Source organism: Schistocerca cancellata, chromosome 1 (assembly GCF_023864275.1).
Source record: "Schistocerca cancellata isolate TAMUIC-IGC-003103 chromosome 1, iqSchCanc2.1, whole genome shotgun sequence".
Taxonomy (NCBI): domain Eukaryota; kingdom Metazoa; phylum Arthropoda; class Insecta; order Orthoptera; family Acrididae; genus Schistocerca; species Schistocerca cancellata.
This window is the reverse complement of record NC_064626.1, coordinates 594,112,567-594,231,460: the sequence shown is the minus strand read 5'-3', so window position 1 is coordinate 594,231,460 and position 118,894 is coordinate 594,112,567. Positions and strand designations below refer to the sequence as shown.

General features: G+C 44.2%; 1 protein-coding gene across 1 annotated transcript; it reads right to left on the bottom strand.

The window, feature by feature from the left end:
* Positions 1–1,019: 1,019 nt before the first annotated feature.
* LOC126088654 (cytochrome P450 4g15-like) lies at positions 1,020–113,180 on the bottom strand. The gene is made up of 6 exons (XM_049906857.1): positions 112,966–113,180; positions 96,692–96,893; positions 80,829–81,056; positions 64,318–64,608; positions 58,723–58,926; positions 1,020–1,472 (listed from the first exon to the last, which is right to left on the bottom strand). The coding sequence occupies exons 1-6, from the start codon at positions 113,178–113,180 to the stop codon at positions 1,020–1,022; spliced, it is 1,593 nt and encodes a 530-aa protein (XP_049762814.1).
* Positions 113,181–118,894: the final 5,714 nt, after the last annotated feature.

Genomic DNA, 118,894 nt, shown 5'->3' with positions numbered 1-118,894 from the left:
GGGCAGATGAGGGATTTATAGGTGTGGAGGATGGTGGAGGGGTCCAGACCCCATGTGCGGCCAGAAAGGAGCTCAAGGAGACGGAGGCGGGAGTGTGCCTCGACTTGGATTGTCCGCAGATGGGGGGTCCAGGAGAGGCGACAGTCTACGGTGACGCCAAGGTACTTGAGGGTGAGGGTGAGGGTGATAGGACGGCCATAAATGGTGATATAGAAGTCGAGGAGACGGAAGGAAAGGGTGGTTTTGCCTATAATGATCGCCTGGGTTTTGGAAGGATTGACCTTGAGCAACCACTGGTTGCACCAAGTGGTGAACCGGTCAAGATGGGATTGGAGAAGGTGATGGGAGTGGTACAGGGTGGGGTGATGGCAAGGAAGGTGGTGTCATAGGCGTACTGGAGAAGGTGGATGGGGGTGGAGGCGGTGGCATGTCTGCCGTATACAGAAGTTAGAGAAGAGGGGAGAGGACGGAACCTTGGGGCACACCGGCAGAGGGGTATAAGGTGTAGGAATCCGTGTTATGGATGGTGACATAGGAAGGACGTTGGCAAAGAAAGGGCCCGATCAGACGGACGTATTGGATAGGAAGGGCAAAGGTTTGGAGCTTGAAGAGGAGACTGGAATGCTATACATGGTCGTAAGCACGCTCAGGGTCGAGGGAGAGGAAGATGGCGGATTGACGGGAGTTGAGCTGTTCGGAGAGGAGACGAGTGAGGTGAAGGAGAAGGTCATCGGCGGAGAAGGATGGTCGAAAGCCACACTGGGTAGCAGGAAGGAGGTGGTGCTGGCGGAGATGCTGATGGATGCGTTGGGTAAGGACAGATTCCAGGACCTTGCTGAAGAGCAAGGTAAGGCTGATGGGACGGTAGGAGGAGACAGCAGATGGCGGTTTGTCAGGTTGCAATGGACGCGTGCCAGGACCGCTATATGTCTCGGGATTTTGTCGGCTGGGTGCAGTCGTGGTTGCTCAGCCTCACTGTCTCGGGAGATCCGAGCCTCGAGCACAGGAGGGGGAGTCACTCAGGTCCTCGGCAAGAATCTGAGACGCACGGCGTGCAGCGGGCGCTGCACTACCGAGACGGAGATGCGCTCCAGCTCCTGCCTAGAGGATACTGGCAGCACCTGGAAGCGCCGCAGCAATGTGGCGAGCAGCGCAGACATCAGCAGCAGTGCGTAGCGGCCTCCGGGGCAGTTGCGGCGGCCCGCGCCGAATGGCACGTAGCTGTAAGGGTGGCGCTCGGCGCCGAGGAAGCGGTCCGGGTCGAAGTGGTGCGGCCGCGGGAAGTGGCGGGCGAGCCGGTGCGTCAGGTAGGGCACCACCACCACAGAGCTGCCGCGAGGCGCCAGCAGCCGGCCGCTGGACAGCCGCACGTCCTCGTCCAGCGCCCGCGGCAGCGCGAAGATCACCGGGAACAGGCGCATTGTCTCCTGGAAGCACACAGACAGACTCTCAGTCTTGCACAGTGACTCTACCTGTGAAGGGGACAGTGAAATATCTAGGGGTAACCTTGGATGAGAAGATAACTTGGACCCCTCACATTAAGAGTATTTGCTCCAAGGTAAAAGGCATTTTAGTGAGTGTGATTACGTAGGCTTTCCCGGCGTAATAAGTCTTGAAAGTCTCTTCGGGTTTGCTGCCGGATCCTAAAATCAACTTGACTCGATATTTCGGCGATCCAACTGGTCGCCATCTTCAGGAAAATACTGCTTCTGCTGATGAGTCCCGCTGAGAACTGACGCCAGGTTTTGTTTTTCTTTATTGTGATTTCATTCCCCTGCCCCATATGGGTAGCGGCACAATCCGCCGCTCTTCAGCCGAGTGACACGATAACTAAAACTAGAATAAAATGATACATACACAAGAAGATAAAAAAAGGGAACATAAAACAGAGTAAGGGGAGACAATGGAGGTAAAAATACACTGACATGTAGACGTACATGGGGGACAGTTAAAAAAGTCACCAGAAAGTTAAAAAACACAGTTGGCGATTCTTAAAACACAGCGAAGACACTGAATGCGCATGCACAGGTTAAAAGTTGGACCACAGTATTAAAAACACTCCGAAACAACACACTTAAAACCCACTTGGAGCACACATGAAGAATAAAACTACCAGGTGGGACCTGCCGAGGGAAAGGTCAGAGAGGATGGAAAAGGAGGGGAGAGCATGGGGCAGCTGGGGAAGCGGCGGGATGAAGAGAAGAGGGGCAACTGTGGGTTCACGAAGAGGCAGGAGACACATGGGGCGGGAGAGGAAAAGGGAAGACAGGGCAGGAGGGAGTGCAGAGACACTGAAAGGAGGCATAAGAGATGGAGGGGGAGTAGGAGGGGAAAGCCGCTCATAAGGAGGGAGGGGGAGGAGAGGGAGCCCTGAGGAGGAGGCAGGAAGAGGGGGTTAGAGTTGGTAGGAAGGGTAGATGTCAGGGCGAAGCTCATCATCTGGGAGGGGTAGATTGTGGAAGTTGTGTTGGGAAAGGAGATGGAGGGAGTGGAGATGGAGAGAGGGAGGGACACAACGGTAAAGGCGTGGCAACTGTTTGGGGGTGGAGAGGAAGGGAGACACCAGAGGGTGAGGGGGATCAAGGCGGCGGACAATATATAGTGTGCGGATGTGTTCAAGGAAAAGGAGAAGGTGGGGGAAGGGGATGAGGTCGTAGAGGATGCGCATGGGGGACGGAAGGCGGATGCAGAAGGTGAGGCGGAGTGCATGGTGTTTGATGATTTGGAGGGCTTTATAGAACCGAGGAGGGGCAGAAATCCAAGCGACACTGGCATAACAAAGGATGGGGCGGATCATTGATTTGTAGGTGTGAAGGATGGTGGAAGGATGCAGACCCCATGTCCAGCCGGACAGGAGTTTCAGGAGGCGGAGGCAGTTGTGAGCTTTGTTTTGGATGGTAAGGAGATGGGGAGTCCAGGTGAGGTGGTGGTCGATTGTGAGGCCAAGGTATTTGAGGGTAGGAGTGAGGTGGATAGGACGGTCATAAATGGTGAGGTAGAAATCATGGAGGCGGAAGCAGCGGGTGGTGCGACCTATGATGATCGCCTGGGTCTTGGAGGGATTAACACGGAGGAACCACTGGTTGCACTAAGCGGTGAATTGGTCAAGGTGGGTTTGGAGGGTACGTTGAGACCGTTGAAGGGTAGGATAAAGGGCTAGGAAGGCGGTGTCATCAGCGAACTGGAGAAGATGAACAGGAGGGGGAGGTTTGGGCATATCAGCAGTGTACAGGAGATAAAGGAGAGGGGAAAGGACAGAACCTTGGGGAACGCCGGCAGAGGGGTAAAAAATACGGGAGTTGGAATTGTGGAAAGTCACATAGGAGGGACGATGGGAGAGGAAGGAAGCATCAAGATGGACGAAGTTGATGGGGAGAGCATAGGTCTGGAGTTTGAAGAGGAGCCCAGGATGCCAGACACGGTCATAGGCGTTCTGGAGATCAAGGGAAACAAAGATAGTGGAGCGACGGGAGTTAAGTTGGAGGGAAAGAAGATTGGTAAGTTTAAGGAGCTGGTCGTCGGCAGAGAAGGAAGGCTGGAAGCCACATTGGGTAAGAGGAAGGAGGCAGTGCTGGTTAAGGTGGCGGTGAATACGGCGAGAGAGGATGGCCTCAAAGACATTACTAAACACGGAGGTGAGGCAGATTGGACTATACGAAGAGGTAACAGAGAGGGGGGTTGTTAGGTCTAGGGAACAGCAGGACATGGGAAGTCTTCCACAGGTCAGGGTAAAATCCAGTGGAGAGGAGGACATTGTACAGGATAGCAAGAACAGACAGGAAGTATGGAGGGGATTCCTTGAGGTGACGGTAGGTGACGCCATCATGACCAGGGGCGGTGTTGCGTTAGGAGTGGAGGACGAGTGTGATGTCTTGTGTGGTGATGGGAGTGTTGATGTCTGAGGGGGGTAACCGATCCAAGTACTGGAAGCTAGGGGCGAGCGGGGGGACAGAGGTGTCAGTGCAGTCAAGGACAGTGGGGAAGAGGGAGTAATCAAAATGGGGATCGTCAGGAATGGAGAAGACCTCGGATAGGTGGGAAGCAAGATGGTTAGCCTTACTGAGGTTGTCAGGAAAGGGTCGATCGTCATGGAGGATGGGGTAATGCGGGGTGAGATGGCTACCAGTAAGGCAGTGGAAGGCTGACCAGCACTTGGAGGAGTTGACAGGAAGGGTGGAGTTCAGGCGTGTGCATTTCTGGCGCCAGTCCTGGCGTTTCTTTCCTGTAAGGAGGTTCCGGACATGTCGCTGTAATTGCCGGTGGCGGGTGAGAGTATCCTGGTCATGAGTGCGGAGGAAGGAGCGGTAGAGCCTGCGGGATTCATGCAGAAGAAGGACGACCTGTGGAGGAAGTGTAGGGCGGTGAGGGTGGATGAGTTAAGTAGGGACATGAGCCTCCACAGCGTCAGTGATGGTCTTCTGAAGGAAGGAAGAGGCATGGGTGATGTCATCAGGGTGGTGAAAGGTGAGGGGGTGGCTTTCGACCTGTAAGGCAATGGATTCCCGGTAGTCTTCCCAATTGGCACGGTGGTAGTCATGGACAGACTTTGGAGGGGCAGCTGGGCAGGTGGCTGCAGCGGCGGGACGGGTAGAGGAGATGGTGAGAAGAACAGGGAGATGGTCACTACCGACGGGTCGAGGACATCAATGGCAATGCGACCAAGGAGGTTGGAGGAAGTGAGGATAACATCGAGAGTGGAGTTACTTTCAGGACGGGTGTGCTGTGGGAGAGGAACAAGGTCACCATGGAGGGTGGCAAGGAACTGATGCCACCGCCGAAGGGTGGCAGGGTCACAGCTGTGGATGTTGAGGTCAGCGGCGATCACATAAGTGGAGAAGGTATGGTCAACATGGGAAATGAAGTCAAAGGGGAGAGGAGCTGCGGGGCAGATATAGATAGTGGCACAGGTGATGGTGAGGGAGGGAAAAAATAGGCTGAGGGGAAGGTGTTCGGTCGGGTCATTGAGGAGGGGTTGTGGCCGGACAGGGAGATGCCTGAGGTGGCCTATAGCGACCCCACCTCGGGCTAGGGGAAGGGGATTGTCAGTGCGGACGCCAGGTTGCAAATCGACGTCCTATATAGGCCACCGTTCAGTACACGGCGCATGCGCCGCCTATCACGGTTTCTGCTTTCCAAGACAGGGAGGTGGCGCCGCCCTTAGTGAAACACTGCTAGCAACAATATATCGCAATCAAGAACGTTCAGTTTTGATGCGAGATAATACAGGATTCCTTGTCTTGCTAAGAGGAAACCCATTGTCTCTGTTGATTAAATTATCAGCCAACCTAATTTCAATGGCCTCTTTATAGACACTGTTCCAAAAACCGGAAATGTTGGCAACTACCACAGTTTCAAAAAATTTCATACTGTGTCCATCATTTAGGTAGTATTCTGAAGAGGAACATAGATATGTGGCCTTTCTTCCTTATGCTGGAGGCTTATCATTTAAGATTGGATGAATTTTAAGGAATTTTAACATTAAGAGTGTGTTCCGTCCACCTTCTAAGATTAGGGCTCTGTGAAAGATGATTTCGGGCTTAGGATAGCCGGTGTGTACAAAATTCCGTGTCAATGTGGGAAAGCTTACATTGGCCGTTCTATTTGCACAGTGCATGACAGGTGTGTGGAACATCGCCGTCATACGAGGCTACAACAGCCGGAAAATCGGCGGTAGCAGAACACTGCCTAAATGAGGGACGCAGTGTGAAATTTGATGAAACTGTGGTAGTTGCCAACATTTACGGTTTTTGGAACAGTGTCTATAAAGAGGCGATTGAAATTAGGTTGGCTGATAATTTAATCAACAGAGACAATGGGTTTCCTCTTAGCAAGACGTGGAATCCTGTATTATCTCGCATCAAAACTGAACGTTCTTCGGTGTGGCCTCGATTGCGATATATCGTTGCCAGCAGTGTTTCACTAAGGGCGGCGCCACCTCCCTGTCTTGGAAGGCAGAAACCGTGATGGGCGGCGCATGCGCCGTGTACGGAACGGTGGCCTATGTAGGACGTCGATTTGCAACCTGGCGTCAGTTCTCAGCGGAACTCGTCAGTAAACGCAGCATTTTCCTGAAGATAGCGACCAATTGGATCGCCGAAATATCGAGTCAAGTTGATTTTAGGATCCGGCAGCAAACCCGAAGAGACTTTCAAGACTTTAGTGAGTACTAGGAGGGCTTGTGGCAAAAACTGGGGCCTAAGCCCCAGGGGTATGCGCTAGATATACACCACAGTGGTTAGACGTAGGATTTCCTATGGGGCCATAAGTGGTGGAAGAAGGTAGAACAGCGGGTTGCTGCTAAAGAGCTTGCTAAGGTGCAGAGATTGGCCTGCTTAGCCATAACGGGCGGAATTAACAGCACACCAACCGCTGGAATGGGAGCCATGCTGGATATACCTCCACTTCACCTTTGGGTTAAGATGGAGGCAGCAGCTGGGGCATACAGACTTAAAACTGGCAAAAACTGGGTCTCATTTGGATATCCAGAATCACACACTAAGATAGTGAGTGAGGTAAATATAGGTATGGCTCGGGAAATGCCCGCTGACTATATAATAACTCCGAACTGCTTCGACAAGCCTTACAACATAATAATTGGAAGTAAGGAGCAGTGGGAGAAAACAGTTCGACACAGTACGGGAGACATCGTTTGGTTCACCGATGGGTCGAAAACAGATCGAGGCGTTGGGGCAGAGTTGTACGGGGTTCATCCAAGACTGGAGAGAAGTATCTCTCTAGGGAAACTGGCCTCTGTATTCCAAGCCGAAATTACTGCAATCAGGGCATGTGTGGAGGAGAATATAAGTAGGTGCTACAATGACCGTAGCATCTACATCTATTCAGACAGCCAGGCAGCCCTGAAATCATTGGCAGCTCCTGCAACAAGATCTAAGATTGTTGCAGATTGCCACAGGGCTCTGGTGGAGCTAGGGGGAAGCAATAGGGTGTACCTAGTGTGGGTCCCTGGCCATTCAGGGATCTGTGGCAATGAACAAGCCGATAGATTGGCTAGGATGGGGGCAACAACTCCATTTATTGGACCGGAACCTGTCTTGACAATCACCAAGGCTATGATCAAATTAGAACTACGGAACAGGCTTAGGAAACAGCACGTAGGATATTGCACCAAGGTCCACAAACAAAAACATGGTAAGGTAATGATACCCAAGCCATGTTTTAAAAGAATATCTGTAATCCTGGGACTGAACAGGAAAGAGATCAAACTCATGACTGGACTGATGACTGGCCATGGGAATTTCAAAAAACAGCTACACACAATGGGTATAATGGAAGAGGACCCTAAATGTAGGATCAGTGATCAGGGTGAAGAAACTGCATCACATCTAATATTTGAATGTATGGCATTGGAGAGTAAAAGATACAGAATCTTCGGGACAACTAGACCTGAAGAAATTGTGTGTAACAAAAAACTGGTAGAGGGACTCCTTGCACTATTTAAGGGCACTGGTTGGCTTTACTAGATATACAGGGAGCGATACCGCACAATAAACCTAGTTTCGGTGCGGAGAGTGGTGGGTTAGACTTAAGCTGTTTTAGCTCTCCTGTTAGAATCAAATCAATCAAATCAAATCTTGCACAGTGGTGGTGCGTTCAAAATTATCCCATTCTGGTACAAAGTGATGGCCTATAGCCGTTTGGCTTACGGGTGTAGTAATCATAACTAACTTGAATTTATTACTTACACATGGTGAGTCACAAACTATTGCCACCTACAATAACTCCGAAAGGATGATAGTAGCTGAAACGTTTGTGGGACAAATGTTGCATGGGACAACGAGGGCCATAATGTGACGTTCGTTTTTTGTTGCTAGGTGGGTCGCGTCAGAGATATGAAGGTAAACTTTGCTTTTTAAATGGGATGCTATAGTTTGGTACATATTGTCTGATAGCAGCTATCGAGAAGAATCAAATGGTTCAAATGGCTCTAAGCACTATGGGACTTAACTTCTGAGGTCATCAGTTCCCTAGAACTTAGAACTACTTAAACCTAACAAACCTAAGGACAGCACACACATCCATGCCCGAGGCAAGATTCGAACCTGCGACCGTAGCAGTAGTGCGGTTACAGACTGTAGCGCCTAGAACCGCTCGGCCACCCCGGCCGGCCGAGAAGAAATCAGTGATGTGTAACAGTCAGGTCTTTGAAGGTCAACAAATATCAAAAAGGTGGCATGAACGTCCGTGTACAGAAGGTGTTCGAAGTGATGACCAATTGGTATCAATGCAGTCTTGCAATCTTCTTATCACGGATTAAGTAGCATTCATTATCACTTCAGCACTTACCGAAGCACATGCTCTGACAATTCTCTCTCGTATATCGAGAAAATAGTAAATATTCGCCGAATACAGAGTATCTATGTAACGTGCCATTGACATGTAAAGACCCATTCGACGGTTTCGCAATACAACACTAATAAGAACGGTAAGACTAGTATCGTCGAATCAAGCGAATGTGAATGATGCATTTCTTTGAAGAACAAGTCGATATGCTTCTCATTTACAGAGATTGCCAACGAAATTCAGTGAGAGCTAGAGACTTATACCCTGAAATTTATCCTTAACGTACTCACCCTTCACGTCGTACATTTAAATATGTGTATGATAAATTGAGAACAACTGGATCTTTAACGCATCGGAAACATATCCGACAAAGGAAAGTTACTAACGAAAAAATGTAAATTGGTACTCTTGCCACTGTGGTTCGAGATCCTTGTGTTAGTTCGTGTCAAATCACAAGGGAATCTGGCATGAGCCAGAGTAGTGTTGTTCGTGTTCTGCATCGCCATAAATATCATTCTTACCATATCAGTCTCCACCAAGTATTAACCGGTACGGATTGTACGGATTGAATTCTCCCGAAGGGTTCAACTTCAGATTCAGAGGGATGACACATTTATTAATTTGATTTTATTACCTGACGTGGCTACATTCACGAACCATGGAAATGTTAATTTGCATAACATGCATTATTGGGCAACTGAAAATCCATGTTGGCTGCGGCAAGTTGCACACAAAAAGCCGTCGTCGGTCAATGTATGGTGTGGGATTCTGTGGTCAGAATTATAGGCCCCTATTTCATCGAAGGAAATCTTAATGCTAGGAAGTACACGACATTCCTGCAAGAAACATTAGGTATGTTATTGGAAGAAATACCTTTGGGAACAAGGAACAGAATGCGGTGTGACCACGATGGGTGCCAGGCACATTTTTCGCTGATGACTAGAAATGAGTTGCAGAGGCAGTTCCCAGGTCGTTCGATTGGATACGGAGGAGCTGCGTCGTGGCCGGCTCGTTCGCCAGACTTGGGACGCCTCTGGATTTTTTCATGTGAGGATTCGTAAAAGACATTGTTTATAAAGATGTTCCAAGTACACCTGAAGATATGCGAGAGAGAACTGTTAGAGCATGTGCTTCGATAAGTGCAGATGTGATAAGGAACAATACTCAATCCATGATGAGAAGATTGCAGCACTGCGTTGATACCGATGGTCATCACTTCGAACACCTTCTGTAAATGGACTTTCATGCCGCCTTTGTGAGCTTCGTTGACCTTCAGAGACTTTACTGTTACGCATCATTGGATCCGTCTCGATAGCCGCTATAAGTAAATAAGTACCAAACAATAGCATCCCATTTAGGAAACAAAGTTGACCTTCATATTTCTAAAGCGACCCCACCTAGCAACAAAAAACCAACGTCATAATATGACCCCCGTTGTACCATGCAACGTTTGTCCCACAGACTTTTCAGCTCCTATCATACTATCGGAATTGTTCTTGGTGGCAGTGGTTAGTGACTCACCCTATATAAATGCACTTGTTTGAATACATTTAAATTTTGTAACTGGTTTGACATTGAGAGGAATACAACAAACTGTAGGGAAAAAACAACGATAGTAGTAGGATTCAAACCTGTGTCATAGAATTGGCAGTCACTACACTTGAACACTTTTTTTTATTTTTTATTCATCTGATTTTGTTCTGTATTGTTCGTTGTATTGTTCCGGGCGGACGTCTCATGACACCCGTTCTAGTTCTTCGTTGATCCGTTCACTTATTTTATTTTATTACAGAGGGCAGCTAACCCTCTGACCGAACACGATGAGCCACCGTGCTGGTAGACCATTTGGCTGTGGGACTCATTCGTGAACCACTGCTCGAAAATCACCCACACTCACCCACAGATCCACAGAGAACCTAAGGGCTACCAATATTTTATTGCGTCCTTTCCTGCCAACCCTCTGACTGCTGCTTGCAAAAAGTCTCGTTTATATACACTCCTGGAAATTGAAATAAGAACACCGTGAATTCATTGTCCCAGGAAGGGGAAACTTTATTGACACATTCCTGGGGTCAGATACATCACATGATCACACTGACAGAACCACAGGCACATAGACACAGGCAACAGAGCATGCACAATGTCGGCACTAGTACAGTGTATATCCACCTTTCGCAGCAATGCAGGCTGCTATTCTCCCATGGAGACGATCGTAGAGATGCTGGATGTAGTCCTGTGGAACGGCTTACCATGCCATTTCCACCTGGCGCCTCAGTTGGACCAGCGTTCGTGCTGGACGTGCAGACCGCGTGAGACGACGCTTCATCCAGTCCCAAACATGCTCAATGGGGGACAGATCCGGAGATCTTGCTGGCCAGGGTAGTTGACTTACACCTTCTAGAGCACGTTGGGTGGCACGGGATACATGCGGACGTGCATTGTCCTGTTGGAACAGCAAGTTCCCTTGCCGGTCTAGGAATGGTAGAACGATGGGTTCGATGACGGTTTGGATGTACCGTGCACTATTCAGTGTCCCCTCGACGATCACCAGTGGTGTACGGCCAGTGTATGAGATCGCTCCCCACACCATGATGCCGGGTGTTGGCCCTGTGTGCCTCGGTCGTATGCAGTCCTGATTGTGGCGCTCACCTGCACGGCGCCAAACACGCATACGACCATCATTGGCACCAAGGCAGAAGCGACTCTCATCGCTGAAGACGACACGTCTCCATTCGTCCCTCCATTCACGCCTGTCGCGACACCGCTGGAGGCGGGCTGCACGATGTTGGGGCGTGAGCGGAAGACGGCCTAACGGTGTGCGGGACCGTAGCCCAGCTTCATGGAGACGGTTGCGAATGGTCCTCGCCGATACCCCAGGAGCAACAGTGTCCCTAATTTGCTGGGAAGTGGCGGTGCAGTCCCCTACGGCAATGCGTAGGATCCTACGGTCTTGGCGTGCATCCGTGCGTCGCTGCGGTCCGGTCCCAGGTGACGGGCACGTGCACCTTCCGCCGACCACTGGCGACAACATCGATGTACTGTGGAGACCTCACGCCCCACGTGTTGAGCAATTCGGCGGTACGTCCACCCGGCCTCCCGCATGCCCACTATACGCCCTCGCTCAAAGTCCGTCAACTGCACATACGGTTCACGTCCACGCTGTCGCGGCATGCTACCAGTGTTAAAGACTGCGATGGAGCTCCGTATGCCACGGCAAACTGGCTGACACTGACGGCGGCGCACAAATGCTGCGCAGATTGCGCCATTCGACGGCCAACACCGCGGTTCCTGGTGTGTCCGCTGTGCCGTGCGTGTGATCATTGCTTGTACAGCCCTCTCGCAGTGTCCGGAGCAAGTATGGTGGGTCTGACACACCGGTGTCAATGTGTTCTTTTTTCCATTTCCAGGAGTGTATCTTTAACTGTTTATCGAATGTGATGGCTGGTAAAAGACCACATGATTCCCGAAGAGCAAGGACTGAGACGGGCACATCGCACGTGACCATCCACCAGAGATAAAAACCAATAACTCGAGAACGAAATGCGATATCGTTCTGCTCTCAATTTTGAATAAAATTTCGATATCTTATCTACATTTCATACACAGCAAAGTGTGGGCAACAAAACCATTCGCAAAGTTTACAAAGTGCACTTTTACCTCTGCAAACTTTTGAAAATTCCGTGCAGTGGTTAACTTCATGGCCGGCCAAGGCGTGCCAAACTCCTCGGGTGCGTCGTGTGCGGGCCACGGTTCACACTGTCCCGGCACTGCTCGACCCTCCTCGGAAGTACCCGGGACAGAGCGAAATTTTATTGAGTATTGCGGTGTGGCACTTTCCAGTCGGCACAACTCTCTTCATGTCGGCAGAATCGTGGTGTCAGCGTTGTTTACTCTTCGCTATTTATTCGTAATATGAAGAAAGTGCACACGTCCAGTGGCTGTTTGCAGAAAAAGAGGCGATCTGGCAATCTATTGTCACAAGTCTTTAAAAATGAGTGGGAATGACAGAAGAGAGGGATGAGAATTCTCAATATACAGGTTGGCGCACGATAAGTCACCTGATATGTTTCATGTTGACAAGATTTGTAATTTATTGATGTAGAAGTAAAGAATACAGCTTGGAAATGAAACCTAATGAATCACATGTTCAGTACGACTTCCGTTTTGGTTTTACAACTTCTTCAAGTCGCACACGTGCATTTGTGACCATTCTCCGACACAAATCTTCTGGAATGGCCCTAAGTTGCACTGCATTTTAGGGTTTTCTGTGGTACACCTCTTTAAGGAGATTGTGTTACTGTTCGCGGCGACGAACAACGTTATATTGACACACAGAAGGTTTCGTGCTCATTTCGGCACACGGTGGGCTCCTCCGCCGCACACCGTCAGGTGGCTTGCGGAGTATGGATGTAGATGTAGATGAAGGAACCCCCAAAAGAAGAAGTCACATGGGTTAATGTCTGGACTGTGGAGCGGCCACATCCCTCTTCCTGCATAAAGTTCTGGAAATCTGTTTGACAATACCCTAAGGCCAAGTCTTTCGTATAGGAAATCAAGCACAACGTTGGCAGCATGGGGGCGTGCTCCATCCTGCATGAACCATTGTGTCTGCAATGGAAGACATGAAGTCATGAGTTGACTACAGAACTGGTTTCGCAGCCTGTGTAAATAGCGTTCACAAGTAACTGTAGCATCAAAGAAGAATGAATCGATGATTCCATGGCTTGACATCGCGATCCACACACTCTCTCCCTGTAGGTGTCTTTCATGTGGATTATTCGCGGAGGTTCAGGTGCCCAGAATTGAACGTTCTGTTTGTTCACAACACCGAACACGTAAAATAAACTTCGTCAGAAAACCATGTGTTGTGTAGCACTGTCTCTTGGTTTTGCTCGATTGCCCACCTTGCAAACTACAGTCTCCACTCCTTATCTCTCGCAGTAAGCTTATGTGCCACAGTCATCTTGTATGGATATAATCGAAGGTCGGATTGAAAAATTCTTTGTACAGATCGGCGTGAAATTCGCAACTCGGCATTGGCTCCTCTTGTTGATTTAGTCGGACTACGGGTCAGAGTCACTCGAACTGCTTCAATGTTTTGCCGCGAACGTACGGTACGTGCATGTGGGACGCTGACACTCCAAATCAGATCCAGTACCTTCAAATTTTTGATGTAATCTGCGTATGTCTGTGGGCTGCGAGCCCACCGTGTGCCGAAATGAGCACGAAACCCTCTCTGTGTCAATGTAACGTTGTTCGTCCCCACGAACAGTAACACAATCTTCGTCTTTTGTGCGACGGTCAACCGACCTTTGCGCGCCATCGCGGCAAACAAAAATGGTGGACTCACAACGGAAGCGATGAACCCGCAACATCTGGCGTAATTTCCATGAACTGCACGAAGGTGAGCGCACAATTTGAACGCTGTTGCCCCAGTAGTATACTTGAAGGATCAAAATTCAATCGGGTGACTTTAACGTGCGCCACCCTGTATATTACACAGCGGCATAAAAGACGAGTACTGCATATTTATTGTGAAGCGACGTTACAACACCATGCAGAATGAATTTAAAGACGTTGTTGGCAATCAAAGAGCAACAAATTACAACGATCCTCAGATGGAAATCATTGTCTGTACATAAAGAAGCAGTTTGTGCTATATTTGCAGGCATTAAGTATTGAAGACATTGGTGGTATGGGTAGTGAAATTTCTGCAGTTGCTCGCATTATTCCACTGTCAGTAGCAACAGTTTTCGATGGAACTAAACGAAGAGTATGGAGATTTTATACACTGAAGAGCCAGAGAAACTGCTGCACCTGCCTAGTATCGTGTAGGGCCCCCTAGAGCACGCATAAGTGCCGCAACACGTGACACCATGAATCCTGCAGGGCTGTCTCGGGGTGGACTTCTCCTTTGAGCAGCGCGCGGAGTGACCGCGCGCTTTGAGGAGCGATGTCACGGATTGCGCGGCCCTTCCCGCCAGAGTTTCGAGTCCTCTCTCGGGCATGGGTGTGTCTGTTGTTCTTAGCATAAGTTAGTTTAAGTTAGTGTAAGTAATGTATAAGTCTAGGTACCGATGACCTCAGCAGTTTGGTCCCTTAGGAATTGACACACGGGACACAGGGTCTCCTCTGAACAGCAGGTTGCAAGCATCCCAGATATGTTCAATAATGTTCCTGTCTGGGGAGTTTGGTGGCCAGAGGAAGTGTTTAAACTCACAATAGTGTTCCTGAACCCACTCTGTAGCAATTAGGGACATGTGGGGTGTCACATTGTCCTGATGGAATTGCCCAAGTCCGTCGGAATGCACAATGGACATGAATGGATGCAAGCGATCAGACAGGATGCTTAAGTACGTGTGACCTGTCCGATTCATGTCTAAACGTATCAGGCGTCTCACATCACTCCAACTGCACGCGCCACAAACCATTACAGAGCCTCCGCCAGCTTTACCAGTATCCTGCTGACATGCAGGGTCCATGAATTCATGAGGTTATCTTCATAGCCGTACACGTCCATCCGCTCAATACAATCTGACATGAGACTTGTCCGAGCAGGCAACATGTTTCCAGTCATCAACAGTCCAATGTCGGCGCTGACTGGCCCAGGCGAGGCTTAAAGCTTCGTGTCGTGCAGTCATAAAAGGTACACGAGTTGGCCTTCGGCTCCGATGATGTATCGTTGAATGGTTCACACGCTGACACTTGTTGATGGCCCAATATTTAAATTTGCAGCAATTTGCGGAAGTGTTGCACTTCTGTCACATTGAACGATTCTCTTCAGTCGTCGTTGGGCCTGTTCTTGCAGGATAATTTTCCGGCAGCAGCGATGTCGGAGATTTGATGTTTTACCGGATTCCTGATATTCACGGTACATTCGTGAAATCGTCGTAAGGGCATATCCCCACTTCATCGCTACCTCGGAGATGCAGTATCCCATCGCTCGTGCCCCGACTATAAGACAACGTCCAGACTCACTTAAATCTTGATATTATAGCAGTAGTAACCGATCTAACAACTGTGCCAGACACTTGTTGTCTTACACAGGCGTAGCAAACCGCAGCGCCGTATTCTGGTTGTTTACATATGTCTGTATTTGAATACGCATGCCTGTATCAGTTTCCTTGACGCCTCGGTGTATTATGAAACGACGCGCAATACGATGCAGAAAGAATTTAAAGACGTTGTGGCAATGAATGAGCAAAAAATTACAAAGATCCTCAGACGGAACTCATTTTCTAAACATAAAGAAGCAGTTTGTGCTATATTTACAGGCATGAAGTGCTAAAGACATTGGTGGTATAGATAGCGAAATTTCTTCAGTCGCACGCATTATTCCACTGTCAGTTGCAATAGTTTTCGATGGAATGAAACGAAGAGTATAGAGACTTTATATATTACTGCAAGTTACATTGGTTACATCAATGGGCATTCCTGGAACGATTTTTCGATTTAAAACGAGCTGTCGCTGAATTTATGAAGGAAAAAGGAATGCAGGAAGGAAAATAAGAACATCCAAAGGGATTGCATTTTAAGTGGACTTGACTGAACACTGTCCATGGTAAGACACTGCAAACTGAGAAACAACTAATTTCTGATGTGATATGGATGCATTTAAAAAGAAAATCGCAATGTAGCAGGCACAAATTCTGACAAACAACACCGTCCGTTTCCCTAAGCTCACTACCATTAAAGAAAATGCGAGGTGCGAAGCACTCATTGTGACTCCCAGTGGTATTTTCCTAAACATTTGAAGGACACTGTCAATCTAACATTTGTTTTCGAACTGTTGTTGAGACCGTTTGCTGTTTCAGGTGAAAGTGCCCCCCTGCATGTGCAGACGTAATAGACTGATTTGCAAGGTAATGTCTTGTTTAAGGCCTAGTCCTTTTACGTTTTAACTGTCCAGAATGTCTACGTTACTTTTCTCATTTAGGATTTCCAAGTCTCCATAATGAAATTGTAAAAGTGCTACAATATTTCGACAAACATGTGTGTGTGAAAGACTTTTCTTTGTTATGAAACTAAATAAGCCAAGATAACGTGGCAACGTGAGTGCGAGCATCTATGAAATTATCTGCGTCACCTGTATGTTGACAATTTGCACGAGATAAATATTATGTATCTTCAGCACGCTGAAAATAATTAAATAATACTGAAAATGTGTTTTTTTGAATCTATGTTGTTGAGAAATGCGAATTATTAAGCCAATTATATGCAGTACACCGGCGGTCCAATTTAAATTCAGCGCATGTGTTCTCCCCCTCTCACCATCGTCTCGCCCATTCGCCGTGGCGTGGCGTGGGGGAAATGAGCCACTCAAGACGAGCACTATGGCACTCGCGCCAGGCACGGACCGCGACCCGAATTCTTCAGATGATTCAAATGGCTCTAAGCACTATGGGACTTAACAACTGAGGTCATCAGTCCACTAGTCTTAGAACTGCTTGAACCTAACTAACATAAGAACATCACACACATCCATGCCCGAGGCAGGATTCGAACCTGCGACCGTAGCAGCCGCGTGGTTCCGGACTGAAGCGCCTAGAACCGCAAGGCCACCGCGGCCGGCCCGAATTCTTGGCCATCCCTGGTTAACTTACTTCTGATGCAGCACAGGAATATGATAAATACCAAAACGAAATTCAGTGTTTTATCGTGCGAATAGGTCAGACCGTAAGACACCCCAAGTAAAAGTCTTTCACGTAATAGTTTTCTTAAAATCGAATGGTGGTATTTGGTAGTGTCCGGCAAGTTTTAGTGGACAGAACTGGGCACACTGTGCACGGCTGCCCGATGGCTATAAAAATAAATAGCTCGAGAACGAAATGGGATATCGTTCTTCCCTCAATTTTAAATAAAATTTCGATACCTTGTCTTCATTTCACACACAGCAATGTGCAGGCTACAAGTCAACCATACACAAAGTTTACACAAAGCGTTTTTAACTCTACAAACTCGAAAATTTCGTGCAATGATTCACTTAATTTTATGCAGCACAGTAACTATGACGAATAACGAAAAGAAATTGAGTCCTTCATCGAGTGAATATATCAGACTGTAGGGTTACAAACTTTTCTTTCACTTGATAGTTTTCTTTAAACTGAATGATAACTATTTCATACCGGCCATCTCTCAGCACAGGTAGCAGTTCAAAGAAACATACTGGCCTGATGCTGTGAACAACGTAACATCCTCAGTACTGCATGAATGAAATCACGTCAGAACATGCGCAGTTGGAAAAAGAAAGCTGCATCCGTTCTTCGAGTTGATCGTTATGGGTTCTAGCTATCGCGGAAGGAGCGCTACAGAATATGATTTAGTCCATTTTATTTGCAAATTGGTACACATTCGAAGACAAATGGTGTAATTTTAATGCAATTTCCGGCTTGTATTCAAAGAGAAATGGTATAATTTCAACGCGATATTTACAGTGTGCTGTAGCACATTAGCACAAGATCGCCAGCCACCACTGCTTTTTAAGTATATTTTCATCTGCAGAATTCGCGACAAACACTCATTCCCTGTTACAGCTGGCTCAGGTCGTCCATCAGACGGCTTCTGAACCAAGGGAGCGTTTATATTCTCCGTACACGGCCGGAAAAAAATGCAACGCCATCAAGAAGGAGTCTATTTTATTGACAAATGATGTGAGATGTAGTTCATTATTGTAGGATTATATGATAAATTCAGACCAAACAAAACACACATGTCTCGGTAATGGGTACCCAAACGGTCTGATCAACAAACAGCCCTACCTCCTTCTTCCGTCAACACAGTCGTGTATTCTAGCATGCAAATGATCTTAAAGGAACTGAATGGCATCCTTCGAGAGATTGATCCAAGCACCTTACACCTTCTATTCCAATTCGTCAAAGATACTTTGACACTCTGGAGAACGAATAAGTTCCGGCTTCGCCATGTCCCGTGCGTGTTCAATTGGCGAGAGATACGGTGATCGTGGTGGTCGAAGCAGTTGTTTGACTCCGTGAAGAGCACATTGTGTTACAGCAACCGTATGTGGATGAGCACTGTTCAGCTGAAGAAGCACATCACCCTCCTATCGAAGAAGTGGCAGTAACACAGGGATAACAGCCTGTGAAATGTAGAGCACCATGAAGCTTGTTGTGGCGCCTTTGTGTCATGAGGGAATCCACTCAGGAATAGGCCACTTACCGGGTCTATGCCATACGAGTGTATATACATCACTCGCGGACAGAGAGAACCTACTCTCATCACTGAAAACAACCGACACTGTCGGCTCTTTCTCGACAGCAGAGTATCCGTGCTTGGCAGTGGGCAAGTAGTAGCTTGGGCAGAGGTATGCATGTAAGCAAATACTTGCCAGTGGTCCTTGGTAACACATCAGTTGCAGCTTGTACCCAGATTTCTTCCCTGGATTATGTTCGGTGGGCCACTGTTGGTCTCACAATGGGTCGATCTTGATGCACTTCTGTACTACACTGAAGAACCAAAGATAGTAGTACACCTGCCTAATATCGAGTAGGGCCACGCGAGCACGCAGAAGCGCCGACTAGTGTCTGAAGTAGTGCTGGAAGGAATTGACATCACGAATCCTGGAGGATTCTCAATAATATTCATGTCTGGAGAGTTTGCTAGCAAGCGGAAGTGTTTAAACTCACAGTAGTGTTCCTGAACCCACTCTGTAGCAAATCTGGACGTGTGTGGTGTTGCACTGTGCTGCTGAAATGGTACACGTCCGTCGAATTGCACAATGGACACGAATGGATGCAGGTGATCAGACAGGATGCTTACGTACGTGTCACCTGTCAGAGTCGTATCTACACGTATCAGGGGTCCCATATAACTCAAATTGCTCACGCACCAAACCATTACAGAGCCTCCTCCAGCTTGAACAGTCCCCTGTTGACATGCAGGGTCCATGAATTCATGAGATTGTCTCCATACCCGTACACGTCCATCCGCTCGATACAATCTGAAACGAGACTTGTCCGAGCACAGGCAACATGTTTCTAGTCATCAACAGTCCAATGTCGTTGTTGACGGGTCCAGACGAGACGTAAAGCTTTGTGTAGTACAGTCATCAAGGTACATGAGTTGGCCTTCGGTTCCGAAAGCCCACATCAATGATGTTCTGTTGAATGGTTCGCACGCTGACACTTGTTGATGGCCCAGCATTGAAATATGCAGCAATTTGCGGAAGGGTTGCACTTCTATCACGTTGAACGATTCTCTTCAGTAGTCGTTGGTCCCGTTCTGGCAGAAACTTTTTCCGGCAGCAGTGATGTCGGTGATTTGATGCTTTATCGGATTCCTGACATTCACGGTACAATCGTGAAATGATCGTACGGGAATATCTCCACTTCATCGCTGCCTCGGAGATGTTGTGTCCCTTCCTTCACGCGACGACTATAACACCACGTTCAAACGTTGATAACCTGCCATTGTAGCAGCAGTAACCGATCTAACAATTGTGCCAGACTCCTGGTGTCTTATACACGCGTTGCCGTATTCTGCCTGTTTACATAGCTCCGTCTTTGAAAACGCAAGCCTACACCAGTTTCTCTGGCGCTTCAGTGTACGTAGGCGTGCAGAATCTGTCATACAGGTGTAGAGCGTTCCACGTATCACGGGTGAAAGCAACGACACACCACCGATAGATTGTGCTCAACACGTGCAGCAGCACGGCGGTATGTCCACTGAGCTTGCCGCAAGCCCATAATGTGTCCCTGTTCATATGGATGAAGCCTGTCAATAATAGTCCGTACTCATCGATTGGCATGGTTGTACCCTAGAACGAATGTTGCACACAGTGTGCACCTCTGAGCTCAGCATAGTTACTGCCTGCAGAATCGAAACAGAAGGAGCACAGGCAGAACTCCAAAGCGTCATCTGATCGAAGATGACAAATAAATCACTAACGCTTCATCCCCTCAAGTATGCACCCTGGTACCGCTGAACACAGTCCTTGTGGGTGTTGTATTTTTTTCTGGCGGTGTATATCGGTCTTCAAATTTCTCGACTAACTTTCAGGGAATAAAGTAGAATAAAGAGTGAGCCGTGTGAAGGCTTCCCTACTTGAACAGACTGGCGGTCTGACACGCAGCAAAGAGCGTTCCAGCGAAGGTAAAGGTGGGTCTTACCTGTTGCCACCAAAAGATTGGACATCATTCGCGAGTCCACAGGTAGAAGTGGCAAGCCACAGGAAATCGAGTGAGGCAGGACAGAAAGAGCTCAGGGCGTATTCGAGATCATTTTTCCATACAAGCGACATATAATTCGGCAATTCTCTGCCTGTCCTCGGGCTCTTGATAAGAACTTTGAAAATAAATCTGAAGGTAGTTATCGTGAAAAGCGGTTTTTTCCTTGTAAAACAAGTACCACGGAGACATTCCTATGTAACAAAAATATAATATTGAAACTGCTGCTGAATATTAAAAGAAGAAACAATTAATTTCTATTAAGGTAATTCGTAACGTCTTTGAAAGCTTTTTATACGAGCAGAAAAATCTAGGCCTTTTATTGTTCTACTTTTAATGAAAATGTATTAGCTATTAATCTGAGCGTGACATATGAAAATATAAAACGTATGTAATTTTTTAGTTAATAACTTACAAAGTAACTGATGTTCCATCGGAATAAGTGGGACACATTCACAAAAATATCATACCATTTAACGTAAGGCACTCTATAACTGCGTATTTTCTATGTCATTTGTGGAGAAAACTCACCATTAAATGTGTGTATGTAAGAGTATGGGTGAAATTCGAGCCCATTTAGATTGGAACAGAATCGAAAAGTTTACATACCAAATACATGTTTAATAACCCGAATTATATTTGATACTGAAGTCTTGTCAGTTCTTTACCAAACATTTAATGTTCTGAAGCAGCATTGAGCACCGAATTTCTTGTTAAGATAGAGTATGGGTGAAATTCGATCCCATTTAGGTGGGAACAGAATCGAAAAGTTTGCGTACCAAATACATGTTTAATAACCCTAAATATATTTGATACTGAAGTCTTTGCCAGTTCTTTGCCAAACATTCACAGTTATCTCGCAAAAGATAAGTTTTCATCTGCTTGTTTACTAGAATGTTATCGCTTCTGTTATCGTATACTTTCACCAGCGTCGGTGTTCGCTACTAATAATGATTCAACCTGCACGCAAATTTTGCACTTGAGCCTCTCTGGCGCCCGTCTCATCTTTGCGCACCAAGTGGCCGCTTGTGTCACTTGGGCATTAAAGTGACCCTGTCTTCATTTAGAGAAGAAAATAACGGACACTGACTTCCCTGACGTTTGAGAGAAACATAATTTCGCTTATTTACTCGCACACATAAGCGTAGACTGCAGGTATGTCATCACAATCGTAGTGCTAAGTGAAATACTGATAGCGGTGAATGCACACTACGATTTTGTTTCATGTTAATTATCATAGTTTAAGCTATCCAAAAGAGACATGCTAAGCATTAATGTTGCCAAGTTACTATCACATTAAAACGTTTTATGTATGCTACTGTTGTCGTTAAATCCTGGGCAACTGTGGTACATTAAAAGTGTGAGTGACAATAAATTACGTTTGTGTAACGATTTTGATAAAGAGGGTGGGACCATTCTAATAGAAGGAGCAGGAAACAGCCTGGCTAAAGACAAAACTACACTATTAGGGGTGACGTGGGTGGAAAAGTAGTAGCAACTTCACACAAAAAAGGGCCTAACGCGCCGCGACCAGTCCTGAGTTAACACTACTGTGAACTGTGTGAAAACAGAGCTGACTGATATGAAATCTCATATGGCTGCTGTGCCTGATTCTTCAGTTAAGAGATGGGAATATACTATACATGGCACAAACCTGAATAAGAGGGGGAAAGATACGTTGGCTGAACTTCTTACAGAAATAGTATGGGGGCCACCATCACGCAAAGTAAGTCCCTGTGGTTAGGGTGACACGGGAGTATCTTCTTCTACATTAGAATCAGAAGTCAGGCACAACGTTGTGAAAAAAGGTAAAACAGCAGAAGATCCCCACAAAATGCTTAGGAATGGGCAGGAAAGTAAGGTTAGCTTATTTTGTCAGAATATGAGAGGCTAGCGTAACTAAGTAGAAGACCATCTTTGTTTGTAAAATTCAGAGAGCTCCGAAAAGACATTCGTCCTGTGCCTATCTCAACAGCACAGAGCTACAGAATTAGGGAAGTTACATTAAAATACTGCACTCTATCATCTTATTCATGTAGAATTAACATGGGAAAAGGAGGAGTTGTTACATGTATTAAGACACAACACAAATTATAGAACCGTGAAACAAGCAGATTTTGTAGCGATTAGCATTAGCACCTAGAGATGTGTGATTTTGATGAATGTTGAAAAGTAGTTCCCTTTTAATTTTAATTGTATATAGATCGCCACTGGAAAATTTTGAACTGTATATGAGGACTATAGAGTCCTTACCGTGCTAACTGTTAGACAGCAGCAAGCAGCTGATCGTCTGAAGTGATTTCAATGTAGATTTTCTAAAGGATTCTGGTATAAAAAATGATCTTGAAATCTTATTTGGATTCTACAATTTGATCTCAATAATTAACTTTTCAAAACGTTTGGATAAAGACAGTAGGACCCGTAATGATAATGTTTTCTTTGATAAAGCTCAAAACAAGAAAATAACTCTACACCCCGAAACAAATGTTCTTTCTGATCATGATGCACAGTTAGCATAAATGTGATAGTGCTTACAGGATAGATGCTCCTCAGCAGGAGTAAGAATAATCAGTGATTCTAGCAAACATTCTTAAGAAAAGATAACAAGAGATGAGCTTGGATGAACTTTATAATGAACCAAATACTAATATAAAATTTAATGTATTCTATGATAAATTCAAATATTTATACGAAAATAGCTTTCCACATAAGGTAATCAGAAAGGGCATTAAATATTCATCTCGAAAAACATGGATCAATACAGGGATTAAAGTAGATTGTGAAAAGAAAAGGAAAAGGTTGTTGTCTCTGCTGGCAAGAACAAGTAAGGATCCTGTAGTAGTCGCTCTCTACAAAAACTGTTCAAACTACTACGAAAAATTATTAAAACATAAAGGAACATGCACATAATGTCTGAAATCAGTAATTCCGAAAATAACTTAAGGCTATACAAATCAAGTAAACCATGAGACTGGACAATAAGTCAGAGAATAGGATAACATCACTATAATTTAAATATAAGGGCTAAAAATGCTCAGTCACAGGTATCATATATGTTTAATAATTATTTCTTAAGTGTTGTAGAAAGTCTAGGGACAAACAGTATTTTGGACAAGCAATTTGCACAAAATTCAGTCAAGTAAATGTCTCGATCACTTCTCCTTCCGAAATTAAGAAAATTTGATGGGGTTTCCAAAAGAGTACTAAAGACTTGTTTCCGTATAATAAGCACTGAATTTCTGAAATATGTGATGCGTGATGCGTCTCTAACTCAAGAGCCGCGCGGGGTAGCCGCACGGTCTATGGGGCGTCTTGTCATGGTTCACGTGGCTCCCCCAGTCGAAGGTTCGAGTCCTCCCTCGGACATGGGTGTTTGTGTCGTCCTTAGCGTAAGTTAGTTTAAGATAGATTAAGTAGAGTGTAAGCTTAGGGACCGATGATCTTGGTCCCATAAGACCTTACCACAAATTTCCAATGTATGACTCAAGACATTTCTCCAGAGAGATTGAAATATGCCTTTGTTAAACCCACCTATAAGGAATGTGACAGCAGAGATGTCAGTAACTACTGACTCTTTTAACTACCGATTTAATTTTCCAAAATTATCGAGAAGGTCATGTGTTGTACAATCTCAACCCTCCTGAGCAATAATAACAACCCAGGTAAATAGCAGAATTTCATAAGGCATGCTCAACTCTGAACACCATTTATACATTCACTCAGCAAATTTTACAAGCATTACTAACAAAACAGCTCGATTTGGTATTTTGTGACCTACCTAAGATATTTGACTGTGTGAATCACAATATTCTCCCGGATAAATTGAGGTTTTGTGTAATTCATGATATAGCAAACCATTGGATAGTGAAAAGAATGTAAGGCCCTAGGGGAGATTCTTCTGACTGGTAAGAAATCACTTCTGGATTCCACAAGGCTCGGTCTTAGATCCAGTATTGTTTCTCATATATGTAACTTTCTTCTATATAACAATGTCGTAACCCGATTCCACTATTGTTTCTCAAATATGTAAACTTTCTTCTATATAACATTGTCGAAACCCGATGTGGTCGCGACATATTTACTTTAGAAGCTCACGCTCGGATCAGAGACGAAGCGAGGTGTTTGGTCATCTGTTTTACAGTACACGAGCGCAGTGAAACAGCAGCTGGGCCGAGCTGAGATATTTCATCACCATGGTGATGAAAGCAGAAATGGTAGTCTGCGTTGGCTTACTGGTCAGTCTTTCATTGCTTCTTCACGTGTTAGCAAAGAACGTGCAGAAGAGCACAGACACTCGTTCACGTCATCGGCAAGTATACAAGGCTTACAATCAGTCAGCCGAACAAATGGCCACCCTGGCCTATAACTTGATTAACATTCGGGTATAGGCAGTTATGTATGGCACTACAGACCAAGAACGATCGGAGTGCCAGATTCTGTTGTTCTAACAAAACCATTAAGCTCAAGTACTCCACGCAACGTAAGCGTGAAATAGTCGTAAGGGAAAATCCCGACTTTGTCGCTACTTCGGAGATGCAGTGTCCCAGCGCTCGTGCGTCGACTATAACACCACGTTCAAACTCACTTAAATCTTGATACCTGCCATTGTAGCAGCTGTAACTGATCTAACAACTGTGCAAGGCACTTGTCTTATACAGGCGTAACCGACCGCAGCGCCGTATTCTGCCTGTTTACATATCACTGTACTTGAATACGCAAGCCTATACCAGTTTCTTTGGCTCTTCGGTGTAATATTTGCTGTAGGCTCGTCTATCAGAGGCAGCTGTCGTCGGATCTTTCGAAATCTCAAATTCTGCCGAACTCTTTAACTTTGCCTAGCTTGGCGTTTGAGGGCCTCATATACGACGTTTGGTACTGTTTGCTTATGGTTGATACGTGATTGTGTTGCTTTTTACCTCCAATCAGCAATGGGTGCGAGTGAAATCAGTGTATGACCTATTAATAGACCCGCATTGTGGGCCTCTACCTAAGTTACAAGGCTTGCAGCCAGTATTTATACTTCAATTATTTTTTCTTTACTTCTGGCAACCTTTCATGATTCGGTGGTTATAACACACAATGAGCAGAGTTAATTATTTTTAAGGATGAGATTCTTGAGTTTCTCCCGGCGTATTTGATAATCAAAATATCCACGGGTATGCTGCCGGTCTATAGTGTCCAACGGGCACAATATTTCGGCGATCAAACAAGAAAATACGTGGAAGTCAAGACATGCCTAAAAAGTTCAGAGGCACACTCGACTGATGTATCCGAGCAAGTCGGCGGTCGCTGAACATTGTTTGTCGGAAAATCACGCCATGGAGTATGACCGCACGAGGATTCTGGTACAGACGTCGAGATACTGGGACAGCGTTGTTAGAGAGGCCATCGAAATTCGCACCAATGACGACCTCATAAACCGGGACTGTGGCTATAATCTTAGCAAGGCTTGGGAACCAGCGATCGTGTTAATCAAGAGTAAATCGAGCAGACGTATAGTTGTGACGACCACGGCGGACAGAGCCATCACACCGACGTCATCTCAGACGCCGTCGCAATCTGTTCCACCGCGCGACCGTGGCGCTGGGCGCGGACGGCGGAGGGAGCGCGCCGCGGGCGGAGGGTATTTAAATCGGCCGCCGCCGCGACCGAACCCAGTTCCCTCTGAGCAGCCATAGCGTACGGATCTCCGTGCCGGTACGTTCACAGGAGCTCAGTCCGTCAGTTCACCTGATGATGGCGACATGTTTGATCGCCGAAATATTGTGCCCGTTGGACACTATAGACCGGCAGCATACCCGTGGATATTTTGATTATTTTTAAGGATGATGCTAATATTGCAGTCCGTCCAAACACACATACAGCAACATAAGAAATGGTAAATAATGAAAAGTATTATTAAATGGTTTTTTGCGATTGGTCTCACTTTCAGTTTAAAAAAAACGCATCATTTGCAGCCCTGCACTACATCAATGATAAGTGTAACACATGGTCTAGAAACAATAACCTGGGTAAAAATGTCAAAAATTTTAAGTGTCTATACCGATGAGAATTTAAACTCGAAAAATACATTTTAGAACAGCAACAACAACTTACTGCAGCCACATTTGCGCTTCGAATCATTGCAAATGACACAGAGCCAAATGAGTAAATTGACGTACTTTGGATATTTTCAATCGATAATGTTTATGGAATAACGTTCTGGTGTAATACGACGTTGAGGAAGGAAGTGTTCTTTGCTCAAAAACGTACCGTAAGAATAACACTTGGTGCTCAGCCACGATCATCCTGTAGACATCAGTTTGACGAGTTAGGCATTTTGACAATGGCCTCACAGTATTTTTATCCCTTCATGAAGTTTGCTGTAAATAATCCACTGCACTTCAAAAGGAACATTAATGTACATAATAACAATACCAAAAAAATAACATTCGTTACTCCACATTAAACCTTTCTTTAGTACAAAAAAGAGGTGTACAATGTTGCTAGAAACATTTTTGATCATTTACACAATGACAGAAAATGTCTAACGGAAAGCGAAGTTAAATTTGAAAACGAACTGAAAAAGTTGACAACTCTTTCTATTCCACAGAAGAAAATCTACTGTTGTAACGTGTAAAACATGGTGGTTAGGAATTATTAACTTACAACGGAACTAAAAAAATACTAGATGATCAGCATGTAGCCATATTTACTTAGGAATGTGTACTGTGAATGTGAAATGACTCGTTAGGTCGAAAGTAAGGAACTTTGACCTATCCCAGAATCCTACCCTGGATCCATGCGCGTGACGATAGGATTGTCTATAGGAAGGATGCAACACCATAAGACGACTGATGCAGGTACAGTCAGTTGATACTGAACATAAATAAATGAAACGTATTCTGGATAAACAGACGAAAAAATCCACTACTGTTTGTATACATAATTGGTAAAAAATCTCTGTAAATAGTAACTCCCTTAAAATACCTACGAGTAACCATTCGTAGGGACTACGGAATAGAATTACCACATAAAACTGTTGTAGGAAATAAAATACCAGGGTGCCACACATTGGGAAAGTCTTGAGCAAATTTGATTCATTCATGAGAGATGTCGCCCTAAAAACACTTATGCGAACGATTCTTAAGTTTTACTTTTCACTTTGGGATCATTAGCAGGTTCTATAAAAGTTTTAGAGAAATTACAACGAAGAGCTGTGCGTATCGTCGTTTAGTCGGCGCGGAGGCGTTACGGAGATGCTCGACTAACTCCATTGGCAGAACTACAAGAGAGGCATTCGGCATCGCGGGGAGGTTTGCTGTTGAAATTCCGAGAACTTAATTTCCAAGGTGAGTTGGGTAACACGTTACTTCCTCCCACATACGTTTCGAAAAGCGACCACAACGATAAAATCAAACAAATTATAACTCACTGACAATCACTCTACCCACGTGCCATCCTCGAATGGAACAGAAACAGGGGAAGATAGTGGCTCCGGAAGTACTCTCTTCCATCCACCGTAAAGTGTCTTCCGAAATGTAGACCTAGGTAACGACATCACTCTTACAGCACGTGCTCATCTACAGAATCCATTAATATAAGAAACATTTCGTAGGATTTGTTGATCTTATAAAGAAACTTAATAATTTTTTCTTATTAATAAATGTGTAGATAATAATTCGACTCATAACAAAGATTAATTTTAAAAGTATTTAACACTGACTGACAAAACAAGCTTTACGCTCTTCGTTTATTAGTTTTATTATTAGTTCCATTTCGTTGCTCTCATGTCCTGGTAATAAGACGTGCTGTGTAATTTCAAAGTGAAATTGTGTTATACAATGAAAGCAATTTATGCATAATATGATTTTCTGATTTACGTTACCATGGATCCCAGCTCCTGTAACTCTGGAAGATTGTTATTATTTTAATTTTGTATAGAGAATTTAAATGGAGGCGACAATCTTCACGACGGCGCTTCTCAACAATAGAGGTCTGTGAATGTGTCCATCTCTTCCCCTTCGTGGCCGCCAGTGACAATTTCAGTATATTTGCCGTGACATTCAGAACCTGCAATCTTTCTTTTCATTTAATTACGAAGTCTGATTATTTTCTTTCTCAGATGAATTAATGCGTTTTAACCACAATTCTTTTTACCGAGGCCACGGGGAATGATAGTACTTAGAACGTATGTGCCTCTATCCCGATCGTACGTTCGCGTACAACTGAGTGTGTACCGACGTAACTATACTTATGACCCTATTTCCTATACGGTATTAACTCTTATTTTGAACCACTCACTCGTGAATGTACGTGCCCTCTTGTTTTGTGAAGTCAGTCGGGTGTATACTTTAATAACGTTACTTATAATATCCAGTGGCTTAGTTTCCACGATTGACCTTTGCCAGTGTCGCAAAGACGCTTCACGCGAAATACCTATTACACGACATTAATAACAACTCTCATTTCAAATTTACGACACCGGCTGACTAAGCTTCTAACAATTTAACAGGGCAGGTACAATCTACAAGAAGCGTTCGACAATGTAAAGGCTCTGTTCCACTAGTGACCTTATGATGTGTGGTGGAGGGTATTTTGTGTACCACTGTCTTGCTCTTTCCTACCTTTCCTGTTATAGTCTGGAATGACGCATGGGAAAAAGTGGTTGGATGGTTAAACCTCCTAGTAAGCTTGAATCTAATTTTACCTTCATGATCCTTCCGTAAGGCATACGAAGGAGCAAACAATATACTGGTTAACTCTTCTATCAACGTAAGCTCTCGGAATTTGAACAGTAAACCACCCAGTGATGCATAGCGCCTGTCTCGCAGCGTCTGCCTCTCGACTTGGATGAGCATCTCCGTGCAACTTCCGCACTAATTAAACGAGACTATGACGAACCACACTGCTGTTCTTAGGAGATTCTCTATTTCCCATATCAATTATATCTGGAACACGTCCCAGACTCACCAGCTATATTCAGGTACTGGTCGAACGAGGTTTCCGTAAGCCACCTCTTTCATGGGTGGACAGCATTTCTTGAGGATTCTTCCAGTGAATCTCAGTCAGCCATCTGCCTCTGCTGTGATTAAGTGCATGTATCTGTTTCACAACGGCTGAAAGCAAGGGGAAACTACAGCCGTAATTTTTCCCGAGGACATGCAGCTCTACTGTATGATTAAATGATGATGGCGTCCTCTTGGGTAAAATATTCGGGAGGTAAAATAGTCCCCCATTCGGATCTCCGGGCGGGGACTACTCAGGAGGACGTCGTTATCAGGAGAAAGAAAACTGGCGTTCTACGGATCGGAGCGTGGAATGTCAGATCCCTTAATCGGGCAGGTAGGTTAGAGAATTTAAAAAGGGAAATGGATAGGTTAAAGTTAGATATAGTGGGAATTAGTGAAGTTCGGTGGCAGGAGGAACAAGACTTTTGGTCAGGTGATTACAGGGTTATAAATACAAAATCAAATAGGGATAATGCAGGAGTAGGTTTAATAATGAATAAAAAAATAGGAGTGCGGGTTAGCTACTACAAACAGCATAGTGAACGCATTATTGTGGCCAAGATAGACACAAAGCCCATGCCTACTACAGTAGTACAAGTTTATATGCCAACTACCTCTGCAGATGATGAAGAAATAGATGAAATGTATGTCGGGATAAAAGAAATTATTCAGGTAGTGAAGGGAGACGAAAATTTAATAGTCATGGGTGACTGGAATTCGTCAGTAGGAAAAGGGAGAGAAGGAAACATAGTAGGTGAATATGGATTGGGGGGAAGGAATGAAAGAGGAAGCCGCCTTGTAGAATTTTGCACAGAGAATAACTTAATCATAGCCAACACTTGGTTCAAGAATCATAAAAGAAGGTTGTATACCTGGAAGAATCCTGGAGATACTAAAAGGTATCAGATAGATTATATAATGGTAAGACAGAGATTTAGGAACCAGGTTTTAAATTGTAAGACATTTCCTGGGGCAGATGTGGATTCTGGCCACAATCTATTGGTTATGAACTGCAGATTGAAACTGAAGAAACTGCAAAAAGGTGGGAATTTAAGGAGATGGGACCTGGATAAACTGAAAGAACCAGAGGTTGTAGAGAGTTTCAGGGAGAGCATGAGGGAACAATTGACAGGAATGGGGGAAAGAAATACAGTAGAAGAAGAATGGGTAGCTCTGAGGGATGAAGTAGTGAAGGCAGCAGAGGATCAAGTAGGTAAAAAGACTAGGGCTAATAGAAAACCTTGGGTAACAGAAGAAATATTGAATTTAATTGATGAAAGGAGAAAATATAAAAATGCAGTAAATGAAGCAGGCAAAAAGGAATACAAACGTCTCAAAAATGAGATCGACAGGAAGTGCAAAATGGCTAAGCAGGGATGGCTAGAGGACAAATGTAAGGATGTAGAGGCTGGTCTCACTAGGGGTAAGGTAGATACTGCCTACAGGAAAATTAAAGAGACATTTGGAGAGAAGAGAACCACTTGTATGAATATCAAGAGCTCAGATGGCAACCCAGTTCTAAGCAAAGAAGGGAAGGCAGAAAGGTGGAAGGAGTATATAGAGGGTTTATACAAGGGCGATGTACTTGAGGACAATGTTATGGAAATGGAAGAGGATGTAGATGAAGACGAAATGGGAGATAAGATACTGCGTGAAGAGTTTGACAGAGCACTGAAAGACCTGAGTCCAAACAAGGCCCCGGGAGTAGACAACATTCCATTTGAACTACTGATGGCCTCGGGAGAGCCAGTCATGACAAAACTCTACCATCTGGTGAGCACGATGTATGAGACAGGCGAAATACCCTCAGACTTCAAGAAGAATATAATAATTCCAATCCCAAAGAAAGCAGGAGTTGACAGATGTGAAAATTACCGAACTATCAGTTTAATAAGTCACAGCTGCAAAATACTAACGCGAATTCTTTACAGACGAATGGAAAAACTGGTAGAAGCCGACCTCGGGGAAGATCAGTTTGGATTCCGTAGAAATGTTGGAACACGTGAGGCAATACTGACCTTACGACTTATCTTAGAAGAAAGATTAAGAAAAGACAAACCCACGTTTCTAGCATTTGTAGACTTAGAGAAAGCTTTTGACAATGTTAACTGGAATACTCTCTTTCAAATTCTGAAGGTGGCAGAGGTAAAATACAGGGAGCGAAAGGCTATTTACAGTTTGTACAGAAACCAGATGGCAGTTATAAGAGTCGAGGGGCATGAAAGGGAAGCAGTGGTTGGGAAAGGAGTAAGACAGGGTTGTAGCCTCTCCCCGATGTTATTCAATCTGTATATTGAGCAAGCAGTAAAGGAAACAAAAGAAAAATTCGGAGTAGGTATTAAAATTCATGGAGAAGAAGTAAAAACTTTGAGGTTCGCCGATGACATTGTAATTCTGTCAGAGACAGCAAAGGACTTGGAAGAGCAGTTGAACGGAATGGACAGTGTCTTGAAAGGAGGATATAAGATGAACATCAACAAAAGCAAAACGAGGATAATGGAATGTAGTCAAATTAAGTCGGGTGATGCTGAGGGAATTAGATTAGGAAATGAGACACTTAAAGTAGTAAAGGAGTTTTGCTATTTAGGGAGTAAAATAACCGATGATGGTCGAAGTAGAGAGGATATAAAATGTAGACTGGCAATGGCAAGGAAAGCGTTTCTCAAGAAGAGGAATTTGTTAACATCGAGTATAGATTTAAGTGTCAGGAAGTCGTTTCTGAAAGTATTTGTATGGAGTGTAGCCATGTATGGAAGTGAAACATGGACGATAACTAGTTTGGACAAGAAGAGAATAGAAGCTTTCGAAATGTGGTGCTACAGAAGAATGCTGAAGATAAGGTGGGTAGATCACATAACTAATGAGGAGGAATTGAATAGGATTGGGGAGAAGAGAAGTTTGTGGCACAACTTGACTAGAAGAAGGGATCGGTTGGTAGGACATGTTTCGAGGCATCAAGGGATCACAAATTTAGCATTGGAGGGCAGTGTGGAGGGTAAAAATCGTAGAGGGAGACCAAGAGACGAATACACTAAGCAGATTCAGAAGGATGTAGGTTGCAGTAGATACTGGGAGATGAAGAAGCTTGCACAGGATAGAGGAGCATGGAGAGCTGCATCAAACCAGTCTCAGGACTGAAGACCACAACAACAACAACATCTGTTTCACTTTAAATCGCACTGTGATGCAGAAGTATGTATTTCCTGGGAAACTGCCAGCCGCTGTGGCCGAGCGGATCTAGGCGCTTCAGTCCGGAATCGCGCTGCTGCTACGATCACAGGTTCCAATCCTGCCTCGGGCATGGATGTGTGTGACGTCCTTAGGTTAGTTAGGTTTAAGTAGTTCTAAGTAAAGGGGACTGATGACCTCAGATGTTAAGTCCCATAGTGCTTAGGGCCATTTTGAACCTGGAAAACTAGATGAATGTGTAGTGAAAGTGTTTCCCAACAGGTGTTATCCCAAGTGGAATACATATATCACCTGACTACAATACTTATGTTTCGATTCAGAGTTAATCGTCAAAAATTGTTTACTAATGGAATTGATGAGAGAAGCCACATTATAAGGAAAGACGATACGCTCTGATAAAGAAAGTGAAAAGAATAAAGGTTTTCTTTAAAATCGGCGTAGCTTGTTTTCGTGGTCAGTGATTAATAGGGTGATGATAGGCTGTGCATCGCTAATAAAGATTTGAATCGGCAATGCTGGTGTGCATAAAAATGCGTACAACAAATTGTTATCGGACTTCGAAAATCATGAAATGGATAATGGAGGCAGTTTTTATGATTGATCATGCAAATTTGCAGATAGGCTGCTACAATGGCGGCCGATCAATTGCATCACCGCATCAAAACTTCCATGTCGCCTCGTCTCAAATTAATGCTGAAACGGATGAATACGGGTTAGGGCAATGTAGATGGTTCTAAACACTATGAGAGTTAACATCTGAGCTCATCAGTCCCATAGACTTAGAGCTACTTAAACTAACCTAAGGACATCACACACATCCATGCCCGAGGCAGGATTCGAATCTGCGACCCTAGCGGTCACGCGGTTCCAGACTGTAGCGCCTAGAACCGCTCGACCACTCCGGCCGGTGGTATCACAAAACCTACGAGAAACTGGGTCGTGTGATCTACAGCCAGTTTGTCAAGGTTCTCTGCAAACAATTGATTGCACAATAGAATTTAAGTAGATAACTTTGAATCTTGTGGGAGAAATTCATTAAAACCCTCAGAAAAAAAAAGATTATCCTATAGGGAGAAACAGTAATACATAATACTAGCTTCTTTTTCCAGCTACCCGGAGACTTAAATTAAAGTCTCTTCTTGCAACTTATCTATACTATGATAAATTAATCATAGTATAGATAAGTTGCAAGAAAAATTTATAAATTATACACACAAACCTTCCTCATGTATCAGTCTATCTATTAGTGAAAAGTGCACCAAAAGCCCTAAAATTGTTCCTGAGATTAGCCCGAACACACAGACAAATCGTAGTGGGTGCTTTTAGTTTATTAATGTATGCATAGATAGAAAACAAGAAGAACAGGAAATGTATAGATTGATGTATAAGAACCAAAACGGTGCAGTAAGAACTGAAAACAGAGAGAAGTTCTCGGATAAAAAAGGACATGCGACAAGAATGCAATTCTCTCTCCCCTACTGTTCAGATCGCATGTAAAGGAAATGGCGCTTCAGAAGTGGAATTAAATTTGAGAGTTTGTTTGTTTTGTTTTTTGGGCGCAAAATGAAGCAAGGGGGCAGTTGACGGGAGGGGTGAGGGATGGAGAGGGGGAACTATGTGGAAAGCCTCTTCAATCCAGTTCCTGAGAAGCTAGTATGATTACATTCCATGTATTTCGCCTTTTCAACCCACAAAATGCATAACATTATCTTTCGTTTACAGACATTTCATTACACAGTTATGCTGATTTTTCAGCTCTGATACATTTTATTCATCATACTTTTTATTCAAAATGAACAAACTTAAATGCGAATGTTCGATATTATTCACTGATCAATAAGAGATTCCTAAACGAGCATCCGCAATTTTTTCAAACTTTTACTTACATCGTTCTGCACACGATCGTCGGAGAGATTTTTATCTTGCCCGTAGAAAGTCAGTGTCACATCATGGATGGACGAATTTTGTGCGACATATCTGCTGATTACCAGATTGCGTGATTTGGAGAAAAATGCATTAAAGTGTTTCGAATTCCTTTACCAAAGACAGATGGTCTAATTGATTATAATAAATCATCCAATATGAAGCAGCTATCATTGACACAAAAGAATCATGTTTTGTCCAGACTCTCCAACAAAGTTCTCCTTGTAGACGATATTAAATCATTTAGCACGCCTTTGCTACTCTACAAAACTAAAATAAGAATACATCTACTTAAACAGAAATTTGACAGGAAACAAGTGATGCAGAAAAACATTTGAAATTTGTGTGTTATTGCTTAAGACGTGTTTGAGATGATCAAATGCATCACTAGTTGAAAGGAAGGATAAACAACGCTAATCGAAAAGAACACCGGTAGATGCGAAACAACAAATACCGAACTACAATAAATGTTAATGATTGGTAAATCTGATAATCTTATACTTAGTTTCCCTAAATCTGTGTAAGTGGGACTTTTCGCCTCAAAGTATAAAAGGACAACACATACGCAGTCGAAGGCATGCACAAAATAAATTCTCTCTGTCTAGAATTATCGCGCGCCACAGGCATTCGGCGTGAGCCGCGCCACAGTTGTGCAGCTGTGTGTTGCTACGCAATCGCCTGCGCGCAGCAGCTGAGTATACTGCGCAATGCTTTTTAATTAAATCATGGAGTTGGTAAGTGGATCAGTTTATAATTATTAATAATGCAATGTTACATCTCCTATTAGTCTAAAGTCTTCTGTTGTACCAAATCCTTACATCGAAATATACACACATTTTGCTCGACCCAGTAGATTGGTTTGGACAGTTCCTCTGATAACTTTATTGTTTATCCTCAAAAGGGCCCGATGTTAAATCACCTCTCTCTCTCTCTCTCTCTCTCTCTCTCACACACACACACACACACACACACACACACACACACGTACGCACGCACACGCACGGCAGCGCGGGTTAGCTGTGCGGTCTAAAGGCGCCTTCCCACGCTTCGCGCGGCTCCTCCTGTCGGAGGTTCGAGTCCTCCCTAGGGCATCAGTGTGTATGTTTGTGTTGTCCTTAGTGTAAGTTAGTTTAAGTTAGATTAAGTAGTGTGTAAGCGTGTGGACCTATGACCTTAGCAGTTTTCACCTATAGGAACTTAAAACCACCACCACAGTACCACCACCACCACTACCACCACACACACATACACACACACACACACACACACACACACACACACACACACACACATACATACATACATACACATGAAATTATGTAATTTTATATGGTGTTAAAACAAAAGGAAAAGACAAAAGTTTTCAATTTCAGTCACTCAATGACAATAAAGAATTAAAAAATAACTACAATGAAATGAACACTCTTAGCTGTTTACAGGCGTTGACATACGTCAACGGGGACAGATGAAAATGTGTGCCCCGACCGGGACTCGAACCCGGGATCTCCTGCCTACATGGCAGACGCTCTATCCATCTTTTTTTTTATTTCCTTTCGCTCGTTGTATCTGATCGGGGCGGACGTCGTAAGACATCCGTTTAAGTTCGTTGTTGATCGATTAACTGAGTTTTTTTTATTACAGAGAGCAACTAACCCTCTGACCGAACACGCTGAGCTACCGTGCCGGCATGTGAGCCACCGAGGACACAGAGGATAGTGCGACTGCAGGGATTTATCTCTTGCACGCCTCCCGCGAAACCCACATTCTCAACGTATTGGCCCGCACTACATTCGTAGTGCCCCCGCCCATTATACTCATTACTCGCGGCGCGTTGCCGATTCCCGTAAGAGTTCGGGCACTGTTTGTGCATTCGCACAGAAGAAGAAGATGGTCAAGTGGCCGGTGAGCCTTAATTACATATATACTAATATGGTATCTGTTCTTTCGGACATGTCCGAAAGAACAGATACCATCGGTGACCATGCAGGTCGTTAGAATGAAATTACAATGAAATGAACACCCTTAGCTGCTTACAGGCGTTGACATACGTCAACGGGGACAGATGAAAATGTGTGCCCCGACCGGGACTCGAACCCGAAAGAACAGATACCATCTTAGTACATAAAAAATTAACTAGTTATAAATGAAGGAAAATTCTATGCGACAGTGCACAATTTTGTCCTGAAAATAAATTAAAAATACCTCCATGGTTCCGACCGAGCTTATCGCGAGGTTTCCCTTGTCTGTAAGCCAAATGTCGCAACTGGAAATTCGCTCCCAGTTATTATTCTAAACTGAAACCCTATGCGCCACAACGAGCACGCCTTGTATTTGACTGAAAAGAAGAAGACGCTACAATGGGCCGCATCTAAACAGTCCGCTCTAGCAGTTGGAGTAGAGAATGGTAGTCACAAAAAGATAATTTAAAAAACCATCCGTAGGTTCTCTGGCCAATAATAGTTTCAGTACAATCCTTCTCACTATGAGGTCGTATCCTGTTGTACGGACAAGCGTTTCGACCACTAGTCGTTCACAGGGTTGTGTCATTACGACATAGTCGTATACGAGAGTCCAAGAGCACGTCGATCGGAGAAAAGCTTCCGACAGCAGCAGCAAAAACTCCACAGCGTACAGGAAGAAAGTAATGCATTGCTAGTCACGGATAGCTACTCTGACGTAACACTGCAACTTGTTTCCGCTCGCGTGTACCGCTAGCTTACATCACTGACGTTTTCTCCCCCTTCGGCAAGATTCATTTCCCTGTCCGAAGTGGACATGTGGTCGAAATTGGTATCCAGTGGATGAAATAGAAAACTAAAAACACTCACTTCTTGGCAGTTAGCGTGCACGGAAAATGAACCAGACGTAACGTCCACGTAACCGTTGCATTTGCCTCTACCCGACTCTGCGCATGTCTCAGCGGTTTCGGTGCAAAGCCTTTGCCTCGTAAAGCGAAGCGTGTTCAATCGAACGCTGTCCCGGAAATAGGTGTGAGTTTTAAATATACTGCGTTTTTCCTGCAGTGATAAACAGAGGATGAAAAAAAAATACGAAAACTCTACAAACACAACACATCACCAGGTTAATCACGGTATAGGAAAGACGTTGCCATTCAAAATAGTGGTAAGTTCCAATACCGATGATGGATATGGATGGCGATCATGCACCCTTCTCTCCAAAGTAGAACACAATGTCCCAACAATGTTGAGATCGGTGACTATGGTGGACAGAGGAGATGCAACAGTTTGTCCTCGTGCTCACAAAACCAGTCCCAAGCGAAGTGAACTGTGGGAAAAGGCGCCCTTGTCGTTTTGGAGCACAGCGTCACCATTCCGGAAAGAATGTTGTAGCTAGCGATGGATCTGGTCACTCAAAATAATCACATAACTCTTAGCAGTAACACTATCTTGGAGGATAGCGTTAGGGCCCAAGGAATACCACGATATGGCTGCCCAAATCACAACCTAATCTCCATATTCCACTCTTGGGGCTCGGCCAGAAGTTTGAAACAGTGTGAAACAAGACTAATCGGACCAAATGACTTTTGCCATTGCTACAGGGTCCAAGTTTTATGGTTCAAATGGCTCTGAGCGCTATGGGACTTAACATCTGTGGTCATCAGTCCCCTAGAACTTAGAACTACTTAAACCTAACTAACCTAAGGACAGCACACAACACCCAGTCATCATGAGGCAGAGAAAAACCCTAACCCCAAGTTTTATGGCTTCGGCACTATATTTACCTGTTACGGGCATTTGCATCACTGATGAGTGAGTTTCGGATTCCAGACCGCCCTGCAATTCCCTGCTTATGGAGCTCCCTTTCGTGTTGGTTTGGTGCTTACAGGATTCAAGAGTGCGTCATACAGTTCTGGAGTGACTTTTTCAGCTGTCGTTTGCTTACTTTTCGTCCTAATCCTCTTCAATGCCGTCTGTCACGACCTCCCCACACGCATTTTCGTCCTTACCATGAGCGGATTGTGTTTTTCCGCTTCCCTGTCTGCGGTATAAATCTTCTATACGGTGCCTCTAGGATCACCAAACGCTTTGACTACCTTCGTTACGAAAGCACCCACCATACAAGTACCAACAATTTATCCACGTCTGAATTCACTTAGCTCCGACGTTACGCACTCAGCTACACAGAACACTGTTCTGACCACGACAGACACTTGCATAGTACTGAGGACGCTGCGCAGTGGCTCTTCGTGGTCAAAGACAAAAGCGTAACCTGCAGGCTTGGCTACCATCTGCATTTATGTTCGAGCGGCATTTTTCCTGGTGTTTCCATGTTTTTGTTCGACCACTGTACACTTATGAACAATCACCTGGTAACGTGTGAAAGCTGTCCATTAGAAAACGTCTTTCCAGGTCGAGTCTCGGCCCGGCACACAGTTTTAATCTGCCAGGAAGTTTCATATCAGCGCACACTCCGCTGCAAAGTGAAAATCTCGTTCTGTCTTTCCAGTCGTTCAACTTCACACGAGATATTAGTCGCTGGCGAGGTATAACGAAACACTATGCAAAGGTTTCGTCTGTCACAAATGCCACACTCTCTGGCTACACAGCGAAAGTACATCTATATGCTATACTTTTTAGGAGCAGCTATCTGACCATTTCGGCGTTAGTGCGACATGTTTGAACTGCGACATGTTACACGGCCGCACAAAGACTCTTGTGTAATTATATGAAGATGGTATCTGTTTTTCGGACATGTCCGAAAGAACAGATACCATCTTCCTAAATATATATGACATGCTACAGACGTGAAATTTAACCGACAGGAAGAAGATGCTGTGATATGTAAATGATTAGCTTTTCAGAGCATTCATACAAGGTTGGCGTCGGTGGCTACGCCTACAACGAGCTGACATGAGGAAAGTTTCCAACCGATTTCTCATACACAAACAGCAGTTGACCGGTGTTGCCTGGTGAAACGTTGTTGCGATGCCTAGTGCAAGGAGGAGACATGCGTACCATCACGTTTCCGACTTTGATAAAGGTCGGATAGTAGCCTATCGTGATTGCGGTTTATCGTATCGCGAGATTGCTGCTCGCGTTGGTGGAGATCCAATGACTGTTAGCAGAATATGGAATCGGTGGTTTCAGGAGGGTAATACGGAACGCCGTGCTGGATCCCAACGGCCTCGTATCACTAGCAGTCGAGATGACAGGCATCTTATCCGCATGGCTGTAACGGATCGTGCAGCTACGTCTCGATACCTGAGTCAACAGATGGGGACTTTTGCAAGACGACAACCATCTGCGCGAACAGTTCGACGACGTTTGCAGCAGCATGGGCTATCAGCTCGGAGACCATGGCTGCGGTTACCCTTGACGCTGCATCACAGACAGAAGCGCCTGCGATGATGTACTCAACGACGAACCCGGGTGCACGAATGGCTAAACGTCATTTTTTCGGATGAATCCAGGTTCTGTTTGCAGCATCATGATGGTCGCATCCGTGTTTGGCGACATCACGGTGAATGCTCATTGGAAGCGAGTATTCGTCATCGCCATACTAGCGTATCACCCGGCGTGATGGTATGGGGTGCCATTGGTTACGTGCCTCAGTCACCTCTTGTTCGCATTGACGGCACTTTGAACAGTGGACGTTACATTTCAGATGTGTCACGACCCGCGGTTCTACCCTTCATTCGATCCCTGCGAAACCCTACTTCTCAGCAAGATAATGCACGACCGCATGTTGCAGGTCCTGTACGGGCCTTTCTGGATACAGAAAATGTTCGACTGCTGCCATGGCCAGCACATTCTCCAGATCTTTCCCCAACTGAAAACGTCTGGTCAATGGTGGCCGAGCAACTGGCTCGTCACAATACGCCAGTCACTACTCCTGATGAACTGTGGTATCGTGTTGGAGCTGCATGGGCAGCTGTACCTGTATACGCCATCCAAGCTCTGTTTGACTCAATGCCCAGGCGTATCAAGGCCGTTATTATGGCCAGAGGTGGTTGTTCTGGGTACTGATTTCTCAGGATTTATGCACCCAAACTGCGTGAAAATGTAATCACATGTCAGTTCTAGTATAATATATGTGACCAATGAATACCCGTTTATCATCTGCATTTCTTCTTGGTGTAGCAATTTTAATGGCCAGTGATGTATATATAGCTGAGGCTCACGGCCATTGACCACCTTCTTCTGTGCGGATGCACAAACAGTGCCCGAACTCTTACGGGAATCAGCAAAAAGCCGCGAGTAATGAGTATAATGGGCAAGGCACTATGAATATAGTGTGGGACAATAAGTTGAGAATATGGGTGTCACGGGAGGCGTGCCAGAGATGCGTCCCTGCAGTCGAACTATCATCTGTGTCCGCGGTAGCTCAGATGGATAGAGCGTCTGCCACGTAAGCAGGAGATCCCGGGTTAGAGTCCCGGTCGGGGCACACATTTTCAACCATCCCCGTTGACTTATGTTAACGCCTGTATGCAGCTGGGGGTATTCATTACATTGTAAAGCACTATTCTGTTTCCGGGAACGCTGGGGCTAGATGCATTATGAAGACGCTGTCTGAACTATTTCGATGACTTTGACTGATTTTTACATCAAGGGCATTTTCTATGCTGGAACACACACGAGTTTGTGGTGAGATTGTGGCTGGCAAGTGCGCATTGATGTCATATTTCATTCGCAGAGTTTTCAGCTTTATAGAGGTACAGTGTTTGCGAGTTTAAATCCATTACTCAAAGTGGAAGGCTTTGTTCCATGTTCAAGGATCAATATCGGTATTTCATTTATTCTTCCATGCGTGTAACCAATGGCCCACTTATTCATCGTTACTATGGGAGTTTAAGATTATACGGGGTTTCTTTTTGTGCTAATATAAATGCTTAATGGAATTGCTATCCACGTGTTCCATTAGAGGACAAATGTAACCTTCCTACAGCAACTTCTCACTTCTTCATTGAATAATAACAAGAAATCATTCTAAACTGCTCCTCAAATATTTTGATCCCACAGCCATTTTTGAAAATTAACGTACTTAGCTGGGACGCTTGCCTGTGAACATGTATTCTTACTTAAATCGGTAGCTGACACGAGAACAGCTCACTAGACAGAATCCTTCTTCAGACAAGTTGCCATCAGCAGAAGTATTTTCAGATTCTCTACATGTATTTTACAGCAAGTAAAACGTAGATTTGAGTTGCTGAGAACTTCGAGAATTTCTGTTGATCTTGATATGTTCCGGGTGGTTAATGCACTTTTTGTTCGTTGTGAATAGGTGACGGATGTACAAAGTGAGATTTTACATCCTCATTGCATGTAACTTCTCTGTAAGAAAGAGTCAAATATAACTACAGATCTTATCACGAGATTAAAGCGTGTGATTGTAATTTTGAATCCATCTGAATACATTTCCAAACTCCTTCTAAATTTCTCTTTGCGCAATGAAGGTCTTTCCTACTTCCAAGTATATTAGGCAGCGTTACTTCTCTTTCATGCGTCAATATTTTGTTTAAAAAGGGGACTATTTTAGGGGCATTTTCACTGAAGTCGAACCAGTTATGTATTCACTTAACTTCACGTCCGCAGTCCGTGTTCTAGTGGCTAGCGTTGCTGCCTCTGGATTACGGGGTCTCGGATTCGATTCCCGGCCGCGTTGGGGATTTTCTCTGCCCGGAAACTGGGTGTTCGTGTTGTCCAAATCATTTCATCGTCATCATTCGGGACAGTTGCTAGACAGGACTGTGTAAAAATTGGACTAGCTAAAACTTGGGGCTTTGTACGGGCGCTGATGACCGCGCAGTTGAACGCCTCACAAACCAAACATCATCATCATCGTCACCTTAATTCAAAAATTGTAATGAGAGGCTTTCAAGTGTAGGAAACTTTTTCGCTTCGATGAGCCCACCAGCTGTAGCGTGGATTCTCCGAGACATCAAATGTACTTGGGTGCTACCTCAGACACGACAGCCTGACAACTGCCCGCAACTCAGATGTATGTCGGATCCTGGGATTCAGAGTGGGCCCATCTTGTACAGTGACGTCGCAGATGTCAGGCTATGTGATCTGGGAGACACAACAGAATCCTCATGTCCGTGGAATATTCCTCAGACCATTATGACATAGGCTGATGGAATGACTCCCACATCTACATATACATCTATGCTCTGCAAACCATCGTGAAGTACATGGCAAGGGTACGTCACATTGTATCAGATTCCATTCACGCTTGAAGTGCGGGAAGAATATTTAAATGCATCTGTGAAAGCTGTCATTAATCAGACTAATAAAATGTGAGATTACTATTAATACTGACTGCAAGGTCATTAATACACAACGGAACAGCAAGGGTCCCAACACACTTCCGTGGGGCACACACCCGAAGTTGCTTCTACGTCTGTCGATGACTCGCCATCCAAGATGACTTGCTTCGACCTCGCTAGCAAATAATCCTCAATTCAGTGAAAACCTTATATTGATACCTCATACCGTTATACTTTTGATAATAAGCCCAAATGCGGTACTGAGTCAACTGCTTTTCAGAAAGAGAGATGCACTGCATATACGTGACTGCCTTGATCCAAGAGCCGGCCGGTGTGGCCGTGCGGTTCAAGGCGCTACAGTCTGGAACCGCGCGACCGCTACGGTCACAGGTTCGAATCCTGCCTCGGGCATGAATGTGCGTGATGTTCTTAGTTAGGTTTAAGTAGTTCTAAGTTCTAGGGGACTGATGACCTCAGATGTTAAGTCCCATAGTGCTCAGAGCCATTTGAACCTTGATCCAAGATTTTTAGTATGTCGTGTGACATAAATGCGAGCTGGGATTCATGTGATTGATGTTTTCGAAATCCATGCTGATTGGCAGGGAGGAGGTAATTTTGTTTGAGATACCTTATGACGTTTGTGCTCGGAATATGTTCTAAGATTCTACAACAAACCGAAGTCAAGGATACTTGACAGTAGGTTTGTAATTCACTTCTGCTACCCTTCTTGTAGCTGGGTGTAACCTGTCGTTTCTTCCAACTACTGGACACGGTTTTTTGTTCTAGGGATCTACGATAGACCACGATTAAAAGAGAGGCTAACTCAGCCGCAAATTAAGTACGAGTTCTGATAGGGATTTCATCGGGCCCTGGAGCTCCGTCAAATTTTAACGATTTCAGCTTTTTCTCGAAGACACTGGCACTAGTACCTATTTCACTCTTCTTCTCAGTGGTAAGAGGATTGAAATGAGGCAGTTCTCCTTGGTTTTTCTTTGTAAAGGAACGTTTGAAAACGGAGTTAAGCATTTTTGCTTTCCCTTTGCTACCCTCCCGTGAGTGAGTTGACACTAACCTTGGTACCACTGAAAGCGTTTACATACAGCCAAAATTTCTTTGAGTTTTGTGAAAGATCATACGATAGTATTTGCTACAGTAGTCGTTGAACGCTTCGCGCATTGCTCTCTTGACAGCTAAGTACGTTTCCTTCATCAGTTGTCTGACTGTAGCCCTATGCTTTGTTTTACACCCAGTACGAAGTGAGTCCGCAGCTCGTGGTCGTGCGGTAGCGTTCTCGCTTACTATGCCCGGGTTCCCGGGTTCGATTCCCGGCGGAGTCAGGGATTTTCTCTGCCTCGTGATGACCGGGTGTTGTGTGAGGTCCTTAGGTTAGTTAGGTTTAAGTAGTTCAAAGTTCTAGGGGACTGATGACCATAGATGTTAAGTCCCATAGTGCTCAGAGCCATTTGAACCATTTTTGAAGTACGAAGTGATATCTGTCTCGTTAGAAGTTTCTTTACAGTGACTATATACCACGGAGCGTCCCTCCGACCGTGGACTGTTGTACCGGGCACATATCTAACAAGTGCATAGTCAACTATTCTTTTAAACTAGAGCTACAATTTCTCTACATGCTCCTTTCCTGAGCTAAAACTTCCAGGTTCCTCGTTTAGATATAAGACTACTTTTCTTTATCCAGTTTACTGAAGACACAAATTTAGTTTTCCTTTGTACTGTGGCTACCTTTTTTGCCGTAACTGTTTCACGTTAACTGATACCAGTTTCGATTTGCACGTCCTCAAAGGGATTTTACTAAAGACAGATCGCCTGCATGATGCTGTAGATGACGAATGCATATAGTCAACCAGTAGATTCCTGTATCGTTCGCGGTTCAGAGACGATGACATATATATTAGAGGTCCCATTTCCTAGCATGAAAACATGCAGCACAGGAGGAAATCTCAACCACTTGCCTTCACGTAGCCCAGAAGACAAGCAGGGTACGTCGCCTTATGTAGTTTCCGACGGTCTCTTGCACTGCGTGGCGTAGGTGCTCCGCGATTCATCAGTCCAGTGCAGGCGATCTTTTTCCGTGCTTTCGAGCGTCCAGCAGTGATATTCCCTCGCCTGTCTTATCTCTGTACCTATTCTCTCGCAAGGCGGGTACTTCCGTGTCGAATAGCGTGGGCGTGTGACTAGGTGATGGTAGAGGGGGGGGGGGGGGGCGCTAGATGATATGACTGCTCACCGCTTCTTGTTAATGAGCACTAAACTCGCGAGCGGTTTGCTGTACTGTGCCTCGTCCATCCGCTGTGATAATCTACCATAATCAGTGGCGACCGCTATCTGTAATATCGTAATGACTTTGCCAGTTCACTCTAGCGGCGAAAAGGTTTTTGGAATCGAAGTAGTCACGTTGCTCCTTTTACACGGTACCAGATGAAAATATAAGTGTGTTGCCTACCTAAGAGAAGGAGAAGCCCATGTATGTGGCGCCCACGATCCAGCTATGACCAAATTCACCGACAATGAAACGTTCCTTTCGTTCGTCCTTGGAGGTTACAGGGCGTCGAGTGAAGTTCCACTTGTGGACCCTGGTAGTAATCTTGAACTCTTGAGCGATGTGGCAAGCGCGAGACAAATTACGCGGCGTAGTGCCTCACGGATTTCATCTGAAACGTTCTCTGGTGCACCCCGATTAATGTGCTGCACTGCTACACTCATAAAGTAAGTCTAACTAAAGATCGACAACTTAATTTCGACCCGCTGGACAGGGTGAAACTTCTCACTATTCCAAAGTAAATAATTAGAGCCTTAAAGCCTCTCAGCAAGATTCAGAGCTCCGATTACTGGACTGGAATGGAACCGCACCAAGGACTCATAAATTAAGACACAGAGGAATCACAGACGTTGTCTGCGATTGGGCATTGTTTTAAATAAATGGGGAATGTTGAAAGTTAGTGCCAGAGCGAGATTCTAACCCTGGTCTCCTGCTTACTAGGCGTATGGTGGCACCACTAAGCCATCAGCACACAGTGGTCGTCGCACCTGCATGAACTACAGTAGCTCGCCTCCCGTCAGACCCATATTCTCAACTTGTCCACCTACTACTAACGTAGTGCCCCTTGCCCATTATCCTCATTACTCGCGGCATTTCGTCGATTCCCGTAAGAAGTCGAGTAATAAAGATAATGGGCAAGGGGAACTAATTAAATATTGCGTGGGTAAGTCGAGAATTTGAGTCTGACGGGAGGCGTACTAGGATAGTCCGACCAGTTTCGACGACTACTGTATCCAGATGGCTTAGTGGTGAGAGCATCTGCCCAATAAGCAGGAGCGGTCCCAAGCCCGGTCCGGTACAAATTTTAAACTTTCCCATTGATTTAAACCAATGCCCACTCGCAGCCAATGTCTGTACTTCTTTTGTGTCATAATTCCTAGTGGCTGCTGGATCAAAATTGTGTCTTTCTTTCGGACACGAACAAGAGAACGGACACCCCACTGTATAATTCATAAATTGCCTTCAGATTCTAACAGTCCAGTTACATATGTTTTTTATTCTCTGGTAAAATATGAATTTCAAATATAAGTTAGGAAAATAATAATTTCAGATCGGTGCAGAGTGACGAGAGTGGGGAAAACTTTTTTGTGGAAAAATTTATTACGTATCGTCGTCCAAGACGCCTCCCTGATTCGATTTTCGGAGAATGCAGCAGCCGAATGACTCAAATAAAAAAACGGATGCGAGGAACAGTCATCTAAGAAGCTGCGCCAACAACCCGTCATTGTGACAGGAGTAACTGCCTCAACACCGTATTTATTTTGGATAGACGTGTCGCATACTTGCATCAGGCTAGGGGTATTGAGGTTATCTGATTCAGTTTTAAAAAAGACAGGAAGTTTATTATTTTCAGAATACAATCAGACATTTACATCTACATCGATACTCCGCAATCCACTATATGGCGCGTGGTGGTGGGTACACCGTACCACTACTAGTCATTTACTTGCCTGTTCCACTTGCAAACAGAGCGAGGGAAAACGACTATCTATATTCCTGCGTATGAGCCCCAATTTCTAGTATATTACCTTCGTGGTCTTTACGTGCAATGTATGTCGGAAGCAGCAGAATCCTTCTGCAGACAGCTTCAAATGCCAGTTCGCTTAATTTTCTCAACAGTGCTCCTCGAAAAGGCTGTCGCCTTCCCTCCAAGATCCCATTTGAGTTCCTGAAGCAAGTCCGTAACACTTGCGTGTTGTTCGAACCTACTAGTACAAATCTAGCAGCCCGCTTCTGAAATGCTTCGATGTCTTGCTTGAATCCGATGTGGTACGGATCCCACACACTCTAGCACTACTCAAGAACGGGTCGCACTAACGCCTCATATGCAGTCTCCATATCAGATGAACCACACTTTCCTAGAATTCCCCCAATAAACTGAAGTCGACCATTCACCTTCCCTACCACAGTCCTCACATGCTCGTTCCATTTCTACCGCTTTGCAACGTCACGCCCAGATATTTAAACGACATGATTGTGTCAAGCAGGGCACTGCTAACGATGTATCCGAACATTACTGGTTAATTTTTTCTACTCGTCCGCATTAACTTGTATTTTTCCACATATTGAGCTATCTGCCGTTCATCGCCTTTGTCTAAGTCATCTTGCATCCTACTACAGTCACAACCTCGACACCTTCCCGTACACCACAGCATCATCAGCCAACAACCGCAGATTGCTGCCCACCCTGTCCGCCAAATCATTTATGTGTATAGAGAACAACAGCGGTCCTGTCACACTTCCCTGGGGCACTCCTGACGATACCCTTCTCTCTGATGAACACTCGTTGACGAGGACAACATACTGGTTTCTATTGTTTAAGAAATCTTCGAGCACTGGCATATCTGTGAACTTATTCCATATGCCCGTGCCTTCGTTCCCAATCTGAAATGGAGCACCGTGTCAAATGCTTTCCGGTAATCTTGAAATATGGCATCTGCATGTTGCCCTTCATCCATAGTTCGCAGATGTCATGGGAGAAAAGGGCAAGCTAAATTTCACACCATGCTGATTCGTGGGCACAAGAATCTCCATCTCAAGAAAACGTATTATGTTTGAACTGAGAATGTGTTCAAGAATTCTGCAGCAAACTGATTTTTGTAATTTTGCGGATCCGTTCTTTTGCCCTTCTTATATACAGGAGTCACCTGCTCTTTTTTCCAGTCGCCTGGTACTTTGCGCTGGGCGAAAGATTCGCTATCAATGCAGTGGGGCCAGTGCTGTAGAGTACTCTTTAAAAAACCGAATTAGGGTTCCATTCGTAACTGGTGACAATTGTTTTTAACTCTTTCAGTTTTTTCTCTACGCTAGGGATGATTATTACTAATGTCGTCCTTACGGGAGTCTGTTCGGTGGTCAAACGACGGTATGTTTGTAAGATTCTCCTGCGTGAACGATTTCTTGAAAACGAAATTTGAAACTTTTTTTTTTTTTTTGCTATCTTCAACTGCTACACCAGACGGATTAACAAGTGACTGGATGAAAGCCTTAGACTCACTTAGTGATTTTACGTAGAACCAGAATTTTCTCGGATTCTCTGCCAGCTCTTTTGCTAAGGTATGGTTCAAATGGCTCTGAGCACTATGGGACTTAACATCTGTGGTCATCAGTCCCCTAGAACTTAGAACTACTTAAACCTAACTAACCTAAGGACATCACACGCATCCATGCCCGAGGCAGGATTGGAACCTGCGACCGTAGCAGTCGCGCAGTTCCGGACTGAACGCCTAGAACCGCTAGACCACCGTGGCCGGCGCTAAGGTATGATGGTGGTAATTGTATTATTCAGATATACAGCTTTTCACAGACACATGAATCTCTACGAATCTTTCCTTGTCGTCATTTGCGCGTTCTCTTTTCAACCGAGGGTGGGATAGCATCCGCTTCCTCAACATTTTTGGAGTCGGGTTATTAAACCATGTTGGGTCTTTTCCGGCCTTAATCCACTTACTAGGCACATAATTCTCCAGACCACGATTTGCAGTCTGCTTAAACTTTCCACACAATTCCTCTGTGTCCATGTTACTGGAACCAAGTGACGCCGGTTCACCGTCTAAGTGAGAAGCTAACAACTGTTTATCTGTTCTTTCTGGCGGAAACACTCTCCTAGCCTTCTTAACTGATTTATTCACTTTCGTAACCATAGTCGCTATAATGACATCATGATCGCTAATTCCCGTTTCTGTACTGAGGTTGTCGATAAGGTACGGCCTATTTGCAGCTAAGAGATCTAAGATATTTCGACTGCGTGTGGGCTGCCGAACTAGCTACTCAAGAGAGTTTTCAGAAAACGCGTTCAAACGTACTTCGCACGAATGTCTGTCTGGACCCCGTGCAAAGAATCCATAGACATCCAAGTCTATACTCGGTAGGTTAAAGTCGCCTCCAACTAATATTTCATGGTCTGGGTTTTTACGATCTGCTGACCGTAGATTTTCTTTGGATGGCTCTAGAACTGCCACAGTAGTATCAGGTGATCGGTAAAAATATCCAACAGTTAATGTGGTTCCACCGAGACCTGTTATATGCAACCAGATAACTTCAATGTCGCACTGAACTTCAACCTCTATAGAGACAATATTTTGTCAACTACAATGAACACTCTCCCTCCTATGGCCTCTAACCTTTCTTTCCGATATACGTTCCATAAAGCGCTAGATATCTCAGAACTTTCCACTTCTGGTTCCGGCCAACTCTCGTTTTCGAGAATAATTTGAGCGAGTGAACTTTCCTGGAGAGCAGTAGATTCTGGAACTTTGTTACGAATACTCCTACAATTGTCTGACAAAATTTTTACGGTCTAAGTGTCTTTTCTCTTAACGTAGTCTGACTTTTCTTGCTGCATATCGACTGGCGAGTGTTTATCAGAGTACCTCAAACTACCGCCTAGCATAAAAAACCTCATGTGCTCTCCACAAGTACTCTGCTACCTGAGCAGCTGTTCCCTTCGTGAAGTGCACCCCTGACCTATCAAGGGAAGTCTACAAATCCCCAACGGATGACACAGGTCTAGATATCTGCAGCCAAGATCGTCACAGAGTCGATGAATCCTTTGGTTGAGATCCTCCACTCGTCTCCAAACCAAAGGATACCGATTAACTCTGGGAACAATGCTGAAAATTGTGAGCTTTGCTTCTATCCAATGCGTGATGCCAGCAGCCGTCAGCAATTCCACTAGCCGCCTGAATGAACTGAGGATGGCCTCAGAACCCATGCGACAGGTGTCGTTGGAACCGCCGTGAGCCAGAACTTGCATATGATTGCACTCTGTACGCTCGACAGCTGCAGGCAAGGCCACCTCCACATTTCGGATGAGGCCCCCCAACAGACATATCGAGTGCACATCGCCTTCCTTTGCAGCCTATCTAAGGGGCCCCCTAACTGGCCTAACATGGGAGCTACCGATAACTAGTAAATCCCTCCCACCGTGCGCCAGCTCGGACCCTGCTGAGAGAGCGGCCACCTGTCCACTCACAGCGTGAATGGGTGACACAAGACGGCCTGTCTTCGCATTGATCCTCCGTATCGAGCGATGTGAACGCTTTACCACCCGCCACTCAATCTGCTCGGAAGGTGGATCCAGGAGGTGCCTAGGCAGCAGAGCCAGCGGCGAGACAAGCAACACCTGAGGTGTTCCTTGCGAAGCGGCAGATTCTCCGCCACCGGTACAACCCGAGGCAGCACCTGAAGGTGATTGACAGTAGCATTCAGCTGTTCACAAACTGCGGCCAGCCCCTCCTGCGGCGCGTACAGCACACACACATCCTACCCTTTCTAGCAAGACTAACTGTAGAAGTAAACTATAAAAGCAGACAAAATCTTAGGTATGCGACTTGCTCCCTTCTGATGTGTCACCAACGGACGTTGATGCCTCACTGAGTTACGTAGCTGCCGTTCAGGAGAAATGAAAACTGCGCTACCGATTGCCTTGTAAGTAGGCTGTTTAGGTGTTTATGTTGGTAATTCCACGTAGTGCTGTGTATGAAAATCGCTGACTGCACTGTGTGCAGTCTGTGGGTGGTTGGACTCATTGTCGGAATATTCGCTTGTGTAGTGTTGGGCTGTTGGATGTGAACAGCGCGTAGCGTCGGGCAGTTGGAGGTGAGCCGCCAGCAGTGGTGGATGTGGGGAGAGAGATGCCAGAGTTTTGAGAGCGGGCGACCTGGACGTGTGTCCATGAGAAAAAGGAAATTTGTAGGACTGGATGTCATGAACTGATATATATTGACTTTTGAACACTATTAAGGTAAATACATTGTTTGTTCTCTATCAAAATCTTTCATTTGCTAACTATACCTATCAGTAGTTAGTGCCTTCAGTAGTTAGAATCTTGGCATCATTGGCGCTCGCTGTATTGCAGTAGTTCGAGTAACGAAGATTTTTGTGAGGTAAGGGATTCATGAAAGGTATAGGTTATTGTTAGTCAGGGCCATTCTTTTGTAGGGGTTATTGAAAGTCAGACTGCGTTGCGCTAAAAAATATTGTGTGTCAGTTTAGTGATGATCAAAATGAGTAAAGAGAGAAATGTCTGAGTACGTTCAGTTTTGCTCAGCTGTTTGAAAATCAAATAACGTAAGAGTTTTTCCAGAACTGTCATTCTTAATTTTCAAAGGGGAAGTTTCAGCCTGAATTTACACTTACGAAATCGAGCTTACACAGAAACACACGATCTACATTTAAGAAATATACTGTGAGGAAAGTACAGAAAAAAGTAACCACTTAACTTGCCGCTCTGGTGATGTGTATCAGCCGAGAGCTGGAGCTTCACTGACAGGCTTACGAAACGAACGGACGCTTGTCTTCAAAACAAAACAAATGAGTAACTGCTGCGTTTCAAATTGAATGAATTTAGATCATCAAACTGCGAGATTAAACCTCTTGGACTTGAAAAAAAAATCACGCCCGAAATTTAAGAAATATGCTGCGATGAAAACGCAGGAAAAGCTAAACACTTAACTAGCTGCTCTGTAGATGCGTATCAACCGAGAGCTGGAGTCTCGTTCATTTTACCGACTGAGCCGGTATGGCAGTGTGGTTATTTGATTTAAATGAAATGTAGAGTGTGGAGTTCCTTTTTGTAAGGGGCGATCAAAAAGTTCCCGTATGAGGGCGTCGCTGCAGTGTGTACGCAACATAACGCGACTTCGTGAGTCGCATATACAAGCACGACATGTAGCGAAGGGATCAGTGTGGCTTTCGTGCCTTTCCGACACGAGTGCGGTAACTGCGAGAAAGTGAACTACCACGACGTTATTTCCAAATGCGTCCAAAGAGGACCAACGTGCTGTTAATATCGGGTAGCATGCCTGTCGAAAACCACCGATGTGGAATGGTGCGCGACAAGGGGTGCTGTTGCTGCGTGATAACACACGTGCTCATATCCCAAATGTCGTAACGCAGAAGTTACGCCAACTCAAGTGGGAAACATTCGAGTACCCGCCCTAGAGCCCTGATCTCTCCCTATGCGATTATCACGGGTTCGGTTTCTTAGAAAGGGCCTCGTAGTGTCGGCGATTCCTGTCGGAAGAGGATGTGCACCAGGCAGTTACGGACTTCCTCACGCAGCAGAGCACGGTGTTTTATCAGATGGAAATCTCCAAACTGGTGCGTCGGTGGTACGACTGCCTCAATGCTCCCGGTGATTTTGCCTGATCGGCATACCAATTCCGGACTGTACGGCTTTCGAACAGAAACTTTTTGATCACCCCTTGTATTATTAGCTGCTGTGTGAAGCTGAGACCATTATTCACAATTAGTTTTGCCGTTTTATAGTCTTTGCAACGCAGCGACGACAGTTGCTTCGGAACATTAACAAAACTAAATGGTTCAAATGGCTCTGAGCACTATGGGACTTAACATCTATGGTCATCAGTCCCCTAGAACTTAAAACTACTTAAACCTAACTAACCTAAGGACATCACACAACACCCAGTCATCACGAGGCAGAGAAAATCCCTGACCCCGCCGGGAATCGAACCCGGGAACCCGAGCGCGGGAAGCGAGAACGCTACCGCACGACCACGAGCTGCGGACATTAACAGAACTGATCAGTGAGATGCGTATTCTAAGGCCCCGGTAACGATTTCCAGTGGATATTGATTTTAGGTCCGCTATAGCTTCGGTTCACTCCAGAAGACCTATAAAAACTTAAACTTTTTTAGAGCTCGGGTCGCAATACTTATCCAGTTTATTAGTAAAGGTAGCTGCCGAAAGCAGGCTAACTACATCCGTATACAATTTTCATATAGACAAAACAGCGTAAGAGTTTAAAATCAGACCAGTGGTATTTATTGACATCAACTAAACCTCGGCAAGCTCACTTCGTTTGCTGAACATCAGCTCCAACTAGGTACTGGATGCGCTTATTGTATTCGATAGAGAACTATGCCTACCGAGCCTGTGTACGTTCATAGAACTGAAACAGCCGCCAATATGACCGGAAAACACTCAGTCAGAATTCTAAACTCGAGCACGGCTAATTCTTTCAAGGCCTTCTGCTCTCGAAGGAATACTTGGTACGTTATTCTATTTCACATGTTCCAAACCGTTTCGAAACCGACCCCTTTCGACCAGTCAGACTCAGTAGCCCCATGCAGGCAATTTCATTGACTCTTTCCCGAACCCGGTACCACCACTCCATTGCAAAATGCTGATTCAGATCTGAGCTTCCCCAGCTGTTTATTCCCAACAAGCGCTGGGGAACATCTTCCATCCTGACAAAACAAGTCTCACTTGAGCCAACGCCACAGGCCTCCATCATCGCTCATTTAGGAAGATTAGGGGAAGAGTGGTCCATCATCTCCACACCGAAGAAAACCTCCATCCCCCTGGATGCCGTAAACTAATAGTATTTGATAAACATCTCCAATATAATAGTTCTATTGAAGATTTTTAGTGATTACACTCACAAACAACCTGTCTCGTCTGTGAAAATAGTTATTTTTGGGATAATACGTCAAAACATCTTTCGACATCGTGTTACTAATCTCTCATTTGTTTCTTTTTTTATTTTCAGATTAATTTTATTGCATCCAGAGGTTGCATAAATTCGCCAGATCCGTTTCGCTACGTGTTCTGCCATCTAACAGACAAATCCCATGGGAGGTCTTTTACACCGTTTCTGAATAAAGCATACGAGCTACACTTCTATTGAAATGTAAGTACTTGTAAATCTTGGGCACCATAATTCATCTGTTTGACATGTACATGCAACTTGTGTGGTTCGATAAGGAAGGGGAAGAAGAACAACTATCTGGTATTCGGAGTTCTACGACGGAGTGAGTCAACCATCCCCACCACAGACATTATTTCTATTTGGCAAATGTCACCGGATTTTCCAACAAAACTCGTGCATCTGTATTCAGACCTTCGCTCAGTTTCTAAAGCAATTCCATACTATCCCGTCGCTTGTCCAACACCAGTATCACTTACAGTATACAGGTATACAGTTGATAAGAAAGTTCTCTTTCATCTTCCAGCAACGTATCAGACCCTGACTTCCAATCTGCAGATCATTTAATGAACAATGCTGATCTTTGTAACCACGTACGGAACCTGCCACTAACAAAACATCAAGTTGAAATGCTCGGGTTCAACCTTTAAGAAATTTAATTTGCTAGCACCGCGTTCAGTAACATATTTTCGCCACAGACACAAAGTACTTGTGAAACTCTTCGAAAGGAGTGATTTGCTACCATACGGACGTTCAAGGTCTCATGTCTAGAATCGAGCTGAAACTCAATACTGAAACATGGCGATTGCTCATCGACTCATCTAAAACAAATTTTGAATCAGTATTATTGCACAGTGGGAAAGAAATACACAACGGTATCAGTTGCATACTCCACCCACCTGAAAAAGACATATTAAACTATGTCGCTACTTCTTGAAAAAATACGCTATCATGAGTACATACGGGGTTTCGGTGCTGATTTAAAAGCTATCACCGTTCTCATGGGAATGCAGACAGGATACGCCAAGTGCTCCTGCTATATATGCCAATGGGACAGTGGAGATAGGAAGCACCACTACACAAAGAAAAAATAGGCAATCAGAAACACAATGCAGACAGGAAATAAAAATGTCCTTCGTGTGCCGTGCCAAAGTTATCACGTCACCGCTTCACCTCCAGCTGGTACTCATGCAGAACTTCATAAAGACACTAGACAACGACCCAGATGCTTTTCGGTATCTGCACAACAAGTTCCCAGGGCTGAGTTACGCGAAAGTGAAAGAAGGTTTGTTCATAGGTCTACGAATAAGGAAGGTAATTGCTGACACCCACTTCCAAGACGTACTGAATGAGAATGAAAGAAATGCATCGATGGCATTCAGATCAGTTTTAGCCAATTTGCTTGGAAATTATAAATCTGCTGATCATGTAAATGTTGCAAAGAACTGCAGCAGTGCGCAGAAAAAGATGGGTGGCAACATATCCCTCAAAATTCATCTCCTCAACTTCTTCCCCAAAAATTTAGGTTCAGTCAGTGAGGATCATGGTGAACGTCTTCACCAAGACATCTCAGCGATGGAGAGACAGTATCAGGGCCGGTGGAGTACAGCAATGTTGGCTGACTACTGCCGGACACTTCAGCGTCGCACGCCGAATGCTCAACACAAATGCAAGTCTACGACCATGAAATTCAAAACAAACACAGATTAAGGAGTAGTCCCCATTGTGTAATGGTTTTATGTGTATAATATATCTTGAACTAGATATTTCAATGCAGTATATGTGTCACGTAACTCGCCATTTTCTTAGCTAATGCCATGTTCGTTAGTACACCATGTAACAACAATTGTTCTAGGAAAATATAAATGGTTGAAGGAGTATATCTAAAAACGGTGGGTGATGGAGACAAGTGGTTTGCATATTTTCAATCAGCATGTACCAAGATATTCACCAATTTTTATCATTTGTTTTTCAGTGCTATAGAAAGGTAAGGCGACTGTCTGACACGGCAAATTCACAGAATATGAGACAGACGGGATTTATTGTGAGTGTGGGAGTCGAGTAGGAGGAGAGGGGAGGGGGAGGGGAGAAGCCAGTATATGGAACGACCTCTCAAACCAGTTTTTGCGAACCTAGTTCCATCGCATTTACAGCACGCAATTGCTCGCTAGCATAGCCTCTGTTCCACAGACGGCCGTACGATCACGCGATACTCCAAACTGTTAAATTTTTCATGTCGGCAGCACCAGTATCTCCCCAGCACAGCAACTATCTCTGATACAACTACTCGTATGTGTAGAATGAGAGGCGAAAAATGCGAAAATCAAAATTAATTAATAAGCATGATGGCAGTATCCAAAGAGAACTATGTTTGGGATCCGACATGGTGACCTTTGGCCACTAGGCCGCCGTTGAATGTGTTAATGGTTTGGGCCATGAACGCACATACGTCTCTTTTTTTTAATTGACTTTCTTCTTTATAATCCTTCATTAAATATATCTAAACATTTATGGATACACTCATTAAACTTATAGTTGTTTATTCATTTTGACTTTCACTTTTTTCATTCCTTTTATCTCTGTGTTTCATCTGACATTTCACTTCTTGAGTACAGATACATGTTCGTTCTCTTGATGTTTAGCAGTTCCGTTGAGGCTATATTAATAACATTGACATATAGATATGATGATGATGATGAGCGTTTGGCGTCATTGGCCGGGAGGCCCCTCGCGGGGCAGGTCCGGCCGCCTTGGCGCAGGTCTTATTACATTCGGCGCCACATTGGGCGACCTGCACGCCGGATGGGGATGAAATGATGATGAGCACAACACAACACCCAGTCCCTGAGCGGAGAAAATCTCCGACCCAGCCGGGAATCGAACCCGGGCCCAGAGGACGGCAATCCGTCACGCTGACCACTCAGCTACTGGGGCGGACACATATAGATATGACATGACATGATAATTAAAATATGAACTTTTATAATGTGGTGGTGGTTTTCAACCGAAATCGGTATTGTAGTGATAATAAAGGACATATAGACAGCTGCATGTCATGCATTTCATAAAATGGTGAGGCACAGATACTCGAAGATCTTTCGCAGCTCCAGTCACTGCAAAACAGACTACGGTGAAAATTTCAGTTTTGGAGGAATGCAACTATTATCCATGCGTCAAAAGAGCCTTGTTGCAGTTACAGAATCAAGTAATGCATGTATTCTCTATGTGTAAAAAGAAAGCCTTATTTCATTTTCAGAATAAGCAAGTAACAGAGTTTGCATAAAATGAACAGTCAAGAACAGAATTAATTGAATATATGAACTAGAATACCATGAATGAGTATCTTTTGAATCCATTACATCACCATATAACCCTAAGTGAAACAATCAGTATAAAAATCTCGACTAAAAACAGAAGTTGTCCACATCAACATTCTTTTTAATGTAGATTACTTGCGTTGACGCCTGAACACATCAGCGTACCTCCGAAACTAATCTTGCTAATCTCACTTGATAATTAATAAAGACTGATAGAAACAGTGTAGGCATGGTTTAGTGAAACTTTTACGTACAACTGTGCAGACACAATAACCTTTTCTTTTACAGAAAAAAATGAAACTGCTATTTTGTCATCATGTTTATTGTCTTACAGCAGCACGGTAGTGTCCACGGATATAATAATTTTGAAAAATTGTAGCAGTGTGGTTGTCATATGCATGGTATTCGTACTTCACTTCAGGTCGCTAACAGTTAAAGATATTCGATCGCTTTAGCCAAATAATATCAGACAGTTCTTTGTACCAGGACTTAGACAAGACGTGTGCAAAACTCAAGCTCAATCAGATCAGTAGGTTCACGAACGAAACACATTAGGTTCACGAACGAAACACATTTCCTCGACCTGATATGCCTCCAAAACAATTTGGGATACGAACGAGTAAATTTACCAAACTGTCCCTCAAAAACTGAGGATCTGAAAGAAAAAGAAACTCTTAACGAATGAAATAAAAATCTGAGGGACACAAAATACATACTGATACGCTGCTGCAGTTAACCATAGACGAAATGAATTACTTTTAATGCATTTCTGATCTTGTTACTTATTTTATATTTCTATAAAACTCTTCAAAACAACACATTTTAACATCTAAATTATGCTCCTTCGGGAACGTGTGTAGTCTGATATCGGATTTAAAAAGACCTTGAATTAAGTTGTCCATAGTGCAAGGATGTTGCGGGTCCAGATGAAGTGCTCTTTTCGCATCTGCGTCGAGGTTTACGTCTTGCATGACCTTCCTAAGCCGCTCCAGGCAAATGTCAGGATGGTTCCCTTGAAAAGGACGCGGCTAATTTCCTTCCCCATCCAAGAAACAACCTGAACTTGTGCTCCACCTCTAAACATCTCGACATCGAAGTGATGGTAAACCATAATCTTCTTTCCTTGTTTCTTATCGCAATGTACGAAGACATGTGGCGGAAAGAAAAATAAAAAGTATCTTTCCAGATTTTAGCTTTAATTCTCTCACAACATCCAGTTAGATGCAATCTAGATTTCCCCATTCTTCAAAATTCCCGCATTCACCTGAAAAATCTCAACTGACAGGACGTAAGACGTTCCTGACGACGCAGTGCGTGCTCTATATTTTCTGTTGTGGTTCAAATGGCTCTGAGCACTGTGGGACTTAACATCTGAGACCATCAGTTCCCTTAGAATTACTTAAACCTAACTAACCTAAGGACATCACACACGTCCATGCCCGAGGCAGGATTCGAATCTGCGACCGTAGCGGTCACGCGGTTCCAGACTGAAACGCCTAGAACCGTTCGGCCACAACGGCCGCCTTTTCTGTTGTGATTATGTGTCTTTCTCACTATTTGTCGTACAGCGCCGTGACCTACCTTGAGGATCCTGTCCAGAACGTTGAGCCGGGCGATGTCTTCGACGGTGACCTCCCGGTGGTAGTCCCGACTGCCCCTGCCGAACACCTGGTCCACTTCTTGGTGGGCGGCGCTCTGCCACTGCTGGTTGAGGCTGAGCAGCGCCAGCGCCGACACCGCCGTGTTGGCCGTCGTATCCGTCCCGGACACCACCAGCGTCCTCATCTGAGCAGCCCAGGAGCAAATGTGACGCCATGAATTTTCAAACGTATCGAGTAGGGTAATTCACGCACCGAGTAGGCAGCTCTCAAAACAAGCGTTGCTCATTTACCACTGATTCTACGAGGTGCATTCAAGTTCTAAGGCCTCCAATTTTTTTTCTAATTAACTACTCACCCGAAATCGATGAAACTGGCGTTACTTCTCGACGTAATCGCCCTGCAGACGTACACATTTTTCACAACGCTGACGCCATGATTCCATGGCAGCGGCGAAGGCTTCTTTAGGAGTCTGTTTTGTCCACTGGAAAATCGCTGAGGCAATAGCAGCACGGCTGGTGAACGTGCGGCCACGGAGAGTGTCTTTCATTGTTGGAAAAAGCCAAAAGTCACTAGGAGCCAGGTCAGGTGAATAGGGAGCATAAAGAATCACTTCAAAGTTTGTATCACGAAGAAACTGTTGCGTAACGTTAGCTCGATATGCGGGTGCGTTGTCTTGGTGAAACAGCACATGCGCAGCCCTTCCCGGACGTTTTTGTTGCAGTGCAGGAAGGAATTTGTTCTTCAAAACATTTTCGTAGAATGCACCTGTTACCGTAGTGCCCTTTGGAACGCAATGGGTAAGGATTACGCCCTCGCTGTCCCAGAACATGGACACCATCATTTTTTCAGCACTGGCGGTTACCCGAATTTTTTTTGGTGGCGGTGAATCTGTGTGCTTCCATTGAGCTGACTGGCGCTTTGTTTCTGGATTGAAAAATGGCATCCACGTCTCATCCATTGTCACAACCGACGAAAAGAAAGTCCCATTCATGCTGTCGTTGCGCGTCAACATTGCTTGGCAACATGCCACACGGACAGCCATGTTGTCGTCCGTCAGCATTCGTGGCACCCACCTGGATGACACTTTTTGCATTTTCAGGTCGTCATGCAGGATTGTGTGCACAGAACCCACAGAAATGCCAACTCTGGAGGCGATCTGTTCAACAGTCATTCGGCGATCCCCCAAAACAATTCTCTCCACTTTCTCGATCATGTCGTCAGACCGGCTTGTGCGAGCCCGAGGTTGTTTCAGTTTGTTGTCACACGATGTTCTGCCTTCATTAAACTGTCGCACCCACGAACGCACTTTCGACACATCCATAACTCCATCACCACATGTCTCCTTCAACTGTCGATGAATTTCAATTGGTTTCACACCACGCAAATTCAGAAAACGAATGATTGCACGTCGCCATTTTAAATATTTAAAACAGTTGTCATTCTCTCCGCTCTCGGTAAAATTCCATCTGCTGTACGGTGCTGCCATCTCTGGGACGTATTGACAATGAACGCGGCCTCATTTTAAAACAATGCACATGTTTCTATCTCTTTCCAGTCCGGAAAAAAAATCGAAGGCCTTAGAACTTGAATGCACCTCGCAAATACGATTAATAAAGGCGATAAAGAAGAATTGAAGAAGAAAATCCAGGAAGACATAAAAATAAATGAATCAAACACTACACAAATCCAGGGGTCTACAACACTCATTGCACACACGCACACGGACAACACCATCACTAGACAACAAGGACTCAACGCCGAAACTCAACAGACAAGCTGCCTCACACGGAAACAAACTGACACATACAATTCGTGAGCTCAAGAAACAGGGAAAAAAGCTAGCTTATCAAAACAATAACTCAATACAGAAACGTTTAAAGAAGGAAGATAACAGTGACATATTTAAGAAATGTGGAACTTGCTAACTCCATGGTAACGGTTGTGATTCTCTATACGTAAGACAGACGAACAGAGCACTTGGAACAAGGTACAACGAACACAAAAGAGCATGCAAGTATGACACCAGCCACTCAAAATCTGCAGAACACCTCCGATACGAAAATTACCAAACTACCACAGTAAAAACAAAAATGAAAACAGCCAGATTCAGTAACAAGAAACCGCTCCTAAACCTACAAGAAGAATTCTAAATCCAGAAAACCATCACGGAAAAGAAACACATATTAAATGATGAATTCTTCTCGGGTTATCAGCCGAGTGGTGGCGTCGTCTTGTCGCAACGTTTCAATGAGTTTCGTACCCATCATCTTCTGGCGAAGGTTTCGCCAACTTCGCCAGAAGATGATGGGTACGAAACTCATTGAAACGTTGCGACAAGACGACGCCACCACTCGGCTCATAACCCGAGAAGAATTCATCAGTGCAATACGCCAAGAAAGACTGAAATCGCACATATTAAATAGCCAAACAAACATTAGCAAGCAAACGTTATTTAAACTAATCAACATATAGTACATAAATAACAATCCCTCTAGATACCACAAAAATAGTATCACACAAAGAGGAGCGCCTACCCACCATAGATCACCCAGTACCATACCACAGTGAAGTAAAAATTCACACAAACACATACGTTAGGATACATTGTCTATCCCTTACACACACACACACACACACACACACAGCGACAGCAGTCGTTCTCACGACCACAAAACAAAATGAAAGACGATCGCATCCCGTAACACAAAAACAAAGCAAACGAGGCGACGGAGAAGGCACATAATAAAAAAAATGTACGTATATCCTGCAGGGCCAAAGAAACTGGTACACCTGCCTAATACCGTGTAGGTCCCTCGCGAGCACGTAGAAGTGCCGCACGACGACGTGACACCATGAATCCTGCAGGGCTGTCCATAAATCCGCAAGAATACGAGGAGGTGGAGATCTCTCTTCTACGCTGCAGGGCATCCCAAATGTGCTCAATAATGTTCATGACTGGGCTGTTTGGTAGCCAACGGAAGTGTTTAAACTCAGAACAGCGTTCCTGGAGCCACTCTGTACCAATTCCGGACGTGTGGGATGTCGCATTGTCCTGCTGCAATTGCCCATGTCCGGCGGTATGCACAATGGACACGAATGAATGCAGGTGATCACACAGGATGCTTATGTCCGTGTCACCTTTCAGAATCTCAGCTAGACGTATCAGGGGCCCCATATCACTCCAATTCCACACGCCTCACAACATTACAGAGCCTCCACTAGCTTGAACAGTCCCCTGCTGACATGCATGGTCAATGGATTCATGAGGCTATCTCCATACCCGTACCCGTCCATCCGCTCGATACAATTTCAAACGAGACTTGTCCGACCAGGCAACATGTTCCCACTCATCAACAGTCCAATGTCGGTGTTCACGGACACAGGCGAGGCGTGAAACTTTGTTTCGTGCAGTTATCAAGGGTACACGAGTGGGCGTTCGGCGCCGAAAGCCCACATCGATGGTGTTTCGTTGAATGGTTCGCACGCTGACACATGTTGAGACCCCAGCACTGAAATCTGCAGCAATATGCGGAAGGCTTGCACTTCTGTCACGTTGCACAGTTATCTTAAGACGTCTTTTTTCCCGTTCTTGCAGGATCTTCCTCCGGCCGCGGCAATGTCGGAGATTTGATGTTTTACCGGATTCCTGATGTTCACTGTACACTCGTGAAATGGTCATAGGGAGAAAATCCCCACTTCATCGCTACCTTGGAGATGCTCTGTCTCACCGCTCGTGCGCCGACTATAACACCATGTTCAAACTCGCTTAAATCTTGATAACCTGGTATCGTAGCAGCAGTAACCGATCTAACAACAGCGCCAGACACTTGATTTCCTATATACAACTGTTGCCGACCTCAGCGCCATATTCTGCCTGTTTATACAAATCTGTATTTGAATACGCATGTCTATACCAGTTTCTTTGACGTTTCAGTGTATTTCACGTCGGTGGAAGTGCTGTATAGAAAAATCTAGCGCATTTGTGAAGAAGAACCTTAGGACTGAACTCAGAAACAAAAAAGGAAGTAATAACTTAATAATAAAAGTAATAACTTAATCATTATTATAGTAGTACGTTAAAGCATGAGAAATGTTCATGATCCTACAAAAGAGAATTGTAAGAAAACCATATTGTCACAGTGACCATTGCAGATATTGAAAATAAAACGAAGTGCGTATTCTCTAAATACGTAACGTCAGATAAAGAAGATCCAAGTAAGATTAGTACGTTTCAGCAAGGGTTCGTTCAACATGGCCGGGAGAACCACACAAATTCTTATTCATCTCCAGATGACGCGTACCCAGGAGCAGACATAGACTCAGATCACAATAAAGTAGTGATGAAGAGTAGACTGAAGTTCAAGACATTAATCAGGAGGAATCAATACGCAAAGAAGTGGGTTCCGAAATACTAAGGAATAACAAGATCCGCTTAAAAGTTCTCTAAGGCTATAGATACAGCAATAATGAATTGCTCAGGAGGCAGTACAGTTGAAGAGGAATGGACATCTCTAAAAAGGGCAATCACGAAAGTTGGAAAGAAAAACGTAGGTACGAAGAAGGTAGCTGCGAAGAAAATTCTGGTGTATCCAAATGAATGATTGGCGCAAAGAGGCTGACCAGTCGAGGAGACACTGCTCCAGAGGAGTACCAACCTTGCGGTTGAACCTTGAGTTTGATTACTTTATTTTTATTTGTGGTAAGTACCCATGGGACCAAACAGCTGAAGTCATCGGTCCCTATGCTTACACACTGCTTAATCTAACTTAAAGTAACTTACTCTAAGGACAACACATACATTCATGCCCGAGGGAGGACTCGAACCTCAGACAGAGGGAGCCGCGCAAACCGTGCAAGGCCCCCTAGACCACGCGGCTACCCCACCCGGCCTGTGTTTGTTAACATGTGTTTTGCACACCAAGAGTGGGATATTTCTGCCACATCCCCTTTTTTCCTACGCTGGCAATAACTTTGACACATCCCCTCCAAGGAGAGTTTTCGTTATTTATTAAGTGGGCAGGTGAGAGCTCTGAACTGAGATACTGGGTGGTTCGTGTACCAGTTGCTGATTTTTTTTGGGAAAAACAAGTGTCACAACTGCAGTAGCACAATCTATATTGTGAGCGGCTCGCTATTTACTTTGCAACCCAACGTCTGTTGCTTAGTTGGTTATGATTTGTGGTCTCGTTCCTCTTGTATGATTATAGATTTGCTTATCGACCAGAGAGACTGGCTTCAATTTCTCTTTGGTCTATAATTTCGTTTTGCGTGGTTTCATGATACTGCGGCTAACAAACATTATGAAACAGACCACAAGTTTCAACTTTATGACTACGCCTCATGGCGGCCAGAGTGGCCGAGCGGTTCTAAGCGCTACAGTCTGGAACCGCGCGACTGCTACGGTCGCAGGTTCGAATCCTGCCTCTGGCATAGATGTGTGTGATGTCCTTAGGTTAGTTAGGTTTAAGTAGTTCTAAGTTCTAGGGGACTTATGACCTCAGAAGTTAAGTCCCATAGTGCTCAGAGCCATTTGAACTGCGTCTCATCTAGTTCGGTACACAAAGGCGCCGCTAACCTCGTCAAAGACCTCCTGGTGAGACAGCGTGTGCGCACGCAGCGACCGCGTGAGTGCCGCCACGAGGGGCGTCTGCCCTTCTGCCAGCGGGTCTTCCTTGAGCGATCCGTCCTCCTGCTGCGGGCTGGCCTTCGCCGGCTCGTGGTCTGCTGCAGAGTCCGCGGCGAAGAGCGGCGTCGTTAATGTGGACATGACGCTGGAGATGAGGCGCACCACCTGGCCCTGGTCGCGGCCCGCCCTGGTCAGCGCCAGAACCCAGCCCAGCTGCAGCCACGGCTGGAAGATGCGCTCCTGTCAACAACAGGCGCCGGCGTCACCCCGCGTAAATGCAGGAAAAGAAAAGAGAGGTGGAAGAAAGGACAGGACTCAACAGCTCGCTGTGTAGTGAGATAGAATTTATAATCACACTACTCTCTTTACCAGCACAGAGACATTAGATAATTATTTCTATACACATTACATAATTAGTGTGTTTTCCCATTGTTATTCGGAAAATAATTACAAAATTTTTATTTTTTATGTTTCATGTAATATTAGATGGGTAAATCATGTAACTAACGAGGAGGTACTGTATATAATTGGAGGGAAGAAGAATTTGAGGCACGACTTGACTAGATGACGGAATCGCTTGGTAGGACACGTTCTGAGGCATCAAGGAATCACCAACTTAGTGCTGGAGGGAAGCGTCGATGGTTAAAATTGTAGTGGGAGACCAAGAGATGCATACACTAAGCAGGGTCAGTAGGATGTAGATTGCAGTAGCTACTCGGAAATGAAGAGGCTTGCACAGGATAGAGTAGCATGGAGAGCTTCATCAAACCAGTCTGCGAGCACAGCAAGCTGACATTGCTCCATTTGTTCTCCTTTCGTGCAACCATTATTATTGCAATAGCAACTGAAAAACAAAGAAAAACGACATGAAGAACTGTACGAATTTAACGTTTGTATTAAGCAGTTCCATATTGTATCTCGCAGGATTGTCTGACATCTGATTCAACCTTAATCAAGATAGTTACACTCAGCAGCTGTAATTTGCAACAATGGGCAAATACTAATGAGTGATTTATCAGTGTAGAGAAATAAAATTATAATTTCGCCATTTGGATAAAATAATTTGGCAAAGTGTTCTAACTTGGACGAAGTTTAAAATCATAATAAGTGATATTAAAGTATTATTCAAACTACGAAACACTGTAGTGGCAAAGATTATATTATAAAGTAGTCGTCTTAATAATGTGGAAATTTTATCAGCGAAAATGATAACCAGTTTACGAGAGTTATGAAGTTTATTGCTAACTAGAGAAAAAAAGATATCCAAATATAACACACATCCATTACTGCAATAAGATATAATGTAACTAGTGAACAATGATTTGTGTTTCTTAAATATCTGTGGAAATTGCATACCAGTATGCATCCTAATCACTCTTCCTCATCTCTGTCTGTCTATAACCTCCTCCTCACTCTATTTGTCCATCACCTCCTTTCCTTCCTTCCTCCCCCATCTCTCTTTCTCTCCATCACCTCCTCCCCCTCTCTCTGTTCATATCCTCCTCCTCTTCTCTCTGTGAATCTCCTATTCCCTCACTCTATCTCTGTCTTTCCTCTCTCTATGTCCATTTCCTCCCAACTCTTCTGGGTGTCCATGTCATTCCTCCACTTTCTCAGTCCTTCAGTCTCATTTATTGGTACTACAAGGAAAACCATGATTGTGAATTGAAGTCACTTAAAATTAGTAAGTAAATTGGTTGGGATCATTGGTATATGTGGTGTGATAGGGAACCCTCGAGTTGATGGATCTATGACTAAAGTACCTTCAGTGACCGTGTTTTCAATACTTTTAATCTGTAAATGTGAAGGATTACAAAGTTTCAGATGATTCATATTCTATAATAGTATTCTAATTATAAGCCAACAAGCCATAAACACAACTGTGCTGCTATCATAGTTAAAACTGACTGCATGAAAGAAACCGAAACTTCACATTTCCAAAGCATGTCAATTTTTTTTCTATTTATTTATTTGAAAAATATGTAGGTTAAGTCCATTGGAAAGTTTATTACAGAGTCATGTGAAAATTTGAAGTAAAACAATCAAGAACTTTTCGAAAATTTTGCTAATAACATTTCCCTACTACGTATTATAAATACATGTTATGTATATTGCAGATTAACATATATATATATATATATATATATATATATATATATTAGAAAATATATAGTCTATGACAGTCCAAATGTTTTTTAGAGTTTTGTGTAAAAATTTTATGTAAATAAATTAAAAACTTTTCGAGTTTTGTGCTAACAATTATTCCCCATTAAATATTATATATATATTAATGTATCATATATATTAAAAATAATGATAATGAACCTTTTTAGAGTACTGTGCAAAAATTTGAAGTAAATTGGGCAAGAACTTTTTGAGATTTTTGCTAAAAATGTCTCCCTATTAAAAAGATTATAGCCTATGTCCATCTGAATGTTAATTAGAATATTGTATAAAATTTTGTTTTTCCTAGCAACATTGGTCCTTTTTATGTTATTTTTATATTTATATACCATACATATTAATAACAATATGTAGTGTATGTCGATCCGAACATCTATTAAAGTATTGTGTAAAACTATGAAGAAAATTAGGCAACAAATTATTAAGATTTCTGCTAATGATGTTTCCCTTTTCTTTATTATGTTAATATTCCTATATAAAATGCATATTAAAAATATGTAGCCTACATCCATATAAATGTTTATTAGAGCAAAGTGTAAAAATTTTAAGAAAAAGCAGAAACGCAATTTTTTAAGATTTTTGGTAATAATGTTATCCATTTACATATGATATATATTATATACTACATATATTAAATCAGTATGAATGTTTATTGGTGTGTCATATAAAAATTTTAAGTAAATCAGGTATGAATTTTCAAGATTTTTAAAAAATATTTCCTATATATATATATATATATTAAAATATGTAAAAAGTATGAAGCCTGCATCCATCTCAATGTATATTAGAGAACAGTGAAAATTTTGAAGTTAATTGATCAAGAATTTTTCGAGAATTTTGCTGATAATGTTTTTCCTTCATACATACATTTGTAACCTATTTCAATCTGAATATTTACGAAAGTATTGTGTGAAAATGTGAAGTAAACCAGTTAACAACTTATCAAATTTTTGCAAACAGTGTATCTCTTTTGTGTGTTTATATATATAACAACAGCCTATGTATATCCAAAGGACTATGCAAACTTCAAGTAACCTAGGCAAGAACCCTTCTATAATCTTATTAACAAAGTTTCCCCATTAAAAATATATAGTCTATGTCTCTCTGAAACTTCATTAATCATGTAAAATTTTAATTTTTGCTAATAATATTGCTTCTCTTTATACTTATAAATCATATATGTCTGGTCTGAACTTCTATTAGAGCAGTGTGTTAAAATTTTAAGGAAATCAGGCAGCAATAACTTCACAAGACTTTAGCTAAAAATGTATCCCTTGCATATACATAAATATTAAGAAATATGTAGCGTATAGCTGTCTGAAAGTTTATTAGAAAACCATGTAAAAATTTTAAGTAAACTGGTCAAAAAACTTGAGATTTCTGCAAAAAAGTACCCAGTACATATTATACAGATTCATATACTACATATAGTAAAGAAGAATGGCGATCTGAATATTTGTTAGTGTGTCATTTAAGACTTTGCAGTAAACTAGTTGAGAACTACTCAAAATTTTCGTTAACATTTCCTTTTTACATATTATAATGTTGATTTATATGTCATATATACTAAAATACCAAACCTATATCCATCCCAATGTTTATTACACTACTGTGCATAAATTTTAAATAAACCATTCATGAACTTTGCGAGATCTTTGCTAAGAACATTTTCACCTTACATTCATTACAGAAACACACACACACATTATATATATATATTAAAAATATGTATTGTATTCCCATTGGAATACATAGTACAGTGTCATGTAAAAATTAGAAACAAATTGGTCAAGATTCATTTCACAACTTTTGCTAGTAATGATTCATCCTTATGTATTACATATATTCATATACTTTATATATCTTAAAAATTGGTAGCCCATGTCTGTGTGAGTGTAGAGTATCTTGTAAAAATTGTAACTGCACCAATCAAGCACCTTTCGAGATTTTCGTTAAGAATGTTCCTGCTATGTATGCTGTGTACATATTACTATGCTACATACTTTTTAAAAGGTATGTAGCCTATGACAAACCAAATGTTCATTAGTGGATCTGCATAAATTCGAAATTTTTGCTAACAACATTTCTCTAATACATATAATATGCATATTATATATCTTACAAAATATATATAGTCTATGGCCGAACATATGTTTGTTAGAGTATTGTGTAATAATGTGAAGTAAATTGGTCAATAACTTTGCAGCCTTTTTTTTGCCAACTACTTTTATCCTACATATATATTAACAACTGTAAGTAGCCAATGTCTGTTTGAATGTTTATTAGAGTACTCTGCAAAAATTTGAAGTGAACTGGGCTAGAACTTTTCGAGTATTTTTTTTTTTTTTTTGCTAACAGTGTTTCGCTATTAAAAATGTTTTATAGAGAATCGTGTACAATTTTGGTTTTGCTTAAAGTGTTGCTCCTATTTATATTATTTCTTTATTTATAAATCACACATATTAGAAACAATTTCCGCCTCTGTAGAGCAGCGGTAGTCTTGCCACCTACCACGCAAGGGGGCCCAGGTTCGTTTCCCAACAGGATACTGGGTGTTGTGTGTCTATCCACATTTTCATCATCACTGACACGCAAGTCGCTGAAGTGGCGTCAACTAAAAGACTTGCAATACGGTGGCCGAACCCCGGAGGGGATATCCTGGCCAATAAATGCCATACGATCATTTCATTTTCATTAAAAACAATATGTTTCCTATATCTGTCTCACCATTCATTAGATTATTTATAAATATTTTTAGGAACTCGGACAACACCTTTTCGAGATTGTTGCAGACAATGTCTCCCTTTTATATATATAAATGTTTATTGGACTATGATTTAAAAATTTAAAGTAAATCAGTCAAGAAATTTTCTAGACTTTTGCTAACAATATTACCCTTTAATGTATTATGTATGTTCATATATTAGATATATTGTAGAAATAAATAGACTATGTCTCTTTGGTTGTTCATGAGTGTATCGTGCAATAATATGAAGTAAATGGGTCAAGAATTTTTTGAGACTTTTAGTAATGACGTTAAATTACGTTGTGTATATATCTCCTAGTAGCATATACGAGGGACGTTCAATAAGTAATGCAACAATTTTTTCTTTCTGAAGGCAGGTTGGTTTTATTCAGGATTCCAATACACCGTACTATTCTCCGCTCTTCTGGCTAAAAAAACCCTATTTTTGCCTTCATCTCCACTTAATGCAACAGCTTTACACCACATTACTGGGAGGGCCTGTTTGCCCAAATGGTACCACTCTATCGGTCGACGTATGTACCAACGTCTAGCGGTATCAATAACCTCCCTGTCATCCACGTACTGCTGTCTGTGTTGTGCGTCCTTCATTGGACCAAGCAGATGGAAATCGGAAGGGGGCGAGATCCGGGCTGATGTATGACGAACAACGGTACAATGAAGTTTCATGAGCTCTTCTTGAATGCGCAGGCTTGTGCGAGGCTTTACGTTGTCATGGATAAGGAGAAGTTCGTTTGCTTTATCGTGGTGACAAACACACTGAAGTCGTTTCTTCAGTTTCCTGAGGACAGCACAACACACGTCAGAGTTGATCGTTGGACCATGAGGGAGGACATCAAACAGAATAACCGCTTCAGAGTCCCAGAGACCATCGCCATGACTTTACCGGCTGTGGGTACGCCTTTGAACGTTTTCGTCGGAAGAGAGATCGTGTGGCGCCACTCCGTAGATTGCCGTTTTGTTTCGTGTTCGAAGTGATGAGCCCCTGTTTCATCGGCTGTCACTATGTTCGACAAAAATTGTCACGATCAGCCTCGTAACGCGCAATAGATTCCGCACGGTTGGTCCTTCCATGTTCTTTACGGTCCCCCGTTAGGCGGCGAGAAGCCCAATGATGGTACACCTTTGTGAACCCCAGTTGGTACACAAGTGTGTCAGCACTACCAACTGAGACGTGCAGTTGTCCAGTTAGGTGTTTAGTTGTGATACGTCGTCACCTCGAATGAGAGTGCTCACACGTTCCAACATTGCAGGAGTCACAGATGTGTGCGGTCGACCAGAACGTGGAGGATCTTACAAGTTGGCACGATCTTGCTGCGATGATGGCAGACGCCTCGCCCATCGACTCACAGTGCTTTTTTTCACTGATAAGTCTCCGTGAACATTCGGTGAGAGCCTGTCAATATCTGCGATACTTTGGTTTTCCACCAAAAGAAACTCAATGACAGCTCTCTGCCTGGAACGCATCACCATTACAGACGCCATTTCTAAGGCTAAGTACAGCGCAGCCACCTTCAACCATCGCCAATTTCATTAAACTATAGGGACTGAGGCGGGAATATTCCATGATTTCCAGCAACAAAGTCCGCATTGTTTCAATAGGAATTGGCCGAGAAAAAAATGTGTTACATTACTTATTGAACGCCCCGTGTTTTAATTGGTTACTATATCTGAGATTCTCTATAGCGTCGAGTAAAATGGTCATCTCTCGTTAAAGTTATATCAGTGGGGTAAATAACTACTACGGAACCGATATACTATGTTGCTGTGCCAACTGCCCCAATATCTTGATACTAATAAAAATGTTCCTAGATACAACCCTCAAGTAAAGAGAAAACAGGCAAATATATTGCTGTTTATTTACATATTTAGCTCCATGAAATATGATGTTCAGGGTATGCAAGCACATGGTGAGGTAACGGCGAGACGTATCACGACAGCTGACATTGATCACTTCGTAGTGGTGTATAAGTAAAGTGTCCTTTAGTCGATCAGTATTATTGCTCAGTATTTCCAGACGCGCAATAATATTGAATGTGTGACGTTAGGATGAGTGGCTGTGAAATAATATTAAGCTGACCAAAAACTTTTGAAATTTATTGCGCTACATATAAATATTGTTACGTCTGTGGGCTCTGCTGACGGTATCCTCAAATAGAGTCTTAGTGTTCACTGTTCATTGTTGTCCTTGTTTACTAAAATGAGTTCAAAATAAAAAGAAAGGTCATTCATATTAGAGCGCATCGAAATATAAAAAACATTTCCAGCATTATGGGATATTATGGCAGATGAATATAAAAACCAGAAAATTAAAAACGATTCTTAATAGTTGTTGCTAACTAAATGTAGACAATGGTACAACCCTACAGCTACAAGTAAACGTTCTTTAAAAAAAAATAGTTATTGTTTAAGAACAAACTTCATTTAAGAACTTACTTCGTGGAACTGCATACCTCATTGCAGCGTTTTGTTTGTTGATTATAGTCGGCACATTTCCATCTGTGTGTCAAATGTAGGAACCATCAATGCAAAAAAAGTTCTGATAATAATTAATCCCGTTCTGTCTAAGTTTTCTCAACAAGTTTCCGTGAGTGAATTATTGACGCTTCTTATATCAGTTTTTCAGCCACTTTCTCTTTTTCTTTTGCTTGCAGCAAAATAGAGCAATTACTAAAGCAGCAGTGTTTTGATTATTTTGCAGTAGTATTCTACAGCAATATTGGCCACCTACGGTCCGCTTAAAGAAGGCGGTTGCTGAATGCTTTCTGAATAGAGAGAGACGGAGAATATTTTTCAGCTACGCCAGTGTGTTCTCTATCTCTGTTCTACGCTACTTACCAAAGACGTTGGAAAAATAAATATACTCTCTGAGGGCGCTATAGGCCAGGGATATTTTGAACCTTCGGCTGGAGGCCATTGTGTTGGAAAGAACCTAGTGAGTTGAAGTGTATTGTGGCTCGTGAGGACACTGTTCGAACAGTATCTCTTTATTGGTGCAAACGCACAGCATTTGTTAGTCGTACCTGTACTGTCTACACATTCCAATGTAGAAAAGAAAAATGGTGAAGAGCTGTGCAAGAATAAATTTAAGAAAGAAACGAATATAACCTTCCACAGATAGGTGGGTATGTTTAGATGTTTTATATTAGGGACTTTCCGTCAGTGCACTGACTTTTTCAGAAGGTGGAAACTTTTCCTTTTGTGCTGCTTACGCTTCTGACACGCGCATCGCCACAGCACCAGCCTTCTTACGTGCTCTAGCACCGGAGCACCGGCTGAGTTGCACGTGGATGAGGAAGACAGTAAGCCGTTCCCCATTTAATGGATCTAACCAACAATTACGTTGAAGTGGTTTAGAGGAACAAGATAAAACCTATAACTGAAAGTCCATATGGAGATTTGAACTCTGCTCTTCCAGAACACGAGTCCACCGTCAAATACCTGTCCCAGGAGGGGCACAGACAGTTTCGCTGAACAAACTTGAGTTTAATTCCGTACAATACGGATTATTTTTTGGGCTAACTAACAAGATGGGCTAAAGTTTTCCGTTTTCAAAAACGTAGAATAAGAATTATTAACGGTGTGAACTCAAGAACGTGCTGCAAATGCCTGTATAGGGGACTACAGACACTCCCAGTATATTTATTCTTTGACGAAATTCGTCGAAAAAATATATTTCTCTTTCACGCCAACAGCTCAGTTCGTGGAAGCAATAGGAGAAATAAGAATAATTTTCACAAACATTTAAAGTCACCTTCCAGTATATTTATTCTTTGACGAAATTCGTCAAAAAAAATATATTTCTCTTTCACGCCAACAGCTTAGTTCATGGAATCAATGGGAGAAATAAGAATAATTCTCACAAAGATTTAAAGTCACTTTCTATGGTCCTGAAAGGTGTCCGTTATTCAGAAACGCTCATTTTCAGTAACATGCCAGCAGCCAGAAAAAATTCATATACTAATAAAGTTCAGTTTAAGAGAAGCCTAAAAGATTTAGTGATGGCTAACTCCTTCCACTCCATTGATAAATTTCTTAGTAGAACCAACTGATGCGTATATGTTACTAATAATGCGAGTATTAGTACAACCTGTCTTCTGTGCAACTTCAGTGAAGTTGTGCAATCGTTGTAAATAACTGTTGTAAAATGGTTTTTCTATTTGGTGGTGCATGGCTGCGATCGCGTAAGAATTACAATATCCACCTCAGTGTATCGAACATTTGCATGTTTCTTGACAAGTTATTTATCGCCTTTTAGAGGAAAACATGTTTAAGGTTGTTTTATTTTTCCTCTTGCGATGGTGGAACCTAAATTAGTATATTTGGTTTTCTGTATAAATATTTATTGTTAATTTTTGTTTTTTTTTGGGGGGGGGGAGGCTTCATCCTGGAGGATCTCCACACTATTGATCTATTGAAATGAAAAGCATGTCTCACTGCTCTCCGATTTTGCCTGAAGTATGTCTATGCTTCTCACTGGGAAGAATACACAAGAAACGAGGGATGAATTGCCAATAACGAATCGGGACGAAGATAAAACGGACATTACTCCAAAGCAGTAGCTGTAAACGTTCCAACCCTGCGGTAGCGTTTAAATGAATAGTCCTGAATGAAACATTTGTCACAGTCAGCTGGTAAAAGGAAATCACGTGATCCGTCGATATTTTATAACAAACGTTTGGACTGAAGGAACGAAACGCGGCTCCTAGTTGAAAACTCTGAGGCAGGGTCGCTCCAAAAGACATGTTTTCAACAACTTATTACAGAATTCAAACTATCAGGGAGCATCTGGAATGTTTTCGTTAAGGATTTCTATAATGAAAGTCAGCTTTTTTTAGACTGTTGACATCGAGTAATCTTTTTCGAACAGTTTGTAGCTAATCTGAAGCCTGTGCCTTGAAACGCTGGTTAGCTCCAAGTAGCAGAGATTACGGGGAATGGCATCTACGGAGTACAGATGTTACGTCCTTTACTCAACTAGATTAGCCTAAGGGGGTCGTACCAACCTCCACATGATTTCCAACGTCTGTTGTAATAACAAACGGGAATGGACAGTATGTCTGAATGTCGATTCCCTGCCCGTTTATCTGTCTATTATGCTTTGATGCATCATTAGCCTACACTTTACATTAATATTTTGGTAGTGTTAAATATACTCCTTTCGTTTGTCACATTTACAGCTCCAGCCACTGCGGTGAAGACGTTCTAAGTTTGTAAATGTCTCGCCATTGTTCAAGAATGTGATAATATAGCCGCGCGGAGTAGCTGCGCGGTCTCGGCGTCTTGTCACGGTTCGCGAGGCTCCCCACGACGGAGGTTCGAGTCTTCATTCGGGTATGGTTGTGTATATTGTCCTTAATTAAGTTAAAGTTAGATTAAGTAGTGTGTAAGCTTAGGCACCGATGGCCTCAGCAGTTTGATCCCATAAGACCTTACCACAAATTTCCAAGTTTCTAATTGTGATAATATACGTGTCACCAGCAAGCAAGAGTTTCACGAATTATCAGATGACATAAAGGCACGAACATAAGTCGTTACTTTCAGTTGCCAGGAAGTTCCCCGCTTGTTAGTGGCGTTTGCCATACAGACTGCGTTATTTGCAAGTTTCTTTTTGTTGCTTGATGTGCATTTTGACGTTTTTTGCAACCTGTGCATTAGACAAAACTGCCAAAAAAAAATTTTAGAATACGAACTATCGAAGGGAACAAAAAATATGGATAAGACGCTCCGACACTGGAGAATTTCATCTCACTGGTAATAGAGTGACAGTCTTCCCGAGTACGGAAACCACGAAACAAGAGCCGCCTCTCGCCGCCACTTTTAGCTATCCCTGGAAAGATTTGTACTGGGTACAGGGTGGAACCAGAGTCGATCACTTCGAGGAAAGTAACCTCTATATTGGAAAACTTCTACGATAAAAGTCAACTTTGACCACGGGCTTCAAGGCCACTGCAATGAATAAATGTTCAAATGTGTGTGAATTCCTATGGGACCAAACTGCTGAGGTCATCGGTCCCTAGACTTACTTACTACTTAAAATAACTAACGCTATGGACAACAAACACAGCCATGCCCGAGGGAGGACTCGAACCCCCGGCAGGAGGGGCCGCGCAATTCGTGACATGGCGCCACTGCGCGCGGTCTGCAATGAACGTTAGGTATTTTATTCCGAGGATTTGTGTTGGGTAGTCTTATAGATTTCGGGCGCATATAGACGCTAACCTCTGACCTACTAGCGCCACCCTGAAGATATCCACCGCCACTGCTGCTCAGCCGGCCGGAGTGACCGAGCGGTTCTAGGCGCTACAGTCTGGAACCGCGCGACAGCTACGGTCGCAGGTTCGAATCCTGCCTCGGGCATGGATGTGTGTGATGTCCTTAGGTTAGTTAGGTTTAAGTAGTTCTAAGTTCTAGGGGACTGATGACCTCAGAAGTTAAGTCCCATAATGCTCAGAGCCATTTGAACCATTTTGAACTGCTCCTCATTGTATGCCAAGTCGCCTCACCAAAAACAAATAACTCACCTGCCAGATTCCGAAAATATTAATGTCACTTGTTACAATGATCGTGAGAAGTTAATTCGTTATAAACCCAAAAGTATTTCTCTTATAACATTTGATGACTGATGGATCTTGTAACTATAAAGCAAATATTAACGTTATTTACTAGTAATTATTAGACACTTTGCCAAATAGACATCACTGACGTGGAAATACGGAATTGTTTTGAACAACATGCCTTCCCCTTCCTTGTAGCTTCAACAGACTAATCATGTTTTTATAGTTTAACATTGCTGACACCCTCTCTGCTCAGTGTGTATCAAAATCGCTGAGCGCGAGGGAAACATAACAAGCCTTCCCTCACATTATATCCCGCGCGCCAGAGATGAAGGGAATAGGCAATCTCCCCACATTTCCCCAAAGCGTTTGACTTGATGTCCATTGCAGACTGTTAATGAAAAACGAGCCTATGGAATAGGTTCCCACATATGTGAGTGGCTCAAAGACTTCTTAAGCAACAGAACCAGTCACGTTATCAACGACGGAGAGTGTTCATCAGAGAGAAGGTTATCGTCAGGAGTGACCTTGGAAAGTGTGATAGGACCGCTCTTATTCTCTACCGCACACATACAGTAAATGATCTGGCGGGCAGGGTAAGCAAGAATGTGCGGCTGTCTGTTGATGATGCTGTGGTGTCCTCAGAAGGTGTGATCTTTGAGCGGCCGTAGTAGGGACAAGATGACTTAGACAGAATTTTTAGTTGATGTGAATATCAGCTTCCAGTAAATGTAGAAATATGTAAGTTAATGCAGATGAGTAGGGAAATACTGCGAATACGTAGAAAGAAAGATCCCATATCATTTAGCTACAATATAGCAGGTCAGCAACTGGAGGCAGTTAATTCGATAAATTATCTGGGAATAGGCATTAGGAGTGATTTAAAATGGAATGATCATATAAAATTAATCGTCGGTAAAGCAGATGTCAGACTGAGATTCATTGGAAGAATCCTAAGGAAATGCAATCCGAAAACAAAGGAAGTAGGTTACAGTACGCTTGTTCGCCCACTGCTTGAATACTGCTCAGCAGTGTGGGATCCGTACCAGATAGGGTTGATAGAATAGATACAGAAGATCCAACGGAGAGCAGCTTTCTTCGTTACAGGATGATTTAGTAATCGCGAAAGCGTTACGGAGATGATAGATAAACTCCAGTGGAAGACTCTGCAGGAGAGACGCTCAGTAGCTCGGTATGGGCTTTTGTTGAAGTTTCGAGAACATACCTTCACCGAAGAATCAAGCAGTATATTGCTCCCTCCTATGTATATCTCGCGAAGAGACCATGAGCATAAATTCAGAGAGATTAGAGCCCACACAGAGGCATGCCGACAATCTTTCTTTCCACGAACAATACGAGACTGGAATAGAAGGGAGAACCGATAGAGGTATTCAAGGTATCCTCCGCCACACACCGTCAGGTGGCTTGCGGAGTATGGATGTAGATGTAGATGTAGAAAACAATCACGTAATTTTCGAACCCAGCATTAGTAGTCTACTGACTGACACAGACACATCGATTAAATACCTAGGTGCAGTGTTGCAACGCGATATGAAAGTAACAGGCACGTAAGGACGCTAGTAGCGAAGGGAATGACGCACTTCGGTCAATTGGGAGAATTTTATGAAAGTGTGGTTCATCTGTAAAGGAGCAATTCAGAGGCGGGCTGCTAGATTTTTTACTGGTAGGTTCGAAAAATGGTTCAAATGGCTCTAAGCACTATGGGACTTAACTTCTGAAGTCATCAGTCCCCTAGAACTCAGAACTACTTAAACCTAACTAACCTAAGGACATCACACACATCCATGTCCGAGGCAGGATTCGAACCCGCGACCGTAGCAGTCGCGCAGTCCCAGACTGTAGCGCCTAGAACCACCGGCCACTCAGGCCGGCCACCGGTAGGTTCGATCAGCACGAGAATATTACGGAGATGCTTCGTGAAACCCAGTAGGAATTCCTGGAAGGAAGACGTTCTTTTCGCAGAACGCTATTAAGAAAATTTATAGAAGCTGACCGCAGAACGATGCTATTGCCATCAACGTACATTTCGCGCAACGACCACTGAGATAAGAGATATTAAGGCTTGTACGGAGGCATGTAGACAGCAGTTTTTCCCTCGCTGTATTTGCGAGTGGAACAGGAAAGGAAAGAACAAGCAGTGGTACAAGGTACTCTTCGCCACCCACAATACGGTGGCTTGAGGAGTACATGCGCAGATGTAGATGTAGAAACGGCTTAATCACTGCCCTGCTTCGATAGGCCCCAAACGCGTAGAGGAGTATATTCCGAACTAACACTTGTGCAAACTTTCTTCTTATTCCATCGTCTCTCGAGCAAGCGTCGGGGACAAAATTACTTCTTCTTCAGATATTCCGGCTGGTAACCGTACATACATCTTCACGATGAGTCAGTCATTGATTTAAAACCACTCGATGTAAATATATAGCGGTACGCTTATCAGACGAAATATTGAAAGAAGAAATAATATTGTCGCCCCCTGCACGCTCGGCGCAGTGTGGAATATTCTGTCCACCAGGGATACTCCACGTACATACAATTCTTTTTCTTGTTGTTTAATGAACTTGAATATTCAGAGAATGTGGACACTTCTCGTTCAAACATCGATGATATTCCTGTCAGGGCTCCGTTTCTGAACAGCTCTAAAAGTCATTGAGCAGGATTCCATGATATGTTATCTTATTAATCGGTTAGAGCCACGAATATCATTATTGTTAAATTCTCTGTGTACTGCACCAGATCAAGAAAATGGTTGCATCTCAGTAAACTGTATATTCACTGTCTGACAAAAAAAATGAGGCATCGAGAAGACTTGGTCGGGTGTCAATGTGACTTCCTACACGTACACTCCATCGGAGGCACTGTAAATGATAAGGCTTCCAATTCTCTGTTACAGACAGAACAGCCACTAGAGTGCATTACTGTTGTTCGTGTTTTGTGTTGTTGACAAACCTGGAACGATGCACAATGGGCGTGAAAAGATTTTGATTGATCGCTGTGAAGGACACGGAGATGCCGCGTGCTCCTGTGTGAAAGCATTATCAGCACCTGACAGACTTTGAAAGTGCCCTCATTGGGGGTCTCCACTGGTCGGCCTGTCGAATCGTGCAATATCTAGATTTCTGGGGTATTCGAGTGTGACAGTGGTCCGATGTCGAAATTCACGTGAACGTGAGGGCAAGCACACTCGTCACCAAAGTTCCCGTCGACAATGTCTTATCATCGCAAGGGAGGATCGATGTATTGTGCACATCGCAACCTCTTCATATGTACGCGCGCAGTCCAACATTCTGTGTCATCTTGCACCATCGGTCAGAGACTAGAACCGGCCGTGCTAGGGAATTACAGTTGCATACGTAGGCTGCTGTTAAAACCACCACACAAACGGCTGCGTTTGGGGTGATGCCACGACGGGGAACCACGTGCTGCTCATGACTGGCGCCACATTGTGGTCAGCGATGAATCACTGTTCTGTGCCCCGGATGACCATCGTCGGAGAGTAGGCGGCCTGGGGAGAGATCCCACTCTTCCATTGTTTTGAAGAGGCACAGTGATATTACACGTGGCGTCAAGGTGTAGAGCGCCATCGAGTATGACTTCAGGTCGCGGCTGATTGTGATTGACGGAACTTTGACGACACAACGGTTCGTCACGAACTTCCTGTGTACTCGTATGTTACCTCGTGCGACGGTATTGTGGTGTCATTTTTCAGAAGGACAATATTCGTCCATACAAAGCATGTGTTCTCAGTGAACTGTCTTCGTAATGTTGAGGTATGGCCGTTGCCAGCGAACTTCCCAAATCTTTCCCCGACAGAACATACCGGGTGATCAAAAAGTCAGTATAAATTTGAAAACTGAATAAATCACGGAATAAATTAGATAGAGAGGTACAAATTGACACACGTGCTTGGAATGACATGGGGTTTTATTAGAACCAAAAAAATACAAACGTTCAAAAATGTCCACCAGATGGCGCTTCATCTGATCAGAATAGCAATAATTAGCATAACAAAGTAAGACAAAGCAAAGATGATGTTCTTTACAGGAAATACTCAATATGTCCACCATAATTCCTCAACAATAGCTCTAGTTGAGGAATAATGTTGTGAACAGCACTGTAAAGCATGTCCGGAGTTATGGTGAGGCATTGGCGTCGGAAGTTGTCTTTCAGCATCCCTAGAGATGTCGTTCGATCACGATACACTTGCGATTTCAGGTAACCCCAAAGCCAATAATCGCACGGACTGAAGTCTGGGGACCTGGGAGGCCAAGCACGACGAAAGTGGCGGTTTGGCACATGATCATCGCCAAACGACGCGCGCAAGAGATCTTTCACGCTTCTAGCAATATGGGGTGTTATTTTTTTTTTTTTTTTTTTTTTTTTTTTGCTCTAATAAAACGCCATGTCGTTCCAAGCATGTGCGTAAATTTTTACCTCTCTATCTACATTATTCCGTGGTTTATTAAGTTTTCAAATTTATACTGACTTTTTGATCACCCTGTATGTGGGACTAGCTCGGATGTCAAATCTACTCAGCGCCTGTATCGAGGATATCAACGACCAGACAGTCAGCTTGGCTCAGGAGAGGATACAACGGCTTTATGATACCCTTCCCAAATGAATCAGTGCATCTATCTTAACCAGAGAGGGTGCAATGTCATACCGATTAGTGGGCTCTTGCTGCCAAGAGATGAATTTGACTCGATTTTGTAATGACTGAAATAATATCACATACCCTGTCAACCCGTGAAGTTTCGTTTCCTCCTCCTCTTCTGGTTGTTTCACATTTTTGTCAGGCAGTGTATGATGCACGGGTGAGATAAATTATAAGTTGAAATTGTTATGCTTCAACCGAAATGAAAGTTCGCACAAGACAGGAAAACAGAGGATGCAGTGGTACAAGTGGGAGACCGATGAGCGGTTTGGGGATTTACCTGCATGATCTCCATGGCGCGGGTCATGGCGCTGACGAAGGCGGCCCTGCGCATCGGACACGGCTCCACGGTGTCTAGCGTGGCGCCGGCGAAGTTGGACAGCCCCAGGTCCAGCGACCCCAGGAACAGCTCCGGGAAAGGCTCCGTCTCGGCGCCCGCCGCCGCGGCCAGCCGCTCGCACACTCGCACCGCGTTGTGGTTGAACGACGCCATGAAGCTCTTCAGCGCCTGCGCAAACACTGCTGTCACCGTTCGTCTTAGTGGAAGGCACACACTTTCAGCCCAAAACATTATGACCACTGCCCATCATGACATTCAATGCCGCCTGATCGTGTTGTGGGCAGGAAAGTATGTGAGCGAGAAAAACTAAGCGCGGGGGGGGGGGGGGGGGGAGGGCGTGGGGAATCATTCATTGCAGCGACGATACGGGTCGCAAAATGGGGAAATTCACTGACATAAGCAACTTCGACTAATGGCAAATTGTCATGGCCTGGGTCTCTAACGAGCCCATCAGAAATGGCGAAGCTGGTCGACTGTTCGCGTGTTGCTGTCATTGTCATGTACAGGAGTTGGACAAAAATATGGAACACCGCGACAAATGCATGTCTGAAAATAAATGCAGATGCTAGCCAAGCTTGCAGGCAGTGCTGTCGTACAAAGGGCGTTCAGAAAGTTTTGGACAGTCGTCTCTATTTTTTTTTTTTTTTTTTTTTTTGCAGGAGGAAAATGAAATTTTTTGTGAACATATTTGGAACATTTAGCTAAGAGATGGTATATAAAAGTATTTTCTTTCATTTGCAGGTGAGCCATAATGGACCGTGAAGCAGATGACAGGTTGCGACAACGGTCGGTGATGGAGTTCCTCTTCAAGACACATCGATTCACAGGAAGTTGCTCCCTGTTTATGGGGAGGACACAGTGTATCGCAGCAGTATCCAGTGGTGGTTGCAGAGGTTTAAAGAAGGTGATTTCCCTCTACTAGACAATCCACGATGCGGTAGACCATCGAGGGCAGTGACTGATGTGAATAAGAAGACCATTGATCAAATAATCCAAAATGACAGATGTGTGACGTCACGACAGCTTGCTGAAATGATTCATTCGTCATTGTGTAGTGTGCTATCACTGGGACAGTTTCTAGTGTACAGAAAAATCTGTGCACGTTGGGTGCCTAGATTATTGACTAAAGAAATGAAAACAATGAGAAAGAATGTGTGCGAGGGTCTCATGAAGACCTTTAATGAAGTGTGGAAACAGTGTTTTGACGGCGTCAATAACCAGGATGAAACATGGTTGTTTCCGTCCGAACCTGAGAGCAAAACCCAATCCATGGAGTGGTGTCATTCTGGTCCCCCAAGGAAGATGAAACCGAGACTTTCACCAGGCCGAAAGGTGATGGCCACCTTCTTCTGCGATCAGTGTCGTGTCATTTTCACCGACGTTTTGGAACCTGGCTCCACAATGAACAGGGACTGTTACTGTTTGTCACTGGACAAGCTGCGACATGCCATCAAAATCTACAGACCACAGCTTCAGGATCAGCTCATCAGACTGCACCATGACAATGCCACAACCCATACAGCCCTTATGAAGCAGTAGAAAATCAGGAAAATGGGTTGGAAAAATCGTTTCTCATCCTCCCTACAGTCCGGACTTGGCTCCGTCTGATTTTTACCTCTTTGGTAGTCTGAAGGCCCACCTGAGCGGTAAAACATTTCATAGCCAGAAAGATCTTATTTCCTGTGTCAAGCGATGGTGTAAAAGTCAATCCCCAGAATTTTATCAAAGTGCATTTACATCATGGAAAGAACGTTGGGCCAAATGCGTCACAGCTGACGGAGGCTACATTGAGGAGGCTCAATGTATATAGCTAAATGTTCCAAGTATGTTCACAAAAAATTTCATTCTCCTGCTGCAAAAAATAAAAAAATAGAGACGACTGTGCAAAACTTTTTGAACGCCCTTTGTATTTGACCATGAACGGCACTAGTGCATTGTCCTAAACACGTGTCAAGTGTCAGTAGTTGTGATGCAGTATGTCGGAGCTGAGTGAAATCGAACGTGGTAGATTGTCAGAGGTCGTATGGTGGGTGTTTCCGTAACCAAGGCAGCCGAAGTGTTTGTGTTTCAAGAGGCTCCGTATCGAAAATTAGTAGCGCATACAGGAAAAGTGGAGTAACGTTATCCGTTAATCGACAATGCTGACGGAAGTGAGGGTTGAGTGTTCGTGACAGACGGTCATTAGAGAGGATTGTGACAAAAAATAAGACAGTGACAGCTGCAAAAGTCGCTGCAGAACAGAATGCTACACTCGCGAAGCCTGTCAGCACGAAAATAACAAGAAGGGACCGCCACAAGCTGGGAATTGCAGGGCGCGCTGGAATTCCAAAACCACTCATCAGTGATGCAAATGGCCGTAACAGGGAAACATGGCGTAGGAGCCATAGAACCTGGATTATCGGGTAATGAAAGAAAGTCATTCGGTCGTTCCAAACTTATTTCAGCTTCTGGACGAGTTTACGTCCCAAGAGTGAAACATGACGGAGGTTCAGTGATGATTTGGGCAGATATATCGTGGTATTTCATGGGCCACATATAAACTTCTCAAGATCGCATTATTGCCAAGGGCTGTGTGTCATTTTTGACTGATCAGATCCATCCTGTGCCTACATATACATCTACATCTACATCTACATGGTTACTCGGCAATTCACACTTAAGTGCCTGGCGGAGGGTTCATCGAATCTTTTTCAAACTACTTCTCTACCATTCCGCTCTCGAATGGCGCTTGGGAAAAAGGAACACCTAAATCTTTCTGATCGAGCTCTGATTTCTCTTATTTTATTATGACGATCATTTCTCCCTACGTAGGCGGGTGTCAACAAAATATTTTCGTATTCGGAAGAGAAAGTTGGTGATTGAAATTTTGTAAATAAATCTCGCCGCAAAGAAAACCGCCTTTGTTTCAGTGACTGCCACCCCAACTCGCGTATCATATCAGTGACACTCTCACCCCTACTGCGCGATAACACGAAATGAGCTGTCCTTCTTTGCACTTATTCGATGTCCTCCGTCAATCCTACCTGGTAAGGATTCCATACTACGCAGCGATATTCCACCAGAGGACGGACAAGTGTAATGTAGGCTGTCTCTTTAGTGGGTTTGTCGCATCTTCTAAGTGTTCTGCCAACAAAGCGCAGTCTTTGTTTCGCCTTCCCCACAGTATTATCTACACTCCTGGAAATTGAAATAAGAACACCGTGAATTCATTGTCCCAGGAAGGGGAAACTTTATTGACACATTCCTGGGGTCAGATACATCACATGATCACACTGACAGAACCACAGGCACATAGACACAGGCAACAGAGCATGCACAATGTCGGCACTAGTACAGTGTATATCCACCTTTCGCAGCAATGCAGGCTGCTATTCTCCCATGGAGACGATCGTAGAGATGCTGGATGTAGTCCTGTGGAACGGCTTGCCATGCCATTTCCACCTGGCGCCTCAGTTGGACCAGCGTTCGTGCTGGACGTGCAGACCGCGTGAGACGACGCTTCATCCAGTCCCAAACATGCTCAATGGGGGACAGATCCGGAGATCTTGCTGGCCAGGGTAGTTGAGCACTTTGGGTGGCACGGGATACATGCGGACGTGCATTGTCCTGTTGGAACAGCAAGTTCCCTTGCCGGTCTAGGAATGGTAGAACGATGGGTTCGATGACGGTTTGGATGTACCGTGCACTATTCAGTGTCCCCTCGACGATCACCAGTGGTGTACGGCCAGTGTAGGAGATCGCTCCCCACACCATGATGCCGGGTGTTGGCCCTGTGTGCCTCGGTCGTATGCAGTCCTGATTGTGGCGCTCACCTGCACGGCGCCAAACACGCATACGACCATCATTGGCACCAAGGCAGAAGCGACTCTCATCGCTGAAGACGACACGTCTCCATTCGTCCCTCCATTCACGCCTGTCGCGACACCACTGGAGGCGGGCTGCACGATGTTGGGGCGTGAGCGGAAGACGGCCTAACGGTGTGCGGGACCGTAGCCCAGCTTCATGGAGACGGTTGCGAATGGTCCTCGGCGATACCCCAGGAGCAACAGTGTCCCTAATTTGCTGGGAAGTGGCGGTGCGGTCCCCTACGGCACTGCATAGGATCCTACGGTCTTGGCGTGCATCCGTGCGTCGCTGCGGTCCGGTCCCAGGTCGACGGGCACGTGCACCTTCCGCCGACCACTGGCGACAACATCGATGTACTGTGGAGACCTCACGCCCCACGTGTTGAGCAATTCGGCGGTACGTCCACCCGGCCTCCCGCATGCCCACTATACGCCCTCGCTCAAAGTCCGTCAACTGCACATATGGTTCACGTCCACGCTGTCGCGGCATGCTACCAGTGTTAAAGACTGCGATGGAGCTCCGTATGCCACGGCAAACTGGCTGACACAGACGGCGGCGGTGCACAAATGCTGCACAGCTAGCGCCATTCGACGGCCAACACCGCGGTTCCTGGTGTGTCCGCTGTGCCGTGCGTGTGATCATTGCTTGTACAGCCCCCTCGCAGTGTCCGGAGCAAGTATGGTGGGTCTGACACACCGGTGTCAATGTGTTCTTTTTTCCATTTCCAGGAGTGTATGTGATCCTTCCAATTTAAGTTGCTCTTAATTGTAATTCCAAGGTATATAGCCGAATTGACAGCCCTTAGATTTGTGTGATTTATCGTATACCCAAAATTTATCCGATTTCTTTTAGTATCCTTGTGGATGACCTCGCACTTTTCTTTGTTTAGTGCCTATTGCTACTTTTCGCACCATACAGAAATTCTCTCTAGATCATTTTGTAATTGGAATTGGTCGGCTCTGGCTCTGAGCACTATGGGACTTAACATCTGAGGTCATCAGTCCTCTATAACTTAGAACTACTTAAACCTAACTAACCTAAGGACATCGCACACATCCATGCCCGAGGCAGTATTCGAACCTGCGACCGTAGCAGTCGCGCGGTTCCAGACTGAAGCGCCTAGAACCGCTCGGCCACACCTGCCGGCGGAATTGATCGTCTGATGATTTTACTAGACGGTAAATTACAGCGTCATCTGCAAACAATCTAAGGGGACTGCTCAGATTATCACCTAGTTTATTTATGTAAATCAGGAACAGCAGAAAGCCTGTGACACTACCTTGCAGAGCGCCAGATATCACGTCTGTTCTACTCGATGATTTACCGTCTATCACTACGAACTGTGACCTCTCTGAGAGGAAATCACGAATCCAGCCACACAACTGAGACTATACTCCATATGCATGCAATTTGATTAATAGTCGCTTGTGAGGAATGGTATCAAAAGCCTTCTGGAAATCTGGAAATCTGAGATCCCTTGTCGACAGCACTCATTACTTCATGGGAACAAGGAGCTAGCTGTGTTGCGCAAGAACGATATTTTCTGAATCCGTGTTGGTTATGTATCAATAAGTCATTATCTTCAAGGTGATTCATAATGTTCGAGTACAGCATATGCTCCAAAATCCTACTGCAAATTGAGGTCAGTGATACGGGTCTATAATTCAATGGGTTACTCCTATTTCCTTTCTTGAATATTGGTGTGACATGTGCTACTTTCCAGTCTTTAGGAACAGACCTTTCGTCAAGTGAGAGGTTGTATACGATTGCTAAGAAAGGCGCTATTATGTCTGCATACTTTGAAAGGAACTTGATTGGTATACCATCTGGACCGGAAGGCTTGCCTTGTGCACGCGACGTCCTTAGCGCTCGGTTAACGGTAGTATCTGCCTTGAGTATATCTCTGCGCCGTTGCTGGGAAACTGGGGAGCATGAGCAGCGGCAGGCAGAGAAAAGTGACTTGCTGGCAGCAGAGTGGGGAGTTGGAGGTTCTGTTTTACCTAGGACGTGTGAGCGCTCTGTTGGGCTGAACTTAGTCGGAAGGCCTAGCTGGCGCCATCACGGCTGTTGGAGTTGAACTGTCAGCTACTCGATCACTGAAGGAAGCGACCCTTTGTGACCCACTGCGTCCTGGTTCCTTTCGGATACAGCTGCTATTTGTGGTCATTCCTCCTGTATTCTGTTGCGAGCGAAGGCGCTTGGTTGTACTTATCTACCATACTGTGTTTAGCCGATTTTCTGGACAGATATTCGCGACTTGTGGCAAACGTGGATTGTAATTTGGATTTTGATTCCTGCTTACCATGTTAGTGGGAAGCATGGTTAGTTATTGTGTACGCAAGCCCACGCTTATTGTTAAAAAATTTCTGTAAGCTACTTGTCTGGTATATTGCCTATTCAGCGGTTGCCAGCCTTCTTTTATTTATTAATGTTTTGTATTTTATTAGAAAAGTGTTTAATTTTGTTTATGGATGTGTGTTACAGGACAGATAAGACATAATTTAATGCCTTGTTTATTGAAAACAAGAGCTAATCCAGAAATGGAGCCTCACTGTAGGTCTTAGTTGGTCTTGTGGCTTTGATTGGATTATTTTTGGTAATGTAAATTTCTCGTACATCTGTGGAAAAGGTATCTATTTTGTAAGATAGCTATCCAGCTGATCCTAGTACATCCACGTTACTTGTTATTGGCTGTTTGCCGAATTAGCCACCTCTGCAGCAACATATTGTGATTTGTTTGTTTGCCTTTCCTGCCCGGCGAGCTTAGCTAATAATTTCTGTATATTTGATCGGCTTGTGCCATTGTATGCTTCCCTGTAACCTTCTGAGATTAAGTTTTGCCTTATTTTGGCGTTCTTTGTTTCAGCTGCATATGATACCGGCCAAGGTTGCTTTTTTTCGTATGGTTTGCTACTGCTGATTCCTTCTAAATCCTGCGTAAGTAAATTTAAGCAAGGCGGCTTTTAGTATAAGTTTGCTTTGGCCTTTTGTGGTACCATGTATGTTCTAGGCAGCTTGTCATGAAGATGTGACGAAGTTCACAACTTGTACCTGGGGTTTTTGATCGGACATTGCACCGTAACGCTCACTGTGTTTTTCCGTCGGAGGTTCGAGTCCTCCCTCGGGCATGGGTGTTGTCCTCAGTTTAAGTTAGATTAAGTGGTGTGTAAGCTTAGAGACCGATGACCTCAGCAGTTTGGTCCCATAAAACTTACCACAAATTTCCAAAATTTTTCGGTTTTTATAAGCTTGACAGCCTGCCTACCCGAAGAGGTGCACTTAGACGTATGTTTTAAAGACGCTTAAAATAATTACTACGACGCATCTTGTGTTCTTAACCTTGTCCTCTCCCTGCCTTAAATGTTGTTAAAGTTTTTTGAATAGTGAAATTTTCATCACTTAAGATTGGTCAGTGTTGCCTTAAGCTGGCCTTTACGGGTGAGTTACATTGTTCCTTAATGAAATTTGTATGTAAAATTTAATTTCTTAAAAGAGCTTTGTCGTGGTAGACATTTGTCGTCGGGCCTTAAGTCGTTCGTGCGGTTGCCAATTATAGTTATTGTTAACAAATGACGCCTTATGGCCATTAAAAATTCTTGCCCCAACTGCTTAGTACTCCAAATTATTCTAACAAGAAAAGGAATGAGATTTTACTGTGGGCCCGCCAATGTGCGGTGATCTTTGTATATTTTGAAATATCACTTTGCACCTAAGCATTTTAATAATCGAATTTACCGATTTGGTGAGCCTTGGGTTTAATTGCCTTATTTAGCAAGCATCAGTGCTCACACTAATAAATTGTGTACTTTACTAATTGTAAAATGTTGAGTTGTTTTTTGATGACAAATTACTTTTTAATTATATGCAGTTTTGTTAACTCAGCACCTTACCAGTTCCCAACCTGCTCCCTACCGCCTCACATCCCATGGTACGATGTCTATTACCCAATGGGCAGGGCCGCTGTTCACACAGCTCGCATAGTCCAGTGCTGCTCTTGCGAGCACGAGGATGGCTTGTCATATCGCTGGCTACCACAGTCAGGAGATGTCAATATTATTGAGTCTTTGTGGTACACTTTGCAGAGAACGGCGGGTGATTGCAGTCCACCTCCATCATCGTTCCCTGCCTGAACTTTCCACTATTTTACAGAACGAATGATATAAGATTCGCTTAGTAACCATGGGCAACCAGTATTTATCCCGAGACGACTGGGAGATATTTCGGATGCCAACGGTTTATCTACGCCATAGTAGACATTGTAACGTATAGTGTTTTACGTGTTTCCATATTTTTGCCCACACGCTATGTGAACGGTGGTTTAAGGGCTGTGAAACCACGAGTAGGCGACAAGTTGTTGGACGCTCCTACCTCATCGCAGAACGTGGAGGCTGGAGTCGTGTCCGTTCTGTAAAGCAGCAAAGGCGGCATTCTGTAGCAGACCTGGCGACACACCAAAAATATGGCGCAGGCACGAGTGTTCCAGAGCACGCCGTTCAATATCGGCCTCTGCAGAAGACGACCACTACCTGTTCCCATGTTGAACAACAACATCGTCAATGATGAATACAGTGAGCACAGGAGATTTGGCGTTGTACCAATGGAAACGTGTCACCTGGTCGGATAAAGCACATTTATTGTTACGCCAGATAGATGGTGGCGCAGTCGTTAGCACACTGGACTCATTTTCGGAGGACGTCGGTTCAAACCTGCATCCGCCCATCCTCATTTAGGTTTTTCGTGATTTCCCTAAATCGCTTCCAGCAAGTTCCTTCCTCACTCTTTCCTAATCTGATGGGACAGATGACCTCGCTGCTTGGTTCCCTCCCCCAAATCAACCAACCAGATACATGGTCATGTTCGCATACACCGTCATCCAGGAGAACAACTGCTCGTAACATGCGTCACCCCACGGATGCAGGCTATTGCGGATATTCACCCGGGTCCCCGCGACGTCTTGGTAGTAATCGAAGACATCGTGGTAGCTTTGGACTAAGCTTTCATTACGAGGTGCATTCAAGTTCTAAGGCTTCCGATTTTTTTTCTAATTAACTACTCACCCGAAATCGATGAAACTGGCGTTACTTCTCGACGTAATCGCCATGCAGACGTACACATTTTTCACAACGCTGACGCCATGATTCCATGGCAGCGGCGAAGGCTTCTTTAGGAGTTTGTTTTGACCACTGGAAAATCGCTGAGGCAATAGCAGCACGGCTGGTGAACGTGCGGCCACGGAGAGTGTCTTTCATTCTTGGAAAAAGCCAAAAGTCACTAGGAGCCAGGTCAGGTGAATAGGGAGCATAAAGAATCACTTCAAAGTTGTTATCACGAAGAAACTGTTGCGTAACGTTAGCTCCATGTGCGGGTGCGTTGTCTTGGTGGAACAGCACACGCGCAGCCCTTCCTGCACGTTTTTGTTGCAGTGCAGGAAGGAATTTGCTCATCAAAACATTTTCGTAGGATGCACCTGTTACCGTAGTGCCCTTTGGAACGCAATGGGTAAGGATTACGCCCTCGCTGTCCCAGAACATGGACACCATCATTTTTTCAGCACTGGCGGTTACCCGAAATTTTTTTGGTGGCGGTGAATCTTTGTGCTTCCATTGAGCTGACTGGCGCTTTGTTTCTGGATTGAAAAATGACATCCACGTCTCATCCATTGTCACAACCGACGAAAAGAAAGTCCCATTCGTGCTGTCGTTGTGTGTCAACATTACTTGGCAACATGCCACACGGGCAGCCGTGTGGTCATCCCTCAGCATTTGTGGCACCCACCTGGATGACACTTTTCGCATTTTCAGGTCGTCATGCAGGATTGTGTGCACAGAACCCACAGAAATGCCAACTCTGGAGCCGATGTGTTCAACAGTCATTCGGCGATCCCCCAAAACAATTCTCTCCACTTTCTCGATCATGTCGTCAGACCGGCTTGTGCGAGCCCGAGGTTGTTTCGGTTTGTTGTGACGCGATGTTCTGCCTTCATTAAACTGTCGCACCCACGAACGCACTTTCGACACATCCATAACTCCATCACCACATGTCTCCTTCAACTGTCGATGAATTTCAATTGGTTTCACACCACGCAAATTCAGAAAACGAATGATTTCACGCTGTTCAAGTAAGGAAAACGTCGCCATTTTAAGTATTTAAAACAGTTCTCATTCACGCCGCTGGCGGTAAAATTCCATCTGCCGTACGGTGCTGCCATCTCTGGGACGTATTGACAATGAACGCGGCCTCATTTTAAAACAATGTGCATGTTTCTATCTCTTTCCAGTCCGGAGAAAAAAAATCGGAGGCCTTAGAACTTGAATGCACCTCGTACTGGGGACCACGTGCATCTCTTCTAGTGCATCTCCCCTGTCGGCGACAGCATGTTCCAGCAGGGTAACTGTGTGTCAAAAGGCCGGAATCGTTTAACAGCGGTTTGAAGAGCATGACAGTGAACTCAGCATCGCTATAAATATTTAATCATACAACCACCAGTATTAGGCACGTAATCCACAACAACTCGTTTCGTAATCAAGCTCATTCATCTGGATAAATTAATCCTTCAAAAGTGTACATCCAAAGTACTCAGGGTCAAAATACATAAACAAATCACATTATTTTGGTATGAAGTCCTCGTCTTACTTTAAAAATGGCAACATCAGACTCTGTGCCGTTAATTCATACTGCCGCACATTCTCCAAAGCGTTGTCTCCGTAAGGCGGTAAACATCGGTCGCATCAGCTTTCTCTCAGTGCACCACTAGTTCGTAAATATGTGTATGGCTTTGACAGACTGCTCTGGGCCATCAGCACTGAGCTATCAGCAAATCCGCTACATTCCAGAGATGTTGCAAAAAGAGTCAGGGGGCGAGAGACACCACACTAATGGTTATCTGTGCCAAATCGTTCACATTTGTCGTACTGACACCAATCTTAACAAAGATCTAAAAAACCATCGGAGAAGGCATTACCAAGGTCCATGAGCGAAACCGCTGGAGATATAGATTTTTAAAATACACAGCTGATGGTATTTCTACAGGTGCAATCTTTTCATTTTCAAGGCAAAACTGAAGCAAGTAAGCGATGTGTAAAGGAATTTCAAATGACAGTGTATGCATCTAATCGAAATATCGGCTATTGTCGATGACGTCACCTTACTGCCTTGTCCCCAGACATAGTACAACACCTATGCTCATGACGCAGAATGATATGATAATTAACAAAATGCTGTAAATAGTGTTCGGGGGGGGGTTGCCGCCGGATGGTAATGTGCAGATTCCACAATATTTCCTCGGAGCAAGTGTCCGACATCTTCCGGTGGTTGAACTTTGCTGATGGCTACGTACAACTGACAGCATCCGCGAGTCGACACGCCGTATATAGAACAAAAGCGCAAAGAATGCGCAGGTGCGGATATCACGCATGCGCAATGATTTGCAGATAGATGGTGCCACATTCAAACGCCCTCTGCCGAAAATCGCAGAGCAATCATTGCGCATGCTTGATTTACGCGCCTGCACATTCTTCGCGCGTATGTTCTACACTGAAGAGTCAAGGACTGGTACATTTGCCTAATATCGTGTAGGACCCACGCGAGTACGCAGAAGTGCCATAACACGACGTGGCATGGACTCGACTAATGTCTGAAATAGTGCTGGAGGGAATTGACACTATGAATCCTACAGGGCTGTCCATAAATCCGTAAGAGTACGAGGGGTGGAGATATCTTCTGAGCAGCACGTTGCAAGGCATCTCAGATACGCTCAATAATACTCATATCTAGGAAGTTTGATGACCAACGGAAGTGTTTAAACTCAGAAGAGTGTTTCTGGAGCCACTCTCTGGCAATTCTGGACGTGTGGGGTGTCGCATTGTCCTGCTGGAATTGCCCATGGATAGCGGAATGCACAATACAAATGAATCCAGGTGATCACACAGGACGCTTACGTACGTGTCACCTGTCAGAATCGTATCTAGACGTATCAGGGGCCCCATATCAATCCAACTGCACACGCTCCACATCATTACAGAGCCTCCACCAGCTTGAACAGTACCCTGCTGACATGCAGGGTCCATGGATTCGTGAGGTTGTCTCCATACCCGTAGACGTCCATCCGCTCGATACAATTTGAAACGAGACTTGTCCGATCAGGCAACATGTTTCCAGTCATCAATAGTCCAATGTCGGTGTTGACAGGCCCAGGCGAGGCGTAAAGCTTTGTGTCATGCAGTCATCAAGGTTACACGAGTGGGCCTTCGGCTCCGAAAGCCCATATCGATAATGTTTCCGTGAATGGTTCGCACGCTGACACATGTTGATATCCCAGCATTGAAATCTGCAGCAATTTGCGAAAGGGTTGCACTTCTGTCACGTTGAAGTAGTCGTCGGTCCCGTTCTTGCAGGATCTTTTTCCGGCCGTGGCGATGTCGGAGATTTGATGTTTTACTGGATTCCTCATATTCACGGTACACTCGTGAAATGGTCGTACGGAAAAATACCCACTTCAAATGGTTCAAATGGCTCTGAGCACTATGGGACTCAACATCTTCGGCCATAAGTCCCCTAGAACTTAGAACTACTTAAACCTAACTAACCTAAGGACATCACACACAACCATGCCCGAGGCAGGATTCGAACCTGCGACCGTAGCAGTCCCGCGGTTCCGGACTGCAGCGCCAGAACCGCACGGCCACCGCTGCGGGCAATACCCACTTCATCGCTACCTCGGAGATGCTGTGCCGCATCCCTCGTGCGCCGATATCACCACGTGCAAATTCACTTAAATCTTAATAACCGTCCATTGTAGCAGCAGTAACCGATCTAACAACTGCGACAGACACTTGCTGCCACATAGGCGTTGCCGACCGCGGCGCCCTATTCTGCCTGTTTACATATTGTAAGTAGGCTGTTCAGGTTTTTATGTTGGTAACGACACATAGCGCTCTGTATGAAAATCACTGACTGTGCTGTGTGCAATCAGTGGCTGATTGGCATTGTCGGAATATTTGCTATTGTAGTGTTGGGCAGTTGGATGTGAACAGCGCGTAGCGTTGTGCAGTTGGAGGTAAGCTGCCAGCAGTGGTGGATGTGGGAAGTGAGATGGCAGAGTTTTGAGAGCGGATGATCTGGACGTGTGTCCGTCAGAAAAATGAAATTCGTAAGACTGGATGTCATGAACTGATATACATATTATGACTTTTGAACACTATTAAGGTAAATACATTTTTTGTTCTCTATCAAAATATTTCATTTGCTAACTATGCCTATCAGTAGTTAGTGTGTTCAGTAGTTAGAATCTTTTATTTAGATGGCAGTATTGGCGCTAGCTGTATTGCAGTAGTTCGAGTAACGAAGATTTTTGTGAGGTAAGTGATTTATGAAAGGTATAGGTTATTGTTAGTCAGGGCCACTCTTTTGTAGAGATTATTGAAAGTCAGATTGCGTTGCACTAAAAAATATTGTGTCAGTTTAGTGCTGATCAGAATAAGTAGAGAGATAAATGTCTGAGTGCGTTCAGTTTTGCCCACCTGTTTGAAAATAAAATAACGCAAGAGGTTTATCAGCACAGTAATTCATTAATTTTTCCAAGGGGAGGTTTCAATATCTCTGTATTTGAATACACATGCCTACGTCAGTTTCTTTTGCGCTTCGGTGTACATAAGGGGCGTCGACGTGCAGATACCGTCAGTCTTACCTAGCCACCAGCAAAGGTCAACCACCTGAAGTAGTCGGACATTTGCTCCGAGGAATTATTGTGAAATTTGCACGTCATCCGGTGGCAAACCCATGAAGACTGTTTACAACAAAGCCGCTGGGAAAGCTTTAAGAGTAACAAAATGCTGTTTCACCGGTCGACATAGGTATGGAAGTAAGACTGCTGCCCCTTGCGAAAGGTCTGAATGTAAGGACGAAATGCAAGCAAACTGCTGCAATTGTATAGGAGAGACATATCTATGAGTATCATCAACCAGTACGCCCTAACGCCGCGCATAAAACAGTTGTCTGGTGAAGAGAAAGGAAATATTACGGCCTACAAGAACTTGGTCCTTCTTGCTCTGAAACGTTCCTTTCGTCTGCCCACTGAGTTACCGTTGCGTCATGAGTAGCCGCAATGGCGGTCGGTGGCAGAATCAGTACACTCTTGCTCTGAATACCGGAAGATACTCTGAATTTTAATGAATAGCAGACAGCATGGGTGCATGAATCACGCATTTGCTGCAAATTACCACGCGCAGCAACGTTCGTGGAACGGGCGTTGAAGAGACGCCGTTGGTAGCCCCTTAGTTCACCTGGGCCGTCAGTTGCTCAACAGTTGCACGTCTATTCGTTCGTACACATCTCTGCAGCCGGTGTTCCCCCCATGTCGTCTATCGGCCTAGGTAAATCAAGGTTGCCTAGGCGCCGGTTTTGGATAGTGTCATTTTGCCGCGGGCTGTATACTTCAACCACGGCGGCACAGGAACAGATTAAAAACTTACCCGTTTCGAACATTCTTCCGGGCTTAGTCCGAACATCAATGATTATGGCCTTTCAGATGTCATATAAATCGCTCCGTTTCCGCGTCACGACAACGACAGCATTGTGAGCTCCACATGTGTGAGACTTCTTTATTGATACTCGTGAGGTGGCGGATAGGTGTGAGTATAGCTGTATACAATGTTGATGATATCCTATATATTAGCTGTATTACTCCATTGGCGTTGGTTTTCCCTTTTTCCCTATCAACGAACAATTCGTGTCCTACTCATTTTAATGCAAATAACACTAGTCAACAGCCACTTTGCATGTGGGATATGATACATCAACTAGTATGTATTTTTGTGTGTAGAATCCGAATATACCTTTCAAAATGTTCTAGCACGTGCCATTTTTGAGTTTTTAAAGATTTTTTTATTTTTCTTATTCAGTATTTCGCTTTTTGCTGTTCTTCTGTTTTGATGTTTAATTGTTCGCTTTTTATTTGCAAAAAATGGCTCTAAGCACTATGGGACTTAACATCTGAGGTCATCAGTCCCCTACACTTAGAGCTACTTAAACCTAACTAACCTAATGGCATCATACACATTCATTCCCGAGGCAGGATTCGAACCTGCAACCGTAGCAGCAGCGCGGTTCCGAACTGAAGCGCCTAGAACCGCTCGGTCATAGATGCCAGCAGAGGAAAGTGTGTGTGCATTTTCTCGTCCAGTTGTGTTGATGTTTCCGAAGCTTCCCAATAGACGACTTTGCTTTTGTACATAGTTACTTGCTTGTTCTTAGCTGGTTTCTCGGGTTGCTGTTATGGCATTGTCTGTAAGTTGTTGACAGTTCTCGGTTTTCACGTTCTGGATCACTCTGTTTGCCCCTTCGGATATATTCATAATTTTTCCACTGACTAGTCGGTCCTTTCGGCTACTCACTGTTTCCTCGGAAACAGAATTGTGACCCTCCCACATCTGGGTAGTGCGATATGAAACAGTTATTTGCACCCAGGTGTTGTCCTCAGTTACAGGGTAGCAATCAGCAAAACTCCTCTCGGTCGATTTTTGACACAGTTCTGTTATTATAATACTGACTTTTTAGTCTAAGTTTCTTAAACCTATTCTCGGGATAATATGTTGACACGTTTTGAGTTAAACAAATATTTTGTCTATGATGCCTGATATTAATTGCGTTTCATAAATGTTGTGAAACATAGTGCACGTAATCATACCTGTGCTAAAATTCCCCTACCACTCCGCAAAAGTAGAAAAGTCAAACTGTTCATCTCGTGTAAGCTGACCCATTCCAGATCATTACAACGTGTCGTGTACTTGACGCATCCAAGGGAGTACCCCCTCCCCCCCTCCTCCCTCCCGCCGGAAGTTCGAGTCCTCCCTCGGGGGCATGGGTGTGTGTGTTGTTCTTAGCATTAGTTAGCTCAAATAGTGGGTAAGTCTAGGGATTGATGACCTCAGCTGTTTGGTCCCACACACACAAGTGAGTACCTCGGTCCGGAAGGCGGGCATGACGGCTCGACGGTGCTGCCGCCACTGGCGGCCGCCGGTAGTGAGCAGTCCGTCGCCCACGAAGGCAGTCACCGCGTTCACGAAGAAGTTGTCGCGGTGCGTCAGCGTCTTCGCCATCAGCACACGCTGCACGTCCTCCGGTTCCGTCGCGAAGATCAGCAGCTTCGGACCCACGTACACCCTGTGGGGAGGATCACGAGACTAAAGCAACGGTACAATCACAACCAAAATATGAGACCAGTTATTTCTACACGGTTGGTGTAACTACGTTCACTTACTAGTCGTACATCGACACTAATGAAAGGAAACTGCTCTTATTGCTGAGAAACTGTTTGCCGTTGCATATTAGCGCTTGCTTTCCGAGCTTAAACTGTGCCCTTGTTTTGTGATAAGCTTCTTGAAGATCGATCAACAAAGTTTCAATGGACTCGCAGTTTACGACAGACGTGATCCTGCACACCGACAGAAGACAAAACTGGCGGAACCCTTGAATGACCTCGCAGAAGATGACGTGTAGAAATTCAGTGGAAGCAATGAAAGCAGACGTGTATTGACTCTGAAGATACAACAGGTGAATGGAATGCGAAGAACGTTTGTTAGTACTGTGCTACGCAATGAATTTTGTGTACAGACGTCGATTTTAAAAATCACCTTACGAATAAGACCTACACTTGATTCCATGCTGAAAATGTAAACTCTAAGGAAGTTAAACGGTGACTTGTGGTATCACACACCTCATTTCAGTTACCACAGTCTACAAATAACTCGACATCGCATTGCTTATTTACTCAGACTTCTCCTAAATTTGTTTCACAAAGCTTTGACGACCTTAATGTTAAGCCCATGCCTCGAAAGACTGAAAAGGCCACTGTGACTCAAGCCTGAGTAATACCAAAATTTATTAGTTCGTGCAGACACGTCTAGCTATTGCAGGACTTCGGGTGGCTAGCACTACTCAGTTCTCTAGTAAGATATCTTAGCATCTACATCTACATCTACATTTATACTCCGCAAGCCACCCAACGGTGTGTGGCGGAGGGCACGTTACATGCCACAGTCATTACCTATCCTACCTGTTCCAGTCGCGTATGGTTCGCGGGAAGAACGACTACCGGAAAGCCTCTGTGCGCGCTCGAATCTCTCTAATTTTACATTCGTGATGTCCTCGGGAGGTATAAGTAGGGGGAAGCAATATATTCGATACCTCATCCAGAAACGCACCCTCTCGAAACCTGGACAGCAAGCTACACCACGATGCAGAGCGCCTCTCTTTTGCAGAGTCTGCCACTTGAGTTTGCTAAACGTCTCCATAACGCTATCACGCTTACCAAATAACCCTGTGACGAAACGCGCCGCTCTTCTTTGGATCTTCTCTATCTCCTCTGTCATCCCGACCTGGTTCGGATCCCACACTGATGAGCAATACTCAAATATAGGTGGAACGAGTGTTTTGTAAGCCACCTCCTTCGTTGATGCTCACTTCTACTACGTTCAGACGCAGCCAACGACATTTTATGTAGTATACTCGTTAGCTGTTTCTTTCATTTGTCACTATAAATTTGACAGGTGTTTTTAGTCATTCTTTCTTTTTTCGCAGCGCTATTAAAACGACTAAAGTGTCGAAACCGGTTCAACCAATAAACAATATTTCTGTGAGCACTGACTTATAACCTCTATTGTAAAACTTAGCGACCTTCCTGACCCACGGTGCCAACAACATGGCAAGTATTGCTGTGTAATATCAACTCAATTCTGGAATCCCTAAATACACATTTACGTGATTCTGCAGTTCAGATCGAATACTCCTTTAAGCTACCTTAACATGCTGCCAGCAGGCTAACCTTATGCAGCAAACAGTAAGCCAATGAGACTTTGAGCCTGTGTCACCGTCACGTCTAAATCAGAACCCAGCAATCGCTGCGTCTGGTGTGTCAAAACACGCAAAACTGAAATCATGTTGGTCAGAATATGCTACGAGTGCAACTCCTCCCAAATATGATATCTACTGTGTCATCTACACTGACGGAAAAAAACCGCAACGCCAAAAAACAATTAATGTAGAGTACTGCAAATTGGGAATACATTTGCCTAGATAATACATTTAAGTGATTAACATTCCAAGGTCACAGGTTAATATAAGCGCCAGATAGGCCATAGAAAATGTGAAATGCTGGTACATTAAGAACCAGTGTTACCACCAGAATGTTGAGCAAGCATGTAAACGTGCAAGCACTGTGTTGTACACGTGCCGGATGTCAGATTGTGGGATGGTTCCAAACCTGCTGCACTTGGTCGGCCAGTGCAGGGACGGTTTGTTGACAAGCTCGTGTTGTCGTCCGATGATATCCCATATGTGCTCGATTGGAAACAGATCTGGTGATTAAGCAGGCTCGACACTCTGTAGAGCATGTTGGGTTACAACAGCGGTGTGGGCGAGCGATATCTTGTTGGAAAACACCCCCTAGAATGCCGTTCATGAATGGCAGCACAACAGGCCGAATCACCAGATTTCGTACACCGGACCGTTATTCCAGGTGTAAGTCCGGTGTATCTAGCACGCAGACAGTTTGGTTGCAGGCCCACAACTGGCCTCCCTCTACTCAACACGCGACCATCACCGCGCCGAGGCAGAATCAGCTTTAATCAGAAAACACAACAGACCTCCACTTCGCCCTCCAATGAGCTCTCCCTTAAAACCACTGAAACTCGATCTTCTTGCGACACTACATTCTCGTGAGCACCGCTGTCAGCAATCGTGTACAGAGACTACATTACTGCCAAGTCTTTCGGCAGTATCGCAGAAGGAACATACAGCTTCTCGTAGCCCTATTACACGACATCGCTCAAACTCAGTGAGGTTTGATAATTGCGATTGTGTTGCCCTGAAAGGCATTCTTGACTAACATCAACTCACCACATCCAATCTCGAAGGTAACTAAGGTTCACGACCGTTACACGACCCTCATGTCAGCACGTTGTAGGTGTCGCCACCGACGCCAACCTTGTGTGAATGCTCTGAAAAGCTAATCATTTGCATATCACAGCATCTTCTTACTGTCGGTTAAATTTCGCGTCTTTAGCACGTCATCTTCGTGGTGTAGCAATTTTGATGGCCAATAGTGTAGCTGTAGTGTGAAAGAGCTGGTTCAAATTCAGTATTGATTGATTTCAGCTTTCCGTTGTTTCCAAAATCTCTACGATGGAACACTGGAACGGTTCTAGATGTCCATGGCGTGTTTCTTCTCTTGCAATTTACGACGAAACTATTACTCTTTCGTAATGGCGACATTCTTAATGTGATACTCCATTTGGTATTCGAATTGTAAGCCACATGATCGTGTTGTAACGGGATGGGCTGTAGTAGAGCTTGGAGCCAGGAACAGCACATCAGGAAACGGACACCGACTGCCGCCGTTCGCCTACCTGCATGCTCAGCGCCCCATCACAAGTCGCCCATCCCGTATCGTCAGGATCCCGCATGTCAACGACCTGGGAGTGAAACAGCTTTGAGAAAGCTTCTACAAGTTGACCGACTACTGCATGGCAATAGCAGCCTCGTCCATTACCCCTGTTCCAGAAAGTTTCTGTGTGAGCAACAAACGTGGACCTTTTTTGAATAGTGAGCCGCGAGCAGCTGCATTTAAACTCCCGCCGAACCAGCTGTCAACTTCGCCCAGCTGGACGGCAATGTGATGTCCAGCTTGTGTTATTCTAAGCCATATCTGTGACGCAGTCTCTCTACTCTCGCCGGACTTCCAACTTCTGCCCACCGCCTGAGCATCTGGCTGAATGGGCAGCTGAGCACTAATCATCTTCACAGAACTACGATGCGGTGGATACAGCCATCCCTGCCCCTGCCGAGGTATCAACAAAGGATTTCCATGCCCTGCACCACTGAGCGTGGCACAGCCTGACATATTCATAGCGGACAGCAGAGCATCTAAACTGGGCTGGTACATCACGAGCTGGGTAATGTAAGCCTCCTGTTGACGCAGCGTTGACAGTGAAGGCACATACTCAGCACTACCCCTACTCATACCGGGACGGAGATCTCATGAGGTGTATTAGCTCTGCTCACCGTCAAGTCTAGCAGCCTCAAAGTCCAATGACGTACAGCTTCTCATAGCGCTATTATACGAGTTGTGCGACATAAACGAAAGTTGGTAGGTGTGTTTCTAAATTCGAAAGGTGATGTGTTTTCAAACTTCACGCCACTCGCATAAGAGTGGCACCAGTGGCGCCACTGTGAGGATGCAAATCAGGTTTGCCTACTTAAACCTAACTAACCTAAGGACATCACAAACATCCGTGCCCGAGGCAGGATTCGAACCTGCGACCGTAGCGGTCACATTTCACTTCCCCGAAATATTGTGGCATCCGGCAGTTCGCTCGAAATTTTATGGATCAGTCTCCATGCGAGTAGAGTTTTAAATTTCACAAAAATTACAACTGTTCCAGACTGTAGTGCCACACTGGCCGGCCGATGACCTCATATGTTAAGTCCCATAGTGATCAGAGCAATTTAAACGATGCAGTAAAATTGCCAACTAACCACAGTCACAAACACAGTCGAAAACTTAAATCACGTAAACTCTAGCACAACTTCACAACTTGCACTTCAAAACAAAAATGACAACTGTTTCATGAAATTACGAGCGGACTGGCGGATGTCTGTAACTTGATGCCACGATATTTAGGTGCAGTCTACTGGCCACTTTCAGGTGAATATTGGCAACAATAGGCTGAGCTCCTCTATTTAAGACCCCGTTACCACATGTGTGCTGTGCTTCAAATCAATGCTCTGTGCCGCGCGTCATCTGTTGTGAAAATCAGTATTCACCTGAAGATGGCCGGAAGACACTTCCCCGAAATATTGCGGCATCTTGCAGTTCGCTCGAAATTTTATGAATCAGTCTCCAAGCGAGTAGAGTTTTAAATTTCACAAGTGTCCAGTGAACCCATAGCAACTGTGGTGCCAACACGCGAAACGAAAATTTGACTCTGTAACCAGCTGTATGTCAGTGACCAATAAAATCTGGTCACCTGTTATATATGGAATATCTTATTCGAGTCAGATCGTACCGCCATCTTCTAAAATGTTTGCTGTCCCTCATGAAACATCCTGTACATTTGTGAATTGTTTGCAGCTAATACTGTTTCTCGCTTCTCATCATCCATAATTTACCCTCTTACCAATCTCCCTCTGAGAGATTCCTTTGGTCTGTAATTTCCATTACGTCTATCACCCATTTTCTAGGCGGTCGATCTCATTTCCTTCTTCACCCGGGATCCGCCCCATACCCTCCTTGCCCACCATTATCATCCATTTTTTCTATATGGCTATAACATGGTAACACCTTCCTCTCAACAGCTTCCAATATGTTCCCACAAACTGCCATTCTTTTTAGATCTTCATTTCTGGTGTAGTTTTATCTTGAAACTTCAGATTGTCGTCACCAGTAACCCATTTTCGTGGAGAGAAAGTGATCTTTTCCTATTCTTTTATTTCCCCAACTTCTGACCGATGTACACAAATGCTTTTTGCTATTGTTTTCCGTATAATCTTCTTAATCCGAACGATTGGTTTGCTTGTCGTAACATATTTCCCTTGTTCAATGTTATCCTTAATTTCCTTTGCACTCCATCGATTCTGAGGTATAGATATCTGAAAGAAGAACAAAATTTAATACTAAAATTTCCCGTACCTATAATCCGTTCATCATAAGAATAAACCTAATGTAAACAAACACAAACGCGATGATTGGTCAGAAGCCGTAGCACGCGTACACTGGTGGTGTTACGCTGTTGGAAGTAGGTCCTATTTATGTATTAGATATCTTACTACTAAGTTACATTAAATGAAACTTTAAGACATTCGAATGTATTAACAGCCACCTACGTTTTTCTTAATCACGCTTTAGCTATGTAGTTTTTATTTCAAAAATCGTGGACAGTCACAACCTCGGCAGCGTTCTGCTCTGATTGGCGCGCTGTTAATGCGCTGTATAAAAATGGCTGAAGCTGCTTTCTGTTCCGCAGTGAAACACGCGAGTGGAACACGGTTAAAAAGTGCCGAGAAACAGGCTGTTCTTAATGTTTTTGATAAATTTACAGATATAGTCGGCTTTGAAGTTATCCCTCGTTCTACATGAAGGGCTTATTTCAATAATGGTACAAGTCCATTTTTGTTCATTCTGAGATACAGAGTCCTGAAGTTAAATGAGCGCTGAAAAATCTGCAGTTGGGATACCAGAAATATTCAAGTATATATACTTGAATATTTCTAGTAGCTTAACTGCATATACACGTCACTATTTCTGGTAGCTCAACTGCACATACACTTGAATATTTCTGGTATCACAACTGCAGATTTTTCAGCGCTCATTTAACTTTAGGACTCTGTATCTCAGAACGACCAAAAATGGACTTGTACCACTATTGAAATAAGCCCTTCATATATACTGCGGTTATAAAACAGGCTTTCGCTGGACGCATAACGCAGGCGGTAGCGTAATTTATTGTAAATCTAATGTGGTTATTTGTGCCTCGGTTTAAATCTCCCCAGTATAATTTTTTTTCTCGTTAAATTTGAAATACCTACAGCTTGTAATTATAAAACTCATCATCATTTTTTATAAATAATGCACGTCTTCTTATTTCTGTTACATATTGGAAATTCCTGCTTCCATTTCAAATACAAATTCTTAATTATCGATGTATTACGAAAGACTGCTCATAAAAGTTGCTTAAATTAAGAAAACATAATTTAATTTTTAAGGCAAAACTGAAAAGCCAAATCCTCTTTATATGGACTACGTCCATCGTTTATATCACAGTGGTAGATAAGTATCGTAGAAACATGGAAAACAATCATTTTCACAGCATCGAGCACATCATATAAATGCTGCATTTTTACATTTGTTACTGTGCCATTACAATATAAAACCAACAGAACTGATCTGGAGCCAAGTTGCAGGACTGCTAAGCTGCCACATGTACTGGAACTAACGCACGCAGCTTTTTCACACGTCACTGCCGAACGCTGGCGGGATATAGAACGGCTCGTCATAAAAGAAGAGAAAATGCTGCGGCTGGTTGGCCTCGTGGATTCCGTTGTTGATAGACTCGTTATCAACGCAGCAGGTGACACTTCCAGGACTGAAATGTATTTCTCGGATTCGGATAAGGAAGGGGCTAAGGGATTACCAGATGACCTTCAGTGGCTTCAATATTTAACTATAAAGTACTAGGGGGACAAGGGTGGTGCCAATGCATTTTGTTAGTGTGGATTGCCTACATCAGGGACAAGTATGCACTCAAGGGTAAACCTATTGTCCTCCTCTGATTGATGGGTACTTAACCTATTGTTCTGCTTTGACTGACAGGTACTTACCTATTATTCTGTTAAGTGGTTTTCCATGTCACCCCCATTTCCTATTCTCCCCGCCGCCCCCTTCCCCAACTCCCTCTCCCCCACGCTGCCCTCGCTGCTACAGGTACTCTTTCAGGTCTGAGTTACTGGAATAACTCCTCTCATTCTTATCAATTTGATTGACTACTTAATTAAATTGATCACTTTATTAATCTCTCACCCACTGGTAAATCCCCTCCCCTCCCCCTTCCACCCCCAGAAAATGGCGGAGAATTCAAGCTCCATCAGGACAGTAGTAGTATGTTTAGCCAATATATCTCAGTCCAAATGCACTGATTGGGAGGTGTATTAAAGCACTGTACTCAATTGTATCCAGCCACCTCCACATTTGGAGAGTGTTTGCTCGGTTTTCTGTATGTCTGTGTATATCAATGTGTCGCAGATGGCTCCCAAGACTTCAGTAGCCCGGAGTTAGCGTTCGTGTGTGGATTTGCCTCACATTGAAGGTGGATCCGCCACCCACAATGGCATTGGATTGTTTGGAGCTGCATATTATGGATCACAATACGCAAATTGTTGACTTTTTGTGGTGAGGAGATCATTGTACAATTACATCTAAGGTGGGGTAGGCGTACAGTATAAAACAAGAGCACACAATCCACAACACGTCAATTCGCTACCAAACAGCGAAGTGATAACATGTGTGAACTATGAGTTTCTTAAACCAGTTCGGTTGAAGCCGTGCAATGACGTCCTCACTCAGTATAACCGGTCCAGTAGAGTATGATGAGAGAATTATACGTCAGGAATACTTCTCTCATAAACCGTAAGCTTCAACCACATTTAACGAGAACGATGAAATTTGGATTGTCATCCAGCACCAAGATGTACCCATGCTTCCATGCAAGAGTTTCATATATCTAAAGGGGTCATTCAAGAAAACCGACGGCAGCGATAGAGTGGGATCCAAGCTTACACGTAACACTTCAGCATTCCTGTTCCAAGAGATACGCTATGAAATCAATGGGTCTGAGATTGATCGTACACACAATGTCAGCATAACATCGACCCTTAAAACATATGTCTCTGCAACACCCGCAGATTTGCATAGTTTAGATAATGCAAGATGGTTCATAGACGATCCAGTGGATAGAACAGCTGCAGAGTAATAGCAATTTACTGCATGCATACCTCTAAAAATGATTATGGGGTACTTTGAGGACATAAGACAGATTATTATGAATGCTAAAAAAGAGCTCATTCTGGTGCAGAGTGCAACGGACAATAACTCACACATTCAAGGAGCTCAAGAGGAGAATATGGGCACAATCAGCAAGATAATATGGAAAATGCCTCACATGAGTGTATCCGACGAGGAGCATTTGAAACTCTTAAAAGTCCAGAATTCCGGTACATTTCTGTCACTGACATTTCGCTCAAGGCTAGTTTTCGAGTACCCAGTGTTACTGACTGCGAGCAGACAAATATGGGCTATTAAAACCTCTTCACAGCTAGAGACACCTAGATTCATCATACTTGCGTTTCAGACTGATAGAAGAGGTGATATAACAAATGATTCCACTGTGTTCAACAACTGCAAGTTAACTAATGTCAGAGTCTACCTCACTTCAAAGTTCTACTCATATGACAATTTGCATCGGCAGTGGAATCAAAATGTATACAGTCTAGCTTATGACACGTATGCAAGGTTTCATGCTTCTTACTATGAAATTGCTGAAGAAGAGGGAGGAGGTTATCTACTCAGTCCATGTAAGTTCAAGGAGCTTTCACTGGTCATCGTAATAGACTGCTCGAAACAGAACGAGATAATTAAGTCTGGATCTATAGATGTGCGAATTGAATTTGAATCTTCAACAAATTTCCAAGAACACACTGCCGCATATGCTCTAGTTCTACATGACCATGTGATCAACTACTGCCCGCTCACTGGTGTTGTGCAACAAGCTGTGTAAATGAATAGGTGCTGCACCATACCTACAGCATTTCACAATGGAATCTCAAGGTGTGGACGTCATTGCAGACACTCAGGGTTTCTATGATGGTGTGCATAGACAGTTCATATTTAAAGATGGTGCGTTTGTTGCATAAACACAAGATGCTGGAATAATAGAGACATTCTCAGCAAACAAAGCGTCACCAAGGTTTTCCAAACATGTGAAGTGTTCTAAGACATGGAAGAGTGCAAAGTGGTTAACACATTTCTACCACGAAATTCACTGGTAGGATGCTGGTATACCCTATAAAGATATGGTGACGGCACTTAAATTATTCGATCACACGAATATCATCGTCTATGTGAAGGGGAAGGACAAGATCTCATGGATGCATCGAATCTTTAAGTTTGTTGCTATTCAAGACCTGGAATTCTATGGGTGTCCTTCTCTCGATTGACTGAAGAATATGTATGAAAAAAGTGTTGTTTCTGCTTATGAAAATGTAAAATTATTTTTAAGTTGGATCAGAAGTAAATGAATTTTACCTCACAACCTCTGTGTTCTTTTTTCTCAACCCTGCTCCTGCTGTGACAGTTTACAGTTTTTTAACCACATGCTATGTCTGTGATTTTAATTCAAGTACAGGAGATATAATTTTAGATACGTCTGCTATATATCTTCGGAAGTGGACATGGTCACATACCTCCTGCTCCCATAACCCAATTTGTGCTGCATTATAGGTATAATTCCATGCAACCATTATATATATTTGGTTGACAGAGGAGATAGAGAAGATCCAAAGAAGAGCGGCGCGTTTTGTCGCAGGGTTATTTGGTAAGTGTGATAGCATTACAGAGATGTTTAGCAAACTCAAGTGGCAGACTCTGCAAGAGAGGCGCTCTGCATTGCGGTGTAGCTTGCTGTCCAGGTTTCGAGAGGGTGCGTTTCTGGATGAGGTATCGAATATATTGCTTCTCCCTACTTATACCTCCCGACGAGATCACGAATGTATAATTAGAGAGATTCGAGCGCGCACGGAGGCTTTCCGACAGTCATTCTTCCCGAAAACCATAAGTGACTGGATCAGAAAAGGGAGGTAACGACAGTGGCATGTAAAGTGCCCTCCACCACACACCGCTGGGTGGCTTGCGGAGTATAAATGTAGATGTAGATGTAGAACTTCACCTCCTTAATAGCACTCATCTTCAGCAAAAACTAATGCCATTTGAGATGATGCTCCCACATTAGCAGCAGCATCAGTCTGACGAGTAAATTCAATGATGATCGCTAGGTAGAATACACCCTGTGCTATTCTGGGAAGCATTGGGGCATCTATCTCAGCGCTAGACCCACACTGCAGCTATGCATCATCGCGCCAACAGCGGTACCTAGGTGAACACTTGTTTCGACAGGAATTTCTCGGGTGTCGTGTATCAAAGAGATGTCGCCGCCTCATCCTTGCAGGACCCGAACTGACACCTACGTGTCACTTGACAACTGACAGAGTCGGTGGTGGGGATGTGTTTTTCATTAGTGATCTTTTGTTTAAGCTGTATTCCATCGATTTCACCAACCAATAGGATGCTGCAAATTAAAAAAACTACCCCATACATGTGAAAATTATCGATTTAATTAATTTGCATAAATTTTTTATACCAATGAGGTATTAGCTGTACAGTAGTTGGGGGGGGGGGGGGGAAGGGCATGAGTGGGTCACATGGAGCAGAACAGAAGGTTAAGTGCATAACACTAGGTTCGTTTGCATAATTGTTATGTAAAATGCAGTACAATAGTTTAAGGGGGTGTGTGACAAAGAAGAATGTGCCAGAAATGGCGTTCAAAAGCATATGAAATTAGAGAAGCAATAGAAAATGGTGGGAGAACATAACTAATTGCTTAATTTGGCATCAAAGGTGGTAAAATAGTTTAAGGAAATGCGGGTGACATGGAAAATCACTTAACAGAACAAAAGGCTAAGTAAGACTAGTTTCTGTTCTATCCCAGCCAATTCCTAGGAAGAGGTGGCGGTCGGATGACTTAGGTTAGTGGAGGTAGCCCAAGTGCTCTTTTCTCCCGCCATTTTCTTAGGTTAGTGTAGGTAGCCGTGGTATGTTACATTTTCCTGATGGAGTTTGAACTTTCTGACATTTTCTGGGGGAGGAGGGGGGAAGGGAGGGGATTTACTGGTGGGTGAGAGGTTAATTAATTGATCAATTTAATTATTAGTCAATCAAACTGATAAGAGTGAGAGAAGCTATTCCAATAACTCAGACCTGGAAGTGTACTTGTAGCAGCGAGAGGGGGGAGGAGGGGGAGGGCCAGGGGGACAGTAGGATAAGTGCCTGTCAATCAAAAGGAAATGGTGGTGACATGGAAAACCACTTAACAGAAATATAGGTTAAGTACCTGTCAATCAAAGGAGAACAATAGGTTTTGCCCCTGAGTGCATACCTGTCCCTGATGTAGGCAACCCGCACTAACAAAATGCAACGGCGCCGCCCTTGTACCCCTACTTATGAAATCCTTCAATACTCTCGTTACACACAGCTTATGCAGAAAATTACCCTGTGGTTAAGTCAGGAATTTTCATAATTGTTGTTTTTAATTACAATAGCATGTTAGCAAAAAAGATAACATGTTGCGGTTTTCGTCTAGTCGTCTAAGGAGCATACTGTAGGAGATTTTCAGTGCATTATTTCATTCTGCTTAAAAAATTAAATGACATTCGAAGCTGTATTGCTCCTCTGCTCGTCTCTTTTTACGTGTGAACTGCAGCTGGCCACCTCACTGTAGGCTAGCTGTATCAGCTGACAGGCCAGTGCTGTCGAAGTTAAATGCGCCGGAAAAACTGTTATCCCGTATTATCGCTAAGTCAACGTGCGCGTAACGCACAGCACGGAACGTACCCTTATTATCGTATTTGACAGTACTCGAGACAGCTTGTGTGCAGTCCCACGTGAAACGGAAGTCCAATGAGGTTCCAGAAAAGTGGAAGAATACACAGTGCAATGTTTACATCAGGTTTATTCTTATGATGGACGGATTATAAATCATGCCGTTCGTCAGCACCCTCTATCATATACTCTCTTTTATTTGGGCTACGCTGTTATAAAGAACATTAAGATACTTGAATATTATCTTAAGTTAGAAACCGGTTGTGCATAAACAGTTTATCAGCAGCTCGTAGCGGCTGAAATGTGACGCTGCTTGAAATATGAGTTGTGTGAATTGTGGGACATCAACTACACAAAATTAATTCTTAAATCCCGTATGTCATAATCTTCAGACAGCTTCCTCACCATTCAGCTAGTCATCAGTCATCACGATATTTGGCAATCATCACCTGGTCATCACTGAATAGGAGAGAGTACAGGTTATCAACTGAGCTACCCAAGCACGACTCACTCCCCGTCCTCACAGCTTTACTTCCGCCAATACCTCGTCTCCTACCTTCCAAACTTTACATAAGCTCTCCTGAGAACCTTGCAGGACTAGCACTCCTGAAAGAAAGGATATTGCGGAGACATGGTTTAGCCTGAGGGATGTTTCCAGAATGAGATTTTCACTCTGCAGCGGAGTGTGCGCTGATATGAAACTTCCTGGCGGATTAAAACTGTGTGCCGGACCGAGACTCGAACTCGGGACCTAAGCTGAAGGGCCTGCATATCGATAACTGGTTCAGCATGCACAACGCATTTCAGATGTCCCCAGAGGTAAAAATTCAGGGGGGCTAAGTCCGCTGATCTAGCAGGCCATGCCATAGGGCCTTTGCGTCCTACCCAATGTCCAGGAAAAATGCTGTTGAGCTTCAACAGACTGTAATACGGAAGTGGGGTGATGCTCCGTCATGCATAAACCACATAACCTGTCGTATTGCCAAAGGCACACTCGTAAGCAGCCCATGCAGAGTATTCCGCTGGAAGTCCCGGAACGTTCCTCCACCGAGGCGTTCTAGAATAATAACCGATCCAAGAATGCAGTCGCCAAGAATCCCTGCCCACACTTTAATGCTGAACCGATGTTTATGATACGCCTCAACCATTCCCCGAGGATTGTCTGTAGCCCACAGACGACGATTATGCTGACTGACGATGCCAGGTCTAGTAAATGTTGCTTTCTTGCTAAAGAGGACTGATGACAAAAACCCCATAATTGTGATGGCCTGTTGCAAAAACCATAGACACAATCCTTCCCATAGAGGGAAACCTACTGCTGATAATCCTTGCTCTCGTTGCAGGTGATACAGACGGTAGCAGTTGTCATGCAGGATACACAGAATCGTACTTTGGTTTACACCATGTAAGCTTTGTGTCCCAGCAGTAACAGCCGTAATCGATATTTTACTTCTGTTGGAGAAGGTTTCAAATGGAAATGACCAATTCCTCTGATCTTAGAGAAAAAAATTTCCAATGCATCCTGGTTCAGTCTTGCAGTTAAAATATGTCATTTGTAGTGGCTGAAGGTCTGAAAACAGTCCAAATAATGACCGAACAGTTGTAATTATGCCTTTCTGGAACGGGGGCAAGTGATTTGTATTGCCTACGCGCATTTTTTCGGCACACGTGTAAAGTTTTCTTAATATTCATTCTTGAACATCCTTATGTATCCCATAACCACATGATAACGAATTCTTGTTACACCTCTGAGCATTCATAATGTCAAATGCCTCGTTTGCTAACTGAAAAAAAAATTGCTGCTTCATATTCTTCAGGCATTAGATACCTTATGGCTGTAGCTGTGGCACTCGAAAACAGTTGCATTGCCATACAAACCCTATGACGCTCTCTCCCCTTAACACTGAGGTGAAGCTGTGACAGTTTAGGACACAACTTCATTTCACTCCTATCTAATGCGAGAAGTCTTTCTATAATAGATTTATTAACAATTTTCTCACTTGGAAGCTTTAATCCTTCATCCAGAAAGTGGTTCCTCATTAATTTAAACAGATGTGGAACATTTGAAAACACCCAGATTCGTTTCTTTCCATACTGCGGATTTGAAAAGCAGGAATTTGTTTCTGTCACATTAAAATCTTTCCACACAGATCGATTTTTTGTTCCAAGGTCGCACACTACCGCAACAACATCGTAACCAGCATCTTGTAGAAAGCAGATAATACTGTTTAACCTATAAGCTGTTATTTGTGTGTCAAATTCATAGTAAATGGGTTACTTCCATCCAGAAAACAAACCACGTACCATAACAAACAGCACGTTAGTGTGTGGCACTACAACACGATCTTCAACAGACTCGTAAGTAATATTGCTATCTACATTCATTTCGTCGAATGATAGCACACACACACACACACGTTCGGTTCTTGTCGGTACAGATGAGTGGGCATCCATTAGTTGCAAAACATCTGTCAGTACACCAGGAAAGCATCTGAAAGAGCGTGACGTCCATCTCTTAATTGTTGACAGACCTGGAAGTGGGAAACCGACCTGATTTCTTAAAAACAAATAACACTTCCTAGACACAGCACGAAGTGTAACCGCTTTACAAATACCTTCCCTTGTTCATTTCTTTCCACCCAACAAGCAGTTTATCTGCGTTTTTGAAAATAATTTGCCTAATATTAGTCACTTTCTCCTGCACTTGCTTCTTTTAACACTTTTGTATTTTCTCACCACAAGCTTTAACTTTGAGTTTCAAGCACTTTTCACTATACCTGAGGTTTGCACGCATAGCTGTCAGTCTCCTGTATTCTAATTCTTCTATACGTTTACAGAGTTCGCTGATCTGTTTACTATCACTGTCATAGTCATCTGTCGCTGTTGACTGGTCTATGTTTCTTTTTTTTTTCGGAGACACATTAGCCAGGTGCTCAATTGCATTTTTCATTGTCTTTCTTGCCTGCAAGAAGAACTACATTAAGTTTCTTTGCACATTCAATAAATTTCGAAAACACTGGGATACGTCATTAGTTTGCAAATATTGCACTTACAAACACACTGCTGTAGAAAATCAAACATGGGTTGCTGTTTTCGTAGTTTAAGCAGCTACGAAAGAGTGCCTGCTGACCATTGTTTTCATTTTTTCCGCAAATAAAATTAAAAGAAAAACACGGAAATCGGATGGCGTACAGCAGCAGTTACACAACTATAACTGCGACAGAATGGTTGTGTTCCGAAATACTACCACCAGGGAGCAGCGGTGATGGAAAGTCGGTTCTAGGCGCTACAGTCTGGAACCGCCTGCAACCTGTCTGCACACTGAAACAGCACTGTCGAAGAGACGGAGGACGTTCGTGCTTCTATTGTCGAACCACAAACTTCTCCCCCAGGGGGGGGGGGGGGCAAATGGCCTGCGCAGATCGCGAATATTTCGTCGTTCACCAAAAAAGCGACTCATATAACGTTAATAATTTGTGAGACCAAGCATTGTGTAAATTGTGGATTATACGTAGGAAACAGTTCCAGAGTGTGATGTGGCAGCTGTTAAACTAGAAATTAGTTATTCGAAATGCTGTGTATCAACGAGTGTAATAGGAGTCTAAAATCTTGGAAGATGGCGTGTCTGCCGATGACATTTTCAGGTCACTGTAGACAGCATTTTTGTCTCTGAGTGTTATTTCTTTTATAAATGTGTCTGTTTCTCCTGATTTATCCCTATGCGGAATCTATTTTCAGGTCCAACATTTGCGTTTCGTCTTGCTTGTACCGAACTATTGTCACAGTTCTAAGGTCATAACCTGCACTGTAACATTCATACCCGCGCATATGATTTCAATTGACGCCATACTGAAAGCCGTGCAACTACGTAGAATATGTGGCGTCCTGTGTGAACGGTAACTCACGATGCCACTACACCAAGTCACAAGCTGTGGTGCCATATTAGATGTGTGTGTGAACCCGGCTTTAATGTAGGGTATTCATAGCGCTAGGTCACAATTTATTTTACAGGGGCTAAAAGCTGAAACGGACCTGAAAGTGTTACCGTAGCGAGCGCGCAGCTGAGAGAAGGTTTCCATGAGCACTGGCAGCCGCCAGAAGAGGTGAGCGTTGCCGATGAGTGGCAGCGTGGGAGGACCCGGGACGTCGGTGCGCGGCCGGCGGGCCCACAGCAGGCAGAGAGCGCCCGCCATGGCGACAGGCGCCAGAGATACTAGCACCAGCAGCACCAGAGGCAGCATCCACATGGCAGCCGGTAGTCAGTGCCGCCCCGCGCCGCCGCCGCCCCCCTATATGTAGCGTGCTGGGTGCGCCGCACCGAGGATCGCCCCCAGCGGGCCGCTGTGTTTTGCTTCTTTACTGTCTCCCACACGCCACGGCTTGCGTGCAGCCCTCAGCTGTGGCTAGGTACTCTCCACCACTCCATTGTACACACATACGGCGAGAAACGTCCGCAAGACGTAATTATATCACGCGAAGCAAGTAGCGGATAGCATGCCCAGATAGGAACTCTACGAGACGTGGCGGTATCAATACGGAACTGACGATGTCTCGGAAGTACCTACCTGTTACAACAACTGGGTTACGTTGCTGATGTGGTCTTTAGTTGGTAGACCATTTGATGTAACAGAGTAGTCATAAACCTTTATTTATCACCTCGAAAATTCAAGCTGTGACAATGAAACATGGGCATCTACATCTCCACCTATACACTGCACGTCAGCTTATAATGTGTGGTGTGGTGTACTTTTGATACCATATTCGTTTCTCCTCTATGCTATTCCATTTACGAACGACACGTGAGGAAAATAATTCTTGGTAAAGCTCCGTAACGCATTAAATGCCTCTAATTTTCTCGTCGTGACCATTTCGCGAGACGTGTGTGGGAGGAAGCAATGTACTGACCGACTCTTCTTGGAATGTAAGCTCTCGAAATTTCACAAGCAAACTTCTCCATGAGGTATAATCTCTCATTTGTAGCGGCTGCCACTGCAGCTCCCTGAGCATCTCCGTAATCCTCTCCTACCGAGTAAACGATCCCGCCACAAAACGCTCTGCTCTGCGTTGGATCTTCTCCCTTTTTTCTACTAATCCTACTTGGTGAAGGCTGCACCAACAAGTGTTTTATAAGCTACATTTTTTGGGTGATGAATTATATTTTCGTAACATTCTCCTTATGAATCTCAGTCTGGCACATGTTATTCCTAAACTGTTTTAGTAAAGAAATTTTACCGACACGACGAGGATGCTGTGATATGCAAATGATTAGATTTTCAGAGCATTCACACAAGGTTGGCGCCGGTGGCAACACCTACAACGTGCTGACATGAGGAAAGTTTACAACCGATTTCTCATACACAAACAGCAGTTGACCGGCGTTGCCTGGTGAAACGTTGTTGTGATGCCTCGTGTAAAGAGGAGAAATGCGTACCATCACGACGGACTGTAGCCTATCGCGATTGCCGTTTATCGTATCGCGACATTACTGTTCGCGTTGGTCGAGATCCAATGACTGTAAGCAAAATATGGAATAGGTGGGTTCAGGAGGTAATACGGAACGCCGTGCTGGATCCCAACAGCCTCGTACCACTAGCAGTCGAGATGACAGGCATCTTATCCGCGTGGCTGTAACGGATCGTGCAGCCACGTCTCGATCCCTGAGTTAACAGATGGGGACGTTTGCAGGACAACAACCATCTGCACGAACAGTTCGACGACGTTTGCAGCCGCATGGACTATCAGCTCGGAGACCATGCCTGCGGTTACCCTTGACGCTGCATCACAGACACGAGCGCCTGCGATGTTGTACTCAACGACGAATCTGGGTGCACGAATGGCAAAATGTCATTTTTTTTTCGGATGAATCCAGGTTCTGTTTACAGCATAATGATGGTCATATCCGTGTTTGGCGACATCGCGGTGAACGCACATTGGAAGTGAGTATTCGTCATCGCCGCTACTGGCGTATCACCCGGCGTGATGGTATGGGGTGCCATTGGTTACACGTCTCGGTCACCTCTTGTTCGCATTGACGGCACTTTGAACAGTGGACGTTAGTCGCAGGTTCGAATCCTGCCTCGGGCATGGATGTGTGTGATGTCCTTAGGTTAGTTAGGTTTAAGTAGTTCTAAGTTCTATGGGACTGATGACCACAGATGTTAAGTCCCATAGTGCTCAGAGCCATTTGAACCATTTCATTATCTGTCATGTTATTCCAATAACTACAGACTTTCTCAATGAAAGAATGTAATTTTTAAGGGCCATCGATAGCTTGTGAAACGAGAAATGCAATGGGTTTTGGAACAACGTAAGTTATTAATAAACCAACGTTTCAGAATTTTCTCGCAATTGTGTTTGCACAAGATGTTAGTAAGGTGAGACAGTGTAAACTCCGCTGTGTTTCGGCAAAAGAAGCATTTTTTGTCATGACAACCAGAGAAATTGTAGGTTTTACTCAAAATTCGCCACTCATGACGCTTCTCTGAAAGTTACAAATGGTTAACAACCCAGGCGAAAATAAATCGCTGCATTTTCGGCGAATTCTTTTTAGATACTAACGAAAGCAGAGATGACAGTAGATCTTTTTGAATGGTCCCCATACAAGTGTAGGTGTGGAGCGGCCCCATTTAATATTTCCAAAAAAAAATTGAGTGTAGGCTTCAGTTTAGAACGACACTTTTCCCGCCAGCGCTAGGAAATTCCCCTATAGCGCTCTGAGCGACTCCACACCACTGCTGCTCTCCCCACCACCTATAGCGCTCTGAGCGACCCCACACCACTGCTGCTCTCCCCATATTTCCCCATCCGACTGTGCATCTAGCGGCCATGGCATTTTGCGTGCGCTATACATGATGACATTATAAAAATAGTGCAATCTGTCCAGAGTTAAACCACCCTGTTCTGGTCCATTTCCCATTGTCAAGCTGCGTCCCCATACCTTTGACACCTTGTTCAAGAAGAAAACAGCATTGGTTTCTTGCACAGCCTCAAACAGGTATGGGTCCTTTGTTACCCCACTGCTCTATGCCCCACGAATTCTGATGCTACATATGACGACCAGGGCGACCAGTCACCCTCTGAAATGCCACCAGCCAGTTCAATGGGCTGGCTACGAAGCAATCACCACCATGACTTCCACTCTGAAGATAACAGTGTCAAACTCATCGATAACAACCTCATAGCAGATGCATCCCACTTACTGCACCAATCACCTACTGCCTCACCCATGTCTATCGATTACTGTTACATACCGATTATGCATGTGTGTGTGTGTTGTGTATTGAACTGTGGACCTAGAAACAATGGAGAGGCTTTGTCCTGCTGTAGCCCTCAGTGGTTCACAACCCCACAACAGGCCACAGCAGTCCACCCACCCCACCACCACCCCACACGGAACCCAGAGTTATTGTGCTGTTCGGCCCCCAATGGATCACTCCCCCCCCCCCCTTCGGGAACGTCTCATACCAGACGAGTGTAACCACAAATGTTTGCATGTTAGAGTAATGATGGAATGATGGTGTACACATATGTGGAGACAGTGTTTGCGCAGCAATCGCCAACATAGTGTAACTGAGGCAGACTAAGGGGAACAAGCCCGCATTCGCCAAGGTAGATTGAAAACCGCCTTAAAAACCATCCACAGGCTGGTTGGCACACCGGATCTTGGATCTTGACACTAATCCGCTGGGCAGATTTCTGATGGGGCCCAACAAACCTTCCCAGTCGGGAAGCTGTGCGTTAGACCAAGCACCTAGCTGGGTAGGCGATTATGCAAGTACTCCACTAATCAGCCAGAAAATTATAACCACCGACCTACTATTGATATAAACCCATCCACGTGATAGCTTTGTCACCTGGCGAGGAATGACTGCTACTCACACACATGCATGCTGCATATAGTATCAGAGAGCGTGCTGTCTGGTGTAGAATGAGGAAGGCATGATCTATCTGAATTTCACCGTGGTCTGACTGTGATTGCATGGAGGCTCAGCATGAGCACTTCAGGTGTTCGAGGAGTGCTGTGGTAAGTGTCTTCAACACGTGGAGAAAGAAAGGTGAAACCACGTCCAGAAATCGTGGAGTTGGTTGGCCATCTCTCATTATAGATATCGGACATCCAAGTCTTGGCAAACTGCCAACACAGGACAGGGGGCGAACTACAGTGGAACTAACATCAGACTTTAATGCTGACCAGAGTACAAGTGTGGCTGAACACACAGTGCACCAAACACTCCTAACGACTAGCCTCCACAGCCAATGACCCATGCCAACATTCACAATGCAATATCGGCAACTACGACTGAAATGTCGACCGGAGTGGCCGAGCGGTTCTAGGCTCTGCAGTCTGGAAGCTGGCGACCGCTACGGTCGCAGGTTCGAATCCTGCCTCGGGCATGGATGTGTCTGATGTCCTTGGGTTAGTTGCGTTTAAGTAGTTTTAAGCTCTAGGGGACTGATGACCTCAGAAGTTAAGTCCCATAGTGCTCAGAGCCACTTGAACCACGACTGAAATGGGCACATGACCATCGGCACAGGACGTTGGTGCAGTGACAGGATATTGTTTGGTCTAATGAATCTCAATACTTTCTTAATCATGTCAATGGGAGGGCTCGGATCTGTCGTCTCCCAAGGAACAGCTCCTTGACACCTGTACTACAGGACGGAGACAAGCTTGTGGCGGCTCCTTTATGCTCTTGGGAACATTCACTGGGCATCCCTGGGTTCAAGTGTGCTCATGCAAGGCAACATGATGGCGAAGGAGTATCATAAACTGCTTGAAGACCACGTACATAACTTCATGATCATCCTGTTTCACAATGGCAGTGGCATTTTTCAGGAAGATAATGCGCGATGTCAAAAATGTGATGGAGCAGTTCGAGGAACACAACAGGGAGTTCCAATTGATGTGTTGGTCTGTGCCAGATCTGAACCCGATGGAACACACCTGGGACGTAATTGAACATGGCGTCAGAGCTCATCGCCCCTCTCCCCAGAATTTATGGGAATTAGGTGTGTGTGCAGATGTGGTGTCAACTCCCTCCAGAGACCTACCAAGGCCTCTTTGCTTCCATCCCATGATGTGTCGCTGCTGTTATCCATGCGAAAAATGGACATACCGGCTATTAGGTAGGAGATCATAATGTTCTAGCTGATCAGGATATATCCTCACAGTTCTCAGCAGAGAATGTATTCATAAATACCGTGCAGCACAGGCTTCTCTTCAATTGTTGCTTCATGCCACATTGTCGACTCCACCTCAGCCACCCTCCGAGCAGGGCCCACTCCTGCTGGTTTGTCCAGAGTCGCCACCTGTGCCCAATGATCCTGCTTCAACCACTTCCATCAGACTCCTTCTCACTTGACGCCTTACCATCTCTACATCACAACCAGACATCACATGCTGACAAACGGTCCAGTCCTGTCCTGCTTCGCAATTGGCCATGACATGGCTTATGATGTACATCTGTACATGATTCCCACAACCAACAACACTTACCAATCATCACTTCTCCTAGTGCCATGAACTATGGATGGGGGGGGGGGGGGGGCTCTGTTGGGACATCAGTGCTAGCAACACCGCATTCCCACAGTGGTGTGGAGTATCTGTGAGCAGTGTGAGGAAGACAGTTTAATGTGGTTGTGCTGTAGTGCTCCCTGTGTCAATGAAGGTGTTTCACACTATACTGAGTCAGGTATATTAATGGTACGTCTACCTATACCAGTTAGGGAAATCTACCACATACAAAAAGCCCAGCCAACACAACATTACAAGTTTACATGTCAACTCTCTACCCACATGATAATGAAATTGAAAGAATATATGAGAAAGAGGAAATTATTTAGAGAGTTAAAGGAGAGGAAAATTTAATTGTGATGTTGACTGGAATTAGACAGTAGAAAAAGGAAGAAAAGGAAAAATACTAGGAGAAAATGCACTAAGGAATTAAAGAGGGAGCTGCCT

Coding starts and splice junctions, on each gene's coding strand:
- LOC126088654 (XM_049906857.1), bottom strand. CDS start 113,180: ATGTGGATGCTGCCTCTGGTGCTGCTGGTGCTAGTATCTCTGGCGCCT. Junction 81,057..96,691: donor TGCCCGCCTTCCGGACCGAG/GTACTCACTTGT, acceptor GTGTTTGCGCAG/GCGCTGAAGAGCTTCATGGC. Junction 64,609..80,828: donor GCGCCATGGAGATCATGCAG/GTAAATCCCCAA, acceptor TGTTGTTGACAG/GAGCGCATCTTCCAGCCGTG.